The sequence below is a fragment of the Nicotiana tabacum genome, chromosome 9, assembly GCF_000715075.1.
Source record: "Nicotiana tabacum cultivar K326 chromosome 9, ASM71507v2, whole genome shotgun sequence".
NCBI lineage: Eukaryota > Viridiplantae > Streptophyta > Magnoliopsida > Solanales > Solanaceae > Nicotiana > Nicotiana tabacum.
Genome location: NC_134088.1, coordinates 38,866,724 through 39,010,902, shown reverse-complemented (window position 1 = coordinate 39,010,902; position 144,179 = coordinate 38,866,724). Strand labels below are relative to the sequence as shown.

The 144,179-nt window shown below is 38.9% G+C and overlaps 2 protein-coding genes across 3 annotated transcripts; both read right to left on the bottom strand.

Moving 5' to 3' along the window:
* Nucleotides 1-6,130: 6,130 nt before the first annotated feature.
* Nucleotides 6,131-18,048, bottom strand: LOC107793957 (VIN3-like protein 2). Of its 2 annotated transcripts, XR_012694852.1 has the most exons (6): nucleotides 17,910-18,047; nucleotides 17,748-17,827; nucleotides 13,564-14,242; nucleotides 7,940-8,259; nucleotides 6,494-7,751; nucleotides 6,131-6,391 (listed from the first exon to the last, which is right to left on the bottom strand). XR_012694852.1 is itself a non-coding variant. In XM_075221628.1 (5 exons), the coding sequence occupies exons 2-5, from the start codon at nucleotides 17,767-17,769 to the stop codon at nucleotides 6,553-6,555; spliced, it is 2,220 nt and encodes a 739-aa protein (XP_075077729.1). In that variant the 5' UTR covers nucleotides 17,770-17,827; nucleotides 17,910-18,048; the 3' UTR covers nucleotides 6,221-6,552. The 2 variants fall into 2 exon arrangements, 1 of the variants encoding a protein (XP_075077729.1); XM_075221628.1 differs by having other exon boundaries at nucleotides 6,221-7,751; nucleotides 17,910-18,048.
* A 54,758-nt stretch (nucleotides 18,049-72,806) lies between these two features.
* LOC107793956 (protein YIP4b) lies at nucleotides 72,807-94,235 on the bottom strand. Its single transcript, XM_016616407.2, has 3 exons — nucleotides 93,583-94,235; nucleotides 74,791-74,865; nucleotides 72,807-73,174 (listed from the first exon to the last, which is right to left on the bottom strand). Exons 1-3 carry the CDS (start codon nucleotides 94,081-94,083, stop codon nucleotides 72,914-72,916), a joined length of 837 nt encoding a protein of 278 aa, XP_016471893.1. The 5' UTR covers nucleotides 94,084-94,235; the 3' UTR covers nucleotides 72,807-72,913.
* Nucleotides 94,236-144,179: the final 49,944 nt, after the last annotated feature.

The window sequence follows — 144,179 nt, the reverse complement described above, 5'->3', positions numbered from 1 at the left end:
GGTTTCAACTCATTTGAGCATTTTATCAAGCACTAGGTGTGCATTAAGGTTTCAAGGTCCTCCTATGGTGGATTCTTTTACCCCACAATCAATCCCCACTTCAATAGGCTACCCACAAATACTCCACAACCTCCCTACCACCTTTATTAGTACATGCATGCATAAATAACAACTCTTATTCTCAAAATCTTCTTCCCCATTACCTATTCCAACCCAAATTTTGAAATTGAAGGTTAGGGCTAGAATTTTATCTCTTGGATGAAGACCTTGTGAGTTATCCTTGCGAATTCTTCCAGACTTGAGCAAAGATTGATGAACAAGTAGCTTAGGAATTCCTTTTCTCACTCTAGACCACTTTCCTCGCTCTAAAGTATCAGTTTGAACCTTCTAAAATGACCCCTAAGTTTGTTTTATGAAAATGGGATCAGGATTTAAAAATAAAAAAATGGACCCTCTGAACTCAACTCTACGGTCGCAGAGTGCACCGCAGATCAAGTCTGTGGCCCGCAAAATGGACCGCAGAAATGGTCCCAAAAATTGGGCTGGTCTGCGGCTAGGTGTGCAGCTCACATATCAATTATGCGGCCGTAGAATCACCCTTCGGAAATCTTCATGTTGGTTCTGCGATGGATGTGCGGCCTGCGAAATGATTATGCGGTCGTATAGTTGACCGCAAAATAACCTCCAAAATTGGCCCATTTCTCTGCTTCACTCTGCGGCTGATCTGCGGTCACATAATGGACCACAGAAATGCCATGTTCTACAAAAATGTTTCTTCAACTCCCCAACGCACTGAGCCGTGAAGATTTTCTACCAACCTCAAATACATTAGCCTACCTCAGCACTACAAAACTCCGGGTTTTAGGTAAAATTTTACAAGGCCTTACAATCAGTGTCTCCAGCATATGTTCAAGCAGAAGGATCTTAATTTGCGGCAACAGAGATGGCTAGAGTTATTGAAGGACTATGATATCACCATATTATATCATCCAGGGAAGGTCAATGTGGTGGCCAATTCCTTGAGCAGCAAGGTAGAGAGCATAGGTATTTTGACTTTTTTACCGGTTGTGGAGAGGCTATTAGCCATGGATGTTCAGGCTTTTGCCAACCGGTTCGTGAGGTTGGGGTCAGTGGGACCAATTTTTACCTCTAGCGGAGTTCACCTACAACAACAGCTATCAGTAGAGCATCTATATGGCTCCGTACGAAACCTTATATGGGAGGTGAAGTTGTTCTCCGGTTGGTTAGTTTGAGCTCGGTGAGGCTATATTATTGCGCATCGATTTGGTTCGTGATGCTTTGGAGAAGATGAAAGTGATTCAAGAGCGGCTTTGTACATCTTAGTCCAGGAAAAAGAGTTATGCAGATCGGAAGGTTCGAGATGTGGCTTACATGGAAGGTGAGAAGGTTCTTCTCCAAGTGTCGCCTAAGAGGGGTGTGATGCAATTTGGAAAGAAGGGCAAGTTGAGCTCGAGGTTTATTGGCCCGTTTGATATCTTGGATAGGTTGGGGAGGTTGCTTATAGGCTTGCATTGCCTCCTAGCCTAGCAGGGGTACATCCAGTATTTTACGTTTCCATACTTCGAAAGTACCATGAGGATAGGTCACATGTTTTAGACTTCAGCACGGTTCAACTTGATGAGAATTTGGCTTATGAGGAAGAGCCGGTGGCTATTCTAGACCGGTAGGTTCGGAAGTTATGATCTAAATATATTCCTTCCGTGAAAGTGCGTTAGAGAGGTCAGTCGATTGAGGAGGCTACTTGGGAGTCCGAGTATGGTATGAGGAGTAGATACCCGCACCTTTTTGCCAGTCCAGGAATATTTCTATGTCCATTCGAGGACGAACATTTCTTTTAGAGGTGGAGAATGTGACGACCCGATAGGTCGTTTTAAGTACTAACCCTTTTTTATGTTTTGAGATCTTTCATTGCTCAATTTGATGATTTATGACTTGTGTGCGTGATCCGTGTCAATTTTTGAAAAGTTTATATGTGAAGTTTTAAATAAAATACGATTTTTGCCTTTAAAATGAACTAGTGTTGACCATGATAAACGACCTCTGAACAGTATTTTGACAATTCTGGTAGGTTAGTATGATGATTTTGTACTTGTATGCATGTTTGGTTGGGGTCCCGAGTGACCCGAGGCCATTTCGGCGCATTATGTGAAAAGTTGGAAAATGAGTTTAGAACTTGAAAATCTTGAGTTTTAATGATCGATTCTAGATTTTTTATATTATTTTGATAATTTGAGCTTGCGAGCGAGTTTGTATGATGTTATTACACTTGTGCGGATGTTTGGATTGGGGCTCGGGTGGGTTCCAGATAGGTTGCGGACTAATTTTGGCTTAACGGGTGTTTGCTGTTGTAACTAGGTTGCATGTCTCGCATTTGCAAGATTCCATTCGCAAATATGAGGCTCGTATTTGCGAAGTGTTAGCTCGCATCTGTGAGTTAGGATAGGATTGGGCAGCTTCGCATTCGCGAAGCTTTGCTCGCATTTTCGATGAGGGATGCCTTTGCATCTGCGACTAATGTGTCACATTTGTGACACTGGGGAGTCTGAGGGCGGCTTCGCAATTGCGAAGCCGGAGTCGCTTTGGAATGGGCTTCGCAAATGCGAAGGTATTGTCGCATTTGCCACATCTGTGGGCTCAGACACTGTTCGCTTTTGCAAATAAGCTTTTATGAACATCGAGTTTGTAATTGCGATACCTGCAACTGGGTAAAGGTTGGGAATTTTGGGGCTTAGCTCATTTTATACGATTTTTGAAACCTAGACTCCATAGAGGTGATTTTTGGAGAGCAATTTCTTCCCAACTTCATAGATTAGTAACTTTAACTTGTTTTCATTCAATTTCCATTACCTTTTTCATGAATTTCATTATCAAATCTAAGATTTTTAGATTAGAAATTGGGGGGTTTTGGATATAATTTAGGGATTTTTTTAAATTGAGGTCGGATTTTAAAACAAATCACATATTCGGACACAGGGTGAATGGGTAATCGGAATTTGGTCTTGATTTCGAATTTTGACCACGTGGGTCCGGGTTGACTGTTTGTTGACTTTTTTAACTATGTTAAAGATTTAACCTTTTTCGTACTAGGGTAGTATCTAAAGTTTATTTTGACTTGCTTGAGCAATATTTGACTTGATTTGGTTGGTTTGGAGGCTTGTTCTAAATGAAAAGCCGTGTTGGATTGTTGATTATGTTCCAAAAGAGGTAAGTGTCTTGGTTATCCTTGATTTGAGGGAAATAAGGTAGAATCGAGTCTATTTGCAATGTGAACTATGTGTTGGGGTGGCGTATATGCAATGTAATGGGTGTATATGTGTTGGCCATGGGATAAACATGCGGGTAGAATTAGCCTTATTTGTGTCATGTTATTTGTGTATTATGTCTTCCATGCTTTAGATAGGTTGTCTAATTCTTTAGTTTCTCATATTCTTGTTATTTTCTATGTTGAGATTATTGAGATATTGGTGTTGAGATCATTGAATTATTGATTGGTTGTTGGTGTTATTTGTTGAAAGATTTTCATTTGACGAGTTGTGTTCAATCTCTATTATTGATGTTGAACTTGCTTCCCACCTTGCTTGGTATTATGATGTTTGTGATTGCTTGGTGAGCAAGAGTGAAATACAAGGGTGTCGCCATGCCCTATTTACATGTTGATATTATTGATTGAGTAAACATGAGAATAAGGCATGAAGGATATATGATGCCGCGCACTTGCTTTTATATTATTATGTGAGGATGAGACTAAAAGCATGAAGATTGATGCAGTGCAATTGCTTTTATATTATATGTGAAGATGAGAGTAAAAGTACGAAGGGTGATGCCGTGCAATTTTGTTGATTTAATTGCTTTTACTTTGATATTTGGAATATGAACTTGACTTTGTAGTTTCGTTATTTATTTTTAAAAGAGGTTTACTCCGTGATACTTTACTTTATTTTTCCGTTTGTTGCCCTTGACTTGTGTAATTGTAAACACCTTTCACATATCCCCATTTTGTTGTTATATTTGATTCTATACTTGTTATCCCGTTACTTCTTGATATAAAACTGCATAGATTTATTGTAGGTGTCTTGTCTTAGCCTTGTCACTGCCTCATCGAGGCTAGACTCGATACTTATTGAGTATATTGGGTCAGTTGTACTCATACTACACTCTATACTTCTTGTGCAGATCTGGATATTGGTACTAGTGGAGTCTCGAGAGGTGCTTAGCGGATACTAGACGGGTGATTCAAGGTAGAGTTGCATTCCGTTCGCATGCCTTAAAGTCAGCTTCCTATTGCTATTGTATTGTTTCCATTTCCACGAACAGTTTTGTATTTCTTTTTAAACATTATATTTAGTATACTCTAGAAGCTCATGTACTTGTGACTCCACATCTTGGGAGAGTTTGCGTTAGACGTTGGTTTTAGACTTATTATGTTTATCTCAGAATTTCTTCTACGATATGTTGTTATTCCATTCTTAGTCATTTATTGCAGTTCTTTCGTATATTACTATTGTACGTTGGCTTGCCTAGCAAGCGTTGTTAGGTGCCATCACGACCTCTGACTTGTTGAAATTTTTTTATCGTTACAACATTGGAGCGATTAAAGACACGTGCGACAGAGCCAAGATCCGAGTGAGAACAGTAGAAGAGACTCGGAACACTTTCCACTCGAGGTGGAGTTGCACCAAGGATCAACCCTTAGCCCATTTTTATTTACATTGGTGATAGATGAATTGACACGGCATATTCAAGAGGAGGTACTATGGTACATGTTATTTGCAGATGAAATAGTATTGATTGACGAGACATACAATGGAGTTAACGATAAACTGGAGGTTTGGAGACATGACATTAGAGTCTAAAGATTTTTAGTTGAGCGGGAGTAAAATAAAATACATGGAGTGCAAGTTCAATAACGTATCACATAAGGCTGATACGAAAGTGAGGATTAGTACACAAGTGGTCCGCAAGAGAAGAGTATTTTGGATCAATAGTCCAAGAAAATGGGAAGACTGACCATGATGTCGCATATTGTACTGGAGCAGGGTGGATGAAATAAAGGCATGTATCCACTGTCTTATATGATAAAAATATATCACTAAGACTTAAAGGTTTAGTTTTATAGAGTAGTTGTTAGACCAACTTTATTGTATGGGGAAAAATATTGGCCAGTCAAGAACTCATACCTTCAGAAGATGTCAGTAGCGGGTGAGGATGCTTATATGAATGTTTGGGCATACTGAGAGAGATAAGATTAGGAACGAAGATATATGGGGCAAGATGGTTGTGGCCTCCGTGATAAACAAGATACGGGAAGCGAGGCTTAGATGGTTCAGGCATGTTAAGAGCAGGATTATAGATGCCCCAGTGAACAGGTGCAAGAGGTTGGCAGCGATCGGTCTAAGGAGAGACATAGGTAAACCAAGGAAGAATTGGGGAAAAGTGATTAGACATGACATGGCACATCTTCAGCTCACGGAGGACATGACCCTAGACAGGAGAGCATGGACTTCAAGGATTAGGCAATAAGGTTAGTAGGTAATCGAACGATTCCTCGCTTTTTGTGGGAGAGCATGTATGTAGTTTAGATCACCTTATCTACTCCATGTTACATGTTCTCCTTGTCAGTATTACTATTATTATTATCTTATTCTATAGTTTTATTACCATTGTTATTCTTTTTATTTTGGTTATCTTTACTATTTTGCTATCAATACTTTTTTTTCTTCAGTATTTTCATCATAACTTTTTTACTGTTGTATTTCTCAAACTTGTTCTGAAAATACTTTTCTTGAGCCCGAGATCTATCGGAAACAACATGTCTAACACATACAAGGTTGGGGATAAGGTTCGCATACACCTTACCCTCTCAAGACCCTACTTGTGGGATCACACTGGGTATGTTGTAGTTTACTTCATCCAAACCAGCTGTATTAATGGAAGCAGAAGTGTGATGTGTTAAAGCACAACCCCAGCTAGGAAATATTAAGTCAACAAGTTTTTAGCTTGAAAGTAATGAATAAATTGCGCTGAATTCGTATATTTTCTAATATTATGAAGACCTTGGTTCCTCTCTTCAGAAAATTGCTTCTACATTTTGAAGTTGCAATGCACCACATACTGAAGGTTTTGATACGTTTCTCTTCAAAACATTCCAGTTCATAAATATTCATCTTCTTCTTGACATCCAAACTAAAGGCACTACTTCTAATGAACATCAAAATCTTCATGCTTAACAAATCAAGTAACATCTCTAGTTCAAAAGAATCAAATATCCAATAGATATTTATTTCAGATAATCTTACAGCAGATCCCTTTCATTCCAACTCCAACTTCATAACCACCAGAGAGAAATGTGGATCAATTGGGCAGAAGCAACCTGTGAGAAAAATAAAAGATGGTCTAAATGTTTACAACATAGAATTATAATGATCATATAGGACAATTTGGGAATCAAAGAATTATGTTAAGCTAAACAAACCCCATGGATTTGCAATTATAAATCATGAAGCAGAGAGAAGAGGATCCATTCTGAATCCGTTAATGCCAAAGCTTCAGACAAAAGCCTCCAGGAACTACAGAGGATCTCTTGCTTGAGATAACATCAGAGAAAGTATCCACCAGCTGCCCAGCAAGCGATGCTGGATCTTCGATAAGGTTATCAACGAATGCCTTTACAATCCTAACATCTTGTGGTGTAGCTCTTAAGCTATACCAGGTTAAGAACTTCTGCCTGAATGTCTTATCAATATGTTCACCACATTCTAACCATCTAACTACTTTGACGTAATACTCGAAATCTTTATCTCCAGTTCCAGTACATTCTTCTTGCCATTCTCCAACTCTCTTCTTCGAAGAGCTGCCAACTTGTGGTCCATCCTCCTTCCCTGATCCATTATCAAGATCTTTGCTGCAATGTTCCGATTTCCCTTTCCGGCCAAGGCTGCCCTTCACATTCTCCAATTTGCAGGGTGTAATAGGCAAGCCAGCTTCCACACTACTGACAATTGGTGTAAATTCCAAGGCAGTCTGCGGAGGTGCATTTGACCCATTATCGGTGCTTGTCTCATCTGTTGTTTGAACATCTGAACACTGCTTGTTCTCAAGGTTTATAGCATCAGTATTCGGCAAGGAGCTTACTTTCACCATGCTATCTTCCTCATCGCCGAAAGATACCATTTCTCCTGCATTTCCTGTTTGACTTTTACCAGTAAAGGCGATTGTGTTGCAACACATGTCCGCAGAAATTGTTTTATCAGTGTTGTCACGACAAGAAAGACAATTATCCCTTCTGTTCTCATCGTCACTGCTGCAGAGAATAATGTTATTAGTTTCATCCTCCACTGAAGAAGGATTAGAAAGGTTGCTGCAATTCGTTGGTGGACTTTGACTTCTCTCAACTTCCAAGCTTTTCAAGTTCAGATTAGACAATTCATTTCCAGCTTTACTAGTGCAGAATTTAACTTCAAACATTCCCAGCTCTCTTTTGCTATCAAGGGACACGATCTTGAGAACGTAAGCTGTAGCTGGAGTCAGATCTGAGAGCACAAACCTAGTGCTAGGGGAAAACAATGTCCGAGTTGGTTCTACTGGATATTCCGTTTCATCAGCTTTCCGATGCCACAAAGTGTAACCAACAACATTCTCCATAGAAGCTCCTTCAGAACTCAAAACAACAGTCACAGATGAGGCAAAGACATCTTCAAATCTGACAAGTTTTGATCCCGTCACATAGCAATCTACAAAATATAGCCCCATGTAAATGTATTTACTTCACTTGACTTAAATGACCACCAAACTTAGACAAAGAAAAGAATGAAGGCATCACAGTAACACATGAAAAGATAGGGATTCTACAGAATCAATAAATAGATAAGGACAGTGTCTATGTCTCCAATAACAAACCTCAAATTAGAATGAGTATTACCTTTGATCTTAGAATTAGACGGAATTTGGGACACTCTCTCAGAGAGCAGGGCGTCTATGTACTCAATAGCCAAGCCACAAAGTTGCTGAACAGCTGGGCCAAATGAGAGCCTGTTCACAATACCTCTAGCCATCTTCACAGGCAAACCAGTCAGAGGGCCTACATCCGCTTCAAGCTTCTTTACTGCTTCATCAAGAACTTCACACAGCTTTTGGCAATTTTTGGTGCCAACTGAAATTTTTTGGCTCAACGAAAGCCTATAACATAATATGTCTACGCGCCTGGTATCTCTTGCCGTAATAAGTTGTTTTTTCAAAGAACTGCAAGAATTGAAGAAAACATCTTTATTTCTACATACTAACCATAGCTTGAATTCTAATCATACAAGTTTGCATATCACAATACTTAAAAGCTTATAGACATGTCATTAGTCCTTTATGGATTCTACATGGAAATAGTTCACTGTAATTCAATTATGCAATAGAAGATCAATTTCACAACAGCAAAATTTTAACATTTTATTGTAGACTTGAAGGGAAATAGATATGATAATTAGGTCAATTGCCAACTAAGATAATGCACAAAATTGAACTTCTTTGGGGAACAGGAAGACACTGATATACAAAAAACAATAAGAATCTACAGAATGGACAAAAGAGGATACAATAAAACCAGTTAGGAATTTAGTGTTCATGAACTGTACAAGGTCTTCAATCCCATCTGCAAAGATTTGTTTGCATCAAAATACGAGTTGTTTCAGAAACCGGCTCAACCAGATATAATATTTACAAAATGTCAAAATCTATCCTTCCAAAGAGTCCACAAAAGGAAGTGAGGGGTGAAGACCCACAGCTTATATCTATGCTTCTCAATTTTTGAACCAGCATAATAGCCTGTTTGGATTTAGCCGAGGGTCTATCGGAAATAGTCTCTCTGCCCTCCAGGTAGGGGTAAGGCTGCGTACATCCAACCCTCTCCATACCCACTTGTGGGATTACACTAGGTTGTTGTTGTTGTTGTGTTGTATAATAGCCTGTTTGGCCAAGATTCAAAAGCAGCTTACTATGAGAAGTGCTTTTTTTCAAAACTGCTTTTCTCAAAAGTGCTTTTTTTCAAAACTGCTTTTGATGAGAAACAGTTGAGGAAAAGACCAAAACAATACATCATCTTTGGCTTTAGAATCAAAGTCATACATATTCTTTCACATGGAGCACTAATAGTACATTTACTTTAACAAAGTGGTGCACTTTTAGTCATAACACTGAAAAAAGCCCAAAAACATACATTATCTTTGGCTTTAGACTCAAAGTCATACATATTCTTCCACATGGAGCACTAATAGTCCATTTACTTTAACAAAGTGCATTTTTAGTCATAACACTAAACACATTTTATTTTTTAATAAAAATCTAAGATCTGACAAAATATTTATTCCCTTTATTTTCTTGTTTACCGAAAGAAATAAAGATGACATATTTATCTAGATAGCAAATAATAAATATACATAGAATTTATTAACTATTTATCTATTTACTATCCGTAAAATATACATTGTACTAAGAAATGTTAAACACCGTTAATTTTTATTTGCAATGATTTTTATCTAGATAACCTCAAATGGTATCTAGATTTTTTATTATATACATAATATTTACTATACGTTGACATAAAATAAATATACGTAAAATCATTGCTGAGAGTAAAATAAATTTTATTACTAAAATAAATATATGTAATATATATATTTATTAGATTTTTTTATTTTATGGGAGTCAGCGTATAGTAAACATAATATTTATTTTTATTTTATGTATATTTTATGGGAGTCAGTGTATAGTAAGATTATTTTGACTAATTAATTTGAAAAACACTTCTGAGCAGGAATTAGTGTTTGGCTTTTAAAAAGTGCTTCTAAGTGTATTTTTCTCAAAAGTGTTTTTCAAAAAAGTGTTTTTGGGGAGAAGCTACAATTTTCTGCTTCTCCAAAACTGCTTCTGCTTCTACTCAAAAGCACTTTTTTTCTTCTAAAAATTTGGCCAAACACTTCAACTTTGAAAAAAAAAATGCACTTTTTTAAAAAAAAAAAGTGCTTTTGAATTTGGAGAAGCTTGGCCAAACAGGCTATAAAACTCAATGAATGGTTACACTAAATAAGAAACATGCATGCAACATCAAAGAAACTGGAAAATAAGCAAAGTATAATAACTGTAATGTTTGGACAACATAATGTTAACTTTAGATTCTGTTGGATGCGCAGATTCTCGTTCAAATGCACAGAGAAATAATACACCCTCCATCACAAGATAATGCAGGGCTGCAAGTAAGAAGGTCCGCGGATCAATCTTTTGTATGAATTTGTCAATTTCTTTTTAAATATACATAAACTAAAACTACATAAAAGTACATAAATTAAAATATTCTATAATAAAGCATCTAAAAAGATGTTTGGACTACGAAAAAAGGTAGTGACAAAAATCTGTTAAACTTCCTAAATAGAAAGTGTCACTTTTGAGATGAAGGTGTAAAAAGATCTTTGAAATACTATTTCCCAATCTCATACAGAGACGTTGATCTATATACTTGTTCCATATTTCATAGATTTGATCCTATGTTTCATTTTTTTTTATTTGTTTACTTATTTATTCCATCAGATGCCCTAGTCAATTATTTAATATCCAGATCATGGAAATTTCAGTTAGTACATATCATCACAACAACAACAATAAAAAACCTAATGAATTCCCACAAGTGAGGTCTGAGGAGGGTAATATGTACGCAGACCTTACCCCTACCATGAGAGTGCAGAGAGGCTATCGAAACCTTACCCCTACCTTGAGAGTGCAGAGAGGCTATCTTCGATAGACCCTCAGCTAAAGAAAAGATGAAAAGAAGCAGTGGCAACAAACAATAACAACAACGAGATATCAAGAAACGCAAAGTGAAAGATAGCAATCAAACAGCAAGTAGTAATAGCAATCTAAGAATAAGAAAGATACAATACTAACACAAATATTACCCGGTATGGGAAAGAAAAAGGAAAACGCTCGACTACCTACTATTCTTCTACCCTAATCATCGACCTTCACACCCTCTTATCATGGGTCATGTCCTCGATAAGCTTAAAATGCGTCATGTTCTGCCTAATCACCTCTCCCCAATACTTCTTAGTCCTAGCTCTACCTATCCTCATACCCACCAAGGACAACCTCTCACACCTCCTAATTGAGGCATTTGTGCTTCTCTTCATATGCCTCAACTTCTCTTCATTTGATAGAAAGGTTTGGAGGGCGAGCATTAGGGTCGTAGGTTAGTAGGTAGTTAAGCATTTTTCTACTCCGTTGTGGGTGTCAGGCTAGTTTGTTAGTGTCTTGCTTTAGTTTGATAGTGGTACTTGTTGTGTTCGTACTATTTTTCTGCTCCGGTTTCCTAGTACCTTTCCATTGTAATTATTGATATTGCTTTTTCCATTTATTTTTCTGATTTCTAGGTCGCTGGTACTTCCTGGCGTATGTTGATACTGTTCCTTTACCTCTTTTTCATCTCCTTGTGCCGAGGGTATTTCGGAAACAGCCTCCCTACCCCAGGGTAGGGGTAAGGTCTGCGTACACACTACCCTCTTCATACCCCACATGTGGGATTATACTAGGTTGTTATACTCCGCTTTGGGGTTGAGCTAGTCTTACACATATGGATGAACTAACAGATTAGTCCATACTCTTTGTAAAGTTTGGAATAACACGAGGGACCCTAAAAGAGAATGATCAATAAAATACCATGCCGGATCAATAGAAAGTTTTGATCATATTTCAATACCCTGTATTGCTATTAAACTATGAAAGAGTTCTTGGAATAAAACAAAATGAAGTTGGGTTGAAGAAATAAGTCTAGGATCAATCCTATTTAAGTAAGAACATGCCCAACAACTTAAATTATAGATGGCACTTGGTATGATTCTTCATATACCAGAAACAGTTTACCTTCTCCTTTCCAATTTGCACCCTCAAGGCAAAGAACCCTCCACGTATTGCTTGACGTAAAACAGATAGTGGATTTGTTTCTGTCTTTTGTTGAATCTTTTTCACGGCTCGATAGATAATTTGATAAGCCAATGATTTTTTTTCGTGTTTCAGAATACGGTTAACCAACATGTTAACTAATCGATTACGATAATAGAAAGTTTTGATCATATTTCAATACCCTGTATTGCTATTAAACTATGAAAGAGTTCTTGGAATAAAACAAAATGAAGTTGGGTTGAAGAAATAAGTCTAGGATCAATCCTATTTAAGTAAGAACATGCCCAACAACTTAAATTATAGATGGCACTTTGGTATGATTCTTCATATACCAGAAACCATTTACCTTCTCCTTTCCAATTTGCACCCTCAAGGCAAAGGGGGTTGTGACACCCCCTCGGCTAATCATAAGAACTATAACTGTAATTAACACAGTAAATCAAAGTACACTCCATTCAGGCTAGCAAAAATGCGCACACAAGGAGTACAGCCTAACAGCCATTGGAAAAGAGAAGCAACTTCTCATAAGTGAATTGAGAAAAAAATTATGAAAAAAGTTGAGCAAACTCCATCAAATCTCTCTACAATTAGGAGCCTGTTTGGATGGGCTTAAGTTTTTAACTTGTGGAAAACCCAAAACCAATAAGTTGGAAAACCCAACTTTTTCTAAATTGGCTTAAAAGCCATATTGCTTTGACCAAGGATATTACATTCTTATCCCTTATAATTGTTCTTAATCCCAAAATTACCCCTAAGTAAAAACCCTACAACATACTATTTTATTTTTCCCCATTCTCCAATATTTGTCAATTTCTTGAAGTTCTTAACGTGAAGCAAACAATAGTTTTTTAAATAATGTTTGATACATTCCAATATTTTGTAAATATTGTTCTTTTGGCTTCTTTTTTTGGTTCCATAACATTTAATTTTTTTGGTCGTTGAATCCTTCCTTTTTTTTTTAATTGGTGTAACTATATTCTAAAATCATATCATTCAATGAATTTACATGTTACCCCTGAATTTGAAGCTATGAACAGAAAATATAATATTATGGTAATCATCTTCTTTATAATGTTAACAACTTTAAGGATATTTCAGTCATTTTAACAAGAAAAAGTGCTTACCAGCACTTGTTTACCAAACACTTCATCAGCTTGTTTTAAGTTTCAGCACTTTTATCCTAACACGTAACTGTTTATTTATAAAACAAGTTCCAGCACTTATAAAGTGCTTTTAAGCACTTAACTTAAAAGCCACTTTTTTTAAGCCAATCCAAACGGACCCTAGGTCTTTTCTGAAGCTCTTGTTGGTTATTTGTTGCGATAAATGGTCCACAGTTCTAACATAAATCTGATGTCTATGGAAATACTCATTCCCAAAAGAACAAGATACCAATCCCAAGACGAAAGTTAAGTGGCCAAGGCGTTAATAAAAGTACTTTTATCAGAAGAGCTACAATACACATAATTACGGAAAAAGAGAAAGGTAAGAAAACTTGGGATGTGGACAAATATAGATGCCATTTGAAAGAAAAATCTTATGTCTTGTTGTGGACTCATAAAAGTACAACATCAGATCACGCTGATATGAGGCAATATAAAGAGTTACCTGAGTAGATCATTAGGTTTTCCACAGGATACACAATAAAAGATTCCATTATTGCCCTCGTCTAATTTATCAGTTGCAATACCAGATTCTCCATGCTTAATGGCACACTCAAGGTGACATGACATACCACATGAATCCCCTTGAAAAGGAGGCTCTGAGCTGCAAATCAACCATAGACTAGGGTCCTTGTTGTCATCATAGTTACGGCAAATACAACATGAACACCTTTTGCAAAATGCATCTTCGCAACTTAATTTAGCTCTGCAAGCCAAATTTTTGCAGTACACAACATTGTCTAAACTATTATTAACATTTGTTGTTGAAGAATTATTAGCCTCAATAGGAAAACGACTTGGATGCTCAGCTTTCCTCTGCCTCTTGGAACTCCTCTGACCACTCTCTGATGAAGGCTGCATTTCAAGATTAGATGTACTTCCATGCTCCAGTGAATTCTTCTCAGATACAATTTTCAGAAGGTTTTCTATTATTTTTAATTTTGTCAGTCCAGTATACTTCCTTTCTTTTCCCATCTCTGCACACAATATCTGCAAAATCTCCTGACGGCTCCAAGATTGCAGCATTTCAGGGGCACCATGTGACCGCTTTGATAATTCATAAACTAATTCCCTCTTTTCCTTCATACTCAATTTACTGCACTTAGATGGATCAAATGCAAAACCTAGAACAAGAAAGCAGGAAAGGTAACTTCAAACAAACAAGTTTGTAAATTCCTATCCAATAAAAACCAATATGGTTAGCAAAGTACATTTGACAAGTCAAATGTAATAAAAACTGAGACGTTGCTGTTCTTCTCTTTCTTTTAATTCTTAAAATTTTAAATTATTTGTGTAGCTTCAGTTCATTTTTGAAGGGCCTTCAAGCTAATATCGTTCAATTTTCTATATTAAAAAGTCATTAAGTTCAATTTTCTTACTGCTTGTGGCTTCCCTCAGTAATGGAATATACTTCAACTGCAACCAGATTACCAGAAAACACAAAGAAAAGCCATTATTTGCAATCAAATGGCAAATGCAAGTAATAGGACAAACGGAGAGAGAGATCATTCAATCGATCAACTATGCCACTAATCCCAAACTAGTAAAGTCAGCTATAATCCTCATATTTATTCTGCTTTATTTGGGTCCAACTCATCTCACAACTAAATATTTTATCTTTTAAAGAAAATTTGGTGATCTTTAAGATTAGAGTTTCTCTAAATCTTACACTTATCGTGAAACTGATATATACAAGTCTCTAACTTATAGTCATAATGCAAGTATAACTACAAATAAACATTAATCCAAACTAGTTGGTATCACCTATTTGAGTCATTTGCTTCTATGTGTATTCTGTTCCTAGTTAAATCCCTGTTTGATTCTAAAAAATTGTAGGTTTTCTGTTCTATTCTAAGCTGAGCCCTTATTAATTTCAAGAGACTGTAGGTCTTCTGTCTCCAATTCAACCACCCTGCTTTAGTTTAATATGTTAGTTAAATCCCTGTTTGATTCTAAAAAAATTGTAGGTTTTCTGTTCTATTCTAAGCTGAGCCCTTATTAATTTCAAGAGATTGTAGGTCTTTTGTCTCCAATTCAACCACCCTGCTTTAGTTTAATATGTTACATCTTCATTTATCATTACATTCTCTTGCAAACTGAACCTAGATATTTGAGTTGTCTGCATTTAAAGGTCAAAGTCTAGTCTAATCCCATCTCAACATCATTCTTCTTATAGTACTAAACTTAATAGTGCATATACTTTGTTTTACTTCTGCTTATCTTAAAACTCTTCCTTTTTGAGTAATTATCGAAAATTCCAACTTTTGACTGAATCACTCGCCAATTTACTTGATAAACACAATATTACCGGCAAATGTATGCACATAGAACAACATCTTGTATACACAAGGTTAACTCATCTATAAATCAGCTAAACAACTATAGACTCAAAGCAGATCTCTAGTGTAAGGTGTTCTTTTCTTTTTTGGAAAGAGTAAAAGAGCATAGATATGTAGACATTACAACGATGACGAAGAATGCTTTTATTTTATGCTTGGTAGATATAATGTTGAGGGTATTTCTTTTCTTCTGCTACAAAATTTCATTGTCTTTTGACGTTTGCGTAGAAAATCACTAATTTCATACACAAAGACAAGGAACAATCAGTTTTTTGTTTCGGTAAAAAAATTCATTGGATGCTGATATGCGCAACTGTTAACATCTCAAAAATCTTAGCTGAATCAGAATCTCCCATTCAAACATAAAAATTAAATTAAATTAGCACATCCCATTATGAATTTCGTTAATGACACTTTCACATCTCCTTGGCCTCCTCTCCTTCAACCTCCTCTCTCTATATGCACATCTCTCGTCCCCATGTCCGGAGCTTTATCCAAGCAATAAATCCCTTCGGCGCACTCAATAACCTTGGAACGTAAACATACTCGTAAACGAACCCCCTTCCTTTTAACATTCTGCTTGTTAATAGATGTTACACGTGCCAGCTAAGCTCACAATCTATCAATCACCTATTCCTGCAGTATCCAGTGGTTGCTGATATCTGGCATATGTTCTTCTCAGTTTTTAGCGTCAGTTGGACATTACCTCAGAGCATCAAGGAAGGCTAGAACATTTGGAAAGTTGATAAGGCCATTAAGAAAATCTGGCAGATGATCCCAGCATGCAATTATTTGGTGTATTTGGTCAAAAAGGAAACAAAGATGTTTTGATGGCATTTCAACTCCAAACGACACCTTGAAAGCTAGATGTCTACTGAATCTTTTTAGTTGGAGTAATTTTACTCCTGTAAATAATGTTGTCCTTTATCTTCACTTTATTAGCTCTCTTACCCTGGCTTGATAGCCTACTTTTCCAGTGCTCTATATTTTTGGTTAGCTCCCTGATCTTAGTTTAGAAGATGTTGTAATGGAGTTAACATACTTTTGTACTTATTGCATCTTCTTGATGCCAGCAATATAGCATCTTACTTCATCAAAAATAATCAGAACACCCTTCCTTTTTCTTTTCATTGAAATTTTTATGTTCTCTCAGATTTTTACCTTACCTACCATGGCTACTTTTATATTCACTACAATTCTTGGAGTGGGAGTAGCCATGGCTATTATATGCCCTAGGCATGTAGTCATGCGTGCTTTTAGGGCTTGGAATTGCCCGCACGCACAGCATTCTGATTTTGGGTGCATGCTTTGCTCTGCCCCGCACATGGATTCTCTGACAAGATAGCTTTTAGTAAAATGTTCCTAACTTTTTGTGAGAATGTCCAAATGATCGAAAGGTTTGAAGCGTTGGAAACTAGACTTTAAGGGGATTTAATTGGCCATCTAATTCACTCCTTAATTCATTATACATTGGGAATTGTGATCATTTGATGTCAGGGCATGTGTGACTATGGTCGTCTTCTTCCTTTATACAATTGCAACTTGTTTCGAACTACCTTTTCCTTCTTCTAAACATCCACACTACCTCTTGTACATAATATTTAGGTAAAGTTTTAGAAAGATAAAGGTAGAGAATGTAGCTATTTCTCCTTTGACTTGACATTGTCATAGCACTCCATTTCCTTGAATATTTCCAAACTGACCATATAATATGGTCGTGTCATTGTAAAGTAGGAATCATGTCCATAATTCCTCAGTTCTCATAGGTAAACCCTTTACAAATTGTAAAATGTGACCACAACACTGTAGGCAGAGAAAATGGCATAGTTATCACATTGTTGATATCTTCCAAATATAATAATTATACTCGCCCCAGAAGAGTAGGTACGTAGGTAACTAACCACCAATTCTACCACCCATTTCAGTAAACCAAAACATTAAAAAAAATTACACAATGTGAGAAAAACAAGAACTAATTATTATACATATAAAACAGTAATTAAATTTCATACTATAGTATGCAAGAGATAAAATAAAATTAACAGTATGTATAAAGAAAAGAAAGAATGGATGAAATTAACACCATTCAATATATCAGTAAAACATTAGCAGGATGATAAAGTAACAGATCAGAAATTTCACAGCTACTTCCTCTGTCCCAATTCGTATTTTGCCTAATTTGACCAATACTTGAAAATTGATTTGACTTAATATTGGATATTCTTGTGAAATTCTTACTTTACTAGCCATTGTTTTTGGCAGAATAAAGCCAAAAAGAAAAGAAAATTACCCTCAAAGGAAGAATTGTCCATGGCAGCTGGTAAAAAACCAACCACCCTTTGTAGCCTTAGCACCTGAGACCCACAGTTTCTGAAACAGAAGGGATGGGATTTTCAATCAGATTATAACTTTGACCCAAACAGAGAGAGAAGCATAGATATGTATCGCTCACCAGTTTCATGTGGTGTGAAAGATCACACAATCACACACGTTAAAGAAAGAGAGTGGGAGAATAGAATAGAAATAGTAGAAAAAAGGCGAGGAATCCATGACGAGAAAGGGATCTTTCAACGTGGGCTTTTCGGTACCCGAAGCAGTAGTTGCTCTTGATAGTACTTGATAGAGAGAGGGTGGTGGGGTCCTCGTGTGGGTCCAAGGGGTGCAGATTTGGAGGAGGAAATTAAATATATTTACGATATGGGCTAGTAATTAGCTCTTTTTTAAAAGGCACAACTATGACTCGCGGGGCTCGCCCGGGACAAAGCACTCGTAAAATACTCCTGGGCTTATGTGTGGGGTTTAATTTCGTGAGACTTATACCTTAATTATCGGGGCTTACGTCTCGGACACGCCCAACGTCCAGCGTATTGGACTCGCCTAGAAGAACTTTATGCAATTGTGTGTAACTAACTTTGTAAATCCTCAAATTTTCGTAATAAATCGTTGACTATTCAAAATTACTTTTTTCTTAATTATAAATCATTAAGTTGAGAGTATTTTATATCATAATTAAAATAAAAATTATTGCACGTTATCCACTAAGACTGCTATGATAGTAAATTTTAAATAAATCTTTTATTTAAAAAATATTATTTATTAACTTTTGTTATGTCTTTATTATATAATAGTCCATAATTTTTTTATAATTTTTTTCCGAAATATTTTTTTTTCACATTTACGAGATACAATACTTATTAATTGAATAGCTCAGTATTAGCTAGTAACTATTTATAAATAATTAGTTATCATGGTATAGTATGGTGAATTATGTGTCACTTTATTAACTTGTTGAAACTTAAAAATAAATGATGTTAGAGAATCATATTTAAATTGTGAATTATGTTTTTATATAACTTCTCTTTAAATAAAAGGAGTATTTTAAAAAAAAATCAAATTATAATATCGGAATTCTTTCAAGATTCATTACTCCTTAAGAGATACATATAAGATTTCGTATCGAATACATTACTTTTGATGTTTGAGTTGTAACGTCGTTGTAGCTAATTTGCATATTATGATATATGTCATACTTTTCGTATTATTCATAGTTGAATTATAATTTATAAATATTTTAAATAGATTATTTATTATAGTTTTGTGATTTTAATGTAATTTTTATAATTATTTTTTATTTTATATTATCTTAAAATTCTTGAAATTAGTAAAATTTAAAGATCTGTGGGACTTATGCCCCATGTCTCAGGGCTTACGCCTCGCCTCGTTAGAGGTAAAATGCCTCGCCTCAGGCCCCCGCCTTTTAAAACATTGATAACTAGTATACGTAAGCCACCACCACAGGATGTGGTGCAGCGGATGGGGCTGCTCTTCCCTTAACCAGAGGTCTCGAGTTCGAGCCCTGGGTATGGAAGAATCCTTGGTAGGGAGCGCTTCCCCCCGAATGAGGCCCTATCGGTGCGAATCCGAATATAATCGGGCTCCAATACAGGTACCGTACACCAAATGGGAAACCAAAATAAAAAGTATATGCAAGCCACGAAGGAAAAGGAAAAAAAAGAAAGAAAAGGGGAAAACCAAAAGATACAATCTCGGATATAATGGTTATTAATTTGAACATGCAAATATGAATTATCAAAGTTTAATTAGACACATATAGCTTATTTTACTTATGTTTTAATTATATAAGATACAAACATATTATGAAACATATCTTACTTAATATTTCCTTATAGCTAAACATGTTCTTGGTGTAGATCACACATAATTAGAATACACACAAATTTCGATTTTGCAAGTTTAAAGAGAAGGAAATTAAAGATAAATAGCACCCAAAAAAAGAGAAACCACTTTTGTAACTGAATTAATCTCCAAAAATTAAACAAGATCTAGCAACATGAAAGGCCATAGTTATGGAGGAATTATCACTTTATTCCCATTAAGAGCAAACTATTTACCCTTTTAAGCTGTCACGATCCAAAATCCACTATAGGTCGTGATGGTGCTCAACATCGCCGTTAGGCAAGCCAACACCTAATTATTCATTTTATCATTTTTAACATCATAAGTCTTCCTTGGATAACGAGGTTAATACGTTAAAATAAATCGTGGTTACGTACAGTTTCGTTAAAATAATATGTGAAAGTGAATCAGTGTAATATAAACCATAACAAGTTCTGAAGCACCCCCAAAAATCGGTGTCACAAGTGCATGAGCATTTGCTAAGGAGTACAATAACAATAATACATCTGTCCAGAATGTAAATAAGACAGGATCAAGTAAATAGAATAATGGAGACTTTGTGGACTACGATGCGTGGCCTGGAATGCAGCTCACATAAAGTCTCCCTCACAGCTGCGCCTACGCGCCAGGCTGATCACCAAATGAACCTGTCAAATCCTGTACATTTAGTGCAGAAGTACAGTATGAGTACGTAAATCAACGCGTACCTAGTAAGTATCTAGCCTAACCCCGGAGAAGCAGTGACGGGGGTCTACATCGACACTTACTAGAGGTCCAACAAAGCAATATAATAAAACAATACGCAGATGTGAAGCACACAACCATAATGGGATAAATCTGTAGGTTACCTAATATTCTAAATATTTCTTTTAAAGTATGAATTTCTCAGTCTTGTATTCTACCTCATCAGCTTAGATATGTCAAGTATCATAAACAACGGATAAGAAGTACCATGTAAAATGTTGGGCATCAGTGGAAGGATAATCTCGTGAATGTTCGGACTACCAGCGATATAACGCACGATTATGTCGAGGTTGTTCGGCCCAATCCAGAATAATGTGTACACTGCCGAGGGTCAAGCAACACGAACCATAGATGCATCTATTATACTGCCGAAGCGTTCGTCCCGCTCCACAAGAAAGAAAGGAAATTATCGAATTACAAGACACGTGCTTACAATACAATACATGAGCACAAAGTGAATATAATCTTTACCGTTGCTCAAATAACTAGCCAACAACTCAAGGTGATAAGGCTCGGCCTAGTATACATATATTTATTTGTAAATCAATTTCAATTATAAATTCAATTAATTAGGTCAGCAAAATGAGTCCAAACAATTCAAATATTACATGATAAATTCCTAAGTCTACCCGGACATAAACATGTTTTAGCTACGTACGGACTCTCGTCACCTCGTGCGTACGTAGCACCCACAACTAGCTACGCATAACAATAATTATCACCTAGGGGTAGTTTGCCCCTCAGAAGGTTAGACATGAGACTTACCTCGCTTCGAAGTTCCATAACCGGCTCCAACGCCACTCTAACACTCAACTCCAAGCCAAACATTCCGAAACTAGTCAAACAATATGCAACTCAATCAAAATATACTCCAATGCTTATAATTTAACAATTTATAACAATTCTCAACTCTGCTCTAAAAGTCAATAAAGTCAACCCTCAGGCCTACGTGCCCGGATTCCAAAAATATTCGAAGATAGACTTTACCCATAACACCATGAACTCAAATATATAATTTATTCTAATTACCATGTCCAATTTCGTGGTGAAAATCCAAAAATACCAATTTTTAGGTTTTCTACCAAAATTTCAAATTTCTACTCATTTCTATGTTTAAATCCACATATAAACCATGCATTTAACTCACAATATGTGGGAATTACTTACCTTGACATAGATGATGAAATCTCCACTTGAAGCTCTCCAAAAATCGCCCAAGCCAAGAGAGAATGAAAGAAAATGGGCCAAACCCCATTTTTTAAAAACCACACTGCCTAGAAAATTCTGCTTATGCGATCCAGAAGGTCGTTTCTACGACAGCCGCTTCTGCGGCTTCAAATCTTGCACCTGCGAGAACCCAGGCCAGGTCGCGCGGCCGCTTCTGCGGCCCTGATGCGCATTTGTGCCCCCGCTTCTGTGCTGCCCCACTACGCAGGTGCGGTCCCGCTTCTGAAACGAAACGAATGTATTTGCGGTCTCATCACTACCCAACCAAAATTCGCTCCTTCGCTTGCATGGCCGCTTTTGCGGCGTCGCACCTGCAACCCTTTTTTCTGCAGGTGCGATTGCACCAGTACTCAGGCCCTTCGCAATACAACAAATCTCTAAAGTGATCTGCGACTCGTTTGAAACATACCCAAGGCCCCCGGGACCCCGTCCGAACTTACCAACAAGTTCCATAACATAACACAGACCTACTCGGGGTCTCAAATCACACCAAACAATATCAAAATTGCGAATCAACGATCGAAACCTTTCTTTAAACTTTCAAACTTCGACGAACGTGTCCGAATCATATGAAAATATTCCGGAATGATGCCAAACTTTGCGTACAAGTCCATAATCACGATACGAACCTATTCCAAGTCTCGAAACTTCGAACGAACATAGATAACACCAAAATTCATTTCAAATCAAACTTAAGAGCTTTTTAAACTTTCAAAATGCCAACCTTCTATAATAGGCGCCGAAATGCTCCCGGACTACCCGATACTCAACCCGAATATACGCCCAAGTTCGAAATTATCATACGAACCTATTGGAACCTTCAAATCCCGATTCTGAGGTCGTTTACTCAAAAGTCAATCCCTAGGAAATTATTCCAACTTAAAGCTTCCGAAATTAGAATTTTCCATCCAAATCAACTCTGAACTTCCCAAAATTTAATTCCGACCACATGTACAAGTCATAAAACATGAAGTGAAGCTACTCAAGGCATCAAACCACCGAACGATATGCTAGAGCTGAAAACGACTGGTCGGGTCGTTATATTCTCCCCTACTTAAACATACGTTCGTCCTCGAACGTGCTAAGGACTGCTCCAGAGTTGTCCAAAATCACTATTTAACACCTCGTGCACCTACCCATGCCACCTCAACCCAGTTGAACATATTAGCTTGATTCAGACTGAAGATCCTCCCTTTTATTTAGTCAATAAGCCTTAGAACCAAATTCCAACCTCCGAATTTCTCTACAAGACCTAATTCTAACATACGAACACCATATCAATCACTACACACTGTACCAAAACATGATCATGCACATATGTTGAAGTCACACCATGTACCACATAAGTCGGTTGCCCATAATAATATTCTCCGACCATAATAGCTGGAATTTCATGAATCTGATACCCGCAATACACCTCATGACGCATATAAGTCCTGTTCCAACTCTCGAAGTACTGCCACGACGGAAGAGATGTGTAGAAACTAATAACCACATGTCGAATCAACAAATCATGGAGTCTCTCCTCCTGACAAGGACCATTACCTCATTCTGAACTGAATAATGATATTTGCTCTTTAATATACCCTATATGACTCCGATCGCACTGATCCCAGGTCCAATAACCTCGTCTCACCCAGTACAAGCTACTCAGGCAATAAGCTACCTCAAACACTGACCCAAATCTCATATGACGCCATCAATGCGCCGACAAGCTACAACTTGAATATGACACATAAGGGAGAACGAACTCCGAAAAAAAGAACTACCCAGCCCGCATAGCGAATAAAACGGTCGAAGAGATGCTATGAACCTTTCTTAGAGAATGAGAAACAAATACACAAAAATAAGTATATGGAACCGTACTCAATATCTCACTGTAGCGGCGTGCAACCCGATCCAATCATGGTACCGTTGCGACGTGCAACCCAATCCAAACAACATGCCCGTGGTGGCGTGCCACCCGATCCGAATAACGTACCCGTGGCTGCGTGCCACCCGATCCACACATAACAATAATTAAGGAAATACCCATCAAGCCATAATGCTTATACCTACGAAATACCTGAATACCGACCACAAGCACACCAAGTGCGAAAATACAACCCTGGGGAGATGGATAGCGCCATACACTATAAAACCCAAGCATGACTAAGGTGCAATAAATGACCTGCATCTCGATAGCCATCCTGCTCATATAATACCACAAGCTGCACGGGACCACAACACATATGCGAATAATCAAGCCGTCTCATAACCCACATGGCACAATAGAGTATTACATGGAATAGCTGACGGTGGGAATAACATCCAATGCTTGACGACTCCTCTATAAGCAATGCTATGATGAATGAACACAACCGACTTGATGTAAATCTACTAGAGGACCTCAAGTCGATTCCGCTTATCCCATACTGGGCTAATAACCTTCCAAGAATCCACAATGGCCCTATTCATGACACACACGAGCAGCCGTCTAATCCGGAACAAACTTCCATAGTTCACAACTAACCGAATAGAGCGTCGTTCAGGCATAAACTCTCATATTAGCGACAGTGCCAGAATCTCCATACTTGGTTTCAATCTTTAACAATCAAGTGACTAACATGACACACTTATACAAATCTCCCTGTGGGGTACGCTCCCATGACCTTCCGTACCAGGTAGCAAAGTTTGCACCTCTATACCACCAATCGTACTAATTCTGTAAAGCAATTCAAGAACCCGCAAATCAATACATAATGCTCCTTCCACAGAACACCATTCCCAGGCGACACTAGGATAATGTAACGACCCGATCGGTCATTTTAAGCTCTAGCATATCGTTCTGCAGTTTGAGGCCTTGAATAGGTTTACTTTAGGTACTACGACTTGTACGTGTAGTCGAAATTGAATCTCGGGAAGTTCGGATTTGATTTGGAAAGAAAATTCTAATTTCAGAAGCTTTAAGTTGGAAGAATTGACTAAGGTTTGACTTTTGAGTAAACGACCTCAGAATCAAGATTTGAAGATTCTAATAGGTTCGTATGATGATTTTGGACTTGTGCGTATGTTCGGGTTGAGTATCGGGTAGTCCGGGAGCATTTCGGCGCCTATTATGGAAGGTTGGCATTTTGGAAGTTTAAGAAATTTTTAAGTTTGATATGAAATGAATTTTGGTGTTATCGATGTAAGTTTGAGATTCCGATCCTTGGAATAGGTTCGTATTGTGATTTATGACTTGTGCGTAAAGATTGGCATCATTCTGGAATATTTAAGTGTGATTCGGACGCATTCGGCGAAGTTTGAATGTTAAAAGTTTAAAGAAAAGTTTCGATCGTCAATTCATAATTTTAATGTATTTTGACGTGGTTTGAGGCTTCGACTAAGTCCATGTCATATTTTGGGATGTGTTGGTATGTTTGGACGGGATCTCGGGCGGCCCCGGGTACGAATCGGATTGAAAACAGATCGAGTTTGGGCTTGAGGGAAGTACCGAGGCAGCTAGGATCTAGTATAATCACACCTGCATGGAAAGGGCCGCAGGTGCGGCATTGTGGTCACAGAAGTGACATTTGGACTGAGCTGGGATGGACGCAGATGTGAGGATATTTTTGCATCTGCGAGCCCACAAATGCGACGAATGCTCTGCAAAAATGGAAAGCGAGCTGGGCAGCTGGAGTCGCAGGAGCAGAAGATCTCCGCATATGCGGGAGCGCAGGAACGTGAGGTGGACCGCAGAAGCAGTCGCGCAGGAGAGGGATTTGGTCCGCAGAAGAGGATTCGCCTGGTTTGGAGAGAACCGCACATGCGATGGATTTTTCGCAGGTGCGGAGAAGTAGAAGCGGCTACTGTTGCGCAGGTGCAAGGAAGCGCTGGGCAGATTTGATTTTTATACGAGATTTGGCCCATTTTCTTTCATTTTCTCTTGGCTTGGGCAATTTTTGGAGAGCTTCAAGTGGAGATTTTCATCATCTATGTCAAGGTAAGTAATTCCCACATATTGTGAGTTAAATACATGGTTTATATGTGGATTTGAACATGGAAATGAGTAAAAAATTGGGATTTTGGTAGAAAACCTAGAAATTGGTATTTTAGGATTTTGACCACAAAATTGGACATGAAAATTGGAATAAATTATATATTTGAGTTCGTGGTGTTATGGGTAAATTTTATCTTCGAACAATTTCAGAATCCGGGCATGTGGGCTTGAGGGTTGACTTTATTGAATGTTCGAGCGGAGTTGGAATTTGTTATAAATTGTTAAATTATAAGCATTGGAGTATATTTCGATTGATTTGCACGTTGTTTGACTAGTTTTGAAACGTTTGGCTTGGAGTTGAGTGTTAGAGTGGCGTTGGAGTCGGTTATTGAACTTCAGAGAGAGGTAAGTCTCATGTCTAACCTTGTGAGGGAGAAACTACCCCTAGGTGATATTTATTGTTATTTGCAACTTGTTGTGGGTGCTACGTACGCACGAGGTGACGAGAGTCCGTACGTAGCTAAAGCATGTTTATTGCCGGGTAGACTTAGGACTTTATCATGTAATATTTGAATTGTTTGTACTCATTTTGCTAGCTTAATTAACTGAAATTGATTTAGAAACATATAAATATACTAGGCCGAGCTTTATCACCTTGAGTTGTTGCCAAGATATTTGTTAAATGTAAAGGGATATATTTATTATTGTGCCCATGTACTATTTTGTAAGCACGTGTCTCGTAATTCAATAATTTTCTTTCTTTCTTGTGGAGCGGGCCGAACGCCTCGGCAGTATAATAGATGCATCTATGGTTCGTGCCGCTCGACCCTCGGTAGTGTACACATTATTCTGGATCGGGCCGAATGACCTCGGCATAATCATGCATTATATCGCTAGCAGACCAAATATTCACGAGATTTTCCTTCCACTGATGCCCAGCAAGGTATATGGTATTCCTTATCCGTTCGATACTAGCACTCGATACATCTGAGCTATTGAGATAGAATATGAGACCGAGAAATCTATATCTTTAAAAGAAATGTTTTGGTAGGTTATGTAACTTACAGTTTTACTCCACTATTATTGTTGTGCTTCATTTCTACTTATGATTTATCATATTGCTTTATTGGACCTCTAGTAAGTGTCGATGTCGACCCCTCATCACTACTCCTCCGGGGTCATGCTAGATACTTACTGGGTACATGTTGATTTACGTACTCATGCTGCACTTCTGCACTAAATGTGCAGGATATGACAGGTTCATTTGGTGATTATCTTGGCGCGTAGGTGCAACTGTTGAGGAGACTTTATGTGAGATGCATTCCAGGCTACGCATCGTAGTCTATAGAGTCAGCGTCATACTATTTATTTTATCCTATCTTATTTACATTCTAGACAGATGTTGTATTATTATTGTACTCCTTAGTAAAGACTCATGAACTTGTGACACCGAATTTTGGGATGTACTAGTTGATGCTTACGGTTCTGTATATTATCACCGCCTTTCATTTCTGTTATAAACCACTAATTTTGTATGTCCCCATGGATTTAAAAGTATAAATTTCCTTCCTTCTTAAAATTTACGATTTCGAAAGTAATAAAATGAGTAACCAAATTGATCAATCACTGTTGGCTTTCCTGACGGCGGCGTTAGGCGCCATCACGACCTATAGTGGATTTTGGGTCGTGACAACTTGGTATCAGAGCATTAGGTTCACTTAGGTCTCACGAGTCATGAGCAAGTCTAGTAGAGTCTAGCGGATCGGTACGAAGACGTTTGTACTTATCTTCGAGAGGCTACAGGGCTGTTAGGAGCACTTCCCTTCTTGATTCCTCATTGTGTGATTTGATTCCCTTGAGGCTTATGCCTTTATTTCCTTCATAATCAATCTTATACGACGTGAAGTGCTTGTTATCAATTGGGTATCGAGGAGTTGTAATGGTACCGTAGATGTGGTGTAGGGGTATTTTTGCCTGCATATTCAGGCAGGCTATTATTGTCGCCTTGCGAAAGAATGTTCTGTTGTTTCAGCTCAGTATCTATATTTCCTATGGTTTCGAGGCTATGCACAACTTATTATGATGTTCATGCATTGTTATCGCACAGTGTTGGTGTGATGGTAGGGTACTTATTTATGGATCGCTATAGTGAATGACTCAAAAGGAGGATTTCTCATTTCATGGTTTAGATGTTCGGCATTTAATTCCAGTGGAGGAAAGGCAATCGGACTATGAAAGTTCAGGCCTTGGTTGATGAAGTAACGTGACTTGATATTTTCGAGCGTGGTGGAGTTCTCATTTGTGATGTGGTGTCGTCAACCTTGTTTGAACGCATTAAGGTTCACTAGTGTTATGGTCTTCTTTGGTTTGCCTTAGGGAAGGGTGTTGTGAAATAGTGTCAAAGAAGCGGTTGTCAGAGATAGCGGTGTGTAGCGGTTTCGAGATCGAATTGGTGTTTCTATTGCTGATGGTTTGAGAAAGATGATCTTCTAGGAGATTTAGAGTTAGTAGCAATTTATTAGTTCAGGTGCTACAGGTATGGATTTGATTTGAGGCAACATTTGGGCAGAGAAGGATGGGGAAGGACATGGTGGGAGGTGTCTCGCGGTGGTGGAATTGCTAGCAGGTCAAGTATGAAAAGCAGAGGTCGAGAAGTTGCTTAAAAGAGATGGTTTAACCAAAGTGGGAGTGGCGGAGTAGCATATGGATTCTGCGGTAGGATAGCCACATGCCTTGAGAAAAGTTTAGAGCGATTTGGGGGTCATGGTGGACAGTGACTAGGTCTACAGAATTTATTTGGAATGGTAGCTACTGTGCCGAGTAAGGTTGAATATGACAAAAAGAGGTTTGGTTGGAGTGTTTAGGGGTGTAAGAGCTTGATTATCATTATGGGATACGACGTGTCTTCGAGTTTGGAATGTATTGTTGGACTTGTACAGCTGGTGGACGAGCATGGGCTTGGGAGGGTTTATTGATTTCGTAGTAGTTGTACCCCGTATGGCGTCGTTGGGAGATGTCGGTATGGAATTCCACATGTGGGCTATCTCCTGTGAGCAGGTTGGCAGTTGCGTGATTTTGATGAAGTTTCCATGAAGAGTTCTACTTACTATCCAGCGGGAGGTCGAACAAGCAATTGTCGCTGATAATTCGGGATGTTTTCTAAAAAGTTTAACAGGAGGTTTCGAGAATTTGGCGGGTTAACGATGCGAGATCAAGGTGATTGAGAAGGAAGAATCTTTGTGGGTTATAGATTTATGTAATCGTATCTTAAAGCTAAGTGTGGGATCCAACCATCTATGATTGGATCGCGTGGTTGTCTAATTATGCAGCTTCTGGTTATCGATGCATTGGTAGGTTATTTATGACGAAGAAAAGAAAACATCAGGGGTATTTCGAGCAAAGGATTTGATGAATGTGTGCTATATCTGGCCTTATCGATTCATGCACAGATTTTAGAGAGACTCAAAGTTTATGCTTCTGGTAGATGTGATATACAAGGAAAAATAATTCATCCGGTTACTTCTTTGGGAGTGTTCATGTATTGACAACGCACTAGAGTTTGGCTCATATTCGGGACTAAGTCAGAGTGGGTGACTCTCAACAGTGGTTCTAATGGGTTCGTTATGTGACTGGAGACCGGGATTTTCGCAGCAGAGTGTGAATAATACTTGGGGAATTTTCTATGTTATCATCGGGTCTGCGAGGCAGTATTGGAAAAATGGGAGAAACGGTTTCAGATTCGCGGAAGGCCTTTCAGAATAGGTGTACCAGTTGGAGATGTTATCGTGCGCATGAGGAAGGTATGAGATGGTTCATGGGTATTGAGACGATGTGGTCTCGTGAAGTGGGTCACTCGGGAAGAGTATTGTTGAGTATCGTTATGATTCTTGAATAGAGCTACTATTATTTCTAAGGCAAGTCAAGAGTGAATTGGAAGAAGTTGGTTCGGTTGGTAATGGTTGAATCAGCATGATTGTGGCAATGATCAGTTCCTTCGACGTGGGAAGTTATACATGTAGTTTATGGTTGTACGTACGGGCTCGACATCCACCATGACTTGATTGATCTGGAAGTTATTTGATTCAAATGGTCTTGTGGTGTAAATGGATTCCAGAAGAGTCATGGCGATTTAGATCACGACTTGAGGTTTGTATTTTCTGCGGTTTGGGAATTCAGTTGTGTGTTAAATTGGTTCTTCTGATATGAGCTAAGTGAAAGGTTTCTAGCCAATGAAGTATTTATTCTACTAGTAGTTCGGGGGTTATGATGAATTCTTGTATTCTCGCATAGCGGCATGATAGGTGCGGTGAGCGGCATGGGAATTTGAAAGTTGAGGATCAAGGTTACGGTTTGGTGTTGACAAGAATGTCACGAGCTCAGATGAGCCGGGAAGAATTTAGATGTTCAGAGTAAGATGACATTATTCTAGTGTCGCCTGGGAATGGTGTTCTGTAGAAGGAGCATTGTGCATTGATTTGCGGGTTCTTGAATTGCTTTACAGATTAGTACGGTTGGTGGTATCGAGGTGCAGACTTTGCTACATGGTGCGGAAGGTCGTGGGAGTGTACCCCACAGGGAGATTTGTTTAGGTGTGACATGTTAGTCACTTGATTGTTAAAGATTGAAACCAAGTACGGAGATTTTTGGTACTATCGTTAATGTGAGAGTTTATGCTTGGGAGGTGCTCTATTCCTTTGGTTGTGAACTGTGAGAGTTTGGTCCGGAGTGGACGACTACTCGTGTGTGTCATGAATGGGTCCATTGTGGATCCTTGGAAGGTTATTGGCCTAGTGTGCTATGATCAGAATCGGTTTGAGGTCCGTTGGTGGGTCTAATGTGAATGTGTGCTCTACGTCAGGTCAGATGTGTTCATTCATCATAGCATTGCTTATAGAGGAGTCGTCGGGAATTGGATGTTATTCCTGTCGTCATCTATTCCATGTAATACTCTATTATGCCAAATGGGTTGTGAGACGGCTTGATTATTTGCATATGTGTTGTGATCCAGTGTAGTTTGTGGTGTTACATGAGCAAGATGACTCGTGAGATGCAGGTCAATTATTGCACCTTAGCCGTGCTTGAGTTTTGTAACATATGGCGCTATCCGTCTCCCCATGGTTGTATTTTCGCACTTGGCGTGCTTGTGGTCGGTATTCGGGTATTTCGTAGGTATAAGCATTATGGCTTGATGGGTATTTCCTTAATTATTGTTATATATGGATCGGGCATGGGTACATTGTTCAAATCGGGTGGCACGCTGCCACAGGCATGTTGTTTGGATTGGGTTTCATGCCGCAACGGTACCATGTTTGGATCGGGTTGCACGCCGCAACAGTGAGATGTTGAGTACGGTTCCATATACTTATTTTTGTATATTTGTTTCTCATTCTCTGAGAAAGGTTCATAGCATCTCTTCGGCCGTTTTATTCGCTATGCGGGCTGGGTAGTTCTTTTTTTCAGAGTTCGTTCTCCATTATGTGTCATATTCAAGTTGTAGCTTGTCGGCGCATTGATGGCATCATATGCGATCTGGGTCAGTGTTTGAGGTGGCTTATTACCTGAGCGGCTTGTACTGGGTGAGACGGGGTTATTGGACCTAGGATCTGTGCGATCGGAGTCATATAGGGTATATTAAAGAGCAAATATCGTTATTCAGTTCAGAATGAGGTAATGGTCCTTGTCAGGAGGAGAGACTCCATGATTTGTTGATTCGACAGGTGGTTATTAGTTTCTACACATCTCTTCAGTCATGGCAGTATTTCGAGAGTTGGAACAAGACTTATACGTGTCATGAGGTGTATTGCGGGAATCAGATTCGTGAAATTCCAGCTATTATGGTCGGAGGATATTATTATGGGCAACCGACTTATGTGGTGCATGGTGTGACTTCAGCATATGTGCATGATCATGTTTTGGTACAGTGTGTAGTGATTGATACCGTGTTCGAATGTTAGAATTAGGTCTTGTAGAGAAATTTAGAGATTGGAATTTGGTTCTAAGGCTTATTGACTAAATAAAGGGGAGGATCTTCAGTCTGAATCAAGCTAATGTGTTCAACTGGGTTGTGGTGGCACGGGTAGGTGCACGAGGTGTTAAACATTTATTTTGGACAATTCCGGAGCAGTCCTTAGCACGTTCGAGGACTAACATATATTTAAGTGGAGGAGAATATAACGATCTGACCGGTCGTTTTGAGCTCTAGCGCGTCGTTCGACAGTTTGAGGCCTTGGGTAGCTTCACTTCAGGTACTACGACTTGTACGTGTGTTCCTAATTGAATCTTGGAAAGTTCGGAGTTGATTTGGAAAGAAAATTCTAATTTCGGAAGCTTTAAGTTGGAAGAATTGAATAAGGTTTGACTTTTGAGTAAACGACCTCGGAATTGGGATTTGAAGGTTCCAATTAGTTCGTATGATGATTTCATACTTGGGCGTATGTTCGGGTTTAGTATCGGGTGGTCCGGGAGCATTTCAGCGCATATTATGGAAGGTTGGCATTTTGGAAGTTTAAGAAATTTTTAAGTTTGATTTGAAATAAATTTTGGTGTTATCGACATCCGTTCGAGATTTCGAGCATTGGAATAGGTTCGTATTGTGATTTATGACTTGTGCGTAAAGTTTGACATCATTCCGGAATGTTTAAGTGTGATTCAGACGCGTTCGGTGAAGTTTGAATGTTGAAAGTTTAAAAAACTGTTTCGAACGTCAATTCGTGATTTTGATGTTGTTTGACGTGGTTTGAGGCTTCGACTAAGTCCATGTCATGTTTTGGGATAAGTTGATATGTTTGGATGGGGTCTCGAGGGGCCCTGGGTGCGAATCGGATTAAAAACGGATCGAGTTTGGGCTTGGGGGAAATGCTGAGGCAGCTGGGATCTGGTGCAATCGCACCTGCGTGGAAAGGGCCGCAGGTGCGAACCGCAGGTGCGGCGTTGTGGTCGCAGAAGCGACATTTGGACTGAGCTAGGATGGCCAGTGATGCAAGGATATTTTCGCATTTGCGAGCCCACAGATGCGACGAATGCTCCGTAGAAGCGGAAAGCGAACTGGGCAGCTGGGGTCGCAGAAGCGAAAGATCTCTGCATGTGCGGGAGCGTAGGAGCGTGAGGTGGACCGAAGAAGCGGTCGCGCAGGAGCGGGATTTGGTCTGTAGAAGCGAATTCGCCTGGCTTGGAGAGAAATGCACATGCGATGGATTTTTCGCAAGTGCGGAGCCGCAGAAGTGACTACTGTTCCGCAAATGCGAGCAAGCGCTAGGCAGATTTGATTTTTATACGGGATTTGGCCCATATTCTTTCATTCTCTCTTGGCTTAGGCAATTTTTGGAGATATTCAAGTGGAGATTTTCATCATCTATGTCAAGATAAGTAATTCTCACATATTGTGAGTTAAATACATGGCTTATATGTGGATTTGAACATGAAAATGAATAAAAATTTGGGATTTTGGTAGAAAACCTAAAAATTGGTATTTTTCGATTTTGACTACAAAATTGGATATGAAAATTAAAATAAATTATATATTTGAGTTCATGGTGTTATTGGTAAAGTTTATCTTCAAAAAAATTTGGAATCCGGGCACATGAGCCCGACGGTTGACTTTTCGAGCGTAGTTGGGAATTGTTATAAATTGTTAAATTGTAAGAATTGGATTATATTTTGATTGATTTGCACGTTGTTCAACTAGTTTTGGAACGTTTGTCTTGGAGTTGAGTGTTAGAGTAGCGTTGGAGCCAGTTATGGAACTTCGGAGCGAGGTAAGTCTCATGTCTAACCTTGTGAGGGGAAAACTACCCCTATGTGATATTTATTGTTATGTGTAACTAGTTGTGGGTGCTTCGTACGCACGAGGTGATGAGAGCCCGTACGTAGTTAAAACATGTTTATGTCCGGGTAGACTTAGGATTTTATCATGTAATATTTGAATTGTTTGGACTCATTTTGCAACTTAATTAACTGAAATTGATTTAGAAACATATAAATATATAAGGCCGAGCTTTATCACCTTGAGTTATTGCCAAGATATTTGATAAATGTAAAGGGGTATATTTATTATTGTGCCCATGTATTGTGTTGTAAGCACGTGTCTCGTAATTCGATAATTTCCTTCTTTTCTTGTGGAGCGGGTCGAACGCCTCGGCAGTATAATAAATGCATCTATGGTTTGTACCGCTCGACCCTCGGTAGTTTACATATTATTCTGAATCGGGCTTAACAACCTTGGCATAATCGTGCGTTATATCGCTAGCAGACCGAATATTTACGAGATTTTCTTTACATTGATGCCCAGCAAGGTACATGGTATTTCCTTATCTGTTCGATACTGGTACTCGATACATCTGAGCTGTTGAGATATAATATGAGATCGAGAAATCTATATCTTTAAAAGAAACTTTTTGGTAGGTTATGTAACTTATAGTTTTACCCCACTATTATTGTTGTGCATCATATCTGCTTATGATTTATCATATTGTTTTATTGGACTTCTAGTAAGTGTCGATATCGACCACTCGTCACTACTCCTCCGGGGTTACGCTAGATACTTACTGGGTACGCATTGATTTACGTACTCATGTTGCACTTCTGCACTAAATGTGCAGGATATGACAAGTTTATTTGGTGATTATCTTGGCGCGTAGGCGCAACTGTTGAGGAGACTTTATGTGAGCTGCATTTCAGGCTACGCATCGCAATCTACAGAGTCACCATCGTACTATTTATTTTATCCTGTCTCATTTACATTCTAGAAAGATATTGTATTATTATTGTACTCCTTAGTGAAGACTCATGCACTTGTGACACCGAATTTTGGGAAGCGCTAGTTGATGCTTATGGTTCTATATATTATCATCGCTTTTCATTTCTGTTATAAACCACTAATTTTGTACTTCCCCGTGGGTTTAACAGTATAAATTTCCTGAGTAACCAAATTGATCAATCACCGTTGGCTTGCCTGGCGGAGGCGTTAGGCGCCATCACGACCTATAGTGGATTTTGGGTCGTGACAATACCCAAGCCCAAATGATTTACTTTTTCTGCCTATGTGGCCCAAACTATTTACCCGGCCTAACCAATCCCCTTTTCCTTTTCAGTTTCTCTAAACAAGCGCAGTCTCACACCCAAACGTTCCCTTCCTCTTTGAAAAACACCCATAGTTTAATCTTTTTAGTGGATAATGAAAATCCAGTAGAAACCCATGCATTTTCCTAATTTTTAAAGAATTTTTTATATAAATTTTAAAATACAAGTTTTCATATTGTTTTACATGAGTTTCACTCCAATACCCTATTTCTATATTAGTATATTTCAAATTTCTCTTTTCATATCAATATTATGTTTTTTCATACGCTTTCTTTTTTGTGTATTTATTTATACTTCTGAATCTATTTGTTGTTCTGGTTATATATTAAGCTCCTAGATCAAATTTTTTGTGTGTGTTTGAAGACCCACCATTGTTGAGCTTGAAGCTCCTAAATTTGAAATTTTATTTTGAAGATTTGATGTTTAATTCGAAGTGGGTTCTGTAAAATATTGCTTTAGTACTTTCAGAAAGTTCATAATGAAATTTGGTCGCATTTGGAGCTGGTGTGAGGTACTTGAGAACGAATTTTTGAGCTGAAATTTAAAGAAGAATATAGTTACCCAATAGTATATCGCTACGGTATACAATATACTATAAGAGTATACATCTATACTACATACAATATACAATAAGAGTATATAGCTATACTGCAATAGTATACTATAATAGTATATAATATACTGTAATAATATGCAATATACTGTAATAATATACAATATACTACAATAGTATACTTTGGTTGCTATTTGTTAAATCATCTGGGTGCTATTCTTGAAAGCAATCGTGGTTATAGTCTGAATTTGGTTGCTGATAATTGAAAAAAAAAATTGTCCACCAATGAAGAAGCTTTAAAGCTTTGGTTTGAGAGTTAAAAGGTTAATACAGATACCCAATAGTATACTGCTACAATATATAATATATTATATGAGTATAAAGCTATACTTCACTAGTATACTATAATAGTATATAATATACTGCAACGGTATATTGTAATATGCAATATACTATAATAATATATTGTAATATTATAAAATATACTATAATAGTATACTTCAGCTGCTATTTGTTAAATCATCTGGGTGGTATTGTAGAAAGCTAAAATCATAGTTATAGCCCGAATTTGGTTGCTGATAATTAAAAAAAAATATTGTCCACCAATGAAGAAGCTTTGAAGCTTTGATTTGAGAACTAAAAGCTTAATATAGTTATTTGGATAATATAGAATTGTTTTGAAGTGGGTTTGGTGGTTCCACAAAATTTAAAAAATTAATAACCTTGATCAAAGAGATAATTTTCGAGCCTCTCAACAATTAGGTTACAATGCCGAAGAGTTATTGGCCACGTAGAGCCTGATTTGTCTTTTTGATAGTAACGCCGAACAGTCTTTTTGCAAAGAAGAGTTTAAGTTAAGTGGAATTGAGGATGAGTAGGGTCAGGTAAATAGTTTGAAATAGGTAGAAGCGGGTAAATATTTTAGGTTGTGTGGATAATTGTGAATTTATTCCAAAGTTATATCTTCCTGTAAGTATACAACTGTTCTACTGGGAAGTAACTTTCACAATTCTATTCACGAGAAAGGCATTGGCCATACGAGAACTTCTTTCATATCTTGCCATATAGGAATTTATATATTTTTTCTTTTTCTTTTTTCTCATCATGCCCCTATAGGTAATATACATAATGAAATGATCTTCCAGTAAAGCAATAACAATACCGCAGATTTGTTTTCTTTTTAAAATGAACATGAACCCATGCCATGCAAATCCATCGATGCATAGTTTTTTGGATTATAATTTTGTCTGTTAATGCTAACAAAAGAAGTTATCAGAGATATTCTCATTTAAATATTTCAAACAAGTTGTCTTTGGGTTATGAAATTCCTCGAACGACTTATTATTGAAGAATAAAATCAAACACAAAGTTTGCAGGATCATTGTATTTATTTTACTACTTAAATATTTTAATCACATGTTAATACACAATGAAACTATAAAGTTTATAATTTATGATCGTACTTTATTACAGAGACTATTCCAATACTTTTCGGAGAAGAAATCTTCACAAGAATCTTCAAAACTTCAGAAATTGTTTTAGAGAAGAAGAACAAGGAATATTATAGAGAGGGAGAAGAGAAAACCTTATTCTGAGTCTCATTCATAGACTCTCTTTTAATAGCATAAAGTAACACAACGGTTTAGCAGAGTCCTAACCGTTGTGTCTGTTCTCCTTATTAAAATATAATATTAATTATATAATAAATTATATATTTAGCTATTTTTAATATGGATTCGCGTTGACCCACAAGGGTGACCCGAATCCAATTCCTTCATCTTCCACTCACATATAGCGGGTCAACTCTCATTCATATTCTGTAAATTTTATACATAACGACTCAATGTATGACCAATGCATACTTCGAGATCTTCACATCTATACATTATTCAGGAATATATAGCTTCTCGATTCAATGGAACTTGGAGTAGATAATAGTATTGTCATGACCTAAATCTCAATATAGGTCGTGATGGCACCCAACGTCGCCGTTAGGCAAACCAACAGTGAACTACCAACTTAATTATTTATTTTATTATTTTTGAAATCATGAATCTTATTAGATAGAGAGATCAATGCATTAAAAAAATTCGTAGATATGTACAATTTAATTACAATATAAAGTAATAGTGTGTCAATGTAAAGCAAACGATAAACAAATTCTAGAACATCCCAAAACCCGGTGTCACAAGTGCATGAACATATACTAGGAAGTACAATAATAATACAACGGCTGTCTGAAATACAAGATAGACAGGATAAAGTAAATAATTATGATGGAAACTCTGTGCGCTGCGAATCGTAGCATGGAATGAAGCTCACCATAAAGTCCCCTTAGTAGTTGCGCCTATGCGCCCAAATGACCACCAAATGAACATGTCAAATCCTACACATTTAGTGCAGAAGTACAGCATGAGTACGTAAATCAACGCGTACCCAGTAAGTATCTAACCTAATCCCGAAGAGGTAGTGACGGGGGGTCGGCATTGACACTTACTAGTGGTCCAGTAAATCAAATATAACAAAGTAGAAAAGTATGAAACATGGTAAGTAAACAATGGGTACATATATAGGCAAATAATACGGTCTACAACTGAACAATGAAAACACAAATCCTCAATTATCGGATATCTCCTCAAATGGAATACGTAATGGTCAATACCAAATCAATGGTCACATCTCAAGTCAGGAAACTCATGAGTACGCAGACTCCTTATCAAGAATTTTGCACGATTCTGCTGAGGAAAGCGGCCCGATCCCATCAGAGTGTTTCATAGAACTGCCGAGGTGAACGACCAGATCCCATAAGAGTGTGATACATAATTCTGCCGAGGCGAACGACCCGATCCTATAAGAATAAGATACGTGATACAGCCGAGAAGAACAACCCAATCCCATAAGAGTGTGTTACAATATCCTGCTGAGGCGAACGGCCCGATCCTATAAGAGTCTGTTACAATATCCTACCGAGGCAAATGACCCGATCCCATAAGAGTGTTACAATATTATGCTGAGGCGAACGGCCCGATCCCATAAGAGTGTGAATCTATTATGGGTCTATGACTTCACTCACGAATATACGTGTGAGTTATAGAATTCAAGAGAAACTTTCTAATTAATACGCACAACGCATGAGAAATCTAAAAGCGAAGTACAATTCTTACAGCTATTCAAGTAGCTCGTCAAATGTCTAAAATAGCGAGTCTAGTCTCAGGTCATAATGCGAATTAAAGTAATTAAACATGCAAGAATAACTCAATTAGTACAATTAAAGCATGGCGTGAATCTAAGTCTACCCGGACATAATCAGGAACTCTAAGCATACACACAGACACTCGTCACCTCATACGTGCATAGCTCCCATAACATATAGCATGTAATAAGTTGTCACGACCCGGAATTTTTACTTTCGGGACCGTGATGACGCCTATCATTTCACTTGCTAGGCAAGCCAGTGTTAGAGAATTCTTTAAACCAATTTTAGTCAATTTCAATAACAAAATCAATTAAACTAAGTAGAAGCTAAAACTGAAATACAGAATGACATAAAGCCCATAATATCTGATACAATTTGGATCTGGAGTCACAACTCACAAGCTTCTAAGATTTTCTACAAACAGGGTCTGAAAGAAATACAACTATTCTGAATGAAAAGAAACAGTAAAATAGGGGAGATAGAAGGGGACTCCAAGGTCTGCGGACACCAGCAGATCTACCTTAGGTCTCCAATAAGCGAGTCCAAGCTGCTAAGCCTCATGATCAGCTAGGACCGGTACCAAAATCTGCATAAAAAGTGCAGAGTATAATATGAGTACAACCGACCCCATGTACTCGTAAGTGTCAAGCCTAACCTCGACGAAGTAGTGACGAGGCTATGACAAGGCACCCACATAATAAACCTGTGCAGATAACAGTACAAAAAAACAACAATAACAACTAAACATGTACTATTGGGAGGGGGACATGCTAAAAGGGCACAAGATATAAGAGATACAGCGGAAATGATAACCAGAATAGTCAACATGCTTTTAACCAGTGAAAACAACCAAACACAATGAAGAAACTTGTACGGCATCACCCTTCGTGCTTTTACTCTCAACCTCACAATGAAACAATGATATTGCACGGTATCACCTTTCGTGCTTTTACTCTCAGCCTCACAATATAAATCAATAGATACGGCACAACATCACCCTTCGTGCATTAACTCTCATAACATGGCACGACATCACCCTTCGTGCATTAACACTCACAATATAGAACGGCATCACCCTTCTTGCATTAACACTCACAATATGGCACGGCATTACCCTTCATGCATTAACACTCATAATATGGCACGGCATCACCCTTCGTGCATTAACACTCTCCCTTACCACATAACAATGAACAAGTAATAGCAGGGAGATAGAATCAACAAGAACAAGCCTTACTTCAACAATGATTCCACAATACCAATCTCAACTTTGGAATCAATACTCAATTATCACAAAATCCCGTAAACAAGATAAGAACGATCAATTTAGTAAGTAACTAGTCTAACCATGGATAACAAGATCAAAGTAAGCAATAAACTACAAGGAACAAGTCCCCACCCGCATTCTTTAACCCGACAACGACGCATAAGTACTTGTCACCTCACATATACGTTGTACCCAACATCTAAACATGTAACAAATAGACAAACAAGTCCTAATCCCTCAAGTCAAGGATAACCACGAGACTTACCTCGCTCCAAAATATCAATCAAAGCTAAATCATAGCTTTGCCTCTCAAACAAGCCTCCGAACCAATAGAATCTAGAAAATTACCAACCAAACGATTCAAATTAAGCCTTAGGACTACCCACTAGGTCATTATTGAAAAAATCAACAAAAGTCAACCCCCGGGCCCGCTTGGTCCAATATCAAAATTTGGATCAAAACCCGATTACCCATTTACCCTCGAGCCCGGTTATGTTATTTGTTTTGGAATCCGACCTCAATTTGAGGTCTAAATCCCCATTTTATAAAAATCTCTAATTCTACCCAAACCCTCAATTTCCACCATAAAAACACTAGATTTTAGATTTAAATCTTAGGAAATGTTGTGAAATATTGAAAGAAACTAGTTTAGAATCACTTACCAATGATTTGGGGAAGAAAGGTTCTTTGAAAAATTGCCTCTAAGGTTTCTTGTTATGAAAATTTGAGAGAATGAACCAAAATCCCGTCTAAGTCCCATTTTGATCAGTTGCAGATGTCGCATTTGCGACCTGGAGTTCGCAAATGCGAACCCCGCAAATCCGAAGAAACCATCGCAAATGCAAAGTCCTTCCCATCTCTGCTTTCATTGCAAATGCGATGACTTGTTCGCAATTGCGAATATTGATCTTCCGTATTTGCGACCAAATTGATCGCAAATGCGACCAAGCCTGCCCCAGCCCCACTTCGCAAATGCGAAGTATTATTCGCAAATGCGAACTCTGACCTCCCCGCAATTGCGATGTCTTGATCGCAAATGCGAACTTTTGCTGACCCAGATACTCTTCGCAAATGCGAAGAATTTGCTCGCAAATGCGAGCCTGTCAGGATTGGGGAATGTTCGCAAATGCGAACACTGATCTCGCAATTGCGAGATCAGACAGCAGTTACCAAAAATTGCAAAACCAACTGAGTTTTCTAAGTTCAAACCACTCAGAGTCTATCCAAAACTCACCCGAGCCCTCGGGGCTCCAAACCAAATATGCACACAAGTCTAAAAATAACATACGAACTTGCTCGCGCGATCAAATCGCCAAAATAATACCTAGAACTATGAATCGGACACCAAAATCAAATGAAATTTTCAAGAAACTTTAGAATTGCTATATTAACAACCGGACATCCGAATCACGTCAAACCAACTCCGTTTCACACCAAATTTGACAGATAAGTCATAAATGTAGTATTGGACCTATATCGGGTTCCGGAACCAAAATACGGACCCGATATTAATAAAGTCAAGCATTGGTCAAACTTTCAAAGTCATTAAGCTTTTAAATTTTCAAATTTCAACGAAGTCCGATAACTCGGGTTAGGGACTTTCGAATTCGATTCCGGGCATACGCCCAAGTCCCAAATCACGATACGGACCTAACGTGACTGTCAAAACACAAATACGGGTCAGTTTGCTCAAAACGTTGACCGAAGTCATCTCAAATGGATTTTAAGGCAAAAATTTCATATTTTCTCAATTTTTAACATAAAGTTTTCCAGAAAAATATCTGGACTGTGCACGTAAATCGAGAAAGGCTAAAATAAGGTATTTAAGGCTTCAAAGTGCAAAATTAGGTTCTAAAACATAAGATGACCTATCGGGTCATCACATAAGTATAACACCTACGGGGTAAATTCCCCCTCACAAGGTTAGACATGAGACTTACCTTGCTCCAAAGTTCCATAATCGGCTCCAACGCCTCTCTAACACCCCCAAACTGATGCCCATTGATCCGAAACTAGTCAAATAACATGCAAACCAATAAAAATATACTCCAATACTCATAATTTAACAATTCATAACAATTTCCAACTCCGCTTAAAAAGTCAACAAAGTCAACTCCCGGGTCCACGCGACCGGATTCCAAAATATTTTGAAGATAAACATTACCCATAACACTAAGAACTCAAATACATAATTTATTCCTAATTCCATGTCCAATTTCGTGGTCAAAATCAGAAAATACCATTTTTAAGTTTTCTCACAAAACTTCCACAATTTCTATCAAATTCCATGTTAAAATTCATATATAACCTATGTATTTAACTAGAAACAAGTAGGAATAACTTACCTTATGATATATGGAGAAAATGATCTTTAAGAATCACCCCAAATCGCCCCACATGAACTCCAAGAACTTAATAGTGAAGAAATGAACTCAAAATCTCGAAATTAGATGCTAAATACACCTGCTAGGCCTCCTTATTTGTGATCGCGGTCATTAGCCATGCGATCGCGGTTAAAAAATGTTCTAGAATTGTTTTCTTCATCGCGATCACTGCCAAAATACCGCAATCGCGATGTACAAATTTTGTTTTCTTCTTCATAGACACTCTTTGGTATAATGGTCATAACGTTTTGTGCAAATTTTCAAATGACAAACATTTTGTATTTCTGAAAACTAGATTCAAATAGCTACAACTTTCATTTTGGATCATCTCCAAATTCCTTATATATTGCAAGATTGCAATATAAACTCCCGAAGTCAGATCACTGACAGCAGAAAATCATTCTACGCGATCGCGACCTTTCCTCCGCGATCGCGATTCACAAAGGCCTGGAATGCACTTTTCTCTTCGCGATCGCGACCCAGACCTCCGTGATCGCGAAGAGCACCACTGGCACCAGATAACAACAATTCAAAATGGTTTAAAAGTGGTCTGAAACCACCCCAAAACTCACCCGAGGTCTGAGAAACACCGTCCAATTATTCTAACAAGTTTATATATCCTATATAAACTTGTTCAAAGGCTCGGAGCATAAATTACAACATCGAAACCAAGAATTAAAGATCAAACTCAATTTCTTAAACTCTCTTAACTTTCAAGCCTTCATCCTTCGCCAAATGCGTCCGAATCACACTTAAACATTTCAGAATGACGCTAAATTTTGCGTACAAGTCACAAATAATAATATGAACCTATTTCAAGGCTCGGAATCCCAAACGGACATCGATAACACCAAATTCCACTTCAAATCAAACTTAGAAAATTCTAAAATCTTCAAAGTTCCAACTTTCCACATTAGGCGCCGTAACGCTCCCGGACCATTCGATACTCAACTCAAACATACGCCCAAGTCCAAAATCATCATATGAACCTATTGGAACCTTCAAATCCCGATTCCAAGATCATTTACTAAAAAGTCAAATCTTGGTCAACTCTTTAAACTTAAAGCTTCCGAATTGAGAATTTTTCTTCTAAATCAACTCTGAACTTCCCGAAATTCAAATTCGATTACACGTACAAGTCATAATGCATGAAGTGAAGCTAATCAAGGCCTCAAAATGTCGAATGACGCGCTAGAGCTCAAAACGACCGGTCGGGTCGTTACAAGTATACAGTACCCTAGATCATTTATCACATTCATATCCCACAATATTTTTTTATCTTAATTTGCATTTATCATTATTTTCTTGTCCCAAATAACAAACATAATGGATCGATCAATGAATACAATTAATATGATAATAATTAATGATCTTACTCATCTCATAAATCTCTCAATCTCAATCTGATATGCTTTTCTAGAGATGTTCCGCTAGACCGAATCAAACATGATCTCTTAGTAACACTCTAAGATAGAAAACACCAAACTGAATCTTAAGAATCTGGTCAGAGTCATGAGGGTACGATGTGAAAATCACTTATAATTTTCAGGACTTCACACAATAGTAAGCAGAGATTAAAAGTTGTACTATCTGTATTGGTCATTTTATGCATACGTGGCATGAATCACGTATTACAATATTGACTCTTTTCCCGTGGAGCGTATGTATTTTACAAATTTAATACTATACAGATCATAGTTCAGATAGATCATGTCTAACTCTGAGTTCACAAATCTACTCATTTATTTTATCTATTTATCAGAACTCACATATGGCAATAAAACAAACTATCATATCTAATCACCCATCATTAACCATAAATTTAAATGAGATTCATATTATAAACATAAAGCTCTTTGTTATCATTACTTCTGATAATATAAGTGTATAACTATCTCATCTCTATTAGTCACTTGACAACAGAGGCGATTTCCTGTGTGAAGAAGCTAATCTTTTTGTCTGTCTCACATACTTTTTACACTTGAAATTTATGTACTAAACATAATTGTATTATATGTATATGAACCAATAATAATGAATAATTAGGCATTACTAACATGAACTTCAATAATATAGTTTTATATGAATATGTTTGAAAATATTTTTAAAAATATAAATACATTAGTATCAACGCAAACCCAAATACTTCATATGTCTTTCATAAGCATCATATGCTATAGTTTTCGTTAAGGTATGTATTTCATGCTTACTTATTTATTTACAACTATGTCTCTAACAAAATTATATTTAATATCAGTATATTTCATCTTCCCATGGTGCCTAGGATCTTTTGTGTAGGCTATTGCACCTTGACTATCACAATTAATGGTTACTGATTCAATTTCATTGGCATACACACTCAAGTGGACCAGAAAATATTTAAGCCAAATAGCTTTATTTCCCAGCTGCTGAAAGTGCTACAAATTTAGATTTTATTGTAGATAAGGCTATGCATGATTGTTTCTTAATACTCTGTGATATGAAACCATTATTAAGCGAGAATGTATATTCGGAGGCGAATTTTCTCTCATCTAAATCTCCTTCACAGTCAGCATCAGTGTAGCTATTGAATTACAGATAAGTTCCTTGGTAACACAGAGAATAGTCGATTGTGCCTTTAAGATATCTCAGTATTCTTTTAACTGCTTTCAATGTTGTTGTCCTGGGTCAGATTGATATTTACCAACCGACCCAATAACATAACAAATATCGGGTGTAGTACACTTCATAGCATACATTAGATAATCGATTGCATTGGTATAAGAAATCTTTATCATTAGTTCTTTCTCTTGTGGAGTGTGAGGACACATCCTCCGGCTTAAAGCTTCGCCTCTAGAAATAGGATTATTTATAAGTTTGCAATCTTGCATATTAAAACATTCATGAACTTTCTTAATGTTAGGTTCTTGTGAAAGAGACAACAATCTCTTTGAATGGTCTCTTGAAATTTTAACTCCAATAATATATGATGCTTCACCCATATCCTTCATTTTAAAACTAGATAATAACCACTCTTTTATTTTTTTTAAGTACTCAATGTCACTTGCAGCTATAAGTATGTCGTCTACATATAATGATAAGATTACAAACTTATCTTTGGATATTTTAATGTACACACATTAGTCTTCATGAATCATAGTGAAATCATATGATATGATTGCATTATGAAAACGTAAATATCATCGTGTAGAAGATTGTTTAAGGCGATAAATTGACCTATGAAGTCGGCATACTTTATGTTCTTTGCCTTTTTTCACGAAACCTAGAGGTTGTTCCTGTAAGACCAGATTTCGTGTCTAAAATTAATAAAGACAAAAAAATAGTGAAAAATATTATATTAAATTTCAAAAGTAATGAGGGTTATAATGTAACGATCCAAACGGTTATATTGAGTATTTGAACCCTGTTTTCTCATTTGATGCTTTCTGTATGTATATTTTCTATTTTGTGACTTGCAGAGATGGGTGGTTTGGCTTTCATGGGGTTAGAGAATAATTTGGAACATTTAATTTTATTTTGGAAGCCTTAAGTTGGAAGAGTTGTTCAAGATTTGACTTTTGCTTAAACGACCTTTGATTGGTTATTCAATGGTTCCAATAGGTTTGTATGGTGATTTTGAACTTAGGTGTATGTTTGGATTTGAATTTGGATGTTCCTAGAGAATTTTGAGCCTATTTGCCGAAAGTTGGCAATTTAAAAAATTAGAGAATTCTTAAGTTTGACTGATAGTTGACTTTGATGATATCGAGCTTTGATTATTGTTGCAGAACTTGGAATAGGTTTGTTTTGTTGTATTGAACTTGAGTACAAAGTTTGATTGTGATCTAGATTAGTTAGGCATGTACCCGACTCTTGGTTGGAATTTTAGAAGTTCTTGAACTTAAGTGTCTAACCTAAAATCCACCATAGGTCGTGATGGCACCCAACGCTTCGTTAGGCAAGCCAACAATTAATCAACACATCATTATCTAATCCAAAATGCATTTCGAAAAAATTAAAGAAATAAGTAGTGGAAATCATTCATTTTAAAAGGAAATATAGATGTTATTATTTTAAATGTCCGAATGAGGCCAAAATATAAATCAAGGTCATAGCGGAATACAACTAAGAGCAAAATATAAATTCCCAAAATAGACAGAATATATTAAATAACTAGGACGGGAACTCTGTGTGCTGTGGATCTTAACATGAAATGCACCTCACCACAAAGTCTCCTCAGCAGCTGCGCCTATGCGCCCAAATGACCACCAAATGTACATGTCTCAGTACTTGCATAATCAATGCAGAAGTGTAGTATGTATGAGTACGTAAATCAACGCGTACCTAGTAAGTATCTAGCCTAACCCCGAAGAAGTAGTAATGAGGGGTCAACATCGACACCTACTAGTGGTCTAATAAATCAAGTACAATAAAAGTAGACAGGTATGGAGCAGCCTAGTGCAATAAGCTCCCGCTATGCGCGGTATAAAAACGATCCTCAACAGATGAATAAACACAAAATCCTCGAGTACCGAATATTACCGCGAATGGAATGTATGTCAGTCAATAACCACTAAATTTCACGTCTCAAGTCAGATAAAATCATAGATACGCTGACTCCTTCTCGAATATTATGCACGATTCTGCTAAGGCGATTAGCTCGACCCCATAAGAGTGATGGTATGACATTCCCCTGTGGCGTACGATGTCCCGATTCCATAATAATATGTACTCTGTCGAGGCTAACAGACCGATCCCATAAGAATATGTAATCTGCCGAAGCGAACGACCTGATCCTATAAGAGTATGTTACATGATACTGCTGAGGCGAACTGCCCAATCCCATAACAGTGTATTACATAATATCGCTGAGGCGAATGATCTGATCCCATAAGAGTATTGCTAAGGCGTTCAGCCCGATCTCATTAGAATATGAAACTTTGACGGGCCACTAACCCCACTCACGAATATACATGTGAGTTATAAAATTCAAGAAAACTTCTGGACGAATATGCACAACGCGAAAGAAATCCGTAAAAAGGAAGTATAATGTCCACCACAAATGAAATAGCTCATCAAGGATCTAAAATAGCAAGTCTGATACTTACACAAGCCTAGTATTAGGCCAAAATGTAATTAAGACATTTAAACATGCAAGAATAACTCAAATAGTACAATTAAAGCATGGCGTGAGTCTAAGTCTGCATGAGTCTAAGTCTGCCCGTACATAATCAAGAATTCTTAAATACGCACGGGCACTCGTTAGCTCGTACGTGCGTAGATCCCATAACACATAGCACAGAACAAATATAACACCTATGGGGTAAATTCTCTTTTACAAGGTTAGATATGAGACTTACCTCGCTCCGAAATCCGATAACCGCCTCCAACGCCTCTCTAACACCTCAAACTAATGCCAAACGATCTAAAACTAGCCAAAGAACATGCAAACCAATCAGAACATACTCAAGAACCTTTAATTTATCATTTAGAAATAATTCTCAACCCGCACGAAAAGTTAACAAAAGTCAACCCCAAGCGCGCGCGCCCGAATTTCAAAAATTATCAAAAATAAATATTACGCATAACTTATATAGTCTATATCCACAAATTCATCCAATTTCGTTCATAAATTGACCCTCAAATAAAAGATTTACCATTTCTCAACTTTTGGGGCTCAAAACCCAATGTCTACAATTCAAACACGGATAAAATAATAACCAACAAAAATAATCATGGGAAACACCAAAATAAAGGTTAAATATCCCCCCCCCCTTTTGAGACGAGAACAACTCTGCAAAAAGCACCTCAAACGGAGCTCTAGAACTCAAGATATGCTCAAAATACTAAAATGCCCAGTTTGCCAATTTAAAATACTGCCTAGGTGATTTTTGTTCTTCGCCTTTGCGGGACACCTTCGCGTTCGCGAAGAGCAATTTTTTGAGTTAACCGGTCAACCTAGAATTCCTTCTTCACGTTTGCGGGACCTCTCTCATGTTCACGAAGAACAAAAGTTCGCACCAGAAACCTGCAATCTTTTCCGACATAGAAATAAGCATAGCTCTCTCATACAACCTCAGAATTCGACGATTCTTGTTGCTACGGTTCTGTAATTATGATATGGATCTAATTGTGCAATATAATCATAAATAAAAGGTTGTTTGCTTAATATTTTACCCTTTATGACCAAAGAAACGACGCTAAAACATCAAATAAGAGTGTGACACAACCAAACCTATCTGAAACTCATCGGAATCTAACCAAACTTGCGGACAAGTCCAAAATCATCATACAAACATGTTGAAACTTTTAAATCATGAATTCGAGCTATTAAATCCACTATTTGACTGCGGTCAACTCATTTTTTTAAACTTAACTAGTATGCAACTCAAGTGTCAGAATCACTCTTAAACATCTCGAAATGGGACCAAATTTCACACACAAGTCCAATATGATAACACGAACTTGCCCCAAGGCTCGGAATACTAGACGAAATCTGATAACACAAAGTCCACTCCAAGTCAAACTTAACAAATCCAAAGACCTTCAAAATGCAAACTTCCAACAATAAGCGTTGTATTGCTCCCGGACTACCCAATACTCAACCCGAACATACACACAAGTTTGAAATCACCTTACGAACCTATTGGAACCTTCAAATCCCGATTCCGAGGTTGTTTACTCAAAAGTCAAATCTTGGTCAACTCTTCCAACTTAAAGCTTCCGAATTGAGAATTATTCTTCCAAACCAACTCCGGACGTCTCAAAAATCAAAACCAACCACATACGCGAGTCATAATGTATAATGTGAAGCTACTCAAGGTCTCAAACCGCCGAACGACATGGTAAAGCTCAAAACGATCGATCGGGTCGTTACATTCTCCCCTACTTAAACATATGTTTGTCCCAAGAATGTGCCAAATCACTGTATAACTCATAATGCAAATACTCGTGCCATCTCAATCCATATAAGCACATTACCACACCTTTGACTGAAGATCCTCCCTATGACCTTATCCCACAAGCCTTAGAACCAAATTCCAACATCCGGAATTTTCTATAAGGTCTGATTCATGTGTACATCCGAACTCGATAGCTAAAAGTCAACCTACGGTCAAACTTTTCAACTTCAAATTGCCAAATTTCGGCAAAACCATATAAATTAACCTACGGACTTCCAAAATCTATTTTTTGGCATACGCCCAAGTCCAAAATCACGATACGAAGTTATCGGAGCCATCAAAATACCATTCCGAGGTTGTTTTCACAGAAGTCAAAGTTTGGTCAACATTTCTATTATAGGCTTCTAAGCCAAGAATCAAAGGGTCTAAATCAACCCAAAAGCTTTCTAGAACGAAACTAACCAACCCCGCAAGTCATAAAACCACAAACACATATGTGTGAAGCATAAAATGGGGTAATGGAGCGCAATTACACAAAATGACTGATCGGGTCGTTACATTTTCCTCCTCTTAAAATAAAAGTTCATCCTCGAACGTGCATAAGGACATACCTGAAGTGGTGAATAGATGAGGATAACAACTCTGCATGTCGTGCTCGGTCTCCCAAGTCGCCTCCTCGACCGGATGACCCCTCCATTGAACATTCACTAAAGCAATGTTCTTTGCTCTCAACTTCCGGACCTGTCTATCCAAGATAGCCACCGGCTCCTCAATATAAGTCAAATCCTCGTCCAATTGGATTGTGCTAAAGTATAAAACATGAGACGGTCACCATACTACTTCCGGAGCATAAAAACATGGAACACCGGATGAACCGCAGATAAACTAGGTGGCAATGCGAGCTTGTAGGCCACCTCACCAATCCTCTCAAGGATCTCAAAAGGTCTGATATGCCTAGGGATCAACTTGCCCTTCTTCCTGAACCTCATCACACCCTTTATGGGTAAAATACAGAGCAAGACTCGCCCTCTAACAGTGAATGCAACATCACGAACCTTCCGATCCACATAAATCTTCTGCCTAGATTGGGTTGTACGTAGTCGATCCTGGATCAACTTGACCTTCTCCAAGGCATCTCGAACCAAATCTGTGCCTAATAACTTAGCGTCTCCTAGCTCAAACCAACCAACTGGGGAACGATACCGTCTCACATATAAGGCCTCATAAGGAGACATCTGAATACTCGATTTTTAGCTATTGTTGAAGGAAAACTCAGCAAGCGGCAAGAACTGATCCCAAGAACCCCCGAAATCCATACTACAGGAACAAAGCATATCCTCCAATTTTTGAATATTGCACTCGGACTGTCCATCTGTCTGGGAGTGAAATGATGTACTCAACTCAAATTGTGGTCCTAGCTCACGTTGTACAGCTCTCCAAAAATGCAATGTGAACTGTGTACCCCAATCAGAGATGATGGATACCGGTACGCCATGAAGTCGAACAATCTCACGGATATAAACCTGAGCTAGTTGCTCTGAAGAGTAGGTAGTCACTACTGAAATGAAATGATCCAACTTGGTCAACCTGTCCATAATCACCCATACCACGTCAAATTTCTTCTAAGTCCATGGGAACCCAACAACGAAGTCCAAGGTGACATGCTCCCATTTATACTCGAGAATCACAAGTCGTTGAAGAAAACCGCCCTGCCTCTGATGCTCATACTTCACCTGCTGATAATTTAGGTATCGAGCTATATACTCCACTATGTCTTTCTTCATTCTCCTCCACCAATAGTGCTGCCTCAAAACCTGATACATCTTAGCGGCACCTGGATGAATGAAGTACCGCGAACTGTGGGCCTCCTGAAGAATCAACTCAAGCAACCCATCCACATTGGGCACACATAATCAGCCCTGCATCCGCAACACACTGTCATCCCCAATAGAAACCTCCTTGGCATCACCGTGTTGAACCTTGTCCTTAAAGACAAGCAAATGGGGGTCGTCATATTGACGCTCTCTGATATGATCATATAGATAATACCGAGAAACCAAGCAATCAAGAACTCGACTGGGCTCTAAAACATCCAATCTAACAAACTGGTTGGCTAAGGCCTGAACGTCCAGTGCTAGTGGCCCTTCCGCTGCCAGTAGATATGCTAAACTTACCAAGCTCTTCGCCTTTCGACTCAAGGCATCGGCCATCACATTGGCCTTCCCGAGATGATATAGAATGATGATATCATAGTCCTTAAGCAACTCTAACCATCTCCACTACTGCAAGTTAAAATCATTCTGTTTGAACAGATATTGTAGACTCCGGTAGTCGGTAAAGACCTCACAAGGGACACCGTGCAAATAATGCCGCCAGATATTCAATGCATGAACAATAGCTGCCAATTCCAAGTCGTGGACTGAATAATTCTTCTCATGGGTCTTTAGCTTCCGAGACGCGTAGGCAATCACCCTACCGCCTTGCATCAACACCGTGCCAAGGCCAACACGTAACGCATCACAATACACAGTATAAGACTCCAAACTTATAGGCAACACCAACACTGAGGTTGTAGTCAAAGCAGTATTGAGCTTTTGAAAGCTCGCCTCACACTACCCGGACCATCTGAAAGGAGTACCTTTCTGGGTCTATCTGGTCATAAGTTTAGCAATAGATGAGAAACCCTCTACGAAACGGCGATAATACCCGACCAAACCAAGAAAACCCCGAATCTCAGTAGTTGAGGATGGTCTGGGCCAACTCTGAACTGCTTCAACCTTCTACAGATCTACCTTGATCCCCTCACTCGACACCACATAACCCAAAAATGCCACTGAATCAATCCAGAATTCACACTTTAAGAATTTTTCATACAACTTTTTCTCTCTCAAGGTCTGGAGCACGATCCCTAGGTGATGCTCATGATCTTCCCGACCACGGGAGTACACCAAGATGTCATCAATAAACACAATGACGAATGGATTAAGATATGGCTGGAATATGCTATTCATCAGGTGCATAAATGCTGCTGGGGCTTTGGTCAGCCCAAATGACATCACAAGGAACTCGTTGTGACTATACCGAGTCATAAAGGCAGTCTTCAGAATATCCGGATCCTGAATCTTCAGTTGATGATAACCTGACCACAAATCAATCTTTGAGAACACTCTAGCACCCTGTAGCTGATCAAATAAGTCATCAATGTGCGGCAATGGATACATGTTCTTCACTGTAACCTTGTTCAACTACCGATAATCAATACACATGTGCATAGAACCATCCTTCTTCTTCTTTTTCACAAACAAGACCGGAGCACCCCAAGGCGACACACTAGGTCGAATGAAAACCTTATCAAGAAACTCTTGCAACTACTCTTTTAACTCCTTCAACTCCGTTGGGGCCATACAATATGGTGGAATAAAAATGGGCTAAGTACCCGGTAATAAGTCAATGCCAAAATCGATATCCCTATCAGGCATCATGCATAGAAGATCCGCTGAAAATACATCTGGGAAGTCTTTCACTATCGAAACTGACTCAACGGTAGGAGTATCAGCACTGACGTCTCTTAGAAAGGCTAGATAAGCATCACATCCCTTCTCCACCATCTGCTGAGCCTTTAGAAATGATACAACCCTACTAGGAACATAATCCAATGTACTCCTCCACTCTAGCCATGGAAAACCTGGCATAGCTAATGCCACTGTCATGGCGTGACAATCCATAATAGCATGATAGGGCGACAACCAGTCCATGCCCAAGATAACATCAAAGTCTACCATACTAAGTAACACTAGATCAACTCTGGTCTCAAAACCACTAATAACAACTAAACACGACTGATATACACGGTCCACAATAATAAAATCTCCCACATGCATGGACACATAAACATGAGAACTCAAAGAATTATGAGATATATCCAAATACAGAGCAAAGTAAGATGACACATATGAATAAGTGGATCCCCAATCAAATAAGCCTGATGCATCTCTATGGTAAATCGGAACCATAGCTATAATGACTTTGTCTGAAACAACTGCCTCCATCTTATCCGGAAAAGCATAGAATTTGGCCTGGCCTCCCCTCTAATGCGACCTTTACCCACCCGTCCCCCACCCCAAGCTGGCTATGCGGGTGGAGCGGCAACTGGGTCAGCAACCATGGCTTGAGAAGTCTGTGGACCTGATTGAATCTGTGAAGCCTGACTAGTCTGTGGAGGTGCACCCCCTGAGTCTGGAGAAATCTCTAACCATGTGATGGGTATTACCACACTCAAAGAAAGCTCTTGATGGGCATGGCTGCTGGGATTGGCTTGGGCCTTGTCAGCTGGACTAACCACTGAAGGCACCCCGTGCAAGAGGTGCACTAGAAAGTGGCTGAGCAAAGTGTGCAACCCGAGACCTCAGAATAACCGGAGCACCACTAGAAGCTGGAAGTGCTAAGTGAACTGGATGACTCACATAGCCTCTACCATGATGGGTTGTAGCTACAGCGTGGCCACGACTAAAACATCTCGTACCTCGAGGCCTCTTGGGCTCCCTGTCCTCTCTATCACAACCCCGCATACCCTCCAACCTCTGTGCAATCTCTACCACCTACTGATATGGGGCATCTGTCTCTAACTATCTAGCCATGCTGAACCTAATACCATAGTTGAGCTGTAAGGCCCAGTGAAACTTTACTTAAAACCCGGAGTTTCATGGTGCCAAGGTGAACTTATGTGTTGATGATTGTAGAGATTCTTCGCGGCGAGTTTGGGAGCCGTGGTATGGACTCTTTGGGGTTGAACAGAGCATTGGGGAGTTGAAGAAATTTTTGGTTGAGCAGGGTGTTTCTGCGGTCCATTCTGCGATCGCAGAACTGATCTGTAGACTGAAGATCTGCCGTAGAATGAAATAAAAACTTGAGCTAATTTTAGGACCATTATGCAGTCCATTATGCGGCCGCATAATTGTTTCACGGGCTGCACGTTTGTTATAGAGGCCAGCATAAGAAATCTTGGATGGAGGTTTTGTGGTCCTTTCTGCGACCGCATAATTGGTCTACGGACCGCAAACCTGTCGCAGAGTGAGGCAGAAATGCCCAGTTCTGGAGGACCATTATGCGTTCTATTTTACGGACTGCAGAAGTATTTTGCGGTCGCATATGCGACCGCAAAATCGCATCGGGGCTTTATATATTTCTAATTTTTTGACCCAACCCTATTTCGATATATAGAAGACCATTTGTTAGGTAAAAACTTGATATTTTGGGAGTGGGGAAGTGCTCTAGAGTGAAAGGGGGGCTCCTGAACTAATTGTTTACCAATCTTTGCTCAAGTCTTGAAGAATTCACAAGAAAAAGTCACAAGGTCTTCATCCAAGAGGTAAGGTTCCACACCCTAGTCTTCAATTTCGAGTTTGGGGTAGAAGATTGATAATGGGGAGTGTAATTCTGGTGTGGGGGTGTTATCTATGCATGCATGCACCAACAAAGTGGTACGAAGGTTGTTGAACTAAAAATGGTAGATATTGGGTTGGGGATGAAGAAATCCACCATAGGAGGACTTTAATACCTTAATGCACGCCTAGTGTTTGATAAAATGCTTAAATGAGCTGGAACTATGAACTCCTTCCTAATTTGTGTTCAATTTTGCTATATCTCTAAATAGATCGAAGTGGCTAAGATTTTCGGAACATTGTAGTAATTTAAGGGAAGCTCAAGACGAGGTATGTTGGCTAAACTCCTCTTTTAGAATTGAACCCCACAATGTCCTTGTAAGTCCCGAGTTGCTCATTATAAATTGATTATTCTGAATAAGCCTGGTGTCAAAAGATATATGTGTTCAATATGTATTTCAAATGTTGTTTGTTGCGTTGTGTTACCATTTGAGAATGTGTTCAAATAATGGGTTGCATATCTAAATGTTATAACTTCAAATCGTGATTCAAATGAAAGCTATTATGCCGAATTGTATATGAAATCTCAATGTGCTTAAGACTCTTACTTGCTCACATGTGTACTTAAAGTCTTGAGTAGAAATGCTTTGTTGTCAATAATCCATGATGATGTTGAAAGTGAAAGAGGTGAGCATGAAATGTGAAACACGGCCAACGTGCCAAGTATGATATTACGTTTGGGGCCACTAGTGCCAATGAAACTAAGGAACATGTAAAAGATGTTGAAATGAGTTGTAAACCCTTTTAATAATGAACATTTTGGGAGTATCGTTAGTCACCGAGGAAGGGTAGGTTGAAATAGCCTAACCCCGAAACTACACATGTTGGTGTAGGAGTGGATTGTAATTATTCCCCTTTATTGGGATAAGATGATTGCTAGAAAAGGGTGACATCGATCTGCACGCCATTGTGGTGAGACGTCCTAGCCGGTCGGGTCGTTATCGGACGCCATGCCGCACACATGGTGGTGATTGTTCGTGAAATTGTGATTAAGATAATGATTGAAACTATAATAATGATTGTGAATGTGGTGGATATCTCTATGTCAGATGGCCTAGCCAATCGGGCCGTGATCGGACTCCGTGCTAAAATCACGGTTGTATATCGGTGCTAAGATCTCCCAACCTAAAATAATGGAAATTTACTTGAAAACTTATCTTGCTCCTAACTTGATGTTTTAGTATTGTTTGAGGTTTCCATTGATTTTATGACTGTTCTTCCTATATTGTTACCTGTTCTAATGAGAGGGTGTTTAGTCATACATACTAGTACTATTCCATATGTACTAACGTCCCTTTTGTTGGGGGCACTGCATATTTAATGGATGCAAGTGTTCTACAGCAGGTGGTATTGATCAGTGATAGCAGCACACCCTCTTCCCAGCAAATTTGGTGAGCCCCACTTCACTTCAGGGTCCTCCCTCTTTTGTTCCCCGTGTATTATGTTTGAGGTATAGCCGGGGCCTTGTTGCCGACATTATCATAATATTCTTTTGTATCCATTAGAGGCTCCGTAGACACAGTGTGGGTTGTATATATATGGGCGTTGGGAAAGTCAAGCTAGTCTTTGTGTATTAGAATCACTTTTTTCACTTCAATTATGAAAGAGTATGTATTTTGAGAATTTAAAATGAAGCAACTAATGGTAATGGAATTAGTGTTGTTCATGAATCCTCTTCGTGTTAATTAATAAAATTTATCTTCTCTTTATTTATGAGTAAGTCGGGTAGAAGGCAATCTAGCAGGCTTGCTCGGCCGGGTTATCTCGGTTGAGCGCCGGTTGTGCTCCCCGAGGTCGGGGAGTGAAAAACTCCCCTCGATAAATTGACGGATTTGCTCTCTAACGGTAGAAACCAAGGTAGGTGCATGTTTGGACAAATCACTGAATCAGACAGCATACTCTGACACTGTCATAGTACCCTGGCGCAACTGCTCAAACTTTGTGTGCCTTGCATCTCGAAGGGTCTGAGGAACAAACTCTCTCAAGAACAACTCTGAAGACCGAGTCCATGTAAGTGAAGCTGCATCGATGGGCTACCCTCCTCGTAAACCCGCCATCACTGATACGTTGCTCCTGATAGTTGGAATGTACTAAAAGCAACCCCACTCATCTCCATAATACCCATGGTGCAGAGAATATGGTGGCACTCCTCTAGAAACCCATATGCATCCTCTGAAGCCAAACCACTAAAAGTAGGATGGTGATACTTCTTGAACCTCTCAAGTCTAAGATGCTCCTCCTCAGATGTTGCTGCCCTAACCGCGGGCTGAACCGGAACAACAAGTTGTACTGGTATAAACTTTGGGACATGATCAACATGGACTCGCTGCTCTAGGGTACGGGTCGCGGGAGTCTGAGCACCTCCCCCAGCCTGAGATGTTGCTGGTGCAAGTAGAATAAACCCCGCCTGAGCTAAGGTATCGAACATGCTCAAGAACTATGCGAGGGTCTTCTGAAGTACAGGGGTGAAAACAGGCACCTCGGGTGCCTGTCCCCCAACTGGGGCTACTAGTGGCCCTCTCTTGCAGCTCGAACAAGTGCTCTGGCTACACCACGTTCCCCTCCTCAGCCTTTGCCCCAGCCCCAGCCTCTCGCGGCTCTAGTAGGGGGCGTGGGTGTCTGATCGTCGGATCCAGCAATGCGTGTCCTCACCATCTGTGAGAGAATAGAAAGCCAAAGATTCAACGAAGTTAACCAATTCGCACGTTAAGGAATCAAAGAAGTGAAGTTTTCCTAACAGTTCCGTAGCCTCGAAGATAAGTACAGATGTCTTTGTACCGATCTGCAAGACTCTACTGAACCTACTTATGACTTGTAAGACCTATGAACCTAGAGCTCTGATACTAGTCACGACCCCAATTTCCCTCCGTAGGATGTCGTGATAGCACCTAGTCTCTACAACTAGGTAAGCCTAACATTTTATATCAACTTGACAGAAAATAATTAACAAAGTACTAAAACAAGTCTGATAAACTGATAAAATCTTCAGAAATAGAATCTCAACAATACACTCTCCAAAACTGGTGAAACTGAGTCATAAGCTCTATAGAGTAAGCTAATATGTCTACTACATCATTGTCTAAATTAAAAAACAATATGAAGTAAAGAAAAAGGAAGGTGACTCTAAGGCTTGCAGATGTGGAGTAGGTATACCTTGAAGTCTCCAAGAACAACAACTCAAATCAACTCTAGCGTCCGGCACGGGCAGACGTACCTAGATCTGCACAAAAGATGTGCAGAAGCATAATATGAGCACACCACAACGGTACCCAGTAAGTATCAAGCCTAACCTCGGTAGAGTAGTGACGAGGTCAGGTCAAGACACAGATATAAATAAATAGTATGAAAACATAAGAACGAATAAAAATGGAAAGCGGAGAATAACTGATACGAAACAAGTTAATAGAATGAATTAATATCGAAGTTTTAAGCATGGGAATAACATAAAGGAAGCAACTAAAGAGAACCAAAATAATCATATACGGACAATAACTACTAGAACAAGGAAGAACAAGAAGTGTTCCCGTCAAAACTCTTTGCAACATGATACAAACAACAAGAATCACAATGAGGTACCGCCTCGTGTACAATAAGAATCACAACCGAGGTACCTCCTCGTATAAATCAAGAACCAAAATCGAGGTAACGTCCCGTATTCACATTTCTCAATTTAAATCACAATCTTTTCTTATACCGCCGTGTGAGCCTTACATTTAAATAGGTTTTGAAAAGAGTTTTTCCGAAATAGCTACATGTACTTTATCCTACCTTATGATGTCGCGTGGCTTCACGTAGTTCCCCTACAAGCAACATGCACTTAAGTCCTACCTTATACCGCTGCATGCACATTAACCCCAAGCCTTATACCATCGCATGCATGTCAATAACATATCACAATAACAACTCGCACTACAAGTGCCCATATATCACAACTTGCCAATAATTAACAATATCAATGTTTCTACAACAATAACCCATGGCTCTACCACAACGTGTACAAGAATATCAACAACAAAAATGAATGTAAAATGCTCAACAAGAACGATGTCTCAACAATAAACAATTTTGCCTCAACGTGTTAACGACTTTCACAACTTCAACACCAAATAACTCAACAATGAGAGAGATAATGTATAACCACGATATTAGATAAGACTAACTCATAATAAAAGAGATAACGTATAATAATGACTTCAAATAATGAAAATCATTAATGAAAGAGATAACATGAACAATAACTTCAAATAATGATAATCAACAATGAAAGAGATAACATGAATAATAACTTCAGATAATGATAATCATCAATGAAGAGATAGCATGTAACAATAAAATAGGCAACAAGTTCAACTAAAGCATGGGAGCAATTTATCAATTAGGATATAGAACAAGTGCTAACGAAATCATTTAAGGCATGTAAGGATAGACTAACACAAGTAAGAATAGATTGATTATGAGAATTTAGAACATGATATGACAATTAATTTAAGGTATGGAAGGAGTATAAGTAGCCTAGACCGGTCAAATACCACGTACAACCCGTGTACCCACTCATCATCTTGCGTACACGGCTTTCATATAACACAAATGAACCAATCAATACCAATCTTAAGGGAAAGTTCCCCCACACAAAGTTAGGCAAGATATTAACCTCAACTAGGCCAATTCAACTCTCAGAAATAGCTTTTCCCCTAAAATTCGCTTCCACACGGCTCAAATCTAACCAATTTCGACTTAATATCATCAAATAATGCAAGGGAAATCGATTACAATAGATAAGGCCAGGATCTTTATACTTTTTCCAAAAAGTCAACAAAAGTCAACCCGAGGCTCGCCTGGTCAAAACACGGGTCCAATGATAGATTCTGATTACCCATGACCCCACGAGTTCATCTATATGGTTAGTTCCAAAATCCGAGTCCAAATCGACTCTCAAAACTCAATTTCTTATTTTTTTAAAAACTTGACTAAGCTTCACAAATTTTCACTTTGATTCACATGATTTTTATGTTAACATCTAAGATATATTGATGGAATATGATTAGAAATAGATTAGAATTACTTACCCAAAGTTTGTGGATGAAAATCTCCTCTCCAAATCACCTCCTACCGAGTCAAGGGTTCCAAAATGAGAGAATATGAGTTGAAATCCCGACTTCTAACCCTTATGTTCAGCTGCAGCTATCGCAATTGTGATATGGGTTCACAATTGCAAACCCTCGCAATTGCAAAAGAAAGCCTCGCAATTTCGGCACTGACAGAGTTGGGGAACTTCTCGTAAATGCAAAGATAGGTTTGCAATTGCGAACCATGTTCCCCTCGCAAAAGCGACAAAGATATTGCAATTGTGAACCTAGCCCAGCCCAAGACTTCTTCGCAAATGCGACCCAGGCATCACAATTGTGATACTGTGGTTTTCTTGCTAAGGCTGCAAATGTGACCCTGGTGTTCGCAATTGCGATACCAGAGGCACCAGACACTAGATTTTGCGTTTTTCAGTTCAAAACTTTCTGAAACATGTCTGAAACTCATCCGAGCCCTAGGGGCTCCAAACCAAAACATCCACACAAGTCTAAAAATATCATAAGAACTCACTCGCGCGATCAAAACACAAAAATAATATCTAAAACTACGAATCGAACACTAAAATGCATGAATTTCAAAGTAAAGTTTAAGAATCTCTATAATTACAACTAAACGTCCGAATCCTATCAAACAAACTCCAATTGATACCAAATTTTGCAGACAAGTCCAAAAATTAAATTCCGAACTCGATAGATAAAAGTCAATGTACAGTTAAACTTTTCAACTTCAAATTGCCAAATTTTGGCAGAACCATATAAATTAACCTACGGACTTCCAAAATCAATCTGGGCATACGCCCGAGTCCGAAATTATTATACGAAGCTATCAGAGCCATCAAAATACCGTTCTGGGGTCGTTTTCACAAAAGTCAGTTTGGTTAACACTTCTAATATAGGCTTCTAAGCCAAGAATCAAAGGGTCCAAATCAACCCGAAAGTTTCCCGGAATAAAACTAACCAACCCCGCAAGTCATAAAATCATAAACACACATGTGTGAAGCATAAAAAGGTGTAACGAGGTGCAATTACACAAAATGATCGATCGGTTCGTTACATCTCCCCTCCCCCCTTTTGTGTGGTATTGAAGTATAAAATATCAATTGGTATCAGAGCGGGTTATCCTTGAAGATGCTAACATCTTAGAAAAAGATCAAGATGAGTACACCACCTAGAAATTGGGAAGGGAAATCCACTCTTCAATGGCCAGTACTACTCTTGGTGGAAAACAAGGATGAGAGATCACATGCAGGCAGAAGACTACAAGCTGTGGGATATAATTACTGATGGTTCACTGCCTACTTTGAAGAAAAATGCCGAAGGAGAAGATGTGCCAAAGACAAGAACTGATTGCAATGCTGAGGACTTGAAGAAGTTGGAGACGAATGCCAAATCCAAGAAATGGCTTGTGTGTGGACTTGGTCCAGATGAGTATAGCCAAATCCAAGGCTGCTCCACTGCCAAGAAAATATGGGACACACTACAAGTAGTCCATGACAAAACAACTCAAGTAAAAAGATCAAGAGGAACCTTGTTGTTTTCTCAATATGAAAACTTTGCCATGAGAGATGGAGAAACCATTCAGGAAATGTACACAAGGTTCACTACATTGACAAATGAACTAAAGTCTCTTGGAAAGATTAATCCTGAAGATGGGAGGGTTGAGAAGATACTAACTAAGGTTTTACCAATCACATGGAAAAGTAAGATCACTACCATTCAGGAATCAAAGAATATTGCTACACTTCTGTTGGACGAGTCGATTGGAAATCTCAAGGCTTATGAACTTAGAAGGCGAACTATGAAAATGGATGTGTCTAAGAAGGAAAGGAGTCTGGCACTCAGAATCGCTGAAGGTTCTGACTTGGAAGATGATGAAATGGAAATGATTACCAAAGACTTCAAGAAGTACCTAATAAGAGGAAAGGGTTCTTCAAGAAGTGGAAGCTACAACAAGGCAAAAGCTCCAGAGAAGCAGGCTAATGATAGATGCTATAAATGTGGAAAGACTGATCACATAATCAAAGAAAGAAAGAGCTGCATGAAGGAACCGGAAGAAGGAACATGTTCATCCCAAGTAAGGCAACAACAAAGGATCAACCAAGGCAATGGTTGCTGCTTGGAGGGATAACTCAGATGAAAGCTCAGATGATGATGATGATGATGATGATAACCCATCTCTAATGGCTATTAGAGAATCTGATGAAGAACCTGAGGTAAGTGTCCTTCAATTAAAAGATAAGATTAAGTTTTTGTCTAAAGAAAGATTATCTGAATTACTGCTAGAGCTAATTAATGAGTCTAAAGATATGAATAATGAAAAGGAACAATTGTCAATGAAGTGTGTCAGTTTGAAAGCAAAGTTCAAAAACCCGGAACTTAGGGCTTGTGAAACTAAAAATGAACATGTTGTGTTGAAGAACCAGGTTCATGCACTTGATACAACTTTTCTAGAACTTAGATCTGAAAATCTGAAATGGAAGTTAGAAACAGGTAAAAATATAGCTAGAAACACACAACACACTCTAGAAGCAAATTTAGGTAAGGTAAAAGATGAGTTGTATAAAAGAGATGAACATGTAAGAGAATTTTGAAAGAGGACCTGAATAAGGTTAAGCATGAGCTAGATAGAACTTGTAAATGGAACAGGTCCTCTGATGCACTTTCAGGGCTACAAGAACACTATAGTAGCAACAGAAGGGGACTTGGCTTTGGGAACCCTGCACCTAAATGGGATCCCAAAGCAAGTACCTCACACTTGAACAAGATTTGCACCATTGTGGTAACACTGGATACTATAAGAGTGAATGTGCTGCAAAAGAAAAGGCAAGTCTAAGGAACAAAAATTTTGTTCTAGGAAAAAATAGGATGCCAAGTTGGGCTAAAAAGAATTTGATTTATCCTTTTGCTTATAGAAAGGGACCCAAACTAGTTTGGGTTCCTACGACTAACCCCTAATTTCCTTTTGCAGGTCCAAGTGAAGGAGAACAACCAAATATGGTACATGGATAGTGACTGCCCAAAGCATATGATATGAAGCAAGAACCAGTTCCTTTCACTTGAGGACCTTAAAGGAGGTAATATTTTCTTTGGAAATGGAAAGAAAGGTGAGATCATTGGGGTTGGAAAGGTAGGTAAATTTGACTCTCACTCTATTGAGAATATCTACTTGATAGATGGATTGGAATACAGTCTAATCAGTGTATCACAACTGTGTGATAGAGGAACATGGTAGCTTTCACCTCTACAAAATGCTTTGTGATAAATCTTACCACTGACAAAATAGTTTTGTAGGGAAAAAGAGTGAACAACATATATGTGGTGGATCTTTCCACACTTTTAGATAATGAACTCACTTGCTTAAGTGTGTTGGATAGTGATCCCCTCATGTGGCATAAGAGACTTGGACATGCAAGTCTGAGTCAACTCAACAAACTAGTCTCCAAGGACTTAGTGATATGGCTGTCTGGCATTAAGTTCAAGGAAGATAAAGTTTGTGAGGCTTGTGCAAGGGGGAAGCAGGTAAGATCCTCTTTCAAAACTAAGAAAATAGTGAGTACTACCAGGACAGAACTGGTCCATATAGATTTGTGTGGAGAAATGAGGTCAATAAGCAGAGGTGGTAAAAAATATGTTATGGTGTTGGTTGATGATTACTCTAGATTTACTTGGACACTTTTTCTAACATCTAAAGATGAAGCATTTGACATGTTCACTTCGTTTGTTAGAAAAACTTTGAAACAACTAGGTAATCAACTTGCATTAATTAGGTCTGATCATGGTACTAAGTTTGAGAATGCTAAATGTTTTGGATTTTGTGATGATCATGGCATAGATAATAATTTTTCTACTCCTAGAACTTCACAACAAAATAGAGTAGTTGAAAGAAAGAATAGGAATTTGGAGGAAATGGCTAGGACTATGTTACTTGCTAGTAAATTGTCTCATAGTTTCTGGGCAGAAGCTATGAACAGTGCATGCTACATCATAAATATGTGCATGACTAGACCTCTTATTGATAAGACTCTATTTGAGTTACTTAAAGGGAGAAAGCAAAATATATCCCACCTTAGGGCATTTATATGCAAGTGCTTTGTGCACAACAATAGAAAAGACTCCCTAGGTAAGTTTGATCCCAGAATTGATGAGGGAGTATTCTTCACATAGTAAAGCCTATAAGATATATAACATAAGAACTATGTGTGTAGAAGAAAGTTTACATGTTGTTTTTGATGAAATTAACATTCTTTCTGAGAGGAAGGAACAAGATGATGAAGAGATTGGGCTGGTAAGAAACACAAATGATGAAACCACATTCCAGCCTGAAGCTGCACCACAAGAAGGAACAGGTCCTTCTACCCAGGGGGAACTGACCAAAGAGGAACTGATCCCCAAACCTCGAGGGAACCTGTCCATGAACATGTTCCTCAGTAACAAAACATTGAAGGAACATCTAAAGAAAACCAGTGAATCCTTACAAGTATCAAAGTTCTCATCCCATTGGAAACATAATCATTGATCCAACCTCTGGAATTAAAACCAGATCTTCTTTAAAGAACCTCTGTGCTTTTGATGCCTTTTAATCTCTTATTGAACCTAAAAATATTTCTAAGGCTCTACAGGATGTACATTAGGTGAATGCAATGCAAGATGAACTCAACCAATTTGAGAGAAGTCAAATTTGGCATCTGGTACCAACACCCAAGGAAAGAACAGATTGGCACTTAATGGGTCTTCAGAAACAAACTTGATGAAGAAGGAACAGTTACAAGGAACAAGGTAAGATTGGTGGTTCAAGGATATGGTCAAGAGGAGGGCATAGACTATGATGAGACTTTTGCTCCAGTTGCAGGATTGGAAGTAATTAAAACTCCTTATAGCCTTTGCTGCTTACATGGAATTCACTCTCTATCAGATGGATGCCAAAAGTGCCATCCTCAATGGCTATCTAAAAGAAGAAGTATTTGTCAAGCAACCTCCTGTCTTTGAAAGCAAGGAATGTCTTGATCATATGTACAATATTGACAAGGCACTTTATGGGCTCAAGTAGGCTCCAAGAGCATGGTATGAAAGATTGTCTAAATTCTTGCTTGAGCATGGCTACAAGAGAGGTAAAATTGACAATACTTTATTTTTGAAAGAAAAAGGTAAAGATCTCTTGGTAGTTCAGATATATATTGATGATATAATCTTTGGAGCAACAACTGATAGGTTAAGTAAAGAATTTTCTAAGCTAATGGGAGTGAATTTGAAATGAGTATGATGGGTGAGCTTAATTTCTTTTTAGGCTTAAATATTAAACAAAATTAAAATGGAACTATGATCCATCGGCAAAAGTATGTGAAAGAGTTGCTCAAAAGATTTAAGATGGAAGATTCCAAATAAATTGACACTCCTATAGCAACAACCACGAAATTAGATTTGGATGAACATGGTCCATCTGTTGATCAAAACATATATAGAGAAATGATTGGCTCTTTGTAATATCTCACTGCTAGTAGACCTGACATTATTTTTAGTGTAGGTCTTTGTGCTAGATTTCAGGCAAATCAAAAGTAGTCTCACTTGAAGGCTGTCAAGAGGATCTTGAGATACCTAAAAGGCACCACTGATATTTTTCTATGGTATCTAAAAGGTAGTAATTTTGATTTAGTAGGATATGTTGATGCTGATTATGTAGGTTTTCTTGTGGATAGAAAGACCTCTTCGGGTATGGCACACTTTCTTGGCTCATGTCTTGTATCTTGGGCCACCAAAAAGCAAAACTTTGTGGCTTTGTCTACTGCTCAAGCTGAGTATGTAGATGTTGCCTCATGTTGTGATCAATTGTTGTGGATTAAACAGCAATTATTGGACTTTGGAATTGATGTAGGATGTATTTCTATCTTTTGTGACAATACTAGTGCAATTAGTATGATCAAGAACCCGGTTTATCACAAAAGAACTAAGCACATAGATGTTAGGCATCATTTTTTAAGGGATAATTTTAAAAAGGGTTTGATCACTGTGGAATTTTATGCTACTGATAAGCAAATAGATGACATCTTCACAAAAGCTTTCAGTTGAGATTATTTTGAAAGGATTGGGGAGGAAGAGAGTGAAGAAGAGGACACCGATGAAGAAAAATACAAAGTGGTGAAGTTCCAGAAGAGAACAATCCTGAAAATGAGGCTTCTTGGTGAATTAGAAGAAGAAGGGATGGTTTTGTTGCTGGAGAAATCGAAGATCTAATGCTGGAAGAACATGGTCTTTCAGATAGAAGGGAGGTTGGCCATGGCTGAGATTGTAGAATTTTTTCCAAACTATGAGATTGGAAATGGAAGGGTCAATAGTTAGGTGAAAAGAGTGAAGGTGGGGTTTGATGATAAGAGCTCGAGGAGATTCTAGGTATACCTGTTGAGGGGTATAATGACTACAAAAAGTTAAAGTGGCCTAGTCTAGAGAATCTGCCTACCTCACTGGCCATCACTAGAAAATTTACTGATAGGGACTTGGAGCAAGAATACAGGGCTGTCTATAAGAGTGAAATGAAACCTACCCACAAAGTGCTCTTTGAGCTTGTTAACAAAGTGGTTTTTCCCGGGAAGGAGAGAAGGCACATTGCTACCTTCATGGACCTAGTCCTTATGGAATGCTTGGATAGTGGGAAGCAGATCAATTAGCCAGGGTTCATAATCCAGCTGCTTCATAGGGTGGTTTGTGGAACTAAAGCTCATGTCATCCCCTATGGATTTATTTTCACTGCTGTGCTTGCTCAGTTTAAGGCCCCCCTCAAGAAATGGGATGTTTCCATGAGTAAAGACTACTTTGGGGCTGGTACTTTGACTGACTGTGACTATGAGGTCCATACTGCTCCAAAAGAACCTGGTTCATCCAAGAGGGTACCCAAGAACAGCAAAGTGAGCTTTAGAGTAGGAGAGTGAGGCTAAGGATGTTGAGATTGAAAGGCTGAAGAAGAGGCTGGCTGAAGTAGAAACTGAGAGGGACTCTCTCAAAAATGAGCTTGCAAAGAAGAAAGAGAAGAAAAAGGGAATTCTTCAAGAAATGTAGAAGCTGCTTCGGGCCAAAAACCAAGAACCTGGTCCTTCCGAGTCCTAAACCCTTCCTAAGCCTAGTTTGTAACCAGTGACCCAAGCGGGATTTTTTTTTTTTTTTTGTTTTTTGCTCATGGTTCAGTGCTTTTATTTCTTTTATGCTTTGTGGAAGAATCTTATCAATGAAATTCACTATTTCTGATCTAATTGTTTGTTGATATTTCTTAGATAGCTAATATCCTAGATTCATAAGAGAATTAAATTCATGATTGTATTTGAAGTAGCCTCATGGCCATGAGTAAGATCTGCTAAAATCTAGTTACTTAACTTAATTATGCAACTTGTTAATGATGCCAAAAGGGGGAAGATAGGTTGTGCTTTTGCTTTTGACTATGATGTTTATAACCTAATGAACCTGGTCCTTGATGATTTGTGACTTTAAATGGAAAGTGTTCTAACATTGTGTTTGATATTGAGCTGAGTTGAAACAGGTTCCATGCTTCTGAAAAGCACAGAGTTTGTCATCATAAAAAAGAGGGAATCTATTGGCATGAGTGGTTTTGATTTTGATGATTGGTAAAGGAACACATGCATGAACCAGGTCCATGGACAATGTACACAGGGCAAAGTCAAATTCAAGCAAAAGGCATACACGTGCAAGGGATAAGTATAAGTGATTATATCTAATATTCCCTGAATGAAAAGGTTATATAATTGATAAGGAGCAGGACTCCTTACTTGAAGAGAACTCTATCCTAGATAAGGAAAGAGTTAGAGATTGAAGTTAACTAAAACTCTTCTACCAAGGAAGAGTAAAGCATCAGGTTTGTAGTTAATCCTAATCCTACTAACTCTATATATTTCAGTTGTGTTCTCTTTTATAGGTGACGCACACACGCTGAAGTTAAGCAAGAATTGAGAGCAAAATAGCAAAGCATTTTACAAGCAATTCCTGTGTGTTTTAAGAAGTGCGAACCTGGAACTACATGAACCAGATAAAAGAACCAGTTCCATGTGTCTGTCTATTATTCTAGTTCAATTGTAGTAGGGCTTTTGAGTTGTACCTTTCAGTTTTCTAGAAGCAACTTGTACTAGGTACTTGAGTGGTATTGTTCAAGTTAGAGTTAACTTGAAGCTGTCGCAACAGCCTATGGCTGGTTTCTACAAGGGTTAGAGGTAATCCTTAGGTTTACAAGAGTTTTGCAAACATTGTTGTTTGGCTCAGACTTTTAGTGAAGTGTTGAGAAAAATCATACTGGAAAGTAAGTCGTGGTTTTTTCACCTTTTGAGACGAGTGTTTTTCACGTAAGAATACTTGTATTCTTTACATTCTGCATTACTTATTCTGCAACTGTAGTTTAAGGAACACATAGAAGAACCATGTCCTTTTATAAATTAGTGCACGCGAAAATTAGACACCACACAAATCACCCATATCGTGTGGTATTGAAGTATAAAACATCAATAACATCAAGTAGACTAAAGAAAAAGGCAACCCATATGATTTTGAGAGATGACAGAAAATTCTAATCCAATATATACAAAATTTTTAATTTATTTATCCAATTTTGGTTAGATTTTCTATTTATAGAAAGCAACTAAAGTTTTTTATAACATATATACAAATTCGATCAAAAACTATAACTTAAATATTACTTTTTGTTGTACAAAAGCAACAATTTACATACAACTTATATACAACTTGTATATAATAATGTTAGTTGTATATATTTAGTATCTCATTTGTACACATGATATACAATATATATATTATTTATTTATGTCTTCTTCTTCGAGTTTGAATTTGAAATTCCAACCAAAACTAACTCGAATCTTCACCAAATTCTCTCAAAATTGAGATATAAACTCCAAAGGATATTTTCAATCATTTGCAACAACACTCAATCCAAACAAATTATAATTTCACAAAATTCGATTTTCAAACTCAAAGCTTCAAAATTTTTTAATGGTTGTCAATGATTTTTTAATGAACTAGTTAGTGAGTATACACCTTTTTAAAAAATTATATAAATATTATTAAATAATATGTTTGAAGTAAAAATATATAAGTTACTAAAAATAATAAATGTTGATCCTATTTGGTTGGCTTAATAAATAAAGAAATATGACATATTATGATTTTTAGTGTTCCGCCAATGATAAAGATTATCGAGTATTTTTTCTCTCTCTCTTTCTCTCCCCCCCTCCTTTCTCTCTATCTTTACTATATTTATTTTTTGTTATTTAATTTAATTGTTGAGTATCGTCTTAAAATATTATACAAAACAATAATGAAAAGAAAAATACTATTTGAGTAGATAGTCAAGATAGTTCAAAGATATTATCGAATGAATTATAGTCATGATAGGCCCAAAAAATGTTATGGTCATGTTACATTATACCAAAAAGGAAATAATTTATATGAGATAAAATCTTGATTGCTCTTAATCCTAAAGATCAAGATTTCCAACATAAATAAAATAAGAAAGAATTCAAAAGGTAAAAAAATTGATGATCATTCAATTCTGAATCTTAATCATTTTTATTTCCACATACCAAATAGGTGTTAGGCAAAATTGAATTGGCCTTGGGCGAGATACTCATAAAATACTCTTAGATTACATGTGGGCTCTTGTCCTATGAAGCTTCTGCCTCAAACGCCCCAGACGTATGCTTGGTATGCACTCAACGATTTGCGCACGAGCTCGTCTAAAAGTTATTGCGCAATCAATGTAATATTATATGTAGATTATCAAAAATCCATTAACAACCATTTGACTCATCAAAAGCTTTATTTATGAACCATATTTTTGAAGTTGAGATCAAACATTAATATTCACGCAATGAAAGTGAATATGATAGAACCTTTCATCCAAAAATTCATCATGTTTTAACTTTTGTTACATCTTCATTATTCAATTCTTTATATTTTTCTCTTCAAATCTTGTTTTTTTATTTATTTCGTTTGATAACAATATATTTGTATTTGTTGGTTATGAAAACATATTATTTAATAATTAGTGTTAGTAATAATTGTATACGGTTAAAACCGAGCCCACCCAATTTTTCTATCTGACCGGGACCAGGGAGCTGCATCGAAGGTCGGCTCCGTGGTGGATCAGACCAAGGTACGAGGACAAGGTACCAAGTTCTGGATTCGAGGTACTTGTCGAGATCGAGGCCAGCAGCGATCGAGACCGAATGAAACAGGCATCGAGCAAGATCGAAGATAACATAATAACGAAAAGGCGAAATATCCGTGATTGGTCGAAGATCATGGCGAAAATCTCGGAACGGATCAAATTAGGAACGGTTAATTAGCTAATCATGGGATTTTCTTCTGTAATTAATGTTATACCATAAGTAGAATTCATCTACTATATAAAGGAGAGTATTAACCATTTGTTAGATATATTGTTCTCACATAAAAAGGCCAATATAACGCTCTCTCTTTAGTTTATACTCTCTTGTTCATCAGCTTGCTTTATTTTTAACTGTTTTGGTATCAATCAGTTCGAGGGCACCCTATCTCGAGAGTTAAATTCCGTTTCAATACTGGTCGCTTTACTTTATAGTTCATTTCTATTATTAATCTTCACATTTATCAATTGGTATTAGGTGAAATCGTGTGTCTTTAAAACCACATTATAAGTTTAATTGTTATCCAATTTTAAGGGTAAACAATAAAAATTTACAAGTAACTATATTCACTAGTCTTCTTTTAGTAATGAATTAAGTATTGAATTGTTTGTTAATTTATTACTTCTAATGTCTTATTGGAAGCATACAATGGTAAGTTGTATTATGTAATTTTGAATTATTCCTCCAAGACTAGCCGTTTTCTAATTTTTGAAATTGTAACTTGGTTGCTTCTCAAAAAAAAACAATAGTCTTTCGACCCCAAAAAAACAAGTAAATTGCTGTTCTACAAATTAAACCTATGTAAAAAAACGATGTTTTATTTTAATTGTTATTGTCTATTAGAATAAAATGTTAATTTTCTTTTCTGTTAGGCTCGGTCTTTGAAACTTACATGTAGTAAAAGGTTTTTAAATTTCCCTATATACATTGAATTTGAGGTCCTAAATACACTGGATGTAAGTCTTTATTTTTTGTGCCTTTATTAAAATTTAATATTATATTATTTAATAAGAAAATAATTTATATAAGGTAAAATCTTTAAACTCCTAAATGTTAGGACTTTATATATAGTTCAAATAAGGAACGGTTATTTTAGTTTTTACACTCTGTTTGTATCATTGTTCCCCATCGTTTTACAATGTATTGTATCGTTTATGAATACAACGTTTGGATAAGTTGTATTGTTTGTTATTGTTAAATAATATTTTGTTGTTTGGTTTGACTGTATCGTACTGTACTGTAACTGATAAGTTTATTAAAATACCCTCAATTATTTAAATATTAAATTTATCAAAAATTATACATAAAAATAATTTTAAAAAATCTCTTTCTACTAATTTATCACCCAATAGAAGGCAAAACACCTTTGAAGAAAGCAGAACAAAAGAGCGAGACAGAAGAAGGCAAAACAAAGGAGCACAGCTAATTAGAATTAGAGTTAAAAGCAAATTAGGAGAAAAACTAAAACAGAAGAAGGCAAAACACCTTTAACGTTGGCGGCAGAAGTTCTGGGAAAAAACAAAGTAGGTTATAGGTTGGAGATTTGGAGTTAAAATAAAAAAAAAAGGTAAAGGGTAAAATAAAATTATGGAGTAATAAGTTAGGGCATAATTGGAAAGAAAAATAGGAAACAATCCTACCACACCAAATCGGTTGTTTCAAAAAATGGGACTTTTCATTGTTGCAGAACAATGGATTTAACAATACAATACAACCAATTTTAACGAAACAATCAAAACAAACGTTGTTTTGGGATAACAATACAATACCATACAATGGGTAGCAACCATCCAAACAAGCTGTTAAAGTCCTAAATATTAGCTTAAATTACAATTTTGTCCAATATGAAATCTATTTTCAAAGGGTAAAAAAGACGAACGATATTTCGATAAAGGGTTTCGTGCTTTTAATATAGTATATATATAGATATAGATAGATTAACATGGTTTCTACTTCGATTTGATCGCTTTTGCTTTGGAAGTTAAAGGAAAAAGTTTTTGGCAGTAGAACTAGCGTCCCTGTAGAAAATCCAAGACCAGATTTTTTTAATGAGAAGCACAACCTCTTCGTTTCCTGTACAGGTAGCCTCTTCGCAATCTAATGTTCCTTCTATACAGGGCTCCCAGAACCCCTCTATCCTTTACGACATTGTTTTGAGGTCCATAAGGAGGCTGAATAATGGAGACTGGTACTGGTTCGCGAGTTTGATACAATATATATATAATTGAGATTCTAGTGGGGAAGAAAGCAGATTCTCACTAATTTGTATATGAGTATGTAATCAAGTGACAACATCTCTGGTAAACTAGGTGTGTGGTAGGCATAAGTTAGTGAGTTTGAATCTTTACCTGTGAACTAAGCCTAATACTTAACTGAACAAATGTGGATGAACATGCTTATCATCCATTGAGTTTTATAACTAGGGCAAGAAACGGATTTCTTCATTATCTAAAAAAAAAAAACATAGCGATGGAGAAAAACTCAATATTTACTGTTAAAGCAATATCTATGGTTTTCACTTTTCAGGATGGCAGGCGGATTTCCTCGCCGTTATCAGCGTGTTCAAGTAAGTGGAATGTAGAAAGAGTAAGTACCGGACGTTGTAAATCCATTAAGCACCAACTTCTTTTCACAAACATGTAGCTTTATTTTTGTTCAAAACAGAAGCTTACAACAACAACAACAACAACAACAATAATCATGATCCCAACAAAAATCATTGGAGAAGCAAAAAATGAAATTAGAAACGAAAGAGTTATAGAAATATCGAGAAATTACGCTGCACGCTTGTACCTTTTTATTCGTTGAAGTGTTGCAACTACAAATACTGGTTTATGATTCTATATAGACTTTGCTACCCTTCTATTATTCAATGAAAAAAGGAGAGAAGGCTTCCCTTTACCTCTTTAATCATGACTGCCTGAAGATAATCAACCAGGGAAAAAGGTTGACACATTGCACTAACGACACTAGTACATAACCATAGTGTTCAGAGGCATTGACATAATACATCTCTTTGTCAAGGCATACCGATAACAGATCTCTTTTACAGTGAAGACTGTATTTCATGCTTTTACAAGATAACACCAGACATAGCTAGATGTATATGACATTTCTCGGACAGCAGTACAAAGTGTGAGATATCAGAGGCAGTACCAAAAATATCAACAAAAATTCTTGAGGTAATCAAAATGTCCAACACATTATATCCCCACTTCAATGTCCTTCTATCAAGCTGGATACAATTTTAATATAATAGGCATGACTGACATCAATCAATGGCAATAATGAGAAATCCAACAGATACATACATGAGAACTACAGGATACAGGGCAAGAGCTTTCCTCCTAGGGTTCACAGCTGTACTCATGAAGGGGTATGCAGCCCAAGAGCTCCAAGCTAGTGCAACACATACCACAACCACCTTCAAGATCACATTGTCCTTTAGCATGCAAATAAGGGCACCAACATCAAGTGGGAATAGACAGTAACCCAGCAGACTGAGACTTTGGAAAAAGATTATATGACCGCCCTGCAGATCAAAATCATTAATCCATCTGAAGTAAAGAAACATCATTTAAATTAGGCGAAATACATAAAGCGCCCCTTTAAGTTGTCCTTAACGATCAACTGAACACCTCAACCGATCCCTTTATCATTTAGACACTTCAAGTGTCTATTAAGTAGATCGAGTAAATACCCGAGTGCAACAGATCATATGCGTGAGTTACACTTGCCGATGACGTGGCAAATGAGCCAATTAGTGTACTACACGTGTAATTTATAATAAAATCTTAACACATATATAATTAACCAAAAAAGAAAATGAATTTAAAGACCTTTTCCCTTCAGTTTAACCAAAGCAGCGCTCCCTCCCCCCCCCCCCCCCCCACAAACTTCATCTTCTTCATTCCACTCAAAACCAGCGCCACCCTCCCCCACCACACCCCCCGCATTCATCTTCTTCCTTCCGCCCCTCTTCTGCCCCCCCCCCCCAACTTCATCTTCTTCCTGTTCTCCTTCCCACCTTCTTCTCCCACACGCCCTATACAAAATTTACCCATCCATATTCAAAATCTAAAATCTTTCCATAAAACTAATACAAATATGAAACAACAAAGAATAACCAAAACAGAGAACCCACTAAGGAATCATTGACGGACCTCGCCGGAAAAAGCTCATCTCTTTCGCCGAAAGAGAAGAATGGGTTTGGTTAGTACGAAGTACCAAAAAAACAAATCCGAATAAGATGGCATTAGACCGATTTTGTGCTTTGTTTAAGATAGTAATAGTCAATAAACTAAATTAAAATTTGGCTGAAAGCGTTGTGAAGTTTCTGTCCATAAAATGGAACTGATTATAGACCCCAACCTGTCCATAAAATGGAACTGATTATAGACCCCAACCAAATCCTCATCCTGTCCAAGAACCTCCATTTTGAATACTATTTCAAAAATTTGTTGAATTGGTGTGATGATATATTTGGTAATTTTGTTCTTTTGTAATGGAGGCAGAGGTGATTTAGGGTAGAGAAGGGTGTTGAATGGTGGAGGAGAGAATTGGAGGAGAAGGGGATGTGAAAATTAGGTGGGGTCCACATTATTTTAGGAAACAAAAAAGAAAAAACCTAAATTTAGGTAAGCAACTCGCGTCCCAGAGAGTGCATTTTCACGCAATGGGGGCTGACATGGTCGGGTGTTTAGTTGATCTTCTTTTGTGAATAAATAAAGTATCTAGCTGGAAATGGCCTCAGTTGAGGTGTTCAGTTGATCGTTGAGGACAACTTAAAGGGGCCGTTTATGTATTTCGCCTTTAAATTATTTCCGTAACTCCCATATCCTTTAGAATTGTTTTAAAAATAAACTGCTACTTGTTGTATAAGACTACGAACTGGGTTCCTTTTCTCACAAGTGCCTATACAATGGTTTTCCTTTTCTGACAGGTGCCTACGGACTTGTGTTCCTTGGGACTAATTAGCTATCCTTTACCCTATCCATTAAATATGTCATATCTCTTTGCATCGTTATCATGTCTACTAACTGCCTAAAAATCATTAAACATACCCAACTTTAGGGTGTTACATTTTCTTTTGTTATTCTCTTTTTGCCCTTATTCTTTTAGATGGATGGGTTGAGAAAGAGTCATTACCAGCAACAGGACATTCAATGTCAGAACGACAGCACCAGCGGCCAGCAGAGCGAATGCAACAGCAAAAACCTCAGACTGGAAGAAAATTTAAGGAAAAATGAATCTGTTAGTCCACCTGTTAATCATAGAGAGTCTGTAAATCACTCAAGACAATGGGCAACTAAATATCAATTAATCAATCATACAAGCCTCTGTCCAAGCTAGCTTGGTTCAGTTATATAATAATGCAAGCTATTTCCAGTCAGCTACATAACCACATGCACCTACATGAAGTATAAAAGAACTAGAAAAATAGAAGGCGCGCCCAGAACAAGACAGCATGTCATGTTTGGGCAAGTATCAGACTGACCCAATTATTAACAGTTACATAAAATGATCTTAGATTATTCTTTCAATTAAATGTGTATGAGATAACTAAAGTATCTACACAAAAAGTGTTTCCTCTTGACACTCGACAACCTCCTAATGGTTTATCCTTGGGCCCACAGAAGCATCGTTGTCAAGCTAGATAGGTAACTTCTCACCATGTCATATGACAGGCGACTAGTAACAGCAGAAAAAACGAAAGGCAAAAACAACTGAAGGTTCACTTAGACATGACTAAGAACTATCAACATTGACATGCACAATAACTGAGCGATTTTGTGCTTAGGAGTAAAAGATTTCTCCTCGATAAGCCACTCTAAAGTGCAAAATTCTCTTTGGTCTGTAAGGCCTCTTTTGATACGATATAAAGCCTGTAGGGCATCTATGAAAAGAAATCTTGTCAGTTAATGAACCAGAGGAGTTTAAGGTTCCCTTGTTTTTTTCTTTTTTGGATACAGAGAGTTCAAGGTCCTTTTCCATATAATAAAGGAGTTTTTACTTAACTATGTGGTCCTAAGGCACATGCCTTAGCTGTTTCTATTGTAAGACTACTTTACTTTCTTTTTTTAAATGTAAGACTACATAAATGTTTGAGCACTATATTGTCTAAGACTAGTAAATGGACAGGTGGCCCATCAAACACTAAAGATGTCTAAATGTATAACCGAGTTAGTGGTTTGAATGCCAGAAAGAGTACAGCCAATTGGTTTAGCAGAAGAAAAGCCTCTTTGAGAACCATGCTCATGAGCTGAAAACCAACATAAATTAAGAAGTTTATTGGTGGAACCATATTATCATATAGAGACTAAGATAGGGAATGCACGCCTATAGTTGGAGACCACTTTGCAAGAATGGGAACATGAGGTGCCTTTCGGAAAGCAACAGGAAAGGTTTGTGACAACTATACTTGTTTGTGATTGCTTTAAGCGAGAAGAAAAATAAGAAGTCCAATACTCTTGATTGAATTTGCACCAAGAGTAGTTGACAGCAGCTGCCTAACGGAGTAGTAAAACAAAGTAGTATATGCCCTCAAAACATTACTGCCATTGCTTTCTTTAGGAGATTTAGAGTCAATTAGTTAAGAGTATTTTGATGATTTCCACATAGAGGAGCTTTAGAGTCAATTAGTTAAGAGCATTTTGATGATTTCCACAGAGAGGAGTCTGGGCGCACCAGTAAAAGTTGTCGCCGTGTGACCGGGAGGTCACGGGTTCAAGCAACGAAAATAGCTTCTTGCAGAAATGAAAAGTAAGGTAGTGTACATGAGACCCAATGTGGTCAGGCCCTTCCCCTAACCCCCCACATAACGGGAGTTTAGCGCATCGGATTGCCCCTTTATTTTGATAATTTCCACATCTACTCCAAAAGATTGTAAGTTGTACTGTGTTCTTTGTTTCATGTTTTGCCCCAAGTATACTGAAATACGCACCGACATCTTACTGGTTGAATAGGTTAGTTTCCCTGCAAGTCTTAGTTGTAGAAAACAAGTTTTGGAGTCTATAAAGTACACATGACACTTGTCTTCCATCATATATACAAGCTTTAACAGTTTTCTTTGTAAAAGGAATATGAATCTAGAACCAGATGTTTGTTATTTGCATCCTTGTGAGAGTTTGGTGCATACTCAATTTCCCTTTCTTGCATATTCTCTTCCACCACTACTGCTTTTAAAATTTTAACTACTAAATACCTGATTTTCTCAACTTTTGATTATTTAGCAAAGCTAGGGGCGGTGAACGGGCGGGTCGAGTCCGATATAAGCAGGATCGAAAACGGGTAATTCAAAAAAAAGGATAAATTATCCGACCTGACCCGTATTTGAGACGGATAAAAAACGGGTTATCCGGCGGATAATTATGGATATCAATATTATCCATGGCTTCTTGAATATGAGATCACTTATGGGAGAATTCCTAGTCTCCCAAACTTAAGAAACCCCCAATTTGAGGCTTTACAAATGTAAAAGTTAAACACATTAGTTATCCATTGGTTATCCATTTTCTAAGCAGATAATATAGTTCTTATCCATATTCGACCCGTTTTTAAAAAGTTCATTATCCAACCTAATTTTTTAATGGATAATATGGGTGGATAACTGTTTTCTTTTAACCATTTTGCCACCTCTAAGCAAAGCTATCAAAATGGCCAGATCAGTTCTTGTAACTTCCTCTCTATGACCATCTGCTATCTGTTATCTACTCACAGTTACCTAATTGCCCACCTATGTTGCGTGGACTCTTCAAAATCTCTACCGCACCCGGGTCAACACAATATGGGTGTGGGTGTGGAATCCACACCATATTTAGTCAACTTACCTTGGGTACTTTGACTACATCCTAAGACCGAGAAGTATAGATTAATGGAGTATTTGGTTTGATTTATGGTTTATGCCATATATATAAAGTATACGAATGCTTTTCCACCACGCGAGATAGCTTATGAATACAATATTAGGTGTTTATAAAGAATTTAGTTCAATAACTTTAACTAATCGAAATATATACTTTATAGGTCTGTTTGGAAAGTCATGTGCAATTACCAAGCTGTATAATTACTATGCTAGTAATTACACATCCTGGTAATTACACAATATAGTAATTACAATGACATGTTTGTTTGCCAGAACATAATTACAGTGTAATTCTCACTGCCATGTTTGGTTGGACAAGTGTAATTACATAGTAAAATAAACTCTTTGAGATTAACATATAGGTAAGTTTCATTGTGTGGCAAACATATGTGTAAATAATAGATATCAAATAAATGTCAAATATTAATTATTATGAGGTATTTAAAATAAATATTTTTTCTCTAAAAATATACTAAAAAACTATAAATTGATAAAAAATATAATAAAACCATTTGGTAACTTCCAAATAAATATTATTGTTACTTTAAATTATTTAATTAAAATACCAATAACGAATTTAACTTTTACCAACTCATGTGAATATAAGAAAGTTAAATATGAGCCTAGAAAGTATTTTTTATGATAAATATTTATACTAATGATAAGAAAATAAACTAGTAAAATGCAATGTAAGCAAAATTTAACGTGTGACAAATACATTGGAAACTAATATATAAGAAATACTATCAGATATATATAAGAAATACTATCAGATATTATTTGTAATTAGGTATTTAAATTGAATGTTTTCTTTAAAATAAAAGTATTAAATAATTGTAAATTGGAAACTAATATCGTAAAGAATAATCGGTATCTTGACTATCTTTCAAAAAATATCTTAACTTACAATAATTAATAAAAATTTCAATTATAAAGTTAATTTTTTACAAACTCATATGAATATAATGAGTTTTATGATTTTTTGCACTTTTTAAATTATAAAAAGATAGATTTGAGTTTAGAAAGCATTTTTTCTTAATTAATGTTGATACTAATGATAGAAAACAAAGAAAGTAAATTACGAAATTGTCTTTAACAACTAAGGGTGTGTTTGGTATGAAGGAAAATGTTCTCCATAGAAAATGTTTCCTAGAAACTGTGTTCATGGAAATGAGTAATTTTATCACTTATTTTCCCTTGTTTAGTTGGTGAGTGGAAAATATTTTCTAGTGTTTGGTTAGAGAGTAGAAAATATTTTTTTTATGCTACTCTCCTCACCCCTCCCCCCCAAATTCTCTAAAAATTCACAAACTCAAAGGAACTAATGTGCTGCTTTACTTTTTTACGCAAAAAAAAAACGTTAAAATTTGTGCTCAATAACTAAAAAGAAAATATTCTTTTTTGGTTGAAAAAGAAAGTAGTCTATCTACAACATGAAAATAAAGTACTCATTTTATTGAAATAAAAGAAAATACTTTTTCTACATCATGAAAAGAAAATACTCATTTTGTTGAAATGAAAAAAAAAATTTACATCATGAAAAGAAAATATATTTTTTGTTGAAATGATAAAAAATACTTTTTCTACATGAAAAGAAAGTATTGTTTTTGTTAAAATGAAAAAAAAAATCTATCTATAACATGAAAAGAAAATATTATTAATAATATTTTTGTTTAGGATGGGGGTGGGGTGGGTAGGTGGGGGTGGGGCGAGGTTAGTGGGGGTTGGTGGGGATGGGGAAGGTTGAGAAGTAGTTTTAGAAAATGTTTTCCCTTCACTTAATAGGGAAAACATTTTTCTCCAATTGGAGGAAAATGAGTTCATGAGGAAAATATTTTCCAAAACATTTAGGCCAACCAAACATGGGAAAATTGGAAATATTTTCTGGAAAATATTTTCCTTCGTACCAAACACACCTTAAGAGAATATAAAAATAATAAATAAAAAGCAAAATATGAGAAGTTGCAAAATTATATAGAAGCACACCATAAGCAACACGTGAAGGTTGAAAATGAGAATGAGAGAAATGGAAGAGAAATAATGTAAAAAGAATAGTACTTAATATATTCGAAAAAAATGAAAGAGAATAAGAAAAATTACATTAACTTGTAATTGCACAGTGTAATTACCACCAATTATCACATACTCCTTGGGAATTGGAGAGAGTAGTTATACCCCTTCTATTACGCCCAATTCCATGCTGACCAAGTAATTACATTGGCAAACAAACATGCTAAATTATGTAATTACATCAAATTACACAAAAATTAATTCCTAGATGGGTTTCCAAACAGGCTCTATATGCCGTAATATACATTTATTGACCATTCCCAACACCCGTATCCATATCCTCAAATCCTAAAATTTATGTGATGAAGAATCCGACCTCTAGATCCGCACCCGTATCGCAGACCCGCACCCGAGTCTTAGCAACTGAGTTGTCCACCATCACATAAGTTGTCGAAGGTGCATTAGAGAGGTAGGAGGAGTTCGTTGCAAACTCGAGGCAAGGTGGAGTTCAATGCACAAAGTAAACATACAACCATTTACACCTTTCAATTCACACTATTTTTCTATCATTTGTAACCAAGCAACTACGTTTAAGACCCCCTATCAAGTTCATAGAGTGTGTCCACAAAAAGACATCAGGATGACTAGTTTGGAACAATCATTAGCTACAGAAGTTGCTCAGCAGAAGAAATGAATATCCGCACTTCTGTCTAGGACCCATCAAATACATTAACAAGGCATTTAACTTAAAGAGAAAAATAAGCAACCAATCTCGCTCTTCTCTCTCCATGTTATAGCAGCCCTAACGGCTCCTTTCTTTCCCGCTACTTTCTACTACCCACCGTCCACCACTACCACCAATGACCTCCCTCTTCACTGGTGACAACAATCTCTCTCTCTCCCCCACAGGCGCACCTCTTCTCTTTCTTTTTCTCCATCTCCCCGTCCACCGCACCACCAAGAGAGCATCACCAGCAACCGAAACCGCCACCCCCACCCAGAAGCAGCAAAGCCACCGGCAGCCGTCTTCTCCGCCGTCGACCAGATTTCAGGCAACGGCTAAGCTTTCTCTCCATCTCCTTTCTTTTTATTTGGAGTCTTATTTTGCATTTCTTCTTCTTTTTTTTTCTTTGATAGGATTCTAGGCCGAGTTTCCGGCAACCATCTAGGAGTACTGGCAGCGAGGAGAGTTCCGACAGGCGGCACTGGCGGCCTGTGCACACAGAAATTTTGATTTTGGCATTGCGGAATACAATCCAGACTCGCAGATGCTAGGAGCATCGCGTGGAGAAGCGTGGCAGCAATACTTTGACATTGCCAATTACCAACCATTCTATATTTCATGTTTCGTTATAGTATGTTTCACTCGTTATACTTGCTTGCTTATGTTTGTTATCGATTCTTGTTTTTAGCTTTATTATTGATTAGATTACACTTTGTGCGTGTTGGACTGCCGACCATTTATTATAATGTAGTGGATTTGTCATATTTAGTAAGCTAGCCTCCTATTAGTTTATTCCTGCTTTAGTGGCTCTGGTGATCGATGGTAGACTAGGGTCACGTCCTCGGTTGGGGCTGGGGGAGGGAGCGAGGGGCAAAGGTGGCAAGTGGGATAAGGGAGCCTCTAGGTTAAGAGTTGAGTCTTGGAATATAGGAACATTGACAGCAAAGTCTATAGAGTTAGTAGAGATTCTCAAGAAGAGGAGGATCAATATAGCTTATGCCCAAGAGACAAAATAGGTAAGATCTAAGGCGCGAAATGTGGACGAGTTTAAATTGTGGTACTCAGGAGGCTCGAGGAATTGGAATGGAGCAGGCATTTTAGTGGATAAGGATCTCAAGAAGCAGGTGGTAAAGGTTAGGAGGGTGAACGATGAAATGATGATGATTAAGCTAGTCGTTGGAGGGCTTATTTTGAATATCATTAGTGTGTACGCTCCTCAAGTGGGCTTGGATGAGGAGGTAGTGTTTTTGGGAGGACTTGGACGAGGTTGTGAGAGGTATTCCGCACACCGAGAAGCTATTCGTGGGAGGAGATTTCAATGGTCACATCGGGACTACTTCAGGGAGTTATGATGTTGTGCATGGAGGTTTTAGCTTTGGGAACAGAAACGAAGGAGGAGTCGCGCTTTTGGATTTTGCGGAAGCTTTTGAGTTGGTGATAGCTAATTCGAGTTTCCCGAAGGAAGAGGAGCATAACCTTCTGTGGTATGGTGGCTAAGACACATATAGATTACTTCCTCTTTAGGAAAGGTGATAAAGAGGTCTTTGTAAAGACTGCGAGGTTATTGCGAGTGAGAATCTTACAACCCAACATAAGCTCTTGGCGATGGGTTTAGAGATTAAGAGGAACAGGAAGGAAAGGGTATTGTACGACATGCCTAGGATCAAATGGGGGGGGCTTGACTGCGACCAGAGCTCAAGAAATGGGAGAGAAATTGTTGGCGATGTGGGCTTGGTGGAGTAGCGGCAATGCTAATAGCATGTGGGATAGGACAACTAGTTGTATTAGGGAAGCAGCTAGGGAGGTGTTGGGGTCTCTTGGGGCAACTCTGGCGGGCATCGAGAGGAATGGTGGTGGTGAGGTCCAAGGGAAAGTGGAGGCCAAGAAAGTCGCTTATGCGAAGTTAGTGGAGAGTAGAGACGAGGAGGATAAGAGGATGAATAAGGAGGTGTATAAAATGGCGAAGAGGGAGGCGAAGTTAGCAGTTACGGCGGCGAAGACGGCAGCGTTCGAACGCTTGTATGCAAAACTTGAGGACAAAAGCGGGGACAAAAATTGTAAAGGCTAGCTAAGGCGAGAGAGAAGATGGCCTGAGACCTGGACCAAGTGAAGTGCGTCAAAGACGAGAAAGGCGTAGTGCTGGTGGAAGAGGCACACAATAGACGAAGATGGCAGACATACTTCCATAAACTCTTGAATGAAGATGGGGACAATATTGTGCTAGGTGATTTGGAGAACTCTGAGATTCGTTAGAATTTTGCGTATTGTAGGTGTATAAAGGTCGAGGAGGTTGAAAGGGCTATGCGTAATATAGAAGGGGAAGAGCGACCAGGCCGGACGAGATCCCGGTGGAATTTTGGAAGAGGCGGGAAGGGCAAGTTTGCAGTGGCTTACTAGGTTTTCTAATGTTATTTTTAGGACGGCAAAGATGCCCGAAGAATGGAGATGGAGTATGATGGTCCTGTTATACAAGAACAAAGGCGATATTTAAAAAACTAAGCTGCTAAGCCACACTATGAAAGTTTGGGAAAGGGTGGTGGAATGAGGGTGAAGAGGGGTGTGTCTATTTCTGAGAACCAGTTCGGATTCATGCCGGGGTGATCGACTACGAAAGCCATTCATCTTGTGAGGAGATTGGTGGAGCAGTATAGGGAGAGGAAGAGGGACTTACATATGGTGTTCATTGACCTAAAAAAACATACGACAAAGTGCCAAGAGAGGTTCTACGGAGATGCTTGGAGGTTAGAGGTGTACCTATAGAGTACACTAGGGTAATTAATAACATGTATGATAGAGCCAAAACGCGGGTAAGAATAATGGGAGGAGATTCGGGTCACTTCTCGATTGTTTTGGGTTACACCGGGGAATGGGATCAGCCCTTAGCCCGTTCTTAAAATGCCTTGGTGATGGATGAATTGATGCAACGATGTGTCATGGTGCATGTTATTTGCAGATGACATAGTAGTGATCGATAAGACGCGAGGCGATGTTAACACTAGGCTGGAGGTTTGGAGACAGACCCTGGAGTCTAAGGGTTTCAGGTAGGGGGTGGGCATTCGGTACGGTCTTGAAGAACTACAGTTCGGTAATTCGATATTCGATATATCAATTGTGCATACCGAATACCGTACCAAAGTAGTTCGGTACGATTCGGTATTTCTTATTTGGTCCGATGCAGTTTCGGTACGGTTTCGATTTATCAATTTGCATAACAGAAATGAAAGGAGACAAAGATGAGAGAAAGATCCTACAAGTTGTGCAATAAACTCCGAATGATCTTATGTTTGTTTGGTCGAGTACCAAGTGAAATCGGTATCCCCTATTAAATTTTAAAAGATGCAGCATGTGTCATAGTAAAGATAAGACCTATCAATTTTGATACCAGAAATCAAGTGCTTGAAACTGACCACATCAGATCATTTAGAGTCCTAGGTTTTAGTTCAACGAGTTAACTCCTTTTGAATTTGAATGATGCTTCTATAGCTCCAGCCAATAAGATGAAATTTGTTAGCACTAGAAATTAGCAGCATCTCTTACATTTCTTAAGCCTTCAAATGTTGAGCGAAACATGCATCCATGTGAATTCAATGGAGCAAGGGCAAAGGTAAAAAATGGTGCTTTATTATCTAGAACTGAATGTGTATTGTGTAAAGTGTAAACCTAATTTGCTCGGTCACTAAGGCCTAAGGGGGTGTAGGGCACTTGGAATTGAAGGTAAATAATTGGGCTCAGCAGAATCAGATTTGTGTTGGGCACTTGGGCTGGCCTGGTATATTTGGGAATTGAGATTAAGCCTAATATTTCGGTATTTCGATATACCGAAATATCAAAACCTCAATACCAAGAACCGTACCGAAATACCGAATAACAGAAAAAGCTATACCGAAGTAGTACCGAAATACCGAATTAATTTGGCACGGTTCGGAATTCGATTTTTCGGATTTTATGTCCACCTCTAGTTTCAGATTGCGCAGGACTAAAACGGAGTACTTGAAGTGCAAGTTCAGTAACATTATTCATGCAGCGGGAATGGAAATGAGGCTTGATACACAAGTAATCTCGAAGAGAAGAAGTTTCAAGTATCTTGGGTTTATAATCCAAGGTAATGGGTAGATTGACGATAATATCACACATCGTATTGGAGCGGGTGGATGAAATAAAGGCTCGCATCCGGTGTCTTGTGTGATAAGAATGTGCCACCAAGACTTAAAGCAAATTTTATAAAGTGGTTGTTAGGCCGACTATGTTGTATGAGATAGAGTATTGGCCAGTCAAGAGCTCTCATGTCCAGAAGTTGAAAGTAGTGGAAATGAAGATACTTAGATGGATGTATGGGCATACTATGAGAAATAAGATTAGGAATGAAGATATTCGGGACAAGGTGGGAATGGCCCCCGTGATGGACAAGATGCGAGAAGCGAGGCTGAGATAGTTCAGGTGTATGTAGAGGAAATGCGGTAGAGGTAGGCCAAAGAAATATTGGGGAGAGGTGATAAGGCAGGACATGGCACACCTACAGCTTACCAAGGACATGATCCTTGATAAGAGGGTGTGGGGGTTGAGAATTAGGATAGAAGACTAGTAGGCGAGCGTATCTCCTTTTCATACTTGTAGTATCAATATTATTCTCGTACTTTCTTATACTTAAATTTATAGTGCTATCAGTTATTTCTTTTGCTTCGGTTACCTTATTATTTTATTGTTGTTAATGCTCCTAGCTTCGTTTCTATTATTGTATCTATTATTGTATTTCTTTTTAATATTGTTGTGTCTATGCTTTTACTGAGCCGAGGGTTTATCAGAAACAACCTCTCTACCTTCATAAGGTAGGGGTAAGATCTGCGTACACACTACCCTCTCCAGACCCCACTTGTGGGATTACACTGGGTTTGTTGTTGTTATTCTGTCTAGGACCCATCAATATGAGAACAATGTGATCTATAATGGCAAATAAAAAGCTAGATTAGTAAAAATTGAAAATTGCAATTCCTAAGAGCTTCCATTTTGGTTGGACTTGATGATGAAACAGCCAGAATTATGTTCCTGGAAATTCAGGGAGAAATGAAGAGCCATCTTTCAAGAGAACCAGCAATAAAAGAAGAGAGAATTGGAACTTGAGAGGGACACAAGCAACAGAAGTTGTAGGCTCTGCATAAAACAACTATGCCTCAATCTCAAGTTAGTTGGAGTTGGCTATATGAATCCTTTGGATAAGTTCCACTTTATTCATTCTGTTTCATTCCAATATTATATAACAAGCAAGGAATGACAAACTTAAAAAAAAACGGCCACTTTACTTAAGACTCAATATGTGATCTTGTTTGTAATAGTTTAGATGGAGGAGTGACTAAAGCTTACAAGTGAACTCTTGTGTAGATACTCTTTTTTTATTTGGGTAAAGAAGCATTTGCTTATATTCTAATTTTAGAAAATGGTGTGTGGCCTTGTTTAACTCTATTAACACCAAGAGTGTGGCATAGTGGTCAATAAAGTAGGTTAGAACCATGAGGTTTCAGGTTCAATTCTCAACAGTGACAAAAAACACGAGGTGATTCTTCATTTTTGTCCAAACCTTGGTGGATAAAGTTACCTGGTACTGGTACTGGTACTTGTCCCTGGTGGGAGGTGGCATGTATCCCGTGGAATTAGTCGAGGTGCGCACAAGCTGGTCCGGACACCACCGTTTATTAAAAAAGGATGCATAAACTAGTTTTCTCCATGGGTTGACCTAATTATAGTTAGGAGCATATTACTTTCTCCAATTCTAGGCTAAAGGTGTAATAACTAGTCTCCACATCTTTATCATAACTTTGAGTATGATACGTCCAACTTCAAGTTAAATCATTACCTCGTAGAGTAACACCATCCCAGCATATCTTATTTAACTATGTTTACCTTTTGTGTTACACCCAAAAAACTCTTTATCAAAAAATAGAAAGAAGCGAAAAAACCTCTAGACCTTAGATGAAAGAAAGCTACAGCAAACTCTACATGAATGGTTACTATCCGAAGTCCGAACTATAGATCCAGGCACACCAACACTATAAATTTATATGTTCCTTTTTTTTATTTTGGATCGTGGAATCAGAAATTTCACAAATTCAAAAAGGAATCAAGGAGATTTACAGCTATAGGAACTATGTCTTACTATAGATCCAGGCACACCAACACTATAAATTTATATGTTCCTTTTTTTTATTTTGGATCGTGGAATCAGAAATTTCACAAATTCAAAAAGGAATCAAGGAGATTTACAGCTATAGGAACTATGTCTTTACTAATAAATTTTTTATCAGGTTGGTGATGGACGCATCTGGCAAGAGAAATGATACAAGGATGTTATGTTGCATCATTATAATTTGTGGTTAACAATTTCGAACGTTGATAGACAAACATTTCAAATATTTGTTTGAGGTTGGTAGTGGGGACTATGCTCATGCGGGCAGCTCGTGACTGAAAAACGAATCCGCCAGTGCATTTCGTCAACTTATTAAAAAGGAATAAGGCTTCGGATAATAACACACTAGTCTGTAATACCTCAAACAACAACTATTTTTGGCTAAGATCCTCTTATGAGACTTCTATGTGAGAAAGGGCAACACATAGGCCTCACTTTTCTCTGGCTAGGTCTTCCACAAGAAAAATGAAGAGATAGTTGATACTCAATTATTAAATGTGAGTGGGGTTCTTGTCAAGGTGATGCACAGAGCGCTAAAGAACTTCCATTGATATGGGTTTTTAGTTGTGGAGGCAGACTTCAGATATTCAGCATGACATACGTATGGGGCTAGAGAAATTTAGTTACTTCAGACATGCACAACCCTTTTGTTTGGTATGGAAGTTTTTGATGGACCATTTTGCCTATGCAAGTTTTTCGAGCTGTTTGCTAATGGATGACACTTTTCCTTTTGTTCCTCTAGCACTTGTAATCTTCAAAGTATTATTTTGTACTTCAGACATGATCGATTGAGTCTAAAGGTACTTCGTTGGTGCCAGAGTAAATGAGAATTGCACATATTATACATCAGAACTATAAGAATGCACGCGCACGGTCACAAAAAGAAATCCATCTAAAACACGTCCAACAAACATGCCAAATCCAGATATCATACTTTTACTTGCATAAAGGTTCGTAAGGAAATCCATAGCACTTAAGTTTGCTTCTAGACTATACAACACATACTTAACGGACACCAAAGTAAAAACAACAACAGGAAGACGAAAAAAAGAACCAAAAGAAAGTACAAAACATTGAAAATTGAGAATGGAAAAATAGCAATATTGCAAAATGGCACAAACATCTTCCAGTGATCCCCCTCTACTTTCACAAAGGAAAAATAAAAGTTCAGGCGCCTAGATAGATCATGCATAAGGCGGAAACAAAATATATTTTACCTACATGTCTGTTGGTAGGTTTCCATTTAACTTTTAACATATCTATGGAAGGTTTCTGTAACGATCCGGCCGGTTTTTTTTTAGAGTTGTAGCCTCGTTCCCCCATTTACTGCTCATTTTGAACTTCATAGCTGTTATGTGACTTGCCGGGGTAGTCAGTTCGGGTCCAGAGTGAATTCAGAATGAAATGATACACTTAGTCTCAAGGTTGAAAGCTTAAGTTGAAATGATTGACCGGATGTTGATCTATGAGTAAACGACTCCGGAATTGAGTTTTGATGGTTCTGTTAGCTCCGTTGGGAGAATTTGGACTTAGGAGCGTGTCTGGATTGTGATTTGGAGATCCGTAGTGGAATTAGGCTTGAAATGGCGAAAGTTGAATTTTTGGGAAGTTTGACCGAGAGTGGACTTTTTGTTATCAGGGTCGAATTCCGATTCCGGAAGTTAGAGTAGGTTCGCAATGTCAAATGTGATTTGTGTGCAAATTTTGGGGTCAATCGGACGTGTTTTGATGGGTTTCGGCGTCGTTTGTAGAAATTTAATTTCCTTAGTTTCAATAGGCTTGAATTGGGGTGCGATTCATGTTTTTGAAGTTGTATGATGTGATTTGAGGGCTCGACTAAGTTCGTATGAGGTTTTAGGACTTATTGGTATGTTTGGTTGAGGTCCCGGGGGCCTCGGTTGATTCCGGATGGTTAACGGATCAAAAGTTGAAGTTGAGTGATTGCTGAAGTTGGACCCCTGCTGGTGTAACAGCACCTGCGGAGCTTTGATCGCATGTGCGAGCTCGCAGGTGCGGGCTGGCTTGCGCACGTGCGAGTTGGAGGGGAGTGTGCAGGTGGTCGCAGGTGCGAGGAGTTTTCCGCACCTGCGTGGCCGCAGATGCGGTGAGAGGTGCGCAGAAGCGGAAGGTGCGCAGGTGCGATAGGGAGTTCCGCATCTGCGGTCAGGGGAACCGCAGAAGCGGAACTGGGTAGATGGGCTTGGTCCGCAGAGGCGGCTTGGGTTCTCGCAGAAGCGGAGTGAGGGACCGCAGGAGCGGAATGAGCCGCAGATGCGTGTGTGATGTCGCAGAAGCGGAAGTGCTGGGCAGATTATTAAAACAAGGGTTTGCGATTTTGGCTTCATTTCAAACATTTCAAGCACGGGTTTGGGCGATTCTTGAGAGGGTTTTCGAGGGGATTCTTGAGGTAAGTCTCTTGCGCTCATTTTTTATCAATAATCTTGCTTCCCCGTTGATTTTCCCACTTAGTTGGTGTGTATTTAAGGTGTAAATTGGGAGTTTGAAGCTAGGAATTTGGAGAGTTTGATTTGGGGATTTGGGTGACGATTTGGTGTCGGATTTTGATAAATTTGGTATGCTTAGACTCGTGGTTGAATGGGCTTTCGGGTTTTGTGACTTTAATCGAATTTCGAGACATGGGCCCGGGGGCGGCTTTTGAGTCGATTTTTGACTTTTGATTAATAACTTAGCATTTCCTTATGGAGTTGATTCCTTTAACCCGTATTGATTATATCGAATTGTTTATGGCTAGATTCGAAGCATTCAGAGGCCGTTTCGCGAGGTAAGGGTGTGTTGGAGTAGAGATTGCACGGATTGAGGTAAGTAACAGTTCTAAATTTGGTTCTGAGGGTACAAAACCCTATATTACGTGTCATGTATTTGGTTTTGAGGTGACGCACATGCTAGGTGACGGGCGTGTGGGCGTGCACCTTAGGAATTGTGACTTGGTCAAATTTCATGGAACTGTGTAGTTGAATAATCTGTTGTTATCTGTACATTCTCCATGTATTAGAGAAATTGAACCACAAATCATGTTAGCAATCATGTTTAGACTATGTGTTGGCACTGTAGGAACCCACAAAGGTCGGGTACATGTTGAATTATCTGCTAAATTGGTGTTTTGTACTCGATCACAGTTTTACTTGTATATTACATCTCAGTCTCTATTGTTCATTATTGATGCATAATATTATTGTTGTTTGGGCTGCTTATCATGATTTCTGAGAGCCCAAGAGACTGGGGAGATTGATGAATGAGTGAAGCCGAGGGCCTGATTGTGAGGATGTTTATGGGATCGGGCTGCACGCCGCAACATGTTTTACTGATGTATGCCATGATTAGCTTGTTATAGCACTTGGGCTGAAGGAGCCCCTCCGGAGTCTGCACACACCCCTAGTGAGCGCATATACCTACTGAGTGCGAGTGCCGAGTGCCGAGTGATTGAGAGGAATGAGTGATTGTGAGGAAAGAGTGATTGTGAGGTTGGAGTGAATGGGAGGACTGAGTGATTGTTGCTCTGAGAGGATGTATTGACTTCATTATTGTTGCACTTCAGCTGTCATATAACACTGTCTTGAAATTTATGAGAGATATTATCTTCTGTTTCAGTTGAACTTGACATGAATTACTGTTTTGGCCTTAATTGTCGAACCTGAAAGCATGCCTACCTTACTATGTTGAAATTTCTGTAATTGAACTTTAGCTGTGAAGCTCGTCACTACTTTCAGTTCTTTATTTAGTATTGTTACTTACTGAGTTGGTTGTACTCACGCTACACCCTGCACTTCGATGTGAAGCTCGTCACTACTTTCACGCTACCTTGTCTCTCTTTCCCTATCTTTCCGCTTATTGTATTTAGTTTCAGACTATCATATACAGTATTTTCCAGACTTGTGATGTATAGATGCTCATGTACTATGTGACACCCCGATAGTTGGGAACTTCCGCGTTGTGTTTTGGGTTTTTATCCCTGTTTTTATGAGATTTTTTATTATTTAAACTGCTTTAATTCATTTCTATTAAAGGTGTTGGAATTATTTCGAAATGTCGGCTTGCCTAGTACCACGATAGGCGCCATCACGACAGGTTAGGATTTTGGGTCGTGACAGTTTCCCCAGAAATGCTCACCGAGACAACTGTAACGCAAGTAAATAAAGACGAAAAACCTATACATCAATCAAATAAAAATTAATACTCCTTTAGTTCTAATTTATGTCATTGTTTCTACTTTTGGACTTTTCTAAATCTAGTAACCATTCCAATGGTAACATTATTTTTACAGCTTTAAAAGAGTTTAAAATTCATTTGACTATTCAAAATGTAGAACTTCGATGTAAGTTTCACCAAAAAAATAAGTTTTCAACCATAATATTAATTTTTTTATCGCTAATGTAATACATGGAGTTAACAACATCATACACTCTGAGTCTACTCAATCACGGTCAAATAAATTAGGGAGAAGGGTCAAATTTGCCCTCGAACTATGCGAAATAGAACAAATTTTCCCTCCATTAATAGTTAGAGTCAATTATGCCCTCGCTGTTACAAAATGGGATAGATTTGCCTTGATTTCAAACAGCGGAAGCTTAGGACATCGTGATGCCACGTGTCTCACATTAATTCATAACTGTTTTAAACGAAGGACAAATTTGAATCTTTCGCATAGTTTAGGGCCAAAGTTGACCCTTCTCCCTTTTGAATTTTGTGGAATAGTGTGTCCAACAATAGTTTGAAATGTGAAGAAATAAAAAATTTAAATCTTAGTATAGACTAATAGCCTATTTGGCCAAGCTTTGTTTTTTGCCTAAAGTGCTTTTTTTGGGTAAAAGTAATTTTTTCAAAGTTTGACCAAGCTTTTAGAAGAAAAAAAATGCTTTGAGTAGAAGCAGAAGCAAATTTTGAGAAGCAGAAAAAAGTAAGTTTCTCCCCAAAAGCACTTTTTGGAAAGCACTTTTAAAAAAAATAAATAAACTTTGAAGCATTTTCTAAAAGCTTGGCCAAACACAAACTGTTGCTCAAAATTGTTTTTCAAATTGATTAGCGAAACTGCTTCTCACCAAAAGTACTTTTTTTGAAAAGCACTTTTTAAATTATTCTGATTTTAGAAGCACGGCTAAATAGGCTATAATATAAAGTAATACTCTCTTTGCTACAATGGGCAAAGGGTCAAAATTTCCAACCATGCGAAATAGAAACAGATTTGCCCCGTTAATAGTTGGGGTCAAATGTACCCTTCCCGCTACCAAAATGGGCTATATTTGCCCTTACTTTCAAATGGCGGAAGCTTAGCACCTCATGATGCCTCGTGTCCCACAATTAAGTCATAATGTTTTTTTTAAATAAAGGGAAAATTAGCACATTTCGCATAGTTCAGGGGGAATTTGGTCCTTCTCCCAATTAAAAATAATAACTAATCAAACATCATATTCTTAATAATCAAGCACTCGAAAGGAGGTAGTGTTGTTAACCTAACTTTTCCCTCTTATAGAAATTTAATGATATCTTGTAATCCATGCAGACTTTTAATGACAAGTAGACATTGTGGAAGAAAAAGATCTATATAGGCGATACCAACTAATCGGGATTGGCATAGTCATATTTGGGACCTTCTATAGTGAACTAAGCTGAACCTATTTTCTTCTTTTACCAAAATATAGTGACTATACTTACAGAATTTACATAACGCAGTACCTTCTAGCACAACACACATGTAAAATTAGACATAACTAGCGATTTAAACCGCAGTCTTCGTATAGGAAGGGAAAGTTACCAAATGGATTAACAGTGATTGTTCATAAAATTGGCAATGTAGGCGAGTTACCTTCTTAACGGAGGCGGACCAGGAGAAAGTTAGACCAAGGAAGACAATGAAGAAGAAAGGTCCCCAGAGATCCCAAACCGGAAGCGCTTTCCCTGGATCTTCTCTATACGGATTAGGGAAAACCACAAGCATCAAATTGCTAACAATTCTGGACAGATCTCTTTTGAACGTGTCCCAGACGGACTCCGTAAGCGTATTGGGTGGAGATCTGAATCCCGTAGCAACTATATTCAATTGTCCTTATGATGAAGGAAGCGAAGGCCTTATGATGAAGGCAGCGAAGGCCTTATGATGAAGGCAGCGAAGGCGGGGTGGGAATGGAAGGAACAGGTATTGCTTTCTGATTGGCGCTATTGAGACATGTATCTTACCTCTAGAGCTTAAAATGTCAATCAAGGTCTTTAACGCCAAATTTTTTTTAATAACAGTGGTGTCCAAGCCAACTTGTGCATACCTCGACTATTCAACCGATTACCAGCTATCTCCTACCAAGTTGGTAATGGATTTAGGCTTCTTGGAGGAGAAACAGTGTAGGGATGTTATGTTAATCGCTATATTTGTGGTTAGCAGTTTGATGTTTGATAATAAAACATATGTCAAAGATTCATTTCAGGTTGTCAATGGGAAGCGTACTTGTGCAGACAACTCGTGCGCAAAAAATGACTCTGCCTATGAATTTCTTCAGCTTATTAAACAGGAGTAACCCTTCAGGCTGATAACACAATAGCCCGTTATGCCTCAAATATCTGTTGTTTTTGGCTGAGATCCTCTTATTTGGCTTCTCAGCGACATGGCTAATAATTCATTCTCTCACAAATTACTATAGAAGATTACACTGGACGAGAAAAGGCATGAGAAATTTCTCCTTTTCCTTGGAAAAATTTCTGCACCTGCTTTGAAAGAAATGCCAAAACCCTTATGATTGGTAGCATGAAAAGTTTTGTGACTGATGGTTTTGATCTATGTAAGTGTTGATCGAGCCGTTTGCGGATAGATTACTTTGTATTTTATTCCTCTGGCACGCGCAATCTTCAAAGCTTTCATTTTTTTATTCCCCCGTACAGAAGTCTATTGATATAATTTGAGCGTACAGGACGCCCTTGATCTAAAACACGTCTAATATGTTTAGGACTGAAGTAGTACGAATTAAAATGAACCTATCTTTATTTTCAAATTTTAGGGAGCATATTAGAACGTTTACACAATTCAGTACCTTCTAGCACAACACACATGTAAAATTGGACATAACTAGGGATTTAAACCGGAGCCTTCGTATAGGAAGGGAAAATTACCAAATGGATTAACAGTGATTGTTCATAAAAATGGCAATGTAGATGAGTTACCTTTTTAACAGAAGCAGACCAGGACAAAGTGAGACCAAGGAAGACAATGAAGAAGAAAGGACCCCACAGATCCCAATCTCGAAGCGCTTTCCCCGGATCTTCTCTATACGGATTAGGGAAAACGACCAACTTCAAATTGCTAACAATTCTGGAGAGATCTCTTTTGACCGTGTCCCAAACGGGCTCGGTAAGCGTATTGGGCGGAGATCCGAATCCCGTAGAGGCTATATTGGACTGTCCTGCTGATGAAGGCAGCGGAGGCGGAGCGGGAACGGAAGGGACACGTGTCGGCTTCTGATTGTCGGTTTTGGTAGTAGGGGGAGGTGGAGGGCGGAGATTGGAAGGCATGAAAGGAGAAGAAGAAACAGGGATGGCAGCACGAGGAGGAGAAGGAGGGCGAGCTGGAAGGACAGTAGAAGGATGGGAATAGATGAGGTTTTCGATTTCATCAATGTCCGATTGGGATGTGGAGTTAAGAGGTATTGTGTCTCCTTGTGACATTTTTCTTTCCACTGTCAGATTTGCAGATTCTAAGAGGGGAATGGGGAAAAGGATGATCGGAGATGGGGGAAGGCGGGGTTGGGTGTTGGAGTCTGGCTGAGTTGTAAATGCAGGGAAATGCGAATGTTATTGTGTACGTGTTGACGTGTTGTACCGTTTTTTTTTTTTTTTATAATCATCATATCATCTTCTATAAGACTTAAACTAAAAAGTTAAATTACCATAGTAACTTTCATACTATCCTAATTATCCTATTTAATTTTATTTTTTTTAAAATAAAATTACCATAATAACCTTCATACTATCCTAATTATCCTATTTTATTTTATTTTATTTTTTAAAAAAAACTTACCTTAGGAAGACACTCCAATGTCTGAGACACGTCTGTTGGGAAGAGTTGCCACCTTTCAATTCTTTTCTCTTTAAAAATCAAATCTCCTATGGCACATCTTCTCTGTTGGTGCTTCCTTGGTTAAATTCGAACCGTGCGGCCTCACATGCGTTTATTGCACACCAATCCATATTGAAAGAAGAACTTCTCTTAGCGAGTATTGAAAAAGTAAAATTTCAAGCACTGAACAAACTGTTGGTGTTCTCTTACATTCTCTGTTAGATAATTGGATATGCATGTTTTAATTTATTCGAACCTTTTCGAAGTACAAGGGTCAAGTTGACTAATTTTTAGTGTGAATTTGGACATGGATTCTTTAAGTTTTTAAAAATTAAGTTTACATATTCAGAAACAATATAAAAATACTAGAAGTCACAATAGCTAACAATTCAAAATATTTAAAATTATTAGCAAAAATATTATCAAAGAAAATTTTGTTTCACTGCCCAAATAGTAATAGGTTCATTCCTTTTCAAACGGAGTGAATATAACTTATTTATGATCTTCTTAAGGTAATCAATAATATATTAGACTGTTGTATGTCATACAAAATTTTGGTTGATACATCTTTGATGATGTTGTTTTCTCATACTAGGATGTGTAAATAAAGCATGGTGAAAGTCTAATGACTTATCTAAATTATGTTCCTACTATTTTTATATATTCGGATTATTCGCATATGTTCAACAGGTAAGCTACTTGATCTCTCTGTATGATTTTAATGCTTATATGTACTAATTAACATTAAGGTATTTGACCGTAAAGACAAAGCAATATTTATGCCTTTTAGTGAGACTTATGACCCTAACGTTTTCTTTAGTCACAACCATTATTCAATTCAAGCGTATTTTTATCTGATTTAATTGATCGTTATGTTCCCAAATTCTCTAGTATACAAAAATATTGGCACTTTCAATTCTAATACAAAGAAGAAGCGAGTCGTTCAGGAGAATAAGTTAATCCTTGGTGAAAAAGCTCTGGAGCCCAAGGCCCGATATGAAGTTACATATTTAAGTTTCTTTTTAATTTTTATTATCGTAGGGCTTATATTTGTTTTCCTTCATTCTGCGATACAATGTTTGAAGCTTTGGCAATTTTAGGTGCAAATTATTTTTATCATAATTATTTTTTCTCATCTTATATATTCGAATTACCTCTTGTTATGAAATATTCAGTTCTCATCAATTTTATATTAAATATCCTTAATATTTTTTAATATGGGAATTTTACTTTGTTTTCAAGAGATATTTTTTTCTTATGGGTTGTGATTTGTGATCTTACCCGCCAAAGTAACCATTCTCGTAGAAACTTTTCTTATTGCGTGTGAGGAGTCTTTGTCCAAAGTCCTCAATTACGGGATAGAGTGAACTACTTTGGGAAAAAAATGTGGTTTTGATGCTGTCTACAGTCGAAATCGGGCGTTGGCAGGGGAGTTGCTTCGAGGGTAACCTCATAATAGATTGGGCTCGGGCTCGAAGATAGAACATCAAGTGTGGAGATCGAAGTGTTCATTGAGATCGAGGCCAGCAACAATCGAGATCAAGCATGACTGACTTCGAGTAAGGCGTAATAACGGAATGACGAGATATCAATAACCGGTCAAAAATCACGGCAGAAATCCCGGAATAGATCAAATCAAAGCGGTTATTAGTGCCAATCATGGGATCTACTTCCGTTATTAGAGTTGTACCTTATTTAGGATTCCTTTATTATATAAAGAGAGATCCCATTCACCTGTAAGGGGACAATAATTATTCACTGATAAGAATATATACACACGCTGCTTTCTTTGTTTTACTTATTGTTCATCGTTATTTAGTCCATCCTCTACTGTTCTTATTAACTAACCTTGAGATTATCTCGAATCGAGGTCGAGGCATTATTTGCAGACCGGTTTGATTTATGTTATTGTCCAATTTATCTATTTAATTCGTTGTTTATCAATTGGTACTAGTATAAATCACATATCCTTAAAACCACAATATAAGTTTAATTGTTACTCAATTTTTAGGGTAAACAGTTTGGCACTCACCGTGAGGCTAAGGATAATAGTGATTGTTCAGTACTAATTCTGGTAAAACACACTATTTTACGCTTGTTCTTGTCAAGTATCTTTGCTTTCAGGTTAAAACATGTCAAACTCACAAAACGCATCCACACACGGTGACAATGGCCTCAGATTCCAAGTGAAAACGAAAATGTGATTGCTCCAGGAGTCGAGGTGCCACAGGCTAATCTCGGGGGATCACCGGTTGCCAATCCAATCGATGTCAGTTCGCACGTTGCTCTAAACGTAGACCTAGGTACAAATCTCGATAGGAGTGTACGCAGAGAAGGTCGATCTAGTGGCCAAGGAACACAGGGAAGAGGAGACGAAGGAGTCAGTCTCCAAGTGATATTCGAGATGCTTCAAGCTCAGCAAGCCGTTATTGCTCAGTTACAAAATTAACATAGAGCTCCGAATAGGGTCGAGCCGGAAATTACTCGTCGTACCGAGCCAGTACCTGAAAGGTCGAATGGTAACGAATCGGGGACTGATCCTGCGGTAATGAAAATGCTCGAGGAGCTCACCAAAATAATTGAATCAGGGGAGAAGAGAATCGAAGCCAACGATAAAAAAGTGAAGACATACAATTCTCGAGTTGATCAGATACCGAGGGCACCGCCAATCTTAAAGGGATGGATTCGAAGAAGTTTGTACAAAACCCATTTCCTCCAAGTGCGGCTCCGAAGCCTATTCCAAAAAAATTTCGTATGCCAGACATACCCAAATATAATGGGACCACCGATCCCAACGAGCATGTTACTTCATATATATGCGCCATCAAGGGTAACGATTTAGAAGATGATGAAATCGAATATGTGCTGTTGAAAAAATTCGGAGAGACCTTTTCGAAGGGAGCAATGATTTGGTATCACAACCTGCCACCAAATTCCATCGACTCATTTACCATATTAGCAGATTCTTTCGTAAAGGTACACGTCGGGGCCATAAAGGTCGCAACAAGGTAAGATGAAATATTGAGAGAGTTCGTGTCCCGATTTCAAATGGAACGCATGGAGTTGCCATCGGTCACAGATGATTGGGTTGTTCAAGCTTTCACCTAAGGGTTGAATGAGCGGAGTTCGATAGCATCACGTCGGTTGAAACAAAATTTGATCGAGTATCCAGCTGTAACTTGGGCAGATGTGCACAATCGATATCAATCGAAGATCAAGGTCAAGGACGACCAATTAGGAGCCCCTTCCGATTCAGTACATCCAAACAAGTCGGCAGTTAAAAACCAGAGGGACATCGACAGGGAGCCAAGGTCGAACAGAGACCGATATCAACCATATACCGTAGATCGAAGGAACAATGGTTCAGGACGCAATTCCGCCTGGAACGATCGAAGAAGTGACCGAGGACAAAATTTTCGGGGACTTATGAGCAAAAGTGGTTTTGACAAGTATGTCGATCCCACAGAGGCACCTCAGTTATCCGAATATAACTTTACCATCGATGCATCGGGCATTGTATCGAAAATCGGAAGGATCAGAGATACTAGGTGGCCCAGACCCATACAAACCGATCCTTCCCAAAGAAACCCAAATTTGATGTGCAAGTATCATGGCACGCATGGTCACAAGACCGAGGATTGCAGGCAATTAAGGGAGGAGGTAGCCCGTCTATTCAATGAGGGCCACCTTCGAGAGTTCCTCAGCGATCGAGCCAAGAATCATTTCAGAGAAAGGGACGCCAACAAGAAAATGAACAGGAGGAACCCCAACATGTCATTCATATGATTATCGGTGGGGTCGACATTCCACAGGGACCCATATTCAAACGCACTAAGGTATCAATCACTAGGGAAAAACGAACCCGAGATTATGTGCCCGAAGGCACTTTATCATTCAACAATGAAGAAGCAGAAGGCATTTCTCAGCCCCACAACGATGCTCTGGTAATTTCTATCTTATTAAATAAAGTTCAAGTTAAGCGTGTTCTAGTGGATCTAGGTAGCTCGGCGAATATCATCCGATCGAGGGTCGTGGAGTAGCTCGGCCTACAAAATCAAATCATGCCCGCAGCTCGGGTCTTAAACGGCTTCAATATGGCCAGTGAAACAACTAAAGGGGAGATTATTCTACCGGTGAACGTGGCTGGAATCATTCAAGATACCGAGTTCCACGTAATCGAGTGCGACATGAGGTACAATGCCTTGCCTGGAAGGCCTTGGATCCACAATATGAGGGCAGTCCCTTCGACTCTCCACCAAATGATGAAATTCCCGATGTCGGACGGTGTAAAAGCAATATACGGGGACCAGCATGCTACAAAGGAAATGTTTGCGGTCGATGAGGTAACACTGATATCGACACTATCAACCTTGGAAAGGTCGAGCATCAAAGGTAAACAGGAAGTCAAATAGCAATCACAGCCACCAGCCTCGACCGAATCGGGGAAGCAGGAGATAGAAGAAGAAGAGGAGGATTTTCTGACCCCTCGAACTTTTATTGTTCCCGAAGATTCTGACGCCACCAAATCAACGGTCGAAGAGCTGGAATAGGTTATATTGATCGAGTACCTACCCGAGCAAAAGGTATACCTGGGAATGAGATTAACCCCCGAACTCAGGAAAAAGCTTATTCAATTTCTTATTGATAACATAGATTGTTTTGCTTGGCCCCATTTAGTCATGATAGGGATCCCACTGGAGATAGCGACGCATAGGCTAAGCGTGAACCCTAGGTTCAAAACGTGAAGCAAAAGAGAAGACCCCAGTCCGAGCTAAAGCATGCATTCATAAAGGACGAGGTAACTAAACTTCTCAAAATAGGGTCCATTCGGGAGGTGAAATATCCCGAATGGTTAGCCAATGTAGTTGTAGTCCCTAAAAAAGGGAACAAACTTAGAATGTGTGTAGATTATAAGGATTTAAACAAGGTGTGCCCCAAAGATTCTTTTCCACTACCTAACATCGATCGTATGATCGATGCCACGGCCGGCCACGAGATCCTTACTTTCCTCGATGCCTATTTCGGGTACAATCAAATTCAAATGAACCCGGAAGACCGAGAAAAGACTTCATTATCACCAAGTATGGAACATATTGTTATAATGTAATGCCCTTCGGGCTAAAAAATGCAGGAGCTACTTACCAACGCCTAGTAAATAAAATATTCGAAGAACAAATAGGTAAATCAATGGAAGCTTATATTGATGACATGCTAGTTAAGTCCCTGCGCGCAGAGGACCATTTGGCTCATTTGCAGAAAACGTTCGAGATTTTAAGGAAATACAACATGAAGCTCAACCCCGAGAAATGTGCTTTCGGGGTTGGTTCAGGCAAGTTCCCGGGGTTGACCGACTAGCTTATGGCTTTTGGCTTATAAGCACTTGGCTTATAAGCACTTTTAACTTCACCAAACGCGTAGATAAGCCGAAAAGTGCTTATAAGCTAGTTTGATCAGCTTATAAGCTTAGCCAAACACCCTCGTAGTACTGTCGGACCTATTTGGATTTAGGTGAAGTTACAAATTCAAAAAACACAAATTTTCTTGATTAAATCATAATAAAAATTAGTAATAGATCAGAGAAGTAGATGTTTGTAGTTGAGAACGCCAAAATCAAAGTATCTTCATTATTTTCCCATGTCAGCGTCAATGTTTTTCTTATTTGGAACCAAGTTAATGATGTTCCTTATTCATTTGATGCGGTGATAATAATATTACTAATTCGAAGAAGGTTCAGTAACACCATACAAGAATCCAAGACATGAAGTTGTTTTTAGGACTATAAATATTAATTGAAGAAGAGGTAATACCATTTTAAATTTATATTATATTCTTTACTTATTTATATGCCTTTATTAATAACATCAAATACCGATTAAGTCCTTACTATGTGACAAGATCCAAGCAATAATTTTCAATAATCATGTAGAAAAGTGAAAGAACTTCTTTAAACCAAATAAGAGTTGCTATTTTATGAATGGTCGATTAGATTATGTTAACTCCAACTACTCTTAGTGCACAAATAAATGGAATGACAACAACACCATTGTAAAGGAATCCAACTGTTGGGATTTTAAGCTTGTGTAGCTTAAAGAGGGTGAATGAGAAATGGAGGGAAAATGAAATATTTGAGTGGCTCGTTGTTCACCGGCGTTTTGGTATGAAAAATTCAGTGTGTTTTACAGCCTTCGAGTGGCTCGCTGTTCACCGGCGTTTTGGTACCAACACTCCGGTGAGTTAAATCATTCTATCCTGGGAGGATATATTCCAGCACCTCGGGTACTTGAGGGGAATAATTTCCTTAAGGACATACTGTGTATTCAGTAGGCTCGATTTATTCCTATACTGTTTTTCCAGAATTTATTTCGTAAACAAGTATTACTAACTTTCTGTTTTGTTTATATATTTCAGAAAGTTTAATTGTTTATTACAGCAATACAGAACAATAACAATCTTAAGGAAATTATTTTATTATATTCTGTATTTTGTTTGTGGAGATTAAAACCTGTGTGGTTTTCTACTCCTTCTGAATTTTACTATTCTGATTTGAAGATATAAAAAACTTCATCAGAATATTAAAATTCATAAAACGATTTGAAGAACATTAAAATTTCATCATTTTCTGTGAAACAGTATATATAAAAAAAACTTTGATTTTATTTATTATACATACTATTTTTTTTTTGTTAAAAACAATATTGTTTACTGTTCTGATTTTTTCATTAATTGAATTCTTCTGTTGTTTACAGTGAGAAATGGCAATTTATAATGGAAATTCTTCTGCGACTGTTGCGGCAACGACGATAGCCTCGTCAAGCCGGACTCTTGTTCCGCCGACAGAGAAACCAGGGAAATTTTCCGGAGCTAACTTCAAAGGATGACAGCAAGGGGTATTCTTCTGGCTTACCACACTTGGTATGCAGAAATTCACTAGTGAAGAACCTCCAGTGCCTGCTGCGGACATGCCGGACAACGAGAAATTCATGATTGTTGAGGCGTGGAAGCAGGCAGATTTTCTTTGCAAAGGTTATATCTTAAGCGCTTTAGAGGATGACTTGTACAATGTGTACAGTGCGATGAATACTTCGAAAGAATTATGGGACGCACTTGAGAAGAAGTACAAGACTGAAGATGCATGCTTGAAGAAGTTCGTAGTTGCCAAATTTCTAGACTATAAAATGATAGACAACAAAACTGTTGGAACCCAAGTTCAGGAGCTTCAACTTATTTTTCATGACCTTATTGCTGAAGGTGTGGTCGTGAATGAAGCATTTCAAGTGGCTGCAATGATTGAAAAATTGCCTCATTCGTGGAGAGATTTTAAGAACTATCTTAAGTACAAACGCAAAGAAATGAAGTTGGAAGATCTTGTGATTAGTCTCAAGATTGAGGAAGACAACAAAACAGCCGAGAAGAAGTCTCGTGAAAATTCAACGATCATGGGAGCTAATATCGTTGAGGAGACTGCTCCAAAAAGTAAGAAGAGAAAGAGGTCTTCTGGACAGACTAAGGAGCAGAACAAAAAGAAATTCAAGGGCAGCTGCTACAATTGTGGAAAAACCGATCACAAAGCCCCTGATTGTCGTCTCCCAAAAAAGTATAAGAAGAAGGGACAGGCCAACATAGTGGAGAAGAATGATGACATTGATGATCTGTGTGCAATGCTTTCGGAATGCAACTTAGTTGGAAATCCGAAGGAGTGGTGGATTGACTCTGGAGCCACTCGACATGTTTGTGCTGTCAAGGAAGCATTTGCGACTTACTCTACTACTGGTCCCGAAGAAGAGCTTTCCATGGGAAATACTGCAACAACCAAGATTGAAGGTTATGGGAAGATATTCCTGAAGATGACTTCCGGCAAGGTGTTAACGCTCAACAACGTTCTTCATGTTCCTACTATTACGAAGAATTTAGTTTCTACTTCTTTGCTTGTTAAGAATGGATTCAAATGTGTATTTGTTTCTGATAAAGTTGTTGTAAGCAAGAATGAAATGTATATTGGAAAGGGCTACCTCACAGAGGGCCTCTTCAAACTAAATGTAATGGTTGTTGACAGTATGAATAAAATTTCAGCTTCTTCTTATTTATTGGAGTCAAATGATTTATGGCATATTCGTTTAGGACATGTCAATTACAAAACCTTACGGAAGTTAATTAATTTAGAAGTATTGCCTAAATTTGAGTGTAATAAATCAAAATGTCAAATATGTATTGAGTCTAAGTTTGTAAAACATCCTTATAAGTCTATTGAAAGGAATTCAAATCCTTTAGACTTAATTCATATTGACATTTGTGATATGAAGTCGATACCATCACGAGGTGGAAAAAAGTATTTTATTACTTTTATTGATGATTGCACTCGATATTGTTATATTTATTTGCTTAATAGTACGGATGAGGCAATTGAAGCATTTAAGCAATACAAGAATGAAATGGAGAATCAATTGAATAAAAAGATCAAAATGATTAGAAGTGATAGGGGTGGAGAATATGAATTTTCATTTGCAGAAATATGTTTGGAATATGGAATTATCCATCAGACTACTGCACCTTACACACCTCAATCCAATGGAATTGCGGAAAGGAAAAATCGGACATTAAAGAAAATGATGAATTCTTTATTAATAAGTTCCAGATTACCGTAGAGTTTGTGGGGCGAAGCTATCCTTACAGCTAACCGAATACTTAACAGAGTACCCCACAGCAAAACGCAATCTATTCCATATGAAAAATGGAAAGGAAGAAAACCCAACTTGAAATATTTTAAAGTGTGGGAGTGTCTAGCAAAGGTACAAGTTCCTTTACCTAAAAGGGTTAAAATCGGACCAAAAACTGTTGATTGCGTTTTCATTGGATATGCTACAAATAGTAAAGCATGTCGGTTTTTGGTTCATAAATCCGATAATCCCGAAATTCACGTTAATACGGTAATGGAATCAGATAATGCTGAATTCTTTGAAAGCATCTATCCGTATAAAACTAAATGTTAGTCGTTAAGTGAAAGACCTAAACGACCTCGGGAAGAACCAAAGGAAAATACTCCAAGTATAGAAGATCCAAGGCGTAGCAAACGTCAAAGAACATCTACTTCCTTTGGACCAGATTTTGTGACATTCTTGCTTGAAAATGAGCCTCAAACATTTAAAGCAGCTATGTCATCTTCTGATTCAGCATTTTGGAAAGAGGCAGTCAACAGTGAGATTCAATTAATTTTGGATAACCATACATGGGAATTGGTAGATCTTCCTCCGGGAAATAAGCCTTTAGGTTCGAAATGGATCTTTAAACGGAAAGTGAAAGCTGATGGCACTATTGACAAATATAAGGCAAGACTTGTTGTCAAAGGTTATAGACAAAAGGAAGGCCTTGATTACTTTGACACTTACTCTCCAGTAACGAGGATAACATCTATTAGGGTGTTAGTGGCACTAGCGGCCGTGTATGGTCTTGAAATCCATCAAATGGATGTTAAAACAACTTTCTTAAATAGAGAATTAGAGGAAGAGATTTACATGGAACAACCTGAGGTTTTGTGGTTCCTAGTAAAGAAAAGAAAGTGTGCAAACTTGTTAAGTCGCTTTATGGACTTAAACAAGCACCCAAACAATGGCATGCCAAATTTGACCAAACAATGTTGGCAAGTGGGTTTAAAATCAACGAGTGCGACAAATGTGTTTATATTAAAAATACTCCAGGTCATGAAGTCATTGTTTGTTTATATGTTGATGACATGTTGATAATGAGCAAAAACATGGCAGATATAAATGCTACTAAGCGCATGTTGGCTAGCAAATTCGATATGAAAGACTTAGGAGTTGCTGATGTGATCTTAGGAATCAGAATTCACAAGACTCCACAAGGTCTAGCATTATCACAGTCTCACTACATTGAAAAGGTACTTGACAAGTTCAAGTATTTGGATTTCAAAATTGACAAGACTCCAATTGACGTGAGTTATGCACTTCAAAAGAATGAAGGTGAAAGTGACTCACAACTGGACTATGCAAGAGTATTGGGAAGTTTGATGTATATCATGAATTGTACGCGACCAGATATAGCATGTGCTATTAGTAAACTGAGTCGGTTTACAAGTAATCCCAATCACATACATTGGATGGCAATGAAACGAGTATTGGGGTATCTCAAACATACCCAAAATTACGCTTTGCATTATAACAAATATCCCTCCGTGATCGAGGGATATAGTGATGCAAATTGGATCACTTGATCATCTGAAGTTAAATCCACGAGTGGATATGTTTTCACAATTGGGGGTGGAGCAGTGTCTTGGAAATCATCCAAATAAACATGCATCGCCCGTTCTACAATGGAATCTGAATTCATAGCTTTAGATAAGGCCGGTGAAGAAGCTGAATGGCTCCGGAATTTCTTGGAAGATATTCCATTTTGGCCCAAACCTTTGGCACCTATTTGTATACATTGTGATAGTCAAGCGGCAATAGGCAGGGCAGGGAGCGTTATGTATAACGGAAAATCTCGTCATATACGACGGAGACACAATACCGTTAGACAACTACTCTCTAGTGGTGTTATCACAATTGACTGCGTAAAGTCAAGAGATAACGTGTCGGATCTACTTACAAAAGGCCTATCTAGAGAGGCAGTTGAAAGATCATCAAAGGGAATGGGGTTAAGGTCTAGGACAAGTCATCATAGCAGTAACTCTACCTAGCAGACTGGAGATCCCACGAGTTAGGTTCAAAGAGATCAAACAAAGTTATGAATGACGGTTCAACATTGTCAAATAACTCAACCCATTCTCGTGATGAAGATAATGTTAAGAAATCGAGGTAAAGCATTAAGGCCTTTTGATGAGTCAACAAAGCTTAAAGGTTTTTTAATAATTTACTAAGTCTGGCATGATATGACCACATAGTGTGTCTATAGTATTACACGTTTAGAAATCACCTATGTGAGTGTGAAGTGTAAGCCGCTTCAAGGGGAATGAAAGTAAAGGCCCATTCTCTAAGCACTCATGAAACCAGGCGGTGTTCATGGCTGAAACGAACACAATCGTGAGAACCATAGATGGTTAAGGATTGATTGTGTGACTTATGTTGTCTAGGTATACAACAAAGCTCGACGGTTCAAAGATATCAAATCTACCGATTGACCGAGTATATCCAATATAAGTTCACTACGAAAAGTTCAAAGAGAAACCTACTTATCCAGATGCAATTAATTCTTTCATGTAAAACACACACGCGTCCGTGCATTCCTTTATTTTATAGCCATTCCCCATTCATGTGGAGGATTGTTGGGATTTTAAACTTGTGTAGCTTAAAGATGGTGAACAAGAAATGGAGGAAAAATGAAATATTTGAGTTTTTCTCCTTGGCAAAGGGACATTGTCCCATATTGGAGGAAGAAAAGGCTTTTGATGGGTATATATATATAATTGCTCTTCTTCTAGCTCTTAAAGAGTTAAAAAGAAGGCAAGCCTCGCACCGCCGCCGTCGTCGCTCGCTCGGCTTCGGCTTCGACTTCAGCTTCGGATTTGGATTTGGATTTGGTCAAAGATCGATTGATTGATTAACGAAAAATTCAATTCGAAATAACTCATGACCCACGACCCGGTCCGATCAAGCCCATTTTCTTTCCCGAATTATTTTAAATCCATTTTCCCGCAATATTTCAAACAACCATATTCTAACAGCCATGGTTGTTTCTGAAAGGTTGCAAACCTTTTCAGAAACAATGCCAGCAACTCTATAAATAGAGTTTGAATCCGAGAATCTTTCCTTATGAAATTTTCTGAGCTTCTTCTTCTTCTTCTTCTTCTTCTTCTGCACAAAAATTCAGTGTGTTTTACAGCCTTCGAGTGGCTCATTGTTCACTGGCGTTTTGGTACCAACACTCCGGTGAGTTAAATCGTTCTATCCTGGGAGGATATATTCCAGCACCTCGGGTACTTGAGGGGAATAATTTCCTTAAGGACACACTGTGTATTCAGTGGGCTCGATTTATTCCTAGACTGTTTTTCCAGAATTTATTTCGTAAACAAGTATTACTAACTTTCTGTTTTGTTTATACATTTCAGAAAGTTTAATTGTTTATTACAGCAATACAGAACAATAACACCAACAATGTCACTCCCACAAAAAAATTTCTTCGGCTAGATCTTCCAATCTTTTCACAATTACAGTTCATTGTGCCCGCTCCTTTAAAGGGCAGCGACAATTCAAATGGTTTTGTATCTTTTGAAGAGGCGAAAAAATTTAATTACCGCGTTGGCCTAGGTAATAATCTTTAGAAATTTATGAATTATTTTCCTACATAATCACTTGATATTTATCACTAATATTAACATACTCTATGTTAGTAAAAGTGAGAACCACTTATTAAAGAATGATATGGAAGGAGAAAAGGGATGAAGTTACAATGTAAGGTAAGTTAAAATTACAAGAATTTCCATGGAAAATGTTCATTTAATGTACTATACAGATAAGTTAATGTAATGCATGCAATTTGTAATTTTAAAACATGCATGAGTATGATCATATAATTGTTGCTTTATGAGAGATTCATCATCTTAATTTGGATAAATAAGTCACCATACGACAATCCATATTAATTATTCAGAGAAACTAGACCATCTTCTTTTATATGTAATTATTTACTCAAAACTTTATTTTACTAATATAAAAATTATTGTATAAAATTGTGTATCTTATGATTTGACATACACGTGCAACGTATGTGTCGAGGAACTAGTACTATATTATAAGTGTGAAAACTTTTAGGTAAAGTTAATTTACCATAATAACCTTCAAAAACCGAATGATCAAATTATCATCTACCTAAAATTAAAATTGCATCCCATTAAATGATATTTTGTACTTAATGCCCTTTTAAAAAATTCACAACATTAATCATATATCATATATTTATATTTATACACACACACACACACACACACACACACACACACACACACACACACACACATATATATATATATATATATATATATATATATATATATATATATATATATATATATATATATATATATATATATATTTTAAGTTGAAAATTAATTTACAAATTTACCTATCAGAAGTTGAGTCACTATTTTGCCTTTTCAATTTACAAATTTACCCATCCGAAGTTGAGTCACTATTTTGCCCTTTCAATCCAAAAACTATTTCAACAACATTGGTGTACAAAAAGATAAATAAATAAATCTGTAAGTACAATGAATCAGTTAAATGGTAAATGGATTGACACTTAGGCTTCTCCCGGCTGTTTTTATGTCCTTAATTATGTCTATTTGGGACCACAAGAGTATTAATTAAGCCCTAAGACTATAATTACTTAGATATTTTATCTGATCCTTCCTGGAAGTCCAAAGTAGTGCTCCTATAGTAATGGATATTCAATGCCTCATTTCCTTTCATCTTCCAACACTTATTGCGATATCTCTTGAAATATTGTATGTATAATTTAACGTCCTTCAAGATTCTTATCTTAAGAAATTATTATCTCTTCGCATATTTCTCTCAAAGCACGGAGAATTTAAAAAGTTACAATATGTTTAATCATCAAAATAATAAAAGAAGCCTTTTTTATGTGGTGGCGAGGCAGCGCGAGGATGTATTCTTGATTGCCCACAATATTGTGACTTCTTGAAAAGGTGATCCCAAAATACATAGTAATATTATTTTTAATGTGAAAGCATGTTAGTTCTATTTTATTTTTCTGATAATGCCTTTATATTTGTTTGTAGTGTCAATTATCATCATTTTGGGACATAAAAACTTGGTGTATATGGTATTCCAGGTTATGCAGCTCTTGACTTTGAAAATATTATTCTTAATCAGATTTACAACATTGATATCTTATCAGTTTATGAACAGGAGTGAGCTATTGATGTGCTTTAGGAGAAAACGTTATTTTCTACTAATATTTTATTAATTAGAACTTGTTGTTCCTTCCTATAAAGATGTTGAATTCACCGTATATTTTCCGAAAAGAATATCATGAAGGTTTTGGTCAATTTTGATTCTGCTCTTGATACTTCATGTTAATTAAAGGATATATATCTATATTGAACTATAATTACTGAGTTTTATTCTGTTAATCTCTGGATTTTAATTGTAGAGAGATCTGATGTATGACTATAATTCCATAGTTTAGCACATTATTTGCCTTGCATTTTACATGCTTTAATGATAAATTATACTTTATTTGCACGTAATGAAGTCTATTTTATGTGTAGGTGAATTGAAGATAAAAGTAGAGCAAAAGGAATAAGTAAAGACTAAAGCGTGCTCGAAAATAATTGAAAAGAAGAAAGAAAGAAGTGAGGAGCTGACAAATGAAAAGCTGGCGAAGCCAAGCCTAGAGCAGGTGTTAGAGCAGGCTGGGCGAGCCCTCCACCTCGCGTTAAGGCTGGCGACGCCAGGCCTGGGGCGAGCTCCACCGGGCGTTTAAAGCTGGCGACGCCAGGTCTGGGGCAAGCTTCAGCTCGCGTGAAGCCTCACGAGGCCAGGTCTGAGGCACGCACATTCCGAACTTTGAAGGCTTATTTCGTCTCCTGGTTTAATTAGGACTTGGCCTACACGTTTAGGTTTTTCCTACACATATAAATAGACCTAAAATGCCACTTTTGAGGGGACTTTTGCAACTGTAGGCGAGGATAGCTCGTGGAACAACCGTTGGGAGTTAGACTCATTGATTTCTACATCCCTTTATCCTTACTTTGTAATTTAATTATGCAAAATACTTTGGATATTGTGACTCTGAGTATGAGTAGCTAAACTCATAATCTAAGGTTTTGATGGAACCAATTGAAAGATGACTTTCTTGTTACGTTAATATAGATTTGCCGTAGTATTTTCTCTATTTGTTCAACTATAATATTATTGTGGTTGATTGAAGGGCCCTCAATCGACTGTGCCTATTTAGTGTGTATTACTCGGGAGAGAGTGCATATTTAGGTTGTTGTTAAACAACATCACTCCTAACGTATATGAGGGATCAATACGAAGGGTTTAAAGGTGGGATTAGGGATAACGAAACCTTGATGCGATCCGAGTGAGTCTTACTTAATGCCAACTAGCGTAATTCGGAAGAATATATCTAGTAAATTATAGTAATTACTCGGAAGAGAGTTACGACAGTCAGAGTGCTCATGATTGATAGAGAAAACTTAGGCAAATTTATAGAAAATATAGCGGAAAAGATTCCGATAATAGGGAAAATCACAACCTTAGATCATTCCAATTCTTGTCTATAACCCGTTAGTAGTTAGTTATTAATTGTTGTACTTTCATTACATAATATTTAGTTAATAAACATCCAAATTGTTACCTAAATATTTATGAAGATTGATTGCGTGAGTTCGTGCGAGTCTAGTAGTTGTGTTTGATTGGTTAATTCCCTGTGGGATTCGACTCCGGACTTGTAAATCGAATTATATTTGCAACGACCGTTTAGTCCTTTTTATAAGGCATAATTGGGCGTGATCAAATTTTGGCGTCGTTGCCGGGGAATTAACGGTGTTATTAATTGCAGCTAAAAAAATTGCTAGAATTCTTAGTGTAGTTAATTTTCTTCATTTTGAACCAAATATATTAAAATTCTAACGTTTGTAGTCTTGGGGTGCTATAGGTGCATGCCTAGAAACTCCTCAAAAGCTGGTGAATTGTTCGAAGCATTATAAGATCCTGAGAAAGTTTTCAAGGCACTGAATCGTGCAAACAAGAAGGGCAAACAACAACAGAACAAATCGATCCAGACATGGATGACGTAATAGAAAATCCGAATAACAAAAATAATGCGAATGACCTAAACAAATCAGAATGTAAGATCCTACTCGATAAAATGGCTCAAAACTCAAGATGGATGACAAGAGACTCTACGAGCACTCCTGTAGTTCACTCTGTGGCTTTGGACCCAAACAACTCTATAACTGAAAATATGGCCACTTAGATGACACAAATGAGTATCCTCACCAAGAAGATCGATGAATCAGGCCAGAAGCAGCAGGTACACATAGTTGATGAGACTAATGGGGGCTTATGTACACCATGCATTAACCAACCTTATGTATGCTCGTGGAGTGGGGAAGGTGACAACTAGCACTATCAGGAAGATATGAAATATGTAGCCAACTATGGGGGACAGAGGCAAGGTGGTTAGAATTGGGGACAACAGAATCAACAATATAGACCAGCACAATAGCAGTACAATAACAACAACAATCCTGGAGCTATACGACCACATGGTTAAGTGGTGCCTTACCAAAGGCAACATGGTTACAACAAGCAAAATCATCAGCTGGCTTATCAACAACCTCAACAACAACAAATTGTGAGACAAGATGATGGGTTCGCTGAACTTAAGGGAATGCTGGACAACAACAACATAATGTTGCAACAACTGATTGGGTCCACTGGAAAAATGCAAGAGAGAGTAGACTCACATGAATCAACGATAAAGGGTATTGAGATTCAATTAGGACAGATTTCTATGGCTCTAAACAATCATCCCCAAGGGACGTTACCTGCAAACACACAAGTCAATCTGAAAGATCAGGGCCCGAAACAGCTTATGGTAGTGAGTCTACGAAATGGTAGAGACCTAGATCTTGAGCAAGAGATTGCTCGCGAAAGCCGACCTATTGAAACACTTGTGCCGATACCCATTGAGATAGATGATTCAACATGGTTAACTGAGGTAACGGTACAACATTCATAAGAGAGCACAAGCAAAGAAAAAGAGGTTGCGAAGGAGACTAAGGTAGCACAAGAAACGACAGTAGAAGCAGTGCCTGAGCAAGATAAAACTCAAATCACAGGAAAGAAGCGACCTCCAGCACCATTCCCGCAGAGATTGGTAAAATATCAGAAGGACGAGTGATGTTTGGCATATTTCGATATGTGTTGATGTTACTTTACCCATGTTTTAACCTCTTTTTGATGTTATTTGATCTTTAAAATGTCCAACATGGTTTAATTATTGGTTTTATGACTAATTGAGTTGTGTGTGGTGAATTAGGGTGTTTGGAGTGCAAAAATATGAAGAAAAAGTGCTCTAGGTAGAGGAAGAAAGATTGGATGCGTCGCATCCAATCTAGAAAAAAATCAGATTTCGTGCACCCTTAGCAGTGAAGTCGGCCCATAGCATCCGCCATAACATCCGCACCTGGGCAAAGCTGAGATGGAGGAACAAGGGTTGGATGCGTCGCATTCACCCTCGCATGCAAAGCTGAGAAATAGAGGACGAGGTAGATGAGTCGCATCCACCCTCGCATGTGAAGCTGAGAAATGGAGGATGAGGTGGATGCGTCGCATCCACCTTAGCATCAATCCCTGAAGCCGATTTGGACTAGGAATAGGAGAACTTTGGCCCACGACTTTTGTACGCAATATATAAGCCAAAAACGCCTCCTTTAGGTCATCTAACATATTGGGAAGAGGGAAAAAGCCACGACAAAGCTGTGGAGGCCGGAATTCATCAAGTTTCATCTTTCTCCCACCAAACTTAGTAATCTTTATGTTTCTTTGTATGATTTGTTGTTTGACTACCATGTCTATATGGAGCTAAACTTCACGTTCTAGGGTTGTGGTTCTTTCATGACTATTGTTATTCGGATATTGATTTTGACTTCTTGATTTATCATACTAGTTTATTTATTCAATCTTGCACTTAATTATTTAATTGCTTGATCACCAATTGAATATTATCTACGAATCTAGAATTGAACTCGAAAGTGGGAATTCTATATTGCATATAGGATTGAGTAGGGCAAGTTCTTGAACTCGGGCATCGGGGAACAGATTCGTGGTTAGGATAAACATATACCTAATTGCCTTACGTGGTTGATTTACAGGAATTATACATGCGTTCTTGTTGATTCTAACTCCATAGACATATAGGCGCTAGTTAGCTTGAATAGGCGAGTAAGAACTCGACAGATTCTTATGAGCAATAGTAACCCTGTCAACCAATAAGCTAGATAAATTAGTCGGTCAATTCAATTGAAGAATACAATAGGATTGTTAGATAGCCCATAACCCTAGATCGTTTTCATTACATTGATATCATAAAAAATCTGCTCTTTCTCTGTTCAAAGTTCATTATTTATATTTTTTTATTTAATTAGTTTAGAATAAAATATTTTTAGGTTTAATTCTTGTTTAGATAATTAGGATAGTCTAATTTAGTTAATAGTTAATCATAAGTCCTCGTGGGTTCGACATCCGACTTTTAGTTACTTTATTACTTGACGACCGCGTATACTTGCGTGAGTGTGTTTGGTCGCAACAAGTTTTTGGCGCCGTTGCCGGGGACTTAGAAATTAACTATTTTTCTACATTAGGCTTTTACTTTTATCTCTACAAGTTTTTTTCCTTCTCTTTTTGTAAATATTTTATTTTTATAACTATTTGATTTTTCTCTTAGTGTGTTTCTATTTCTTTCACCATGACATCTGGGGATGAAATATATGGAGGTAAGGTTATTGATGAAGACTCTTGGTTGACGGAAGACTTATATGGCCCGTCATTTTGGGCTTGTCATGACCTGAACTCTTGGAAAGCTGAATTTGAATATGGGAGTAAGGGTTGGTATTGGGACGAATATTCTCGATTAAGGGAATATGCGGAACGACGTTGTCTTCTGACAACGTTGGTGAATGATTGGTCTAAGGAGAGAGATGATCTTGCACATAAAATTGATAATTTTGGCTTGGCTGTGCATAACTTGGATGCAAATTTGAATGAAAAGGTTGATGCGTGTAATGGCCAACAATTTAATGATGAGTTGTGTGAAGCTGAAAAAAATCTTCTAGACCAAATTGAGGAGCTAAAACGAGAATACCTATCATTAGACCATGTTTTTCTTGAAGATGCCAATGTTGAGAAGAATGCTCTAGAGTCATATGAGGGAATAGATAACATTATATTTGAAGATTCTTGTGTATGTAAATATGAGGATGTAAAGAGTAATACAATTCTAGAGTTAGGGCGTATTGGTCCTCATTCCAATCATTTTTCCACATTGTGTTTAGATAGTAAGATAGTAATCAAGCCATCTGAGCCTATGAGGGAGTCAAAGAGTGAGGATGAGAGTGCTTGTATTCTTGAATTTGTCATGCCAAAAAGCAAAAAATACATTCCTCATCTAAAGGCCGAGAAGTGTAGAGTGAAAAATTTATTACTTGGCCTGGTTATCTTTGTAGCCCCACCACTGGAGCATAGCCGCAAACTGGATGCCATGTTAGGGGCTCAATTCATAAGTTCGAGGTGGAGGCAAAAAAGCGATTCACGTCGTGCCGCAATTTAAATCAGGCGCTTGTTGGGAGGCAACCCAGCTTTACTGCTGTCTTTTATTTTTGATTGACTTTCTATTTTATTTTATTTTTATTATTTTGTAGTATTTATTTTTATTTTGTAGGATTATGAGCATATGAAGCAAAGTCATTAGAAGAGTGCAAAAGCGAGCTAGATGGTGAGGACTAAGTGTGGGGTGCCCATACAAAGGACGATGCCTGGGGAAGTCTGAGTACCTCGTGAGCCGCTATTGCTTCGGCCTTTGGCCTACCAGGGAGTCTCGTTTACCCTCTTATTATTTATAGTGTGCATTGAGGACATTGCAAAATTTTAAGTGTGGGGTGAGGAGATCGTTTGGATGAGTTTCTGTGCTATTTTAGCTTAGTTGTAGTACTCATTCTTAAGTGTAGTAGCTTTTGTGGAAAAAAAAATGAAAAAAGTAGAAAAATTGGACTTTTCCCGATGATTGATCTCCTAGACAGTTTTCTTGAGGGATTAAAGTCTAAACAAAAATCCAAAATATGTCTTTTAGCTTTCTTTAGGTAGTGATAATCCCCTGTGATTTTTCTTTGTGCCTCGGTTCTTTTCCATGGGATGTAGTTTGAACCGGGTAGTTTTTTTCTTTCCGAGTAGATTAGGAATTTAGGAAATAAAAGGAGGAAGAATGATGAACCTAAGCGCCCTCGACTTGTTTCATAGTAGCATATTTATGCTTTGGCATGTGTAGTATCTCCCCTATATTTTGATATTAATCTTGATGCCTTTATATATTGGATAGCATGTTTTGTGATGACTATTTCTCGTTTTCTTGACTTGTGTTCACTTTGCGCTTAATACTTAATATCTCGTGGCTCCGTGAATACTTGCACTATTTGAGAGTCGGAATGGGACCGTCCCTTAGTGAGTCATGTGCCATGTGGGGTGAGGTTTTTGTGTTGTTCATGTATTGTACTTGTGTCTAGAACTTGCCCGGTATGTGAGTTGAAGCGAAATTTGAGGTGATGCTCGGTTGGAAAAATGATTTTAGGCTTTCTTTGATCTTTTTGAGCTTATTGCTTATCACAAATAAAATCTATCCCTAGTTAACCATTTTGAGCCTATTGACTTTTATTTGGTACCCACATTACAAGCCTATACCCTTTTTATTCTTAATTGACATTATTTTGATCCTTTTACCTCTTGAAGCACTTTAGTTGTTAGATGAGCGCTAAAAGAAGTAAGAAGGAACTAAGTGTGGGGTGGCTTTTGAGTGGAACCAATGAAAGGAAGAAAAAGGTGCACTTGTTTTGTAAAAGAAAAAAAAAAGCAGAGAAAAATCTGGAAAAAAAAAGAAGGAAAAATATAGATGAATAAATTGTTGTCTTGTTCTTGCTAGTGGGTATGAATTAAAGTAGTGCTTAAAGAAAGAGAAAATATTGTCGGGGATGATATTATTTTTGAAATTGAAATGGTGTTGAAGAATTTGCGCTTAAGTTATTTGGTGATGTGTTAAAGTGCTTAGGAGGTTGAGTCACTATTCCTAAAATATATCCTACCCGTCCCTTAGCCCACATTACAACCATGAAAAAGTCCTAATTGATTCTAGATCGAGCGAGCTTACATTAGTAGAGATTTACATTAAGGGCAAGCCTACGGTACCAATTGCATGCATGTGACTTCTTTGTGAGAGTAAGCGATTTTCTTTGATATATGTGAGTCATTAAAATATATTTGATCATGAGATTCGAATGTGTGGATTGAACTCGCTCTCTTGTTCTTGTTGTGAGGGCACATGGTTTCACGAGGGATAGGTAACGTTATTAGACTTCTCTATGATGTTGGGTGTTCAAGCCATGAGTGCATAGTGACATTGAGTCGGTTTTTGAGGTTAGGATTGTTGTGAGCATGTTGTCTTTGTTTGAATATTTTTAAAAGAATGACACAAGTAAAGGTAAGTGCATATGATGCATATTCTAGAGCCTAATTGTGGCAAATGACCATGGTCATAGGTGTGGTGTGCTTTGAATGATAAGATCTTAATTTTGTTTTGTCTACTATAGTGATGGTTTGTTCGAGGACGAACAAAGGTTTAAGTGTGGGGTAGTGATGTTTGGCATATTTCGATATGTGTTGATGTTACTTTACCCATATTTTAACCGCTTTTTGATGTTATTTGATCTTTAAAATGCCCAACATGGTTTAATTATTGGTTTTATGACTAATTGAGTTGTGTGTGGTGAATTAGGGTGTTTGGAGTGCAAAAATATGAAGAAAAGGTGCTCTAGGTAGAGGAAGAGAGATTGGATGCGTCGCATCCAATCTAGAAAAAAATCAGATTTCGTGCACCCTTAGCAGTGAAGTCGGCCCATAGCATCCGCACCTGGGCAAAGCTGAGATGGAGGAACAAGGGTTGGATACGTCGCATCCACCCTAGCATGCAAAGCTGAGAAATAGAGGACGATGTGGATGCGTCGCATCCACCCTCGCATGTGAAGCTGAGAAATGGAGGACGAGGTGGATGCGTCGCATCCACCTTAGCATCAATCCCTGAAGCCGATTTGGACTAGGAATAGGAGAACTTTGGCCCACGACTTTTGTATGCAATATATAAGCCAAAAACGCCTCCTTTAGGTCATCTAACATATTGGGAAGAGGGAAAAAGCCACGACAAAGCTGTGGAGGCCGGAATTCATCAAGTTTCATCTTTCTCCCACCAAACTTAGTAATCTTTATGTTTCTTTGTATGATTTGTTGTTTGACTACCATGTCTATATGGAGCTAAACTTCACGTTCTAGGGTTGTGGTTCTTTCATGACTATTGTTATTCGGATATTGATTTTGACTTCTTGATTTATCATATTAGTTTATTTATTCAATCTTGCACTTAATTATTTAATTGCTTGATCACCAATTGAATATTATCTACGAATCTAGAATTGAACTCGAAAGTGGGAATTCTATATTGCATATAGGATTGAGTAGGGCAAGTTCTTGAACTCGGGCATCGGGGAACGAATTCATGGTTAGGATAGACATATACCTAATTGCCTTGCGTGGTTGATTTACAGGAATTATACATGCGTTCTTGTTGATTCTAACTCCATAGACATATAGGCGTTAGGTTAGCTTGAATAGGCGAGTAAGAACTCGACAGATTCTTATGAGCAATATTAACCCTGTCAACCAATAAGCTAGATAAATTAGTCGGTCAATTCAATTGAAGAATACAATAGGATTGTTAGATAGCCCATAACCCTAGATCGTTTTCATTATATTGATATCATAAAAAATTTGCTCTTTCTCTGTTCAAAGTTCATTATTTATATTTTTTTATTTAATTAGTTTAGAATAAAATATTTTTTAGATTTAATTCTTGTTTAGATAATTAGGATAGTCTAATTTAGTTAATAGTTAATCATAAGTCCTCGTGGGTTTGACATCCGAATTTTAGTCACTTTATTACTTGACGACCGCATATACTTGCGTGAGTGTGTTTGGTCGCAACAACGAGCAATATAAGAAATTCATGGAGATGTTGAAACAAATACAGGTGAACATTCCACTAATTGATACGTTGCGAGAGATGCCTGGGTATACCAAAATGATGAAAGATTTAATGTCTCGCAAATTCCACTTCCAAGACCTGTCCATTGTTACATTGACACAGACCTGTAGTGCAGTCGTGACGAGACCCATAGCTGAGAAGTTGTCAGACCCAGTGAGTTTCACAATCCCATGCACGATAGACAGCTATGCTTTTGCTAAAGCATTGTGTGATTTAGGGGCAAGCATAAACTTGATGCCCTTGGCTATCTACAAAAGGTTATGCATTGGAAGAGCTAGACCCACGTCCATGTTACTACAGCTAGCTGACCGGACAGTGAAGAGGCCCTTTGGTATCCTTGATGATGTATTAGTACAGGTTGCGATGTTTGTGTTCCCAGCAGATTTTGTCATTCTAGATTGCCGGGTTGACGATGAGATTCCCATAATTTTGGGAAGACCATTCTTGGCCACTGGGAGAGCTTTAATCGACTGTGAAACTGGAGAGCTCAAAATGAGACTAAATGATGAAGAAATAACATTCAACGTGCAGAAATCTATGCGGCGACCAAGTGAATTTGCTAACTGCTCTCTAATAGAAGCCGTGGATGTAATTTTGGAGGAGGAAGATGAGACCTTGAATGCTAAAGACCCTCTAGCAGCCTGTCTCATGAATTTAGAAGGAGTCAGGTACCTCATTGATAAGAAGGAGTCAAAGCCGCGCCTGATTCGATGGGTGCTACTGCTGCAAGAATTTGACTTGGAAATCCGTGACCGAAAGGGAACAGAGATCCAAGTGTCTGATCACTTGTCTAGGCTGGAAGGAGCCGAAAAGAAGGTTGAGGGGGAAGAGATTGTGGAGACTTTCCTGGATGAACAACTACTAGCCATGAGCCTTGATGTAGAGCCATGGTATGCAGACATTGCAAACTGCCTGGAAAGCGGTATTGTTCCCTATGACCTTTCCTCTGTTCAAAAGAAAAAGTTCTTTCGTGACTGTCGCATGTATTACTGGGATGAGCCTTATATGTTCATGATTTGTGTTGATAACATGATTCGGAGATGTATCCTGAGATAGACCAATCTTCTATTTTGCAGGCTTGTCATGCGTCACCATATGGTGGCCATTTTAGGGGAGTAAGGACAGTTGCTAAAATGCTGGAGTCGGGCTTCTACTGGCCAATATTATTCAAAGATGCACACTTATGGGTAAAGGGTTGTGATGAATGCCAACGAATTGGAAATATTTCCCGCCGACATGAGATGCCTATGAACCCAATTTAGGAGGTAGAAGTGTTTGATGTATGTGGAATCGATTTCATGGGGCCTTTCGTCAGCTCATATGGCAACATGTACATACTCGTAGCTGTGGACTACGTGTAAAAATGGGTGGAGGCTACAACGCTCCCTACAAATGATGCAAATGGGGTAATTGGTGTTTTGAGAAAGAATATATTCACTCGATTTGGAACTCCAAGGGCAATAATCAGTGACAGAGGCACTCACTTCTGCAATCGAGCCTTCGCAAAGTTGTTAGAAAAGTATGATGTACGCCACAAGGTTGCCACCCCATATCATCCACAAATGAGTGGGCAAGTGGAAGTCTCGAACAGAGAGATAAAGAGCGTTTTGACAAAGACTGTGAATGCTACAGGAACGGATTGGGCGAGAAAGTTAGATGATGCACTCTGGGCCTATCGTATCGCTTTCAAAACTCCGATTGGCATGTCGCTATATAAATTGGTGTTTGGGGAGGAATGTCACTTACCAGTGGAGTTAGATCATAGAGCTTTATGGGCATTGAGGCAGCTGAATCTCGATATGGAAGCTGCGGGTACAAGTAGAGTCACAGAGTTGCACGAACTTGATGAGTTTCGCTACCACGCTTTTGAAAGCACAAGACTATACAAGGAGAGAATGAAGATGATGCATGATAAAAATATTCTTGAGCGGAGTTTTAGACTCGGAGATATGGTATTGCTATACAATTCAAGATTGAGGTTATTTCCGGGCAAATTAAAGTCAAGATGGTCAGGACCATTTCGTGTGGTAGAGATTCACCCCACTGGTGCCGTAGAGATTTCTCTATAAAATGACTCTCGCACATTTAGAGTCAATGGGCACAGGTTAAAACATTATTTGGGCATGGATGATGCGAAAGTAGTGTCAGTGACTCATCTGCTCGAGCCATAAATGTTAAGCGAGCCTTAAGTGCGATTACCTGCGTCATGCCGCGACGTTAAATCAGGCGCTTCATGGGAGGCAACTCATTGTAATGTTGTATCCGTCGTGCCGCGACGTTAACTAAGGCGCTCGTTGGGAGGCAACCGAATTTGTAGTTGATTTTTAGTGTAGTTAGAATTTTTCTTTTCGTTTTTAGGTCCTAACAAGTTTGTAGGTGATTTTGGCATGCTTTACGGAGCATTATGCGTCACCTGAAGGAAACCGGGCCTAGGAGCTCGCCTCGCTTGGGTTGAGGCGAGTTTAACAGGCGACAGAGCTTGCCTCGCATGGGTTTGGGTGAGCTTAGGCTCGCGTTATATCTGGCGTCACAAGGGAAAAGTCCAGATGGTTCAAGCGACAAGCCTCGCGAAGCAAGACCTCTAGCTCGCGTCTGACTTAGAGTCGCGAGGGCTAGGGCGAGGTAATAAGGTAGGCGTCGCCAGGTAAGTATTTGGCTTATTTTAATTTTTGTTCCCTTATTTGCTTCTAACTCCCCCACTTAAAATGCCCAAAACAAAACCAAAAAAAACACAAAACCCTAACCTAAAACACTTCACTCCTCACAAAACACTCACGCAGATACACTGCCCTCACACACTCACGCAACACTACTATCCCTTCCCCTCCCAACTCCATTGAAGTCAAGCAAGCTTCTCCTATTTCCTTCACTTGCACAACAACAGTACCAAGGCAAATTCTTCCTCTTAAAGCATCTCAGGTATGATTTTTATCTCCTTCCTTTGCAATGTCGAGTTGGATGAAGGTATGAAATTAGACACAAAATTTGGGGGTTGTTCTTCATTGTAATAATGTGTGTGTGTCCCAACCCCATGAACCCCATATGAATGGTGTTGCTATTGTATGAACACGTGGTTGTACGGAACTCCCAAGCCGAGTTGGGAGGGTGAGGCAATCCCTCACCCCTACAAGAACTCCCATGGCACTAGTGCATGCTAAGTGTTTGCTATAATGCCTTAATGTCATTCCTTGTCCCCATTGGAGCCCGAGTTTCCGGGATTAATAGACTAGTGTTATGTAGTCGCTCACCATGTTAAAATCTTAAGTGTGGGGTGCCTCACTGGTAGCCCGATGGTTCGAAATTGGAGGAAGCACCCATGTGTTGTTGTTTGATTCTCATGATTAAGAAAATGCGAGGTGAAGTATGAGTAACCTCGGAAATTTAGGCAAGACCATGTATGTCATATCGTAGTGCAGTTTTAACTGATTGATGTTTACTTGTGTAGGAACGAATATGCCTCCAAGAAAAGACATCGGCAAAGGAAAGGCTACTTCCACTGATCTGGCTAAAGCAAAGGCGACCTCCACACCTCCCCCAAAGAAGAGAAAAGGGAGAGAAGCTACCTCAAGTCGAGGTGAAGGAGCACAAGCTGTGGCACATGTAGCAGCCATGCGTCCACAACCCCAAGGCCAACAGGAGTTTGGCATCAGAAGTATACCCTCGCATACTAGGGATTGGTACAGGCGTTGTAAGCCTAAACATGTACATCCGAAAGCCGCTATCCATGAACGCCGACTGCAAGCAAAGTACCAGGCTATTTGGAGGGGCATCCATGATTTGGGGTTGAACTATGTCTTTAACAACACAAGGGATATTAATCTCAATCTAGTGCGAGAATTCTATGCAGGGTTTGATCCACAAGATACCGAACAACTGGTGCTAATTCGTGGACGGTTGATAAACTTTTCAGCCACAACCATGTGTAACGTTTTAGGTGCTCCAGATGTTCATGTGGAGCCATTGGACTACTTTATTCGCCGTCCTACATATAGAGAGCTGAGACACATGTTATGTGGTGTCAATTCTATGGCAGCGTGGATCCGTGATAAGAAAACAAATCGGCACAAGAAGTTCCCCAAAAAGAAGATGAGGGCGGAGGCTCAAGTTTGGTTGAAACTGATTAATGCACGGCTCCTACCGTGCAATCATGACACGCTCATTAGCTGAGAGAGGACTTGTGTGCTCTACTTCCTCATGACGAGTCAAAGGGTGAATGTGGGTCATCTGATCTGCTACCAAATGTCTTCGGTAAGAACGAGTAAGAAGGTCGATCGAATGCTATTTGCCAATTTTTTAACTCAGTTCTTAAGACACGAGAAGGTTGAGGAGGAGCTAGAGTTTGACCACATCATTGATCAGCCTATACGACAGACAAACATCACTAGTGTTTGGGTGAAAGAAGAGGCTGCCATGCCATCGTTGACAGGTACCGAGTGCAATGCTCGTGATGATAGTTTTATGGCCCATTTCTATGGGAAGATGGATTTGCAGCTAAGGATAGGGGGCCGGCCGGTCACGACTGAGGAGAGGACCTTATTGGATGAGCGGTTCCCGCTCAACGCTTATGCTCAACAGCTGGTTGGGCGAGGTGATGGATACAGACTTCTAGATGATGAGGACATTAACACACCTGAGTAGTCCGAGGCTGAGCCGGACCAATCAGATGATGAGGATGATGATGATGATGATGAGGATGCACAGGAGGAAGAATGGTCAGCCTCAGAGGATGAGGGCGACGATGCAACATGACCAGGGAGTTTTTCCTAACACCCTACTCATTTTTCTTGTTTTATCATTTTGTGCATGCACTAAGGACAATGCATGATCTAAGGACAATGCATGATCCGTTGAGCATCCGAAACACACCCGAGGCCCCCGGGACCTCAACCAAATATACCAACAAGTCATAAAACACCGTAAAAACTTAGTCGAGCCCTCAAATCACATCAAACAATGCTAAAATCACGAATCACCCTCCAATTCAAACTTAAAGAAACTTGAAACTTCCAAATTCGACAATCGATGTCGAAACCAACCAAACCACGTCCGATTGACCTTATATTTTTCACACAAGTCATATTCAACACTATAGACCTACTCCAACTTCCGGAATCGGAATCGGACCCCGATATCAAAAAGTCCACTACCGGTCAAAATCTCCAAAAAGTCAATTTTCGCCATTTCAAGCCTAAATAAGCTACGGACCTCCAAAACACAATCCGGACACGCCCTTAAGTCCAAAATCACCTAACAGAGCTAACGGAAATGGCGGAATTCCATTCCGGAGTCGTCTTCACACAGTTTTGACTATGGTCCAAATCCTAAGGTTTAAACCTCCATTTAGGGACTAAGTGTCCCAAAACACTCCAAAAACCAAAACAAAATCTCCCAGCAAGTTACAATAGCAGAAATAGATATGGGAGAAGCAGTAAATAGGGGATCGGGGCTATTACTCTCAAAATGACCGTCCGGGTCGTTACATCCCCCCCTCTTAAAACAATCGTTTGTCCTCGAACGAGCATAGAGACATACCTGAAGTGGCGATAAGATGAGGATAGCGACTGCGCATATACTGCTCGGTCTCCCAAGTCGCCTCCTCGACCGGCTGTCCCTTCCACTAGACCTTCACTGAAGCAATGTTCTTTGACCTTAGCTTTCTGACTTGCCTGTCTAAAATGGCCACTGGCTCTTCAACATAAGATAGATCCTTGTCCAATTGGACTGAGATGAAATCGAATACGTGAGCCGGATCACCGTGATACTTCCGGAGCATCGAAACGTGAAATACCGGATGAACTCTTGCTAGGCTGGGAGGTAAGGCAAGATCATAAGCAACCTTCCCAACATGCTGCAACACCTCAAAAGGACCAATGAATCTTTGGCTCAGCTTGCCCTTCTTTCAGAATCTCATAACTTTATAGGCGAAACCTGGAGCAAGACCCGCTCTCCAACCATGAATGCAATGTCGCGAACCTTTCGGTTCGCGTAACTCTTCTGTCTGGACTGGGCTGTGCGAAGTGTATCCTGAATCACCTTAACCTTTTCAAAGGCATCCTGAACCAAGTCCGTACCCAATAATCTAGCCTCGTCCGGCTCGAACCAACCCACTGGGGACCGACACCGCCTACCATACAAAGCCTCATATGATGCCATCTGAATGCTGGAATGATAACTGTTGTTGTAAGAAAACTCCACAAGTGGCAAGAACTGGTCCCAAGCACCCCCAAAATCTATCACACAAGCGCGAAATGGACTGTCCGTCCATCTGAGGGTGAATGCTGTGCTCAACTCAACCCGAGTACCCAACTCATGCTGTACAACTCTCCAAAACCGTGATGTAAACTGCATACCCCGGTCAGAGATGATAGATACTGGTATTCCATGAAGCCTGATCATCTCACCAATGTAGATTCGAGCTAGCTGCTCGGAAGAATAGGTAGTCATCACAGGAATGAAATGAGCTGACTTGGTCATCCTATCTATAATCACCCAAACCGCATCAAACCTCCACTGAGTCCATGGGAGTCCAACAACAAAATCCATAGTGATCCACTCCCATTTCCATTCCGGAATCTCCAACTTCTAAAGCAATCCACCTGGCCGCTGATGCTCATACTTTACTTGCTGGCAATTCAGACACCGAGCTACATATTCTACTATGTCCTTCTTCATTCTCCTCTACCAATAATGCTGTCTCAAGTCCTTATACATTTTTGCGGCACCCGGATGAATAGAGTACCGCGAACTGCGATCCTCCTGGAGAATCAACTCACACAAACCGTCCACATTAGGCACACATAGCCTGCCCTGCATCCTCAATGAACCATCATCCCCAATAGTAACCTCCTTAGCATCACCGTGCTGGACCATGTCCTTAAGGACAAGCATATGGGGGTCATCATACTGACGCTCCCTGATACGATCATAAAGAGAAGACCGAGAGACCACACAAGCCAATACTCGACTCGGCTAAAAAATATCCAATCTTATAAACTGGCTGGCTAAGGCCTGAACATCCAATGTCAACGGCCTCTCTGCTGCTGGTAGATATGCTAAACTCCCCAAACTCTCAGCCCGACGACTCAAAGCATCGGCCATCACATTGGCCTTCCCAGGATGGTACAAAATGGTGATGTCATAATCCCTAAGCAGCTCTAACCACCTCATCTGACGCAAATTAAGATCCTTCTACTTGAACAGATGCTGCAAACTCCGGTGATCGGTATAGATCTCACAAGGGACACCGTACAAATAGTGCCTCCAAATCTTCAAGGCATGAATAATGGCTGCTAGCTCAAGGTCGTGGACAGAATAGTTCTTTTCATGTACCTTCAACTTTCTGGACGCATAGGAAATCACCCTACGGTCCTGCATCAACACCGTGCCTAGGCCAATCCGCGATGCATCATAATATACAGTATAAGACCCCGAACCTGTAGGCAATACCAATACTGGGACTGTAGTCAAAGCTCTCTTGGGCTTCTGAAAGCTCTCCTCACATTCCTCTGTCCACCTGAACGAAGCACCCTTCTGGGTCAGCTTGGTCATAGGTGCTGCAATAGATGTGAAACCGTCTACAAATCGACGGTAATACCCTGCCAAACCAAGAAAACTCCGGATCTTCGTAGCTGAGGACGGTCTGGGCCAACTTTACACTGCTTCAATCTTCTTCAAATCCACCTGGACCCCCTCACTCGATACTATATGACCCAAGAATGCCACTGAATCTAGCCAAAACTCACACTTTGAAAATTTTGCATATAACTTCTTTCTCTTATGGTCTGAAGCGCAGTCCTCAGGTGTTGCTCATGATCCTCCCGACTCCAGAAGTATACCAGAATGTCATCAATAAACACAATGATGAATGAGTCAAGATAAGGCCGAAACACACTGTGCATCAAGTGCATAAAAGCTACTGGGGCATTGGTCAACCCAAAAGACATAACAAGAAACTCATAGTGACCATATCTGTTCCTAAAAGTAGTCTTTAGGATATCTGGCTCCCGAATCTTCAACTGATGATATCCTGAACGTAAGTCAATCTTGGAAAATACTCTGGCACCCTGTAACTGATCAAATAAGTCATCAATACGAGGAAATGGATACCTGTTCTTCACTGTGACTTTATTCAACTGGTAGTAATCAATACACATCCGCATAGAACCATCCTTCTTCTTCACAAATAAGACAGGAGCACCCCAAGGTGACACACTGGGACGAATGAATTCCTTATCAAGTAACTCCTGTAACTGCTCCTTTAACTCCTTCAATTCAGGAGGAGCTATACGATATGGAGGAATAGAGATGAGCTGAGTGCTATGTAACTAATCAATGCCAAAATCAATATCTCTATGGGGCGGCATGCCCGGAAGATCAGCTGGAAATACATATGGAAAATCCCTCGCTACTAGGACTGACTCAACTGTAGGGGTATCAATACTGACATCTCTCACATAAGCTAGATACGCGTCAAACCCCTTCTCAAACATTCGTTGAGCTTTAAGAAATGAAATAACTCTGCTGGGAGTATACTCTAAGGTACCTCTCCACTCTAATGGCGGTAAACCTGGCATAGCCAGCGTCACAATTTTGGCGTGACAATCAAGAATAGAATAATGGGGCGACAACCAGTCCATGCCCAAGATAACATCAAAATCTACCATGCCGAGCAATAATAAGTCGGCTCTATTCTCAAAACCACTAAGAGCAATCAAACACGATCGATACACGCGGTCCACAATAAGAGAATCTCCCACATGAGTAGACACATAAACAGGGGAACTCAAAGAATCCCGCGATACGCCCAAATATAGGGCAAAATAAGAGGACATATAGAAATATGTAGAGCCTGGGTCAAATAATATCGACGCATCTCTATGATAGACTGGAACAATACCTGTAATGATAGAATCAGAAGCAACTGCCTCTGTACGAGCAAGAAGGGCATAATATCTGGCCTGGCCTCCCCCTTTAGGGCGACCTCTACCTCCCTGACCTCCACCTTGAGCTGGGTGAGCAGGTGGGGTGGCAGTTGGTGCTGTAATCATAGCTTGAGGACCTAATGGAGCACGCTGTGGCTGAGAAGTCTCTGGAGGTGCACCCCTCCTAAATCTGGGGCAATCTCTCACTATATGGCGAGTGTCGCCACACTCAAAACAAGCTCTGGGAGGGCGTGGCTTCTGTGACTGGCTCTGGTCAGATCTGCTGGACTGGCTGCTAGGAACACCCCATGCAGAAGGCACACTAGATACTGGCGATGCATAATATGGCTCCTGGGGCCTAGAAGGGACCGGAATACCACTGGCGGCTGAAAGAGCTGAATGGACGGGGCGACTCACATAACCCCTACCATGGCGAGCTGCTGGGGCACGAGCACAAAAATAAGAACCAGTCTCTCGAGACCTCTTGGCCTCCCTCTCCTCTCTATCCCGGGCTAGCATGCCCTCCAATCTCCTGGCGATACTCATAACTTGCTGATAAGAAATATCCATCTCCAACTCCTTGGCCATACTAATCCGTATGCTGGAGTAGAGTCCCTCAATAAACCGTCGAACCCTCTCTCGAACTGTGGAAACCAAGGCCGGTGCATGTCGGGCCAAATCACTGAAGCGAACTGCATAGTCTGACACAGTCATAGCACCCTGGCGCAGCTACTCAAACTCCACGCGCCATGAGTCCCTAAGGCTCTGAGGGACATACTCCCTCAAAAACATGTGTGAGAACTGAGTCCATGTAAGTGAAGCTGCCTCAGCCGGACTACTCAAGTCATAAGCACGCCACCACTGATAGACTGCTCCTCTAAGCTGGAATGTAGTAAAAGAAACCCCGCTCATCTCCGCTATGCCTATGGTACGAAGAATATGATGACACTCCTCCAGAAAACCCTGAGCATCATCTGTAGCTAATCCACTGAAGGTAGGTGAGTGGTACTTCTTGTACCTCTCAAGTCTGAGATGCTCCACCTCAGAAGCTGCTGCCCTAACCTCGGGCCGAGTTGGAGCTATCGGATGCATTGGTACAATCTCTGGAACCTGGTCGACCTGAACCCGCTACTCTGGAGTACCGGCGATGGGAGTCTGTGCTCCTCCCCCAGTCTGAGATATGGTAGGAGCAAGTGGAATCAAACCAGCCCGAGCTAAGGTGCTGAACATGCTCAGAAACTGGGCTAGAGTCTCCTGGAGGGTTGGTGCAGGAACAGGTGCCTCAAGTGTCTTCCCTCCAGCTGGAGCTACTGGGGGCTCCTCTGTAGCAGCTCGTGCGGATGCTTTGGCTGCACCACGTGGACGTCCTCGGCCTCTACCCCAGCCCCAGCCTCTCGCGGCTCTAGCAGGGGGCGCGGGTGCTTGGTCAACAGATCCGCTTGTACGTGTCCTCACCATATGTGAGAGAATAGAATACAGAAGTTTAGAATTTTTGAAGTCAACAATTTTTGCACGACAAGGAATCAAAGTAGTGAAATTTTCCAGCAGTTCCATAGCCTCACGAAGATAAGTACAGACGTCTCCGTACTGATCCACGAGACTCTAATAAAACGGCTTGTGACTCACAACACATATGAATCTAAAGCTCTGATACCAACTTGTCACGACCCAATTTCCCCTCCGTGTGACGTCGTGACGGCACCTAGTCTCTACAACTAGGTAAGCATAACATTTTGCAGTATAATGAAATGAAAATATAAATTCAACCAACTATTCAAAAATACACAACAATCCCAAAACCCGGAACATCGTCAATCATAAACTACAGAAGGAAAAATCTAGTACCTCTATACATGAGAGTCTAACAAAAGAAAAATACAGAAAATAATGGACATGGGGAAGAGTAGAAGGGGACTCCGAGGTCTGCGGATGCGGCAGATATACCTTGAAGTCTCCAAAGCTGTCCCGGCTCACTGATAGTGCGGCTGATAAGGAGCACCTGGATCTCCACACGAAAAACATGTGCAGAAGAGTAGCATGAGTTCACCACAATCGGTACCCAGTAAGTGCCAAGCCTAACCTTGGTAGAGTAGAGACGAGGTCAGGTCTGGGCCGAATATGAAAATAAAGCAAGGCAAGAATGAATATCGCAGTAAAATAAAGACTGAAATTTAACAAGAAAGAATTCATAGAAGGTAACAGCTCAATACACAGAAATGCAGTACATGGGGATCTCCCGGAATGTCGTTCTGTAGTCCTAAAGTAAATATGCAGTACAAGGGGATCTCCCGGAATACCGTTCCGTAGTCCCAAAGTAAATATGCAGTACAGTGGGATCTCCCAGAATACCGTTCCGTAGTCCCAAAGTAAATATGCAGTACAGGGGGATCTCCCGGAATACCGTTCGATAGTCCCAAAGTAAATATGCAGTACAGGGGGATCTCCCGGAATACCGTTCCATAGTCCCAAAGTAAATATGCAGTACAAAGGGATCTCCCGGAATACCGTTCCGTAGTCCCAAAGTAAATATGCAGCGCAAACAATAGAAATACAACTACATCATGAACCCTTATGATTTAGACTAAGTACCAGTCAAGGAAGGAGCAGGAAATTCACTAAGCATGCTGTACAAAGTTCACATAAGCAATTAAGACATGTAGACATGCTGTATTAGACTAAACAGGATAGCTACACATGTTGGAATAACTCAATTAAGAATGAAAATATATTAATACTCATTAAAATGGTATAACTAAAAATAAAAAGAAAATAGGTTGCTGCTCAGTAAGAAAATCGAGTTTTTCCACAACTAGCCCGTGTACGTACTCGTCACCTCAAGTACACAGCGCTCACATATCACAATAGTTCCAAATCTTAAGGGGATTTCCCCCACACAAAGTTAGGCAAACCTCGAATTAAGCTCAATCAATCGGTCACAATGCCCTTTCCACGAATATTCGACTCTGAATGGCCCAACTCTAGCCAAAAGCAATTACATATCATAAATACAACTATAATAGACTCATTTAATTAATGAAATTAACACTTTAACAAAAATTCCGAAATTAACTCAAAACGTCTCGGAATCGGGTAAAAGTCATACAATATAAACACCCATTCACTCACGAGTCTAACTATATAAAAATTACTCAAATCCGACTGCAAATCCCCTTTCAAAACTCGAAATCTTTGTTGAAAACGTTCTTCCATTTTTCTCCCAATTGCAACCCCAAAATCCGAAATTAAAAAGGAAATTAATGATAGATTAGTGGAGTATAACCAAAACGGAGTGTAGAATCATTACCCAATCGATATCTCTGAAATTCCCTCAAAATCTCGTCCAAATCCGAGCTCCCAATTCAAGTTTTTGATAAAATGGCAAAACCCCAGTTTTTGGAATGTTTAAGTACTGCCCAGGAAATCCTTCTTCGCGAACGCAGCCATCTCCTCGCGTTCGCGTAGAACAAAAATCCACTGATCAAAATTCCTCTTTCGTGAACGTGTAGCTTCACCTGCCAGACACTTCGCGAACGCGTTCTCCTCTACGCGAACGCGTAGAACAAATCCTTGGGGTCCCAACTATTCCATTTTTTCTCTATGCGAACGTGTCCTACTCCTTGCGTTCACAATGCTTCCACTGGCCACACCTTCACGAATGTGAAGAACAAATTTCTGCAACAAAAAAACCAGAAAAATCTGCTATCTTTCCAAGGTTCAAAATGATCCGTTGAGCATCCGAAACACACCCGAGGCCCCAGGAACCTCAACCAAATATACCAACACGTCCTAAAACACTGTAAGAACTTAGTCGAGCCCTCAAATCACATCAAACAATGCTAAAATCACTAATCACCCTCCAATTCAAACTTAAAGAAACTTGAAACTTCCAAATTCGACAACCGATGCCGAAACCAACCAAACCACGTTCGATTGACCTCAAATTTTGCATACAAGTCACATCCAATACTATGAACCTACTCCAACTCCCGGAATTGGAATCCCAGCCCGATATCAAAAAGTCCACTACGGGTTAAAATCTCCAAAAATTTGATTTTCGACATTTCAAGCCTAAATAAGCTACGGACCTCCAAAACATAATCCGGACACGCCCCTAAGTCCAAAATCACCTAATGGAGCTAACGGAACTGACGAAATTCCATTCCGATGTTGTCTTCATATAGTTCCAACTACGGTCCAAATCCTAAGGTATAAACCTCCATTTAGGGACTAAGTGTTCCAAAACACTTCAAAAACCAAAACGAAACCTTCCGGCAAGTCATAATAGCAGAAATAGATATGGGAGAAGCAATAAATAGGGGATCGAAGCTATTACTCTCAAAACAACCGGCCGGGTCGTTACAAGTCTGGAGCATTTGAACTGAGTACTTTCGTCATAATCTTTATTTTACATGCCTTGATAATATGTGTGGTTTTCTTTTGATGCTTAAGCTCATTTGCTGACTCCTGTGATTACTCCTAATTGTTATGATGACTATGCTTAGTTGTTTAACTTGAGAGTCGGGCCTGAGCCGTCCGTAGCGAATCATGTGCATTGTGTGATGTGAGGTCTTGATTACATTCTGTGCTATACTGTGTTAGTCTAGAACTTGCCCCGTGTGTTTGTTGAAGCGAAATAAGTAAGATTTGTGAGCTAGGAGATGATGTAGGCATTTCTTTGATTGTCCATTGAGCTAGTATCCCACCATAAATAAAATTATCCTTAGATAGTGCATTTAAGCCTATAAACCTTTTCTTTGGCACCCACATTACAAGCTGGTTCCCTTTTTTGTTCTAACTAGATCTTCTTGAACCTTTACCTCCAAAAGCACTTAAGTCGCTAGAAGTGTAAGGTGAGTTGAGGTAGCTTTTGAGTGGAACCATAGAAAGGCCAAAGTTTCACGTGTGTTTTGAAAGATCATTAGCTGGACAACCTAAATGTGGAGAGTGTTTAAAAAAAAAAGAAGGTCATAGAAAATAAAGAAAAAAAAAGAAAGAAAAAAAGAAAAGAAAATTCACCTCATATTCTTCTTATCCGGGCTAGTGAAGGTGTAGTTGTGCTTAAAGAGAAAGGCCGAATTGTACATGGTTTCGTGGCATTGCTTGGATTGGTCATGAAGAGAGTGCATTTGAAAGTTAAGTGTAGTGTATTAAGTACTTAGGGGGGTTAGTCACTATACCAAAATATATCCTACCCATCCCTTAGCCTACATTTCAACCTGAAAAGACCTAATTGATCCTGGACTTCGCAAGCTTAGATTAGTAGAGATATACATTATGAGCAAGCCTATGGTACGACCTCGGGATGCACATGAATTAATTTGAGAGAGTGAATTCTTTTGATTTGTAAGTCCTTAAATTATACTTGAATGCATATTTGAGTGTGTGGACTAATTTCTATCTCTGATTTGTGGTGAGGGCACATGATTTACCAAGAATTGATAAAGTCCAGGCACTTTGAGTTGGCACAATAAGTGAGTTATAGTAGGGAATGTATTGGAGTCATCTTTTGAGGTTAGGATGTTAGAAGAGTCACACAAATATATTAAATAGTCTTTGCATGAGCCTAATTTTGAAGAAAGATGTCAATAGTTCTTATGTTGGATTTTAAGCGTTGATATAAACCATTGTCATTGGTGTGATGCTCGAGTATGTTTTAAAATGTGTTTCTTGCCTATGCGCTTAATTTCAAGTTGCTCGAGGACGAGCACGAGTTTAAGTATGGGATGGTGCTAAATGGTGACAAGTGCATGTTTTGAGTGTGTTTGTGTATTAATTCTTGTGTGAGTTGCGGGAGTTCACACCGCTTTTGAAGTGAAAATATGCTCATTACGTGTTTCTTATGTGTAGGAATAAACTTGCGCGGAAAATGATCAAATGAGAGAAAAATTGGTGAAACAGAGCTGAAGAGAAAAGTCCCGGACAACGAAGCGAGGGTCACTTCGCCAGACCGGGACCAGAGCAGAAGAAACCAGAAAAGTCTCGGAACGCGAAGTGAGGGTCACTTTGCCAGACCGGGACCAGAGCAGAAAAATATCAGCTTTTCCAATCCGAATTAGGAAATGCCAATTTCGGCCCAACTAACCCTATACCATATAAATATGATAGTTAGTCACTTTTTAAAGGTAGAGAAGACCCTAGGGAAGCAAGAACACACTTGGAATCTGAGAGAATCCATTACAGAGTTCAGAAAACGTGGAATTTATCTTGAGTTCTTCTTTTTCTTTTCTATTATTGATTTTTATGTATTCTTGGGAATTAATTGAGATTGCTACCATGACTATGCGTGGCTAAGCTCTTTCATTCTAGGGTTATGGTTTTACATGAATGTTGATATTCAAATATTTATTTGATGATCTAATTTATCATGTTGGGTTATTTATTCATATCCTGAGCTTAATTATTTTACTGCCTAGCTAACAGTAAAATACTATATATGAATATTGAGTTGAACTTGAAAGAGGTAATTCTTGATTGCAATAGGATTGAATAGAGTGCGATCTTGAACCTAGTCATTGGGGAATTTATTTGCGAATACGGATAGAAATATACCTATTTGCCATGCTTATCCAATTGTGCAAGAGATTATTAATGCATTCTTTTTATCTCTAATCTCATAGAAATATAGGGTTTAGAATAAATTGAATAGGCGAGTAGCACTTGTCAAATTTCTACGAGTATTATTGTCTTTGCAGGTTAATAACCCAAATAAATTAATAAGTCAAGTTAATTGAAGAATTCGATAGGATTGTTACATAACCATAACCCTGGAATATTATTTTTCATCGAATTAAACCTTTCGTGCTAAGTGTGCTAGTTAATTAGTTATTCTCTTAATTATAATTTTAGTTAGTAGAATTAATCAAACAAATATCACCTTGAAATTGTTCTTGACTTGATAAATTAGAAATTGCTTGATTCAGTTGATAATTGATCACAAGTCCTTGTGGGAACGACACTCTACTCACTCTTTATTACTTGATTGACCGCGTATACTTGCATGTGCAATTTAGGGCAACATATAACTCAAATACATAATGTGATTTTTCACAATTGAGTATCCATTAATATAAGTACACGCGCAAGGCGCGTACATTGAAAGTATGAACGCCGTTAGTGAAATACCGTTCACCATTTTTACCTGTTAAATATTAATTTTCCTTCACACTAAATTGTAATTTAAATTTTTCTTCTAATTATTAGAACTTTAAAAGCAACTAAATTTTTTATTATGAATTTTTCCCTTATTTGGATAGATGTAACGACCCGGTCGGTCATTTCAAGTGTATTAGCCCCGTTCCCCTATTTATTGCCTCCTCTCTATTATATTGTAGTTACGTGACTTGCCGGGGGTGTTTGGTTTTGGTTTCGGGTGAATTTCGGAGTGAAATGGGACACGTAGTCCATAAGTTAGAAGGTTAAGTCGTAGGAGTTGACCATAGTTTGACTTGTATGAAGATGACTCTAGAATTGAGTTTTGTCGGTTCCAATAGCTCTTTATGGTGATTTTGGTCTTAGGAGCATGTCTGGATATTGATTTGGAGGTCCGTAGGTCGTTTTGGTGTATATTGGCAAAAGTTGGAAAGTTGAAAGATTTTGGAAAGTTTGACCAGGAGTGGACTTTTTAATATCGGGGTTGGATTCCGATTCTAGAAGTTGAAGTAGGTCCGTAATGTCATGTATGACTTGTGTGAAAAATTTGGTGTCAATCGGAGTTGTTTTGGTATGAATCGGCATTGATTTCGGAATTCGGAAGTTCATAAGTTCTTAGGCTTGATTCGATGAGCAATTCGTGATTCTAGTATTGTTTGATGTGATTTGTTGCTTCGAGCATGTTCGTATGATATTTTAGGATTTATTGGTATATTCGGACGGGGTCCCGGGAGCCCCGGGTGTGGTTCAGATTGAATTCTGACCAATTTTGGACTTAGCTTCATTGCTGAAGTCCCAGACCTGCTGGTGTCATCGCACATGCGAAGGGTTTGACCGCAAGTGTGGAATCGCGAGTGCGAGAGGTGAAGCGTAGAAGCGAAAGGAGAGCCCAGGGCTGGGCTCGTAGGTGTGGAAACTTGGGCACAGGTGCGCCTCCACAGGCGCGACCATCTCCTCCGCAGAAGCGGAAGTGGAGGAGGGGCTTTGGGCAGGACCGTAGGTGCAGTCTCCTTCTCCGTTGAAGCGGGCTCGCAGGTGTGAGACATTGTCCGTAGAAGCCAAACTCCTGGACTTAAGTGGCATGTGTGATGGAGTTTGGGGGTTCTTAATATCAGATCTTGCCGCTTGCGGAGTTTACCTACAGTAACAGTTATCAGTCGAGCATGCAGATGGCCTCGTATGAGACTTTGTATGGTAGGCAGTGCCGGTCTCCGGTAGGTTGGTTTGAGCCAGGTGAGGCTAGGCTATTGGGTATAGACTTGGTTCAGGATGCTTTGGAAAAGGTTAAATTGATTCAGGATAGACTTCGTACAGCCCAATCCAGATAAAAGAGTTATGCGGATCGGAAGGTTCGCGACGTTGCATTCATGGTTGGGGAGCGGGTCTTGCTCCGGGTTTCACTCATGAAGGGTGTTATGAGGTTCGGGAAGAAGGGAAAGCTGAGAACTAGGTATATAGGACCTTTTGAGATTCTTGAGAGGATTGGGGAGTGGCCTACAGACTTGCACTACCACCTAGTCTAGCTGCAGTTCATCCAGTATTCCATGTTTTTATGCTCTAGAAGTATCACAACGATCCGTCTCATGTGTTGGATTTCAGCTCAGTCCAGTTGGACAAGGATCTGTCTTATGTTGAGGAGCCGGTGGCCATTTTGGATAGGCATGTTCGAAAGTTGAGGTCGAAGAACATTGCTTCAGTGAAGGTTCAGTGGAGGGGTCAGCCAGTCGAGGAGGTGACTTGGGAGACTGTAACGACCCAACGGTTGTTTTGAGATTTTGCATGTCATTCGGAGATTTGAGGCCTTGAGTATCTTCACTTCAGGTATTCTGACTTGTACGTGTGGTCGGAATCGAATTTCGGGAGGTTTGGAGTTGATTTGGGAAGAAAATTTTAAATTCGGAAGCTTTAAGTTGGAAGAATTGACTAAGGTTTGGATTTTTTGTAAACGACATCAGAATCAGGAATTTAAGGTTCCAATAGGTTCATTTGATGATTTCGGACTTGGGCGTATGTTCGGGTCGAATATCGGGTGGCCTGGGAGTATTTCGGCGCCTATTACGGAAGGTTGGCATTTTGAAGGTTTAAAAATTTGCTAAGTTTGAGTTGAAGTGGATTTTGATGTTATCGATGTATGTTTGGCATTTCGAGCCTGGGAATAGTTCCGTATGGTGATTTTGGTCTTAGGAGCGTGTCCGGATGTTGATTTGGAGGTTTGTAAGTCATTTTGACGTCAATTGGCGTAAGTTGGAAATTTGATGATTTTTGGGAAGTTTGATCGATTGTGGAATTTTTGATATCGGGGTCGGATTTTGATTCCGTAAGTGGGAGTAGGTCCATAATGTCAATTATGATCTCTGTGCAAAATTTGAGGTCAATCAGACTTGATTTGATAGGTTTCGGCGTAGAATGTAGAAGTGTGAAGTTCCAAAGTTCATTAGGCTTGAATTGGGGTGCGATTCGCGGTTTCGATGTTGTTCGATGTGATTTGAGGACCCGAGCAGGTTTGTGTTATGTATTAGGACTGGTTGGTGTGATTGGATGGGGCCCCAAGGGCCTCGGGTGTGTTTTCGGGTGTGTTTCGGACCAAGTTGGACTGCTTTGGAGCTGTTGTGTTGGTCTCTGGTTTCCTCCTCCACGAACGCGAAGGATCTCATGCGTTCACGAAGAGGAATTTTGGGGCAGTTAGGATTTGAACTTCATGAACGCGAGGCATAGGCGGGGAAAGACTTCGCGAACGCGAGCTGAAGGCCGCGAACATGAAGAAGGAAGGGGGAACAGGGGGCCTGGAAGCATTAAGCCTTCGCGAACGCGACTCGGGGACCACAAACGCGAAGCATCAGAACCTGGAGGCATCGCAAACGCGGCGTAGGAGACGCGAACACGAAGAAGAATGTTTGGGGTAGTGGCAATTGGCCTTCGCGAATGCGATGCCCTGGTCGCGAACGCGAAGGAGGGGTGACTGTGCTGGGCCGACAGGTTTTAAACGGGGATTGGGTTCATTTCACCCATTTTCCACACAACTTGGGTGATTTTTGGAGCTCCTCAAGGGAGTATTTTCACCATCAATGTCAAGGTAAGTGATTCCCACCTATTGCAAGTTATATACTTGGTTTATATACAAATTTAGGCTTGTAAATTCATGGAAATTAGTAGAAATTTGGGGTTTTGAAGAAAAACCTAGAAATTGGTATTTTTTGATTTTTACCACAAAATTGGACATGGAATTTGGAATAAATGATATAATCGAGTTCGTGGTGTTATGGGTAAAGTTTATCTTCGAAATATTTTGGAATCCAGGCACGTGTTCCCGAGGGTGAATTTTATCGACTTTTCGAGCGGAGTTGGAAATTGTTTGAATTGATAAGTTATGGGTATTAGAATACATATTGATTGATTTGCATATTGTTTGCATAGTTTCGGGATCGACAAGCATCAGTTTGAGGTATTAGAGTGGCGTTGGAGCAGACTATGGAACTTCGGAGCGAGGTAAGTCTCTTGTGTAACCTTGTAAGAGGGAATTTACCCCATAGGTGATTAAAATTAATATATGCTGTTAATTGTGGGGGCTATGTACGCACGAGGTGACGAGAGTCCGTGCATAACTACTAATTATGTTTATGTCCGGGTAGTTTAGGACCCAAATCATGAATTATTTGAGATGCTTGCATCTTTTGTTAAATAAAGTCTCTGAATCATATTGGAAATTGTTAGAGGAGATAGTAAAAGACCGAAATTTCACGTACTTGAATTTTTATGTGAATTACTCGACCGTTAATAGAAATTGTACCTCCTTTCGCGTTAGCCTTGTGATAGCTTCTCATTCCGGAGGTTCATAAAGTGTCCTCCTTTCTTGTGGAGCGGGTCGAATACCTCGGTAGTATAGATGCATCTATGGATCATGCCGTACGTCCCTTGGTAGTGTACACGTTATTTTAGATCGGGCCGAACGATCTCGGCAGAATCGTGCGTTATCACTAGTAGTTCGAATATTCACAAGATAAACCACCCACTGAAGCCCGACATTTTATGGTAATTCTTGCTTAAATATGGTATTAACACTTAGAAATTTTCTAAGATATTAATGTAGAATACAAGATCGAGATACTTATGCTTTAGAAGGAATAATTGGAAGATTATAAACCATATAGATTTACCCCACTATTGTTGTGCACTTCATATATGCTTACGCCTTTATTATGTTGCTTTATTGGACCTTTAGTAAGTGTCGATGTCGACCTCTCGTCACTACTTCTTCGAGGTTAGACTTGATACTTACTGGGTACGCGTTGATTTACGTACTCATATTACACTTATTGCACATTTTGTGCAGGTACATATAAGTCTAGTGTCATCTGGGCGCAGAAGCGCGACTATTGCGGGGACTTAAGGTGAGCTGCATTCCATGTTATGAATCCGCAGTATACAGAGTCTCCGTCAAAGTTATTTACCTTCTCCTGTATAATCTGTATTCCAGACAGAGGTTGTCTTTTATCATATTTCCTAGTTGATGCTCATGCACTTGTGACACCGGGTTTTGGGGGTTTCTACTGGATATTTAGTATGATAGTTCACATAATTAACATCGTTTCACCCTATAAATTCTATTTCATACTATTTAATTAATGGTAATTATGATTTCAAAAGTAATAGAAATGAGTAATTAATTTAGTAAATTACCGTTGGCTTGCCTGACGGCGGCGTTAGGTGCCATCATGATCTATAGTGGGTTTTGGGTCGTGACAACATGGTATCAGAGCGTTAGGTTCACTTAAGTCTAACGAGTCATGAGCAAGTCTAGTAGAGTCTTGCAGATCGGTACGGAGACGTCTGTACTTATCTTTGAGAGGCTACAAGGACTGTTAGGAGCACTTCCCTTATTGATTCATTTATCATGTGGTTTGATTCCATTAAGGCTTGTGCCTCTATTTCCTTCTTACCCATTCTTATATGATGTTGAGTGCTCATGCCAATTGGGCACCAGGGAGTTGTAGTGGTACTACAGACGTGGTGCAGGATGCTTTTTCCTGCGCATTCAGGCAAGTTATTATTGTCTTCTTACGGAAGGAGGTTCTATCATTTTAGTTCAGTACCGGTATGGTTTTGTAGCTATGCACAGTGTTGGTGAAATAGTAGGGCTCCTGTCTACATGTCGAACTAGGGAATGACTCGAAAGGAGGATCTCTTAGTGCATGATTTAGAGGTTCATTATTTAATCCCAGCTAAAAAAGGCAATTGGACTATGAATGTTCAGGTTTGGGTTGATGGAGTAACGAGACTTGGTATTTTCGAGAGTGTGGAATTTTCATTGTGATGCGGTGTCGTCGTCTTGGTTTGAATGCATTCTCGGTTTGCCGGTGCTATGGTCTTTTTGATTTTTTCCTTCGGGACAGGGTGTTGTGAGATGGTGCCCGAGCTGCGGCGTGCAGCGGTTCAAGGTCGAATTGGTATTTCTAATGTGACAGCTCGAGAAAGATGATCTTCCAGGAGGCTTAAAGCTGGTAGCAATTCATTAGCTCAGGTTTACAGAGATAGATTTTGATTTGATACAACACTGGGTAACGAAGAATGAGGAAGGACATGGGGAAGTGTTTTGCGGTGGTTAATTTACTAGTAGGTTAAGTATGAGAAGCGGAAGTCGGGAAGTTTCTTAAAGGAGATGGTTTGACCAGAGTGGGAGAGGCCGAGTAACATGTGGATTCTGTGGTAGGATATCCACGTACCTGGAGAAAGTGTTGAACGGTTTGGAAATCGCAATGGAAGGTAATTTGGTCTACGTATCTTAATAGGAATGATAGTTACTGTACGGAGAAAGGTTTAATGTGGCCAAAGGGGGTTGCTTGAAATGGAGAGGGGTGTGAAGATTTGATTATCGTTTTAGATACGATATGACTTGAGTTTGGATGATATTGTTGAACTCTCAATTGATGTTAATGGGGAAGGAACTGACGTATACAACGTCGTTGAAAGAGGTCGGATATGAATTTGTGCCTGGTGATTCAGAATGTTCATGAAAAGCTTAAATACTTCAAGAAGTCTGGCGGGTTAATGGTGCGAGATCATGGTAATTGAGAAAGAGGAATCGTTGTGGGCTTTACATTATATGATGGTAGCTTAAAGCTAAGTGGGGGATCCCCACCATTTACGATTGGATCGCGTGGTTGTCTTCTTGTGCGATTTCTGGCTATCGGTGTACTGATGGGTTATTATGACTAAGGAAAGAAAAAATCAGGGGTAATTCAAGCAAGAAATTGATAAATGTGTACTATATTCCGCCTTATCGATTTAGGTGCAGGTTTTGGGAAGACTCCGAGTTATGCTTCTTGTGGATGTGATGTACAAGGAAAATAATTCAGCCGGTTACTTCCTTGAGAGGGTATTCATATGCTAGCCAAGCACTGGAGTTTGGTTATATTCAGGACTAGGACAGAGTGGGTGACTCTCAATAACGGTCCAGTGAGTTCAAGGATTTAAGTGCAGTGCCTAAGGATTTCGGGTTCGTTGTGCGGTTAAGGATCGAGTTTTGTAGTGAATTGTGAACGGGACTTGGAGTGTTCTATGTTATCACCGTGTATGTGATGAAGTATGGGAAGAAAGGAAGAAATAACTTCAGATTCGCAAGAGGTCTTGCAGAATGGGTGTACCAGTTGGGGATCCTATTGTGAGTATAAAGAAAGTCTGAGATGGTTCAAGAATATTGAGACGGCGCGGTCTTGTGATGCTTGGTCACTCGGGATGAGTGCAGATATAGTTTGTTATGTTTTGAATGGAGCTGCCATTATTTCCAAGGCAAGTCAAGAGTAAATTTAAAGGAATTGGGTCGGTTAGTAATGGTTGAATCAGCATGACTGTGGCAGTGATCAACTCCTTCAGCGTGAAGTTATATAGGTGATTTGTGGTTGTACGCGTGGGCTTGAGCGCCACCACAACTTGATTGATCTGGGAGGTATTAGATTCAAATTGCTATGTGGTGTAAATGAAATTCCGGAAGAGTTGCGATGGTTTAGACCACAACTTGAGGTTTGTGTTTTCCGCGATTTTGGGAATTCAGTTGCGTGCTGCATATGTTCTTCTGAAATGAGCTAAGTGAAAGGTTTTTGGCCAATAAAGTGTTTAGTACACTAGTAGTTCAAGGGTTATGGAATACGTGTGTTATCACGTAGTGGCATGATAGGTGTAGTAAGCGGCAGGAAAATTGGAAGTTCAGAATCAAGGTTGCGGTTCAGTATTGACAATAATGTCATTGGCTCAGATATGTAGGGGTGAATTCAAATATTCAGAGTAAGCTGACATTGTCTTTGAGTGACATTCTGGGTAAGAGGCTTTGTGTATTGATTTGCGGATTCTTAATTTGCTTTACAGAATTAGTACGGTTGGTGGTATGGATGCGCTGACTTTGCTACCTGGACAGAGGGTCGTGAGCATACCCCACAGGGAGATTGGTATAAGTGTGACATATTAGTCACCTGATTGTTAAAGATCGAAACCAAGTATGGAGATTTTGGGGTACTATTATTAATGTGGGAGTTTATTCCGGATTAGTACGGCTGCTCGTGTGTGTCATGAATAGGGCCATTGTGGATCCTTAAAAGGTTATTAGTCTAGTATGGTTTGATCAGAATCGATGTGAGGTCCCGTGTAGCTTGTAATGTTATATGAGTAGGATGGCTCTCGAGATACGGGTCACTTATCGCATGTTAGTTGTGCTTGGGTTTCGTAGCGTGTGACGCTATTCATCTCCCCAGAGTTGTATTTTTGCACTCGGCGTGCTTGTGGTCGATATTCGGGCATCTCGTAAGCATAAGCGTTACGACTTAATGTGTGTTTTTTCTTCTTAATTGTTATGTGCGGATCGGGTGGCACGCCGCCACGGGTATACTCTTTGGATTGGGTTGCATGCCGCAACAGTGTCATATTGGATCGGGTTGCACGCCGCAACAGAGAGATGTTGAGTACAGTTCCATATATTTGTTTTTGTGTATTTTGTTTTTTATTCACTGAGGAGAGTTCATAGCGTATGTTTGACCATTTTGTTTGTTATACGGGCTGGGAAGTTCCATTCCAGAGTTCGCTTTTTCTTATGTATCGCATTCGAGTTTGTAGCCTTTTTGCGCATTTCCCGCGTCACACGAGATCCTGGTAAGTGTTTGAGTTATTGCCTGTGTAGCTTATATTGGGTGAGACGGGACTATTGGACCTGAAGTTCAGTGAAATCAGATTTATATAAGGTATATTAAAGAGAGAATATCTCTATTCGGTTCAAAATGAGGTTATGGTCCTTGTCAGGAGAAGCGACTCCATGATTTGATTGATTCAACAGGTGGTTATGAATTTCTACACATCTTCTCTGTCATGGCAGTATTGTGAGGATTGAAACCGGGCTTATTTGTATGATGAGGTATATTGCGAGCATAAGATTTGTTAGATTTCAGCTATTGTGGTTGAGGAATGTTATTATGGGCAACCGACTTATGTGGTACATGGTGTGATTTATGCATAAATGCAGAATTATTTTTTGGTATAGTGTGTAATGATTGTTACGGTGTTCGTATGTTGGAATCAGATATTATAAAGAGATTCGGAGATTGGGATTTGGTTCTAAGGCTTATTGATTGAATAAAAGGGAGGACTTTCAATACGGCTCTAGTTGAGGTGCCAAACTGGAATTGTGATGGCACAGGTAGGTGCACAAGGTGTTAAACAGTTATTTTGGACAACTCTGGAGCAATTCCTAGCACGTTCGAGGACGAACGTACGTTAAGTGGAGGAGAATGTAACAATCCGACCGGTCGTTTTGAGCTTTAGCGCGCCGTTCGGTGGTTTGAGGCCTTGAATAGCTTCACTTCAGGTATTATGACTTGTACGTGTGGTCGGAATCGAATTTCGGGAGGGTTGGAGTTGATTTGGGAAGAAAATTCTAAATTCGGAAGCTTTAAGTTGGAAGAATTGACTAAGTTTTGGATTTTTAGTAAACGACCTCAGAATCAGGAATTTAAGGTTCCAATAGGTTCGTATGATGATTTCGGATTTGGACATATGTTCGGGTCGAGTATCGGGTGGCCCAAGAGTATTTCAACGCCTATTACGCAAGGTTGGCATTTTGAAGGTTTAATAATTTTCTAAGTTTGGATTGAAGTGGATTTTGATGTTATCGATGTCCGTTTGGGATTTCGAGTTGGGAATAGTTCCGTATGGTGATTTTGTTCTTGGGAGCATGTCCGGATGTTGATTTGGAGGTACGTAGGTCATTTCGACGTCAATTGGTGTAAGTTGGAAATTTGATGATTTTTGGGAAGTTTGACCGATAGTGGAGTTTTTGATATTGGGGTCGGATTCCGATTTCGGAAGTGGGAGTAGGTTCGTAATGTCAATTATGACCTATGTGCAAAATTTGAGGTCAATCGTGCTTGATTTGATAGGTTTCTGCGTCGAATGTAGAAGTTTGAAGTTTCAAAGTTCATTAGGCTTGAATAGGGGTGCGATTCACGGTTTTGATGTTGTTTGATGTGATTTGAGGCCTCGAGCAGGTTTGTATTATGTATTGGGACTGGTTGGTGTGATTGGACGGGGTCCCGAGGGCCTCGGGTGTGTTTCCGGGTGTGTTTCGGACCAAGTTGGACTGCTTTGGAGCTGCTGTGCTGGTGTCTGGTTTCCTTCTTCGCGAACGCGAAGGATCTTATCCATTCGTGAAGAGGAGTTTTAGGGTTGTTGGGATTTGGCCTACGCGAACGCAAGGCTGGGGACGCGAACACGGGGCAGAAGTAGGGAAAGCCTTCTCGAACGCGAGCTGAAGGCCGCAAACACGAAGAAGGAAAGGGGAACCGGGGGCCTAGAAGTGTTAAGCCTTCGCGAACGCGGCTCAGGGACCGCGAACGAGAAGCATCAGGACCTGGAGGCATCGCGAACGTGGCGTAGGAGACGGGAACGCGAAGAGGAATGATTGGGGTAGTGGCAATTGGCCTTCGCGAATGCGATGCCCTGGTCGCGAACGCGAAGGAGGGTTGATTGTGCTGGGCAGACTGGTTTTAAACGGGGATTGGGTTCATTTCACCCATTTTCCACACGGCTTGGGCGATATTTGGAGCTCCTCAAGGGAGCATTTTCACCGTCTAGTATAAGGTAAGTGATTCCCACCTATTGCAAGTTAAATACTTGGTTTATATACTAATTTAGGCTTGTAAATTCATTGAAATTAGTAGAAATTTAGGGTTTTGAAGAAAAACCTAGAAATTGGTATTTTTGGATTTTTACCACGAAATTGGACATGGATTTTGGAATAAATGATATAATCGAGTTCATGGTGTTATGAGTAAAGTTTATGTTCGAAATATTTCAGAATCCGGGCACGTGGGCCCAAGGGTGAATTTTATCAACTTTTCGAGTAGAGTTGGAAATTGTTTTAATAGAACACATATTGATTGATTTGCAAATTGTTTGCATAGTTTCGGGATCGACAAGCATCAGTTTGAGGTGTTAGAGTGGCGTTGGAGATGGCTATAGAACTTCGGAGCGAGGTAAGTCTCTTGTCTAACCTTGTAAGAGGGAATTTACCCCATAGGTGATTAAAATTAATATATGCTGTTAATTGTGGGGGCTACGTACGCACGAGGTGACAGGAGTCCGTACGTAGCTACTAATTATGATTATGTCTGGGTAGTTTAGGACCCAAATCATGAATTAATTGTAATGTTTGCATCGTTTGTTAAATAAAGTATCTGAATCATAATGGAAATTGTTAGAGAAAATAGTAAAAGATCGAAATTTAACGTACTTGAATTTTTGTGCGAATTACTCGA

Bases quoted from the DNA above. Each gene is read 5' to 3' on its own strand.
- LOC107793956 (XM_016616407.2), bottom strand. From the start codon at position 94,083: ATGTCACAAGGAGACACAATACCTCTTAACTCCACATCCCAATCGGAC. The intron at 74,866-93,582 runs GTAACTCATCTA...ATTTTCTTCCAG, and splicing joins GGTCTGCTTCTGTTAAAAAG to TCTGAGGTTTTTGCTGTTGC. The intron at 73,175-74,790 runs GTAATGACTCTT...TTTGATCTGCAG, and splicing joins CATTGAATGTCCTGTTGCTG to GGCGGTCATATAATCTTTTT.
- LOC107793957 (XM_075221628.1), bottom strand. From the start codon at position 17,769: ATGGACAATTCTTCCTTTGAGG. The intron at 14,243-17,747 runs GTAATTTTCTTT...TTCTTGTTCTAG, and splicing joins GGACAATTCTTCCTTTGAGG to GTTTTGCATTTGATCCATCT. The intron at 7,752-7,939 runs GTAATACTCATT...TATATTTTGTAG, and splicing joins GTCTAATTCTAAGATCAAAG to ATTGCTATGTGACGGGATCA.